This window comes from Cupressus sempervirens, chromosome 3, assembly GCF_028749045.1.
Source record: "Cupressus sempervirens isolate cs-2001-9-10 chromosome 3, ASM2874904v1, whole genome shotgun sequence".
NCBI classification, from domain to species: Eukaryota; Viridiplantae; Streptophyta; class Pinopsida; order Cupressales; family Cupressaceae; genus Cupressus; species Cupressus sempervirens.
In genome coordinates, this window is record NC_143120.1 from 582820501 (window position 1) to 582964679 (window position 144179).

Consider the following 144179-nt stretch of genomic DNA (forward strand, 5'->3'; position numbering starts at 1 on the left):
GAAGGATCTACTCCTAAGGACATGAATAGAGGATGAATCAGACATAATATTGCTCATCTCAAAGCTAGAGATTAGAGTATATATTCTCATGAGTATGAGTGGGAAAGTCTCTCGAACACATCTTGTGAGCTAGGAGTGGATGTAATTCATGCCTATACAACCCAACTAAATGTAGTCGAATGGTCTAGTATAGGGTCAGATGAGTTTGACTCACAACATGTCTCAATAGATCATGCTAGTTCCTCTAGGTCTATTCCTGAGCTGGACTCCTTTGCGACATTCTCTATAGGCTCAACTTCACAAGTCACCAGAGATGAATCCTTCCATATCAATCACATTGAAACTTCTACCTCACTCTCGCTAATTCACCCTAATCTCATAGATTGGTCTCTCCAAAATCAAAGACCTAAAATACAATCTTTCCAAAATTACTATGAGATCGCTTGTTACCTAAATGCCATTGAACTCATCACTTCTTCCACAAAAAAACCTATGGTTAACATGAAAAAATTAGATATCAAGTACCTCAGTCAAAAAATTAAAATTAAAAATAAGTGGTCAGATGGCGAAAATCACATTGTGGCGATGTCTGATCCTAAAAAAAGTAAAAATAAAGCCATATCTAATGGTGAAAACCTCCCTAAGGCACCTATGGATGAGGTACTTGGTAGTCTGCCAAGCTATTTCTAGGATAGATCTTTAGTTCTCATTGAACCTATGTAGCCTATCAACTTGGGTACAAAAGAATGTCATAAGATTATTCATGTAGCTCAGTCCTTGTCAAACAAAGAAAAGGCATAGTTTGCTCAATTCTTTCAAGACAAGAAGGTCAAATTTGCATGGACATACTCTGATATGCCAGGGCTTGATACAGATCTCATCATGCATCATTTATAAATCTTACCAGATGTCAAGCCTGTCAAACAAAAAGTGAAAAAAATGCACCCACACGTGGCCCTACTGGTCAAGGAAAAGTTAGAAAAACTCTTAAGTGCAAACTTCATTAGGGCCATTGATTATATGGAGTGGATTTCCGACATTGTACCTATCTCTAAGCATGACAAATCGATATGAGTTTGTACTAATTTTAGAGATCTCAACAAAGCATGCCCCAAGGATGACTTTCCACTACCAAACATCGATATGATAGTGGACATGACTGCGGGTTATGAGATATACTCGCTCATGGATAGATTTTTTGGGTATAACCAAATCAAGATAGCTCTAGTAGACCAAGAAAAGATAGCTCTTACATGTGCATGGGGTACCTTTTGTTGGAATTTCATGCCTTTTGGGCTTAAAAATGCTGGCACTACATATCAAAGAGCAAAGACAACCATCTTTCATGATATGATGCATAAAAACATGGAAGACTATGTTGATGACACACTGGCTAAATCTAAAAAATGAGACACACATTTCAGAGACCTTAGTCTGATATTGGACTGTATCGAACAATTTCAACTTAGGCTAAATCCAAAAAAATGTGCTTTTGGTGTCACTTTTGGGAAATTGCTAGGGTATATCATTTCAGCAAAAGGCATTGAGGTTGATCCTGAGAAATTCCAAGCTATCATGGATATGCCTCCACCAAACAATATCAGTCAGCATAGAAGTCTACAAGGACATCTACAATCCATAAGAAGATTTTCTCTCAATTGGCTGATAAGGCTCAAGCTTTCAATAAAAATATGCATAAAGGGTCTACCCATATTTGGAACAATGATTGTCAACAGATTTAGATCAAATCAAAGGCTACTTGGCAAAACCTCCAGTTTTGATGCCACCCATTTTGGGAAAACCTTTGATTCTGTATATTTCAGCTACGAATTCTTCTCAAGGAGCACTCTTAGCCCAAAGTGATGAGATGGGTAAAGAAAGATCCATATACTATATCAGTCAAACTTTGGTAGCTTATGCAATAAACTATACAAGTATAGAGAAGGCATGCCTTGCTATAGTATTTGCCTCTCAAAAGCTTCGACATTATATGTTGGCGCATATAGTCCACTTGATTGCTAAGATAGATCCTTTGAAATATTTGTTAAGTAGAGCCACACTTACTAGTCATCTTGCTAAATGGATGATGATTCTTTTTGAATTTGACATTCAGTATGTCAAACATAAGGCAATCAAATGATAGGCCATAGTTGACCAGTTGGCTGACTTTCCACTCAAAGATACAATGCCTATGCAAATTGAGTTTCCAGATGCCTTAATCATGTATATTACGGAGAGGACATGGAAGATGTTTTTGATGGGTCTCATACTTAGAATGGAGCGAGAGCAGGTGTTTTGTTTGTTTCCCCTCATGGTTATACAATCCCAAAGTCCTACAAACTCTTGTTCCCATGTACAAACAACATTGCAGAATATGAGGCACTCACAAATGGAATCAAAATGGCTCTTGAATGGAGAATAATTGAATTGCATATCTATGGAGACTCTCAACTTGTTATAAACCAAGTGAACAATAACTATCAAATAAAAGATGACAAGTTGATCCCTTATAAGAAGTTGATAGATGCTCTAATTAACTATTTCACTTTTATGACATTCCAACAAATTCTTAGAGCAGAAAACAAGGTTGCCAATGCTATGGCTACCTTAGCATCTATCCTCCAACTACAAGAACATGAATCATGATTTGAGTTCCTGGTGGAAGAACTACATCATCCAGCCTATGATTCTTTAGACAACCAAGTGATCTACACTGTTGTGGGTCATGATTCCTCCTACTATAAGGCTATCTTCTCCTACCTGTGTGATCAGGTTATTCTTGAAACACACACACAACCAAAAATGCCAACTCCTTCGTAACGGCTCACACTACACTTTGGTCTCTGGTGACTTGTATAGGAAGGGTCTAGATGGAATGTTGCTTAGGTTTTTAGAGCTAGAAGAGTCTGAAAAGGCACTTGCCAAAGTCCATGATGGCATTTGTGGGGCACATTCTAATGGCCTTGCACTTTCTCAAAAACTGCTTAGGACGGGTTATTACTAGCCCACCATGCATGCTGATGTTGTGCACTATGTGAGGTCTTGTCAAAAATGTCAACTCCATGGCAACTTGATACATGCTTTCAGATGAGAGCTAATCCCTTTTGTGACATATTGGCCATTTCAGCAATGGGCCTTTGACTTGGTAGGAAGGATTCATCCAAGCCCATCCAACGGTCATAAATTCATCATCACAGCAATGGAGTATTTCACTAAATGGGTTGAAGATGTACCATTATCTGCTACTATAGGCAAACGTGTTGCCCTATTTATACTAAATCACATCATTTGTCGGTATGGTATCCCATCCTCTATTCTTACGGATAATGGAGGGCAGTTCAAGAAAAAGGACTTAAAGTAGCTGTGCAAAAATTTTTGAATTAAGAAACACTCGTCCTCTATTTACTATCCCCAAGGGAATGGCCAAGCCGAGGCCTCTAATAAAACATTGCTGAAAATCCTACACTGCATAGTTCACAAGTCTAGGAAAGATTGGCACTTGCAAATAAATCTGGCACTTTGGGCCTATAGAACCTCTATTCATACTCCTACAGGGGCTATGCCCTTTTCTCTAGTCTATGGCTCTAAGGTTGTTCTCCCATTTGAAGTCGAGATCCCCTCCTTGCGAGTCTCCTTACATGGGTTGATGACTGATGAGGACCATAGAGCTATGCAAGTATAGGAATTAGAGACTCTTGATGAATGCCATAAGGCCGCTTTTTATCACATGAGGGCTTATCAGAAGCACATGTCAACTCAGTATAACAAGAAATTTCACCCTCATGAGTTTCAAGTAGGTGAACTCGTGCTTAGAGAGAATCCAAAAAATCAGCAAAATTGAGAGCAGAAAGGGAAATTTGAACCCAACTGGTTGGGTCCTTACATTATCACAGCAACATTCGGGTCTGGTGCTTATTAGTTGTCTACTCCTGAAGGGGAAGAGCTTGGAGAACTTATCAACACCCTACACTTGAAGAATTTATATGCTTAGAGGCTTGCTGCTCAGCTATCTTGTATATATCTATGATCCTAAAATAAATTCTAAAAATTAGAAAAAGTCCTGAAAAAAAAGACCATCTTAGTGAAAACCTAGCAATAGGTGCTTTGATGTATCACCAAAAAAAATACAAAAATACAAAAATACCAAAGAAAAAAAAAAAAAAAGTCCTGAAAAAATTTGTCAAGTGGTGAAAACTTGGAAATGGATGCTACTTGAGACCCCTGCACCTATGTCTATCAGTCTCAATCATCCATTTCACTACACATTTCCTAGCTTGGAATTGTTTCTTGTCCTAGTCTCGAGGGCATAACTACTTAGCCTATTGAGGTATTCTTGTGCATTAGGGTTTCTTTGACAACTCACAAAATAGTATTTCTCAACACTTCCCCCACCTTGACATCAAGTTTTTTTCAACACTTTTCAGATAAGTTTACCTACAGTCCCCGATGTCGCGATATTTCTCACTATCAGAATCAAGTCTTGAAGAAATGGCCAAGTGACTTACACACACGCTCTTTAACACTTAAATGACTGAGCCATGCTGATCTTTATCTACTTTTTGTGCTATCTATGATGATTTCTTTATGTTCTATCCATAATAGTCTTTCAAGGATGTCATTGAGTAGAAGACTAGGGGCATGGGGCATATTTTCTTGATTTTTGCTTGTGGGTATACTTTGTTTGTCTATAGTGTTGTAAGAATTTATGCTTGTCCTATCCAAAATTTTGACTTATAAATGTATCATCCTTGACTATTTCACAAGACCACACTAGGGGCTTAGCCTGGCACTTATACCTTGATACAGGTGTAATCTTGCTAAATCAAACTTAGGGAATTTAATCGCATAGCTATCTTGACTTACATGTCTCTAATGCTTAGATTGGATTTTCACATCCCTATCTAATATCGATCATATTCATATCCTCATAATTATACTAGTGATGGTTGTATGATCTCATGATGTCCCTAATAAATGCTCAATGATGAAATTAAGAGTCTAAATGTTATGTGTTTCTTGCTAGTAAACCACTTTTCATATTAGCTTGCATTTTAGGTTCATGTCATTTTTAATCTAGTTGTGCATTCCTACACATGGGAAGAGCTCTCTCTTCATCTTTTTTTCTTTGTGGACATATCAGCTAGCTACTTTCATCTTTCGCTTCTTCATGTCTTTTCACCTCCTTAATCTTTCGCTACATTTCTTTGCTATCTTGTCATCACAAGGGGTTAATCCAAAAACATCACATATGATCTATCCAAGTGTCACATATTTTCACAAAAACATTTAAGTCTTTACCATCCATATGAGAGACCAAAATCAATACACATGAGTATATACACATACATGAGCTGAAAACAATAGCTAAAACACCACATGAAAGTTGAAACATACATTTTGAGACAAGTAGACAAGAATATCGATAAATCTAGTATCTCATATATATCAAATGTGTCATGGTACATATACAAATATGGGATCCAAAATTTGGATATATATCTCAAAAATACATGAGGTACAATCAAAACATAGCTATCACTCAACATCATGTCTAACTGCCACCCTCCGTGGCTGGTGTTGGCCCTTGTGGGGGAGCCTATCTCCTATCTATTGGTTGCACTATGCCCTCTAATCTACCTACTTTCTTTGAATAGTCAGGAAGACCCTGTCCTAGTGGTACCACACCCCTATAGGTGGTGTAATAGTATGAAGCTTGTGCACCATGATGCGCTGCCTCTTGCCTCGTAGTATCCTGCTCTTGGCACAACTCATCTACTCGTGCCTGCTCATCCATCAGCTACTGATCTCATACTATGATAGTCACCCGAGCTACCTGCAGCTCTGCCTCCAAGGCACAAATCCTCGCACCCTGATCCTCTCCTCCTACTGGATGCTCTATAGGTGCCTCTAACCTCACTGCTCACTGTCATCTCAGGGGCACCTCCTCCTCCTCACCACCATCATCATCAGACTCTGATGACTCCTCCTCCTCCTCCTACATCATTTGTCTTTGCGTCCTCCTCCACCCTGCTCAGGAGCTCTCCCCCTCCATCTACCTACTGTCTCTCCCTCTCCCCCTCCCTCTCCCTCTACCTCCTCCTCCCCCATTGCCTCCACATCCCACTCCTATGAGTACCACATCTAGATCTATGAATCGAGGGAATGGGTGTCTCTACATCTCATAAAGATACCCTAGATTTGTGCCTACATCTTCCACATTTGGGCGATAATCCCAGGGAGTCGCTACTAGCACCGATGTATCCCTAACTGCTATATGATAGTCCAACATCAATAGCCATCCTAATCCCTCATCTGTGTGCATTTGGGCATAGGTGGTGGTCTCCACCGATATCACCTGCCACTCTACAAACTGCCATCAGACATGACTGATCACAAACCACTCCACAATGTCTATGCTTTGACCCACCAGTGGTTTGCTATATCTAATATAGTCAAGCTCCCATGAGTCTGACCATCTGCCACACTCCCAGTATGGTCACCATGTGAATGCAATTAGCTCATCAAACACACATTGGTAGTAGGTCACATCTCCACTATGTATCTATGGGATGAACCCTCTATACCCAAAAATGAAAGGCTGGCTGCGCTCTTGTGGCTGCACCCGCGATCGGATCACAGCGATGTGCTCCCAAACCCAGATCTATGCTAACATTGCTCTACATGCCCATGACCCACCCTCATGGTATACTATCTCATGGAGCTCATGGTACATCTCTACCAATATGGCAGGCCCCCATGCCATCCTACATGATTAGGAGATAAGATCATACACCAGTCAACCCCATCCTAATAGGAAGCCCTTCTGGCCTCAGTCTATCACCAGGGCCTGGGCTACCAAAGAGCATAAAAAGATGGGCAAAGGATAATCATATCCATACTCAATCATCAATCTCTCCCAACTCAGGTGACGGTCTAGAATTGTCACATCCTGGAATAGCTCCTGCACTCATGCTTGCCCCTTTGTTGGGGTCATATCATTGTACACCTGTGCCATCATCAAACTTGACATCAATACACTTGGCATCCAACATCGAAATTGCTAAATAAACAAACTAATAATCAAGCAACTTACTAGCTTGCCATGGCATGGCACTCACAGAATGTTATATACATCCTCCAAGGTAATAGAGGCCTCGCCAGTCGATAATTGAAAGGTGTTATGCTCACTATGCCACCTCTCTACCAGCGCAATCAACAAACTGTGGTTTGCTCGGATGTGGGGCATTCGTACAACTCACCGCAAGCCCATAGCTGCTAGAGTAGTCTGCTCATCATCGCTCAAATGATCCACAATGTGCAAACCCACCACCCTAGGAGCTCTAATTTGTAATGCTGGGAATACCTCCTATCCAGGTAAAACGTGCAACCATTAGTAATAGTCACATGAAAAAAAAAAAGCATTAAGAAAAGCATCAAAACCATCAGTGTGACACTTTTTACATGCAGCGTGTGATACAATTTTCTACAATAGTATCGTGTGACACTTTTTTCTAAGTTGTTTGACATAATTTTGTCATGCGATATTTCACCCATTCTGTGCGACATTTGGGTATAGCCGAAGCAACACTTTTCACTAAGTAGTGCGAAACTGTTTTAGAAAAAAAAGTATCACGCGACAGTATTTCAATGCCCATGCGATAGATTAAAAGTATTGGTGAATTTTTTCCAAAAAACCCTTAAAACATGTGAAAAATCTCATAAAAGCTCGAAAAAGCGACAAAAAGGTAATTACTTATCGGTGCTCCATATCGCTCTAGCCAGTTGTGCAACCGGCTGCGCTCGAAATGATGTTAGTGAAGAGGAATGTTCGCCTGAGCCATGATGCTATGTGGACCACTCACAAAATCTCTCAAATCACAAAAAGACAAATGAATAGTGAAAATGACACTTGGACCCCTTTTATAGCCTCTAACCTCATTTTGACCTAATTTTCAAACTCCTTGGAATTGTATGAAAATTACACCCCTAGCTAATTTCAACATCTTGGATCTATTTTCAGGATCAAAATCAAAATTCAAGTTCATCTTGATGGTCAAAATTGCATTTTAAAATTTTGCCTTCTTCCAAGCAGTTAGCTGACCTTTTGAGGTCTAATCTCAGAATCATCACTGGGGCATCTTCTCTTCTTCATATTCTCACCATTTCCACACTTCATATCTACTCAAGTTCACCTCTTTCATATTTAACATCATCTTTCTACTAGATTTGACCTAAAAAAAAATAATGCTATATCCTTCATGGTCAACTCTAGTCAAACTAGGTCATTTTATCACTTTCTTATAGTCATTCTTGGGCTCTAATCATTTATCTGTCATATCAGACATTGCTATATCTTAATTTTCTCATGTCTAGCTAGTTTCTACATCCTCTTACCTCATTTTGATCCTGAGGGGGCAGAAATACTCCATTGCTGATTGTTACAGCTATCTATTTCTTAGGAGCATTTGTTTGACCTTATCACTTGCTCTCAATCTATTTTCTTTGCTAGGTGTTAGAATTCTTTTCGGATCCTAACATCATCTTCCTAGTGTTCAGTACTACCGCTATTAGGCTATGCATTCAGGACTTGCTATCTATTTCTGCATTTCATTCTTCGGAATCAAACATCTATATCTACCACTGCCTACTTGGCTTCAATTTTCTTTGACATAATGTGTTCCCAGATCGATCATGCATTAGTCAAAGAGGGGAAAATTTAATCACCTAAAAATGGTCATCTATACTATTAGCCCCCTTCTCAGCATTTTGGCTAATTTAATTTAATCACTTACCTAGACCAACTGCTAATAATCAATTTATTTGATTATAACCTATAGTTTGACTATGCTATCCTAAGTTCATTATTTGATTAAAAGAACATGTCCCCTTGTAATTAAATAAAAGACCCCATTCTTCTAACCCACTTAAAGTGCACACATAAAGTCCTTTTTCTGTTTTGCAATTAAAAGAAAAGGCTTTGTGACTTTTGTCTTATATGACAAGTCAACTTATATTCTATTGGTTGACTTGTGTGCGCACATGGATCACTCCTCTTTTTGAATTCCACCATTGATCATCCACCATCTTCATCTTGATCTCCACCATCCGTACAATTTTAAAAGGGAGAGAGATTTCCCCCTCAAAGCATCCACCCTCATTTGAATATTGTTATGCTACAAGTTTTGTAACAAGTTTCTTTGGAGCTTTGTGGAGAACTTCTCTGTCTTGTCTACATTCTCTCATCCATGGTATTCTAGCTTAGCTTAGCTTTCATTTTTACATTTATCTTAAATCATATAGTCTAATATTTTGATTGTAAAACTCTCATACATGCTTAGCATAGCTACACTTTGCATTTCATTCTAGCTTAATCTTCATTTGCATTGCATCCTTGAGGAACTCATTGTAGACACTTGCATTCTTGCTCTTGTCTCAAAGAACCTCTCGTTGCATGGCTTACTAGCAAGAAGCATATCTCTAAGGCTAGGATGAGAGCCTTCAAACTTGAAACATACCTTCTTACACTCTATGGATACGGAGCTCTAAGCTGGCATTCAAACATTCTGAACTCATGGAATCGTTTGGATAGAATGGTTTAGAGCGTGACACAATTCGAGTGTACAGGTTGGAAGGCCATAACCATAAAAATTGGTTGAGTGCACATGAGGGAGCCTATAAGAGGTCAAATGGAAGGATTTGTATAGGTTGGACAAGTTAGTTTCATGAATTTTGCATTTGTACAGACTTTGCACATAGTTTTGTTGCTGGTTTTATGCATTTGAAGCATTTTTCAATAGAAGTGGATTGTTTTGCCTAATATCTATGTGGAAAAAGTTCTAATATGTTGTTTTAAATCTTTTTGTATAGTTTTTTTGATCATTTCAATCATTTTTTTGTGGTTTAAAAAAATTATTTTTGTTTTAGACAATTTTCTATCCTGAACAGGGCTGCATTTGAAAAATGGGATCTTAGGGCCACTTCCCACCATTGGAAACCTTTGGTATTTTGGTATTTGGAACTAAGGTCCATATACATTATGTACCAAGAAGGAGGGCCCTTGAAAATAGCAGCAAGAAATTTTAAAGTGATGCCCTAGGCAAGCCAAATGCAAATTGGCTATGGATCATAGTCAGAAAAACAAGCTATGGAGGGGATTGAGAGTGCAAATTCCTCAATCTGGCCACACAGTGATTAAGGAGAAGGTCTAACCTTTCTCTATTCCAAAGGAGAGGTCTTGGAAAGGTTTCTAAGGTGGTTTTCTATCACAACAACAATAAAGCCTTTGAAATCCTCATTTTCAGCCAAATTTTGTACTTTGGTTGTACAGACAGTTTGGGGGTTGGAAAATTATAGAATCTTGAGGTACTCTGAAAAGGGTATCCATAAATATAATTTTTTTGTAGGGTTGCTAAGAAGTTTTCCAAGAAATCTTGTTGCCAGCTATTTAGGAGGGCTAATTCCTAGTAGCCTTTTTGGAGCATTTTGGTGTTTGAAGCCTTGTGGGTTGATTGTGCCCATTAAATCAAAATTGTTTGGGACCTTGGATGTTAGAAGGAGTCCAAAGAAACTATAGATGACTAGTTATCACCCTTGGAGGTCTAGGTGGACTTGAGGGTTGATGGTGGACTGGGGAAGGCTACTGAGCAATGATGTTACTTTGTTGGTGTGCCTCCAATTGAAGGAATAGGATCTCTTGAGAAAGATCCTAGGAAGCATAGGGTGTGTAGAAGCCCTAGTGGGTTAGGTGAATGACCTAAGGAAGCCCTAAGAAAGCTTGGGGTTTGGAAGCAAGGTTGGGGTGTTACATTAGAGTGGTATAAGAGAGAGTTAAAGATTTGGGAAAAAGTAGTGGATGTATGAAGCTACAGAATCAATAGGTGAATCCATGATGGTGACTAATGTTCAATTAGCCAAAGAGGTTAACGAAAAAAAGGAAAGAAACCTACTTCTTGAAGAAGCACTGGAAGAGGTGAAGCAAAAACTAGATGCAGTTGTAGAGGAAGCCAGGAAAAGGGAAGAAGAAGAAGATGGGAAGGGTAAGAAGGTAGTAGAGGAAGACATCATGCCTGAACCTGATCCTATCTTGCAAGAAGAACCTTTCTTGAAGGCAATCAAAGCCTTGGAAGGAGTTCCATTTTTTAGTGCTAAGATGGATATTGATGTTGTTATGGATTGGTTAGAGGGTATAGAGAACCACTTTGAGTGTGAGGGTATCTCAGAGGCACAGAAGGTTAAGGTGGATAAGTCAAGGCTTAGAGGCTTAGCCTTAACATGGTGGAAGTATTTACAAGATGAAAGAGTCGGCATGGGCAAGAATCCAATTGCAAATTGGAGTGCTATGGCAAACAAAATCAAGGAGAACTTACTACCTAAAGACTTTGAGATCCAACTCCATTAAAAAAGTCAAGGACTGAAGAAAAAAGATCTTGATGTGACCTCCTATACTAAATAATTTCAAAGGTTGTGTTTGAGATCCAAGAAGCAAGAAGAGGAGTCACTCAAGGTGGAAAGGTATCTCGATGGCTTGAAGTGGAACATTCAAGAGGAGCTTAGCTTATGGGTCCCTACCACTATCCAAAGATGTCATTAGCTAGCTTTGAAGGTAGAAGAAAAGAACAAGAGGAAAGGAGATTCTAACTTCAAATATAGAGGCAAAGGCAGGAATTAGAAAAATCAAAGAGGAGGCTACCAAAGCAAAGGTAGTGATCCAAAGAACCAAGGAGAAAGAAAACCCATGAAGAAAACTAGTGACCACTCTTCAAGAGGTGGTTATAATAGAGGGAGAGGCAATCAAGGAGGATCAAGCAGGGGTAGAGGAGGTAGGAGCAGCTCTTACTTTGCAACAATGAAGTGTTACAATTGTGGTCAACTAGGCCATCCTGCCTATAGGTGCCCAGACAAATCCTCTTCCTCAAGCCAAGATAAAAGGCTAGCATATGCACAAGAAGATAATAAAAGTTGCAAGGATGCTAATATAGACCATATTGAGTTTGAAAAAGGTGAGAACCTCATGTTTAGGAGGGTGTTGATCAAGCAACCAGCTCCTGATGAGCCTAGGCATAGAAGAGCTCTATTTAGGATCAAGTGCTAGATCCTAGGGAAAGTTTGCAAGGTGCTGGTAGACTCAAGATCCAATAATAATGTGATCTCTAAAGAGGCTATTACTAAACTAAAATTTACAAGGATACCTCATGAGAATCCCTACAAGGTCACTTGGTTAAATAAGGGGCAAAGTATCTTGGTTAATTAGCAAGCTTGGGTGGAATTCTCCATAGCCGGCTACAAGGACAAGTTGTTGTGTGATATATTGCCCATGGATGCATGCCATCTTTTGCTTAGTAGACCATGGAAATTTGATAGAGAGATGAAGTATGATGGTAGAGAAAACTCCATTTAATTCAAGAAAGGAGGTAAGACTTTCAAAATTCAATCTTTACTAGAAGAATAGGGAACACAAGAAAAGGTTCCTAAAGTGTTGTTGCGTGGTGAGAAGGAGTTCTTAAGGGAACTTAAACAAGCGGAAAATAAAGGTTTTGCTGTCATACTAAAGTCTGAAAATCAAGAAAAATCAGTCAAAGAACCTTTGCCTTTTGAAGTGCAAACTTTTCTTGATAAGTGCAAGGAAATTGTGAGTGATGGTACACCATATACTTTTCCTCCAAGGAGAGTATTAGCCATCAAATTGATTTTGTTCCTAGTGCCTCTCTACCTAATAAGGCAGCCTACAAACTCACCCAAAATCAGAATTTGGAAGTTATAAGACAAGTTCAAGAGTTGTTGGATCAAGGCCTAATTCAAAAGAGTATAAGCCCATGTGTGGTTCCTATTGTTTTGGTAGCCAAGAAAGGAGGAAAATGGAGGCTTTGCACTAATTCAAGAGCAATAAATTGGATCACAATTAGGTATAGGTTTCCCATACCCCAGATTGAAGACCTAATGGATTGTCTAGGTGGTGCTATGTACTTGACAAAGTTGCACTTGAAAAGTGGATATCACCAAATTAGGATAAAGGAGGGAGATGAATGGAAAAAAAAATTTAAGACAAATGATGGTCTTTATGAGTGGCTTGTAATGTCATTTGGTATTTCCAATGCTCCTAGCACATTCATGAGAGTCATGAATGAAGTGCTCAAAGATTTCATGGGTAGATTTTTGGTGGTGTACTTAGATGATATTCTCATCTATAGCAAGACAAAGGAGGACCCTTTCAAGCATGTAGAGGCAGCCTTAAAGAGGCTTCATGAAGAGAAGTTGGCTATTAATCTTGAGAAATGTGAATTTTTTAAACAAGAGCTGGTGTATTTGGGTTTAGTTGTATCCAGAGGTTCTTTGAAGATGGATAAAGAGAAAGTTGCTACTATCTTGAGTTGCCCAACACCTACTACAACCACCAAGGTAAGAAGCTTCAATGGATTGTCTCAATTTTATAGGAAGTTCTTTAGGAACTTTAGTGGTATTTGTGCACCATTTCTTGATACCATAAAGGGGGGAGTCAAGTCCAAGTTTAGGTGGACTTTAGAGGTTGATAATTCATTTGATATGTTGAAAAAACAAGTGGCTACTCAACCCATCCTTAAATTTCCTAGCTTTGAAAAGTTGTTCACCTTAGAGTGTGATGCAAGTGGCCTAGTAGTGGATGGGGTGTTGATTCAAGATGGTAGACTAGTTGACTTCTATAGTGAGAAGCTAAATGAAGCCAAGAAGAAATACTTATCCTATGATCTAGAATTGTATGCCTTAGTCCACTATCTTAGGAAGTGGGGACACTATTTTCTACCTAAAGAGTTTGTTTTTTTTATTGATAACCAAGCCCTTAGTTATATTAATACACAAGAGAAGCTAAGTAACAGGCATTTGAAATGGATGGAGTATTTGCAAGCTTTTACCTTCACCATAAAGCATAATAAGGGGAAATTGAATAAGGTGGATGATGCCTTAAGTAGAAGAGTCTTGACTGTTCAAGAGATTCAGCTCCAAAGCATTGAAATAGAGTGTTTTAAGGACCTCTACAAAGAAGATAGTGACTTTTATGATGCATACAAGGTATGTACTGATTTTGAGAATCACTTCCATAGAAAACTTTCAGAATTCACATTCCAAAATGGACTACTCTTCAAGGGTAATCAAGTGTATGTTCCAAGGGTTTCAATGAGGGAGAACCTAATCCAAGAGAAGCACAATGGTAGCATGAGTGGACATTTTGGTGTCAACAAGACAATTGAGCTTGTACAGAGATTCTACTATTGGCCAAATTTGGTAAGAGATGTTACTAGGTATGTGGAGCAGTGTTTGGTATGCATGAAAGCCAAGGGTGGAATGAATAATGTAGGTCTTTACCAGCCCTTACCAATTCCTAGTAGACCATGGGATTGTGTAAGAATGGATTTCATTGTTGGTTTGCCTAAAACTAAGCAAGGGTATGATAACATTTATGTTGTTGTTGATAGATTTAGTAAGATGGCACATTTCATACCATGTATGACAACTAATGATGCAAGTCTTATAGCTCATTTTTTTTCGAGGAGGTTGTGAGGATTCATGGCCTTCCATTAAGTATAGTGTCTGATAGGGATGTGAAGTTTATGGGACACTTTTGGAAAACTTTGTGGAAGAAGCTTGGTACTAACATGGCTTTTGGTTCAGCTTACCATCCATAAACATATGGGAAAACTAAAGTGGTTAATAGGACCATAGGTAACCTATTAAGGTGCCTAACCAAGGAATATGGGTAGACTTGGGATGTTGTTATCTCACAATAAGAGTATGCCTATAATGATAGCAAGAATAGGACTACTGGTAAGAGTCCTTTTGAAGTTGTTTATGGAATGCACCCAAGAGGTTTATGTGAGCTTAGGAATCTTAGTGAGATGGATCAAAGGAGTGGATAGGCTGAAGACTTTGTTCAAACCATGAAGGAGATTCAAGAACAAGTTAGGCACACCATGCAAGCAAACACCATGAAACACAATGCCAAAGTTGATGCAAAAAGAAGAGATGTTCAATTTGATGTTGGAGACTATGTGATGGCTCATTTGAACAAGGCAAGGTTACAAAAAGGTATCCCTACTAAGCTACAGATGAGAAGAGTAGGACCTTGCAAGCTATTGGCCAAATGTGGTGAAAATGCATATAAGATAGAGCTACCAAGTGATCTAGGCATATCCCCTATATTCAATTTGCAAGTCTTGGTTGAGTTCAAAGGTACCTTACCTTAGATTAGTCCATGTATCCAAGAATACATTGAACCTACAATAGCACCTAAGGTAACCAAGCTTAAGGCAGAGAAGTTACTAGATTCAAGGGTAAAGAAGACTACAAGGCACAAGGTGTACATGGAACACCTCATCAAATGGAAGGAAAAACAAGTTTTAGAGGCTACATGGGTTGTTGAAACAGAGTTCAAGAAGGTTGGCATACCTTTAGATTTGTCGCAAACTGATCCACTTTGAGTTCTTTGTTGGAGGGGAGTATGGTGCAGGAGCACCTAGGTAGGCTAAGTTTGAAACCTAGGTATTTCCTTGTTTTTGGCTTGTAGTGATACTAGCCACATTACTAGTGCAATAATAGGACTAGACTAGTTCTTAGGTAAGGTTGGTTAAGCTAGAAGGATCAAAAATGGGTCTACAGGCCTAAAGTTGCTCACTAGGTGATTTAGGTCCAAAATGTGAGAAAGTGACCAAAATAGGATTCTAAAGGGTTGAATAGGATTTTGGAGTTCATATGTGTCATTTAATATGTCTATGTGATCCTTGGAGAAAGTTAGAGGGCCTAATTCTCTCTAGAGCAAAAGTTGCTCAAAAGTTATCAATGTTGTCATGACAACATTGCAACTTTTTCTTGCAATTTTGACAGCTCTATCATATTGGTTGGTTGGAAGGCCATAACCATCAAAATTGGTTGAATTCACATGAGGGAGCCTATAAGAGGTCATATGGAAGGATTTTTATAGGTTGGACAAGTTGGTTTGATGAATTTTGCATTTGTATAGACTTTGCACATGGTTTTGTTGCCGATTTTATGCATTTGAAGCATTTTTCAATATAAGTGGATTGTATCGCCTAATATTTGTGTGGGAAAAGTTTTAAAATTTTATTTTAAATCTTTTTGTATAGTTTTTTTTGATCATTTCAATCATTTTTTTGTGGTTTAAAAAAATCATATTTTTTTCGATAGCTTGTTGTCCTGAACAAGGATGCATTTGAAAAATGGGATCTTAGGGCCACCTCCCACCATTGGAAACCTGTGGTATTTTTGGATTTGGAACTAAGGTCCATTTACATTATGTACCAAGAAGGAGGGCCCTTGAAAACAGCAGCAAGCACTTTTAATGTGATGCCCTAGGCAAGCCAAATGCAACTTGGCTAGGGATCACAGTCGGAAAAACAAGCTATGGAGGGGATTGAGAGTGAAAATGCCTCAATTTGGCCACATGGAGATTAAAGAGAAGGTCTAGCCTTGCTATATTCCAAAGGAGAGGCCTTGGACAGGTCTCTAAGGTGGTTTTCTATCACAACAATGATAAAGCCTTTGAAATCCTCATTTTCAGCCAAATTTTGTACTTTGGTTGTACGAACAGTTTGGGGGTTCAAAAATTACAGAATCTTGAGGTACTCTAAAAAGGGTATCCATAAATATAATTTTTTTGTAGGGTTTCTAAGAAGTTTTTCAAGAAATCTTGTTGCTGGCTATTTAGGAGGGTTAATTCCTAGTAGCCTTTTTGGAGCATTTTAGTGTTTGAAGCCTTATGTGTTGAATGTGCCCATTAAATCAGAATTTTTTGGGATCTTGGATGTTAGAACGAGTCTAAAGAAACCATATATGACTAGTTAGCACCCTTGGAGGTCTAGGTGGACTTGAGGGTTGATGGTGGACTGGTGAAGGCTAGTGAGCAATGATGTTACTTTGTTGGTGTGCCTCTAACTGAAGGAATAGGATCTCTTGAGCAAGATCCTAGGAAGAATAGGTTGTGTAGAAGCCCTAGTGGGTCAGGTGAATGACCTAAGGAAGCCTTGAGAAAGCTCGGGGTTTGGAAGCAAGGTTAGGGTGTTACATCAACTTATTCATCCACTAGTCCTTGTCCTTCAATCTTCCTTTCTTATCAATTAATATTGGCATACCTTCTTCTTCTGTGGTTAAAAATTCATCTACTTTTTTAAATTCAAATACTTTAATAATTTCTCATGCATTTTAGTGACTTTTTGAGTCTGAACCTCTTCAGTTTCAACCTACTCTAAACTCTTATCATGTAACAAAATGTCCAATCTATTTTTAATCATCTCACTTGCAATCACATTCTCAACATTTTTCATGTAAGCCTCTCAGAAATCATCAAAGAAACCATTCATATATTCAAATATTTTTCTTAACATGAAAGAAGTACTATCAACCCTAAAACTCAATATTTTCTTCATCGAATTTAGGTTTTCCCTATGCAATTCATCATACATTCTTTTCCATTGTCTCTTTTTTGTTAATTGGGATGGATTGTCCAAATCTCCCAAAACCCTCTTCACAAAGAGACTTTTATTTCTCCTTTTCTTTCATTGGCCTATATATTCAACTCTTTTTTAACATGGAATGGTTGATCTCCATGTCTATTAAAATTATTGGTTCAATCTATCTTACCTTTATCTTCATCATATGTCCAATGCATCATCAAAATTTATTATCTTGGGCTTCTTTGTGGGAGAATACAATGTCAAGAGTAATAATGCTTCCTCACTTGGATCATATCTTGAACCAATTAAAATTTCATGTATTCCTTGAAAGCATAATTTAAAATTTGTATTTTTTGAGTATAAGAAACTATCAAAGATAAGTCACACACTCAAATCCCAATGAGATAAAAGTAGCACTCCAACTTCTACCAACAACTATTTTCCTCATTGGGGATTCATATTCTCCACTTTTGCATTGATGTCCTCATTTAGTATCCTTGAAAGATTTTTTTCAATTTCAAGAGTAATGTTTCATATTATTTCTCTTAAACTTTCACCTTTGTAACTAAAAAGGAAATATTTAAATTATTTTCACTTAGTAATTCTTACTATTTCCCAAATGAAATTATACCTTGTGATAGAATGGAGATTTTTTTTGTGATTCCTTGTGTATTTCTAATATATGAATTTATTGTAAATATCTTCAAAATTTAGGTGATATGACAATAGGCACACATTAGCAAAGGGCTCCTAACAAAGTTACTCTTTTTTCACTATTGCTATAGAATTATCAATAATTCATTTGGTATGTTCATCGGTATAAGTCAAGTTAGTAAAGATTAATTCAAGTTAATAATCTCATTAGGTGTCGATATGGTTTTTGAATTGTTATCCCTCTTGTGTAATCTTACTTTGATGCTCTTGTATGAGTATATCTTAGTTTTATGTTTAATCTTTCAAATTACCATGTACTTTCCCAAAGATCTTGTACAACTGTGCTCAATATCTCCATCAACATTACATAAATTTCTATTCTTTTTCTCCACTTATTGGAATAACTTATCTAGTTGTATTGGGTGTCAGAGTATGTTTAGTTTTATCTCCCTATAGTGTAAATATATTTCAATCATTTCCAAGAGATATCCCAATACGACTACACTTCTTATATGGTATCATGTAACGATGACCTATTTTGATAAGCCTATTGTGTACCAAAGAAATGTTTATATTGTATGCCTGAATTTGTTAGCTATTCTAATTAATGCTAATAGGCATTCTACAATGGCAGAATGGGGAAGTGAGATGGCGTGAGTGTATTAATGTTGACTTTTATTCTTTTAGGTTAAATTTGACAACCATCTACATGTCAAAAATTTAAATCTTATTATAAATAGAATATACTTTTTAAAAAAATTTAATAAATACCACATAAAATATTTGTTTAAATTATAATATTTGAGATATAAATCATTCATTTTTCAAGAAATTAAAATAAAAAGCTTAAGTTAATAAAAAACTAAATAAATGGCTAGAATTTGTTAGCTATTCTAATAACTATTATCAAGGACACTTTCTTTGATGATCCTATTTTCTTATTTGGGATATCCATTAGTGTGATCTATAATGACTAACTTCATTGGGTATCAGTGTGACTCCAAATTTCATTCTCTGATAGTGTTATTCTATTCTAATGAGTATATTGAGATATATTACTCCTATGTCAACCTATTTCCTATTAATTCTATTTTTTATGTATATCTTTCCAATATTTTTTAGTTCATGTTCATATGCAACTTTATAGAGTATTTCATTCCAATTGTTCTTTGCACCTTGGTTTTTTTTATATTATTGGGGTAGGTTTCTCTAATATTAAAATCTTAATTAGTATAACTATAGAGAGATTTACATGTTCTAATTCAATGACCAAATATACTTATTCTAGCACCTAGGTTCCATGTCAATGCATGGATTCTACCTCGATGGCATAAAAATTTAGGACTTCATCACATAGAGCCAATGCCTAGATAATTGTCCATATCATTCCATTCCTACACATGGATACAAATTAAAATAACTATTCTTATATTAAAGATGACTAACATCAATTCAACTTAGAAAATACAAAAAATATCACAAGTATGCCAAAATAGTCTAAACTTGTAAAAAAAATAAAGCAAAACCAATTGTAAATTGTGTTCTTATAGACCCTTCCTCCTCCTTCCTAAAACATTTGAGGAACCTCACTACTAAATCCCCATGTAATATCCCTAATAAAGAAAATATTATTTTTGATTGAGAATTATATGTGAGAGATTATGTGTGCACTACAAATGCACCACAACAATACTTTTATAGACCACTATGCACAATGCCTCAAAGTAGAGAGTGTTCCCATACTCAAAGGAAAAATCAAGGTTAATATTGTGAACAATAGGAAAATTTCAAACAATTAATCCTTTGAGAAATCTAAATATAGGTCTAAGAGAACAAAATGTTACTAATGATGGCATATTTGATACTAAAGCAATTCATAGATCACAACTAATTATAGATATCCAAGGAACAACAAATCCCAACATTTTCAATTTGAGCAATAATCCTCCTCATAAGGAGAGTTAGTCAAGGAAAGTCACAAACTAACAATAACATCCCTTGAGAAGGAAAAACCCTTAGTGCACTTGCATGCCTCTTATGATACATCTTGAGATTGTCCTTAGGAAATTGATTTAGTCAAGCTCTATAATAGTACCTAAAATATGTCATTACAGATCTTTTTCTATTCAAACTCCCATTGTGGAATAATAATGAATTTTTTTATTATCTAAAAAATATTTCCCAATATCTGATCATGTGTAGTGAATTAGAGGTCCAAAAATAATTCTAGCACATTGAAAAAAGATCATACTATTTTTAAAGGATCCACTACCTAATTATGGAAATTGTAAGTCATGTAGTTCAAGGAAACACAATAAGGCCAATAACTATTGGAGTTTAGGGTGGGGGGAGGCTAAATTAGTACCTTCCAAAACTATTTACCTTTAATAATTTGATTCCCTCCTTATGATTGATTAAAATTTGCATGCATATTTCTTATGTTGAATCCTTATATATCCTGACAATGATATCATCATATTCAAACTGATTCCCCCTATCAACATAGATATATATCCCCCTTTTTTTAGAATGGTACCAAAAACTAATCTCAAAAATTTAAAAAAATTGTACATAATGTACTTACAATTTTCCAAATAGATTCCTGTAGGGATTCTTTATATTATCTAGTGTGGAGGTTCATGCATCCATCAGACCTTGCAATGTAAGTTCATCGACACGCAGATGTGCAGAAAGATCTACCATGTGTCCAGTAACTGATAAAGTGGGTATAAAAATTAGAACTTTGGCCTTTTTCACATGTTTTTTGATAACCTCATCAATTATGGTCTCATCTTGTCTTCTTCTTTTCTCAATTCATGCTTAACACCTAAAAAGTGTTTATCCTTTGAATACTGAACTGAAAAAGAACATGGTTCAACAATTAAACCATCTATACTATTCTTTAGATCTTAATCAATTTTCCTTAATATCCAATGTAAAGTGTGAAACATTACACAATTTCTGAAACAATGTAATTACTACCTTCTTTTCTCATCTAGCTCGATAACCAAAGATGAGAGTTTCACTTTTTGGATAGAAATTAATTTTCTAACCTTCTCCATTACCTTGTACTATAGTTTTTTCTCCACTCTCTCCATTGACTTTTCTTGGGCATCAATATCAGGTTCATTCACCTTCTCCACAAGTAATGCCAATTGATCTAGGACTGGTACTTTTTCATCCAAGGCTTTGTTAGGCACAATTTATAGTAGAATATCCTTAAAATCTATCAATAATTTTTTGTTCTTTACATCTTTTCTTAGTTTATCTTATTAATTTTTCCTAGTGAAAATTCACCATATTATTTTAGAGCTTCAAAATCAAGTTTGTGTGGGTCACATTCATAAATCAAAATTAATTAATCTAATGTACTCTTCTATTTCTTCTTCTTCTTATCATTTGAGGTATTTGATCTTGTGCTTAGGGATACTTTGGGTGGCATTGCATCTTTTTTCTCCTAATTTGTCATTGATTTCTTAGAATTAACAAGTTTTTGTTTCTTCCTTTCTAAATCTCTCTTCTCCTTGGGGGAATCTCTTTTTACATTATTCTTAGGTTGAACAGAAGCCTAATCCTTGGTAAGCTTATCCTTTTCTTTCTCAATGTCTCCTTGTTGATCTTGCACCTTAGTTCCCTTAGGCTAAGGTCCTTGAGAATCTGGTCTAGAACTAGTACCAATAAAATAACTATTTTTTGTGTTTGCATTGGTATCTCCTTCATTTTGCACCATTCCATCATTTTCTCCAATAGGTTTCTCAATTTCCCTATTTTATTCATCCTTTCTTGTATCACCTTGATGCTTAATTTTATTTTTTTGTGTTTGTTTTGTCTACATCCATAGGAGTATTTGTGGCTAAAAATTGAAAAACTCATTTACATTCATATTTACAGTTTGTGTTTCCATTGGTGTTGTAGGTGCTTCATAATCTTGAACTTATTCAGTGATAAACACATTGTCAAGTATATTCAATATTGTTGACTTGGAATATGGTTGATCTTCATGAGATTTATTGGTTGTATGCATGACATCTTGATCTTCATGATTAACTTATTTATCTATGTCTTTTCATGTCAAGTGTTTAATTGCCACCTTCTCTTCTAAGTCCTTTGCCATGTCAGGTATGTCATCAATAACATTTTGAATACATGTTTCTTCAAAATCATCTCATCTATTATCAAGTTCAATTTGTTGTGTTGGCTTGGCATCCTACATGAATCATTTCCTCAATGTCCTTATATTAAATATTTGCTTCCACCCCTTGATACTATCTTCATCAACTTCTCAAATCCTCCTAATTAATACCTTCAATTTTCTATTCTGGTTCATGAATGTGTCCTATTTATTTTCATTGTTTCATTCATTTTTTATACTAACAAGTGTGTCATAGTGACTACAACTATACTTTCTCTCATTGTCCTCCTGGTGTCTAGTATATATTTCCATTTGGTAAGAATGTTATATATCTTCAAGAATCATGTCAATAATGCATTCTTTAAGTTTAAATTTATCGACATCACTCAATTTGGGATAATTAAAGCATCTAAAGGCACCTAATCCTCCAATTTCCTTGATCATATATGCAATCTTGTCAATTATCTTGGGAACTATTGAGCTATCATTTTGCATGATGCTTAAGGATAGGAATCCTTTCAAACTCCTCTCTTGAAAAGTTGATCTAGGATCAACTCCAAGGTTCTAGGTGATCTTGCAATCTACTAGAATCTGCTCAGTAGAAGATAAATGTGAGTGTTCACAAGGAGGTCTTTTCTAGTTCTGAACAATTTGGATAAGATGTGGAATCTCCTTGCTATCTGAAAAGAATTACCACACAAATAGAAATATATTTTTGTATTTTCTATTTTTATGAATGCATTTTTAACTACACAACTATATGAATTCCTAAATTAACTGAGTGTTTGTAAAATCAAATTAATAAAGATAGGGTGTTTAAGAAAATGATTTGAAAAATAAATCCCTAATAGACATAAGCACAAAAATAACACGCCTACAAGTTAAGCCTTTGAAAAGACTAGTAGGTAACCAAAGAAAATAGGAGTAGTGCTTCCTTAATTCTTGTTGGTGTAAATAAGTATTTACTTATTACACTTACTTAAGTTTACTTAGGTTAATGCATTATTTTATTATTTATTTAGGTGAGACACTTAGGAGTTTGTGTACTCTCATAGAAGTGCACAACTCTAATTATGCACATGGTGTCTAAAACACAAGAGTTTTCATCATTCACTGAGTTGTCATGTTGACAATACAATTATTTGCACTCCTTATTTAGCACATGTTGTCTACACCACTAGTTTGCATGCTACACCATTGTAGGCTTATCCTCACATCGTCGTACTTAATTCCATTCTTAATGGAGGATAATCCATATCTAGTGGACATGTGTCTAGTTTTATGACTTATCATGATGCTAACTTCTATGCTTTCTAGAAGCTCTTCTGAGGCCTTTATATATAGGCACTCCTAGTGTACTCTCAAGTGGGCATATTAAATGAATATCATCATTCTGATCATACTCTCTATTTTGGTCTACTGTGTGCTTGTGTTTGAGTTACTTGGTCTTGGGTGAATCCTGGCCTAAGACAAATTCTTACATGGTATCAAAGTTGAGGGAGATTCTCTACACATAGCCATTCAAGACCGTACATGCTTCAACACCTCGACATGAATTCAGAGGATCTGCAAAAAATGGAAGCATCTAGAGCTAGATTTGACTTCACCATTGTATCTGGAGCATTGATTCAGTGAAGATCGACTATAAATTTTACTATGCTAGGTGAAATTTGATCATGAGGCAAAAAAAAATGCAAATTAGAACCTAGAGGCCCCGATTTGTAGTCTAGGTATGATCTAATTCAATTTGATTATTTGCATTTTTCGATCTATCAATTCTCTGTAATTTTTAGATTTTATTTTCAAAATAATTGTATGCCTAGTCGAGCAGGTAGAGAAATATTTTTTGTAGAAATGGGCTATCAGATCCCAGCTCTACAATTTCAAGTTTATTTTTATTAGTCACAGGGTATTATTGGCGAGTTCATTATTATTTTGCAAGTTTGGTTGTACTACATCAATCTACGGGCTATACCTACAAATCTAGCAATGACCATTTAAATTTGACCCTGACCAGCACATATCCATGGAAGAATCTTGATGCAAGAGCATCTAGAGGTATAAGGGCAATCCTATGTCACCCAAAAAAAAAATGTAGTTAGACTTAGTTTCTGTTTCATGTGTTTTCATTTTTGGACACCCATTTGGGTCAAATAAAGGTTCCAACTCTCACAGTTCAACTATAAGTGTGCTTAAAAATCCTAAAAAAATAGGAGCATGCAACTGGGCCATCATTTTGGTAACCTAGAAGGTGTGAATTAGCCAGATGAATGTAATTGTGATTTAGAGCATTCTAGAAAAAGAATCAGGTCAAAAGGCCCCATGGTTTGAAAGTTATTACAGTTTTTTGAGTTTTGGAGACCTCCTAAGAATGCTTCAAAGTCAGGTTAGGGGCAATAAATGACCTCAAAAAGGGTTGAAAAATGGGGGACAAGTGAAGCTGGTCCATAGGGCTATAGAGCACTTCGAGAGCTTTCCAAAAATGTAAATAGTTCATCAATCGAAGCTATGGTTCAAAAGTTATGCCTCCCAGAAGTTCGGTTACCATTTCTGGATTCTTCTAGATTTGCACTGACTTCTAACGTAGCTTCTGGAACCTTCTATTTGGTCAGTGGATGCCTACTAGCAGTTTCTAGAATGTACTCCTAGTCCTTAACCCTCTGGAGTCTATTTAGGGAGATTTCTAGCATTGTAAAAGGCAGTTCGGAGTGGAGTTTGAGAGGAGGTACTGAAAGGAGAAATTATCTCCAGATTTATGCTATTGTAAGCCCTTAGGGCATGTTTTGAAGTTTATTTTCTCTGTACTATTTGTACTAGCTTATTTTCTCAGTTAATACAATTTCTCTTTTCTGTTGTGTCCATTCTGTTCTTGGGTTGTGTCCCCATCAAATCTAAATAGTACTTTGACATGGCCAGCGAGTTATCCACTCCTATGGCCATTTCTTTTATGGTTTATGGGGACTACTATTTAAACAATCTGTACACCTGTTCACCCACGAATGTGGGATATTTATATACATAATCTAGTGATGTTTAATTGAAACTCTGACATCATCTTTTCAATATTTGGCAGTCATGAGTTGAACTTTTGGTGCCTGCATGAAGACCCCTGATGGCAATAGAAAACAAAATATCTGGCCACCTGCAGTGAGGAAGAACGACTGACTATCGCAAAAAAATTTGGCTACCCTCACGCAACTTTCTGACATCTGAAAAATAATAATTTGGTGAGGGTTACATTTTCCAGGTGCAAGTTTGAAAATAGCGACCCCACCATATTCATTTTGATGATCGCTGCTAACATTCTAGTAGGACATGAGGCAAAGTTTTATTGCACCATGCCATATAATTTCGATGACCAATCTCAGCCCTCCACATGGCAATCTATCATGACAGATGCCAAGTCACAAATCTAGTCAGCAATAGTCTAGTCATAGCTCTATACACCTATGTGGAGGACAAGTTAGCCATTTGTATGCCAACACATAGGGCCCACACCATCATTTTCAATAAAGCTGATGTAATAATCCATACAACTGACATCATCAGCAGGGTAGGAGGATGCTGACATCATCATTTCATGACCCTAAATTTGATGGCCATCTAACCATCATTCTAGGGCCAAATATAATTGATGTGATGGCTATATGATCTTTAAATTTAACCCATTCTTTTGTTAATGCAACCCCTCTCTAGATTGATTTTGGTTTTTGCAATCCGACTTTGGGAGGCCATAACTTGGACATCCAAACTCCAAATCAAGTGCAATTGTTTTTGAAATTGGGTAGAATTTTCTAATTTTTTTAGTGTTGTAGCTCTTTTCTAGTTTTGGTGCATAGATTGTTCAATAAGTTGCATTTTTTGGCAACTGTACTTGCATAATCCTACATTTTACAACTTCAAATGCTCTGTACAGGTACATCTGGAGTCGAAAATAGTTTCCATTTTTTTTGAAAGTGTGTTATTTTTTGTCTACTTTCTAGATTTGCTATCAAATTGTAGGGTTGTGTGGAGAAAAGTGTCACTTTCAGCAATAGGGTCTTTCTTTACTTTATATTGCTTCAGAATTGTAGCACATTGTAAAGTTCCAGATTTGTAATATATTTAGAGGTTGTAACTGTAGACACCTAAATTTGATTATACCGCTTTGGTAATCTAATTTAGCCATCTCTAAAGGCATCATTAATTAAATTCTTATTTAATTAATCCTTTGCCATCCCTAGTTGATTAATTTAATTAATCATCTATAGTCCTAATTGATAAATCTATTATTTATCAATTAAATCCTATTCTTCTATCTAATTCCAAAAATCCCCATTTATTAAATAAATATATTTGATAAATAAAATCCTCAAATCCAAAAACCCCTAACCTATCTCTAATCCTTCATTTAGCCTAATCCATCCCATCCACCCATACTAACCAAGCTTAGCCACTAACTCACCCACCCTCATTAATGTCATCCACTTGCACATCTCTAACATTCCTAATCTAATCCTAAACCCAAGCCTAATCCACTCCCTAATGTTGTCACATTCTCTAAACAAGTTTAAGACTTTCTTAAACCAAATCAAAGTCTCCCCTCAAAAATCCAAACCACCAAGTCATGAGTGCTCTTACAAACCATAAAAGACTCTTACAAGCCCACTCATGACTCTTACATCCATCTTCCACACTCTTCCCTCTTCCACACTCATTCCTCTTACACCTCTCTTACATACTCAACCCCACTCATCATGCCTTTAACCAACCCTTTACCCTACCCTCTCACACTCATCCTCCTTGTGACAAGTGTCACCTTCTCATTGGTGCTAAACAAGCACAATCCATGTGCTCCCCTTTGATTGCATCTTATCCCTCCTTAACCATCTCCCCATCCTTTCATCTAAGCCCTCCATCCCTCAAGCCCTTAGCCTATAAATTGAATCCCATCCTAAGCCATTTCAATCAACAATCTTTGAGCTAAAGTTACCATGCCCTTTTGAGAGCCAAAAGCCATACCCATACCCTTATAATGCCAAATTGAGAGCTCACAAAGCTACCAATTTTCTATTATCCATCTCCACCATTGAAGAAACTTTGAGCATTTGAGCATACATCCACATCAAAGGAAACATCTACAAAATCAAGGAAGCATGGAGTGTTTTCTCGTTTGAGGTTTGCATTTCTTGTTTGCTTTCTTTGTCTAAACTTATATGTGAATTAAGTTTTAGTTTGTGAATGCTTTCTTTAATGTTAATGTAGGAAATAGACCATTCTAAGAATTTTTACGCATATTAAAAACAGCAAAAAAGTTTTTTAAAAATTTCCCATAGTTAAGCTTTCATTTTTGAAGATTTTGGGTAACTAACTAAATTGCTTTTTTGTCTTATTGCAGGTTGGAGCAACGAACTTAATCATGTTTCTTAGGTTTTCCTTGGAATGAACTTGAATGGTTAAACACATTTTCCATTGAATGAATGTTGCTCAAAACACACTCTTGAATGCCATGGATTAAAATTAATTTTCCTTGGAATGCATGCTTAAAACAACAAATCCAATCTTGAATGCCAAAAATCAACTAATCATTGCAATATTTCACACTTCTAATTTGGGATTAAAACACTCTAACACAATCTTGAATGCCTAACAATCAATGAACATTGCATGGTTTTGATGCATCTCAATGACGCTTGCTTTTCTTATGTTGACGAATTCTCGATTTCCATTATGTTGACGACGCTATCAAGTTGGAATGAACATTGTATGCCATAATCACGAGTGTCTTCAATCATAGCTTACAAAATCTAAATCATCAATTGGAAAAGAACTCTACTTTTTAGCCCAAGGTCATCCAAGTCTTCTCTCCCCTTGTCGTCTTTCAAGGCCATCTTGGGTGCATAAGATTAGGATCCAAAACCTTGTTTTCCTTTTTTTTTTTAGGAGGTCTGCTTGGGCATTTCATCACCCCTTGGACGACCTCAACTCCAGTGTTTTGGCAGAGTATAAAGATCGGGAGGTGAATCAAAAGACACCTCTCTTGGGATCAAGATTTTGTCACTTGGGCTAAGCCTCAAGGAACTTTATACCCTTGAGAAGTGAAAGAGGAGAAGTGGGTTACCGCTCCTCTCACGTGTGTGATATCTTTTTGGTTTCATCTACGGATATGGATCTCACGTACCTTGCGTATGTCGAGGACTCCCTAGCTAAACCAAATTTCATCCTTGTAGAAAGCTTCCTAGGATGTTGGTGTGTTTGACGTGCTTGTTCCAAAATTTTGTCTGCTTGTTTGTTCATAGCCTTTGAATGAATGTTTGCCAAATTTGGTCAAAATCCCAGAAAAGTAGAAATCTCCCAGCTCAAGGCATACTTAGTGTAGTCACTGCCTCATGAGAAAATCATCCAAGCTCCCCTGCCGCAAACAAATCTACTTAGTTCTTTTCTTTAGAACAATCCCAAATCCAAAGTCCATCTAAATCATCCCCCCTCAGCCAACTAGAAACCCAATCCAAAATCACACCCAAGCCTTTAGAGAGTTGTTGTCACTCTGCTAGAATTTTGCTATCCAATCAATCCTACCAATCAACCAATCTCACCAAGGTTATCCCTCAGATAGAGCATTGTCTAGGGTAATCTAGCTTTGTCACTTGTATCCCTCATCACCTTGAGCTAAAGGTTGGGATCCACAAGTGGTCAATCTCGTGTCATGCCCATAGGATCATTAGTCTATCCTTAAAGTTGACACAATCTCCACCAATCTTGCACATAAGAAAACAAAACTCTTAGTTTTTAACAGCATACCCTTGAAATTCTTCCATCCACAAGAAAGCCAAAAATCCCCAGCCAATCCTCCTTAGGTCTGTCATACAACTTTGACTCTCCCTAGGAAATATTTCATCAGCCAATCCAAAATTTGAGCTTAATCTAAATCCAACCATGAGCTTCAGTGTTCATCCATATGCAAGACCCCATCCCCATCAAACTCATCGTCAAAGCATGAAGTACCAATCCTATCATTATATATTCAGTCGTATTGTCCTGGCTCTTGCCACCTCCTATTCCAATGATGAGGAAGATCTTGTTGACTATGAAGGGTATCTTGAGAGCCTTAGAAACATTCCACCAACCATCCCCCAAAATCCAAGAGTTATTCCAAACTATCTGGTCATGCCATATGATATCCCAGCTTCTCCTCCATCACCCCATCAACCAAGCTTCCAATCTTCCACCCCCATCACACTAGCTATTCCTGTCAATCCACCTCCACTTCTGGCACACGAGTCTCCAAGGAATCTCCTAGAAGAAATACAAGAAAAGAACCCTCTAGCAGTCGATAAGCCATGTTAGCTAATCCAACCATGTGAAGTAGTCAATGATGAAGCTTCCCCATCTATAATATCACCTCCATCTCCCATAGCTATCATCCCCATACTATCCATCAAATTGCCTAAAATCCTTCCACTTCTCGCAAGCACCAAAATCCCACCACCTATCGAATCCCTTCAAATCCTATCCACATCCCCTCCAAGCATTTCCCAAATCTCCCATGATGACCCTTATGCATCCATCTTCTACTCACCCATTTCCACTACTAAATCTCCCATCTATCCATCCACTGCCTTTGAAGAATCCATTCCTTCACCTCCTATCACAACATCTGCTCCAATCCAATCCTATTAAGATCCTACCCAAAAGCATGTTGACATCCCCCAAAGCATAAACAAAGATATCCTTGCACCATGTTTTCCATCCATAGCGCAATCACCATCCCCTCCATCTCCAAAACCTCAAGCCATGCCTCCTCTACTACAGGATATCTTTTCATCCCATCAGCTAAATCAAGAGCCTATCCTACCATCTCCACCACTCCATGCTTCCATCTGACCACTTATCCAAGCTATTCCACCATCTATAATCTACCCTCTTGGTTCATATACATTCATCCATGGTGGCCTCCTCTTAGCAGAAGAATTAAGAACAATATCTCCCCATTGCAGTACATCTGATAAAGCACTTCCACCACTTTCTGCAAACAAAAAGTATCCTCAACTAGTTCAAATGCTCAATCGATGGCATTATCAAGGTCAAGGTTTAGGACCACAAGAGCAAGGAATCATAAAGCCTATTATTGCACAAAAGAATCTAGGATTTCATGGTCTTGGATATGTATCCAAAGGCTCACCATCTAGAGGTGTTGGTACACCACACCCCCAAACCAAGCCTATCTCTAAGCCTACCATGCCAGCCTCCCATCACTCCTTCAATAAATCTTATGTCATCCCCCCTCCACCATCTTTGCAACCTAAAACAACCTACCATATCCCCCCTTCATCCGCTAAATCCATTTTGGGTCCCTATGTCCCACAATCTACCATCCTCCATCCTCCTATCAGCCATCATTCAAATCCTATTCCCTCCATTCCTATGCAAGATCAGCAAAGGCACATATCAAGGCACATCATCCATCACCATCCCCCTACACGCTCTCCCATATCCTCTCCATCTCACAAAGCTTCTCCTAACCATCTTCCCAAAGCTTACCATAGCAATGTAAATGCCAACTTCAAAATGCATAAAGCTAAAAATCCACATCATAGGCAATCATATGTCCATTCTAAAAGACATACTCCAAAAAGGCAAAATCCAATCAAAGAATGCAAAACAATACAAAAGCCTATGAAAAGAAAATCCAAAACCATATGGATCCCAAAGAAAAAAGTTGAAACTCAATGCATAATGGCATCCACCATTGCTAATCCTCCATCTAGTGACTCATGTCCCCCATCTCCTAACTCCATCTTGGGTGCCTATATCCCCAAGCACGCTTCCACAAATCCTCCATCAAGTCCCCGTCTACCATCTATTCCCCATCTACTCTTTTCACACCCGTCCCAACATGTGACAATGTTGATCCTGCAAGCATCCCCATCTCATGCTCCTTTCCAACCTTTTCATCCCTCCATCTCCTACCATCAATCCAATCTAATCTAATCTATTGCATAAATCACACATCCAGTGTACCAACAGCTAGCAACAAAATTGAACATTCCAATAGCTAGTGAAAAATCCCAAGGAAAAAGCCAAAAAGTAGCTAAAGAAAGCCAAAATCATTCCAGCTAAGTCCAAAGTCAAAAAGTCAAAAAAATAAAGAAGAATAAAGCGTCCACTAGTGAAAACTTGGCAATTCAAGCGCCTTGGACAAGTACCATGATGAAAACTTGGCAAACAAGCATCATACGTAATCCAGCCATCCCTAGCTTACCCTATCACCCTCATGCTTTTGGTCATCTCTTGACATCCAACTCCATCTTCCAATCTATCCACCTATCCTCCATCCTCCATCTTCCATCTCACACCATCCACTTATCTCCTGCAACTTCAGCCAACCATCATAGCTATCATCCATCTCCCTAGCATCTTCAGCTTTTCCATTCTAGCTTCAATCCTATCACATCCATCATAAGACATCCTTCCGCATGTTATCTTCTAATTGGAGGCACTATATTCCTTGGAGATCTTGTATTTTCCATCCTCCCTTGTCATTGGTATCTAGCTCTAGGCTACCCTCATGCAAACCCAATGTCATCTCTTTGTATCCATCATAATCCTAGCTATCTACCATCCTATCCAGCCATCTCATCCTACTCCTCTAGCTATCCTTGGTCACAAAATCTCTCATCATCATTGGATGCATCCTGCCAAATCCATATCTTTCGTTATCACCTCATCCTTAGCTTCTGCCTCTTGCACAGCATCGAACCATCCTGCTATCTTATCATCTTGAGCTTTTGCCTACTTGTAAATATCTTGGTCAGCTTCAGCTTGTAAATATCTTGGTCAGCTTCAGCTTGTAAATATCTTGGTCAGCTTTAGTTTGTAAATATCTTGGTCCGTCAGCTTGTACATCCTCTTTAGCTTAGTACCATTGTACCTATCTGGCTTTCGTGTTAGTTCCCCCTTGATCAACATCTTGCACACATCACACATCTTGGTGAGCTATTCCAATGCATCCTTTAGCTAGATTTCCTGTCACCAAAGTGTTATCCTTCTTAGTTCAGCTTGCTAGACGCATCACTCATCCAAATCCACTAGATTAGGTGCTCTCCAATAGATCCTTGCAAGATATAGCTTTCCTCATGTCTGATCTTGGTCCATTAGTACCTCGTCCTACCCATCTCATTGGCAAATGGTTCTCTTTTGGATTTTTTCTTTCTTTTGATTTGGGATCTTCCCTTTTGGGTCTTGAAGTATCTTTTCCAAGCAATCTCCTTGTTCCCTCCTCAAGGTTGCTATGATCTTCCATATCATGGTATGCTGCAAATGGGGCAATCAGAGTGTAAGGTCTTGATCAGGTCTTTTGCTTGTTTTCTTTTTCTGCTTGTGGGTTACCTAGTGTTGTTTCCACGCTGGCTCCTCTGGGATTCATGTGTGATACTGGGGCAATCCTTGCGTGTTTGTTTCGAGTTAGTTCGTCAGTCCTCTAGATGGTTGGTGAAAATTCCTTGATGTTCGTGGTAACCTTAGCAATTAACAAATAGTCCTATAGAAAATCTAGTGCTCAACTACATGGTGGTACTTCTCTTTGAAGTATCCCTCGGCTCAAAAAGCTTCAATGGATTCCCTTCATCTCCATTATCCCCCATCCATATCCAGCACCTATCCCAACTTATGCATCAGTATCTCTTTGGATCACTCCTCACGCTTAGCTTTAGGGATCCAAATCCTAGTCTTAGGGATCCACCAACCAAATCAATCCACCAAGCCTCATCTTTCGAGATCCACAATCCTAGTCCTAGGGATCTCTGAAACCCATCTTCCGCCAATCTGACTCTTTGAAATCCTATTGCATCAGCTTTATCATTCCATCATCCATCTCCCTACCATGGATTCCTTTTATAGCGCTCTGTTCCTCCATCCTCCCCCCCTAATCCTGGAAAATCTTAAGCTTGCTTTACCATTGTGCCTCTGATTTCCCTTTATCATTCTCCCGTAGTGAGAGTTTGAGCTAATTCAGCCCCTTCTCTTTACCAACCTGTGTCTCAGCTGATCTCAATTTCTTGTATTTTTCAAGAAGTTGTCGAGCCTCATTTCTCTCCCCGCCACCTTCTTGAGAGGGCATCATCTAAGTCTAGTCTCTCCTCTTCTTATTCGAGACTGGGGCAACCTTGTTGCTAAAACATCTTCCTCGTGTCGTCTTCATTCAAACTTCTTTGAAATAGTGTTGTCTCAACACTATGTCAAAGAGGGGCAAAATGTAGACACCTAAATTTGATTATACTGCTTTGGTAATCTAATTTAGCCATCTCTAAAAGCATCATTAATTAAATTCTTATTTAATTAATCCTTTTCCATCCCTAGTTGATTAATTTAATTAATCATCTATAGTCCTAATTGATAAATCTATTATTTATCAATTAAATCATATTCTTCTATCTAATTCCAAAAATCCCCATTTATTAAATAAATCTATTTGATAAATAAAATCCTCAAATCCAAAAACCCCTAACCTATCTCTAATCCTCCATTTAGCCTAATCCACCCCATCCACCCATACTAACCAAGCTTAACCACTAACTCACCCACCCTCATTAATGCCATCCACTTGTACATCTCTAACATTCCTAATCTAATCCTAAACCCAAGCCTAATCCACTCCCTAATGTTGTTACATTCCCTAAACAAGTTTAAGACTTTCTTAAACCAAATCAAAGTCTCCCCTCAAAAATCCAAACCACCAAGTCATGAGTGCTCTTACAAACCATAAAAGACTCTTACAAGCCCACTCATGACTCTTACATCCATCTTCCCTCTTCCACACACATTCCTCTTACACCTCTCTTACATACTCAACCCCACTCATCATGCCTTTAACCAACCCTTTACCCTACCCTCTCACACTCATCCTCCTTGTGACAAGTGTCACCTTCCCATTGGTGCTAAACAAGCACAATCCATGTGCTCCCCTTTGAGTGCATCTTAGCCCTCCTTAACCATCTCCCCATCCTTGCATCTAAGCCCTCCATCCCTCAAGCCCTTAGCCGATAAATTGAATCCCATCCCAAGCCATTTCAATCAACAATCTTTGAGCTAAAGTTACCATGCCCTTTTGAGAGCCAAAAGCCATACCCATACCCTTATAATGCCAAATTGAGAGCTCACAAAGCTACCAATTTGCTATTATCCATCTCCACCATTGAAGCAACTTTGAGCATTTGAGCATACATCCACATCATAGGACACATCTACAAAATCAAGGAAGCATGGAGTGTTTTCTCGTTTGAGGTTTGCATTTCTTGTTTTCTTTCTTTGTCTAAGCTTATATGTGAATTAAGTTTTAGTTTGTGAATGCTTTCTTTAATGTTAATGTTCCTTGCACACTAAAATCTTGTTCTATAGTAACAAGTAAAATTAGAAGTCTATGAAGGCCAAAATTGGCAAGTGGTCCATTGTAATTGTACTACTAATAAAGTTCCCAAAGCATTTATTTTGGGGGGGTTTCTTGATTTAGTGAAAAGGGGGGGTGTTCTTGGTGTTGTGTTCTCTCTTTTCTGCACTTTTCTTTCATTATAGGCAACTTTAAGTTTCCTAAATTAACTCCTCATAACCATGCTACATGGTCCATTAAAATGTGGTATCACTTAATGCATAATGGAGTTTCAAAATATGTAGATGGTACTCTTCTTAAACCAGCTGGTGATAAACTTTCAGCAAGTGATATTTTAGGTTGGGTAGTAATGGATAGGAAAGCCCTAGGTGATATGTGTTTGGGGCTAGATGATAAGATCATGTATCAAATCAAGAAGTATTCTACATCCAAGGAAGCTTGGGATACCCTTGAAAACCTTTATGGTAAAGTGTCTAAAGAGGATGTTTTCAAAATTGAAGATGAGCTTGTCTCCTTAGATCCTAAGTCATATGCCTCAATACAAGATTTCATCATCAAGGTGAATGAACTAAGGACAAAGCTTACTGATTGTGGGAGTTCTATAAAAGATGACAGACTAATCTATCTCATATATAACAAGCTACTATCAAAGCATTCCACATTTTTATCTTCTTTTAACACCTCAAAGACTACCTTAGGGTTTGCCTACAAGAAATTCACTTTTGATGAATATGCTAAACTATTGGATGATGAAGAAAAGAAGTTGAAATCAATGGGGATTCTCAAATCACCTTAGTCTAAAGTATTGGTGGCCAAAAATGAGGGTCCTTCAAATTCAATAGGACAATCTTCAAATAAAGGAAAGGGTAAGAAGAAGTGGAAGAACAAATTTGAGGATGTCGAAAAGACAATACCACAATCTAATCAACAAGGTAAGTCCTTCAATTCAAACAAGAAGGGGGACAACAATAAGGAGAAGAAGAAGTGTGCTTATTGCAAGAAATTAGGTCATAAAGAATGTGAGTGTTATCTCAAGAATATTCATGAGTTGACCAACATCATGAGGAAGCATAATGTTCCATTGCCTAATGCTTATAAGGAGAAGGGATCTTCTTTAGATTCTAAGGGCAAAGGGCAAGCACTCATGGAAAATTCAAACTCTTCAAAGGAATGGATATTTGACTCAGGTGCCTCTTATCACATGGGTTCTTCAAAGGAGGATTTTTCTTCAATGAAGCAGTCCAAGGTACCACACATCTTCATGGGAGATGATAGTAAAATGGAAGTTGAAGGGAAAGGAAACATGGAAATGGAAAATGGAGAATTTCAAGATGTTCTCTATGTTCCAAACCTAAGTTCTCATCTCCTATCAATCTACCAAATCACTCACCTTGGAGATGGACATAGAGTTGAGTTCCTTCTAGACTTAGTAAAAGTGCACAATCTTAAAGATGATTCATTACTTGCAGTGGGGAAAGTGAATCATAACAAAAGGTTGTACTCTTTCTCCCATTTTGTGCCCAAGTCTCCTTCAAAGGCCTTGCTATCACAACCAAATTCAAACATGCAATTATGGCATGAGCAGTATGGTCATCTTGACTTTCACTATCATCAGCAACTCTGCACATACCAAATGGTGAAAGGTCTACCTCAAATCAACTTTTCCAATGGTGAATGTTCAACAGATTCAGTGGATATGTATCTAGAGGGGAAGTTACAAAAAGGGAAGTCTTCAAGAGCACCAAGTGTTCTACAGACGGTTCACATGGTATTAGTAGGTCCTTTTGCAATCAGTTAGGGTTGCTATATACTTACCTTTGTTGATGACTTTTCAAGGTTCACTTGGGTCTATTTTCTTCATAACAAGAGTGAAGTGTTGGACAAGTTTCTAGACTTCAAGACTCATGTAGAATAAAAATCTATGAAAGCCATCAAAGTTCTCCAAATGAAAAATGGAAGAATGTATGTGAATAGAAGACTTATGGACTTTTGTAGACTTGAGGGAATTGATCTTCAGACTCTGCTAGCATACAATCTGCATAAGATAGATGTTGTAGCATTGAGGATTTAAACTCTTAAGTCTATGGCAAGTTGCATGATTCATGCCAAGTCTCTAGATCCATCATTAGAAGTCAAAGAAATCTCTAGTGCCACTCACATTCTTAATCATTCTCCTCATCCAACCTTAGATGGAAAAACTCCTTTTGAGGCATGGCATGGTAGAAAACCTATTGTGACACACTTCAAAGTCTTTGGTTTTCCTACATGGGCAAAGATATCTTCTAGGGGACAAGGCACAATCATCTCAACCTTGTACTTTCATTGGTTATGAAGACAATGTGAAGGCATACAGACTTCTAGATGTTGAGACACATTAGATCTTTGTGGAGAAGGACATATACTTTGAGGAAAGTTAACCAAGCTTTTCCTCTACTCCTCTTTGCACATCATACAATGTGGAAACTGATAGTGACACTAGTGATAGTCTTTCAATATATTTAGACACGTGGAGTTCTATCGAGAATTATAGTGAGAGGTCACTCCATCATTTAGTCCACATGCATACATCACCACAGTGATAGGTCCAAAACAATAGGATACATCTAGTCTTCTAGGTACAGGTTCAATGATAGATTTGAGGGACGGTATTGATAATTTGCCTCTTCTTCTTGATGCAAAATTACCTTCTTCATTTGTCACAAGCGATCCATCTGACTCTCTTATTCATTCTCTACATGATCAATCCTCATAGTTTGAAGTGATTATGGATACTTATGATCAACAGTTGCAGCAAGGTTCTTCATCAGTTGCAAAGATAGACAATTATTTGAGATAGATTCTTTAGCCAATTGAGTAGGTTTCAGAGACATCACTTATCCATGGGATTCTTTCCACAAATAGCATAAATGTCTCATTTGTACCTTTGGCATTGTTTCTTCCTAAAGGGAAGAACACCATTTTGTAGTCTTGGATCTAATTCATCAGAGCAATCACCGTTCAACATTCTTCTTTAGGGGGGGGGGGGGGGGGGAGCCTATCCTATCTCTCTTCCTCTTCTCATCATTCTCTTATGTATATACTAGATGTATGTCGTAATGGGGGGGTCTTGATTACTCCATCCATCCATGCATCCCTATTTATCTCTCTTTTTGGGGCAGGGTTTTTCCCATGAGGTTTTCCCTCTTTCTCCACTTTATGAGAGATTGCATATCATTATGTACATGGGTACCTAACGTGGCCTAGTATCTCGGACCCATCATGCACTTCATCCTAGATTTTTTAAGCTTAAGGGCATTCCCCTAAGTTGCACTTAAGGGGGGGTGTTGGTGTAAATAAGTGTTTACTTATTACACTTACTTAAGTTTACTTAGGTTAATGCATTATTTAATTATTTTACATTATTTTATTATTTATTTAGGTGAGACACTTAGAAGTTTGTGTACTCTCACAGAAGTGTGCAACTCTAATTATGCATGCGGTGTCTACAACATAGGAGTTTGCATCATTCACTGAGTTTTCATATTGACAACATAGTTATTTTCACTTCTTATTTAGTACATGTTGTCTACACCACTGGTTTGCATGCTACACCAGTGTAGGCTTATCCTCACATCATCGCACTTAATTTTGTGCTTAATGGAGGATAACCCATATTTGATGGACATGTGCCTAGTTGTATGATTTATCATGATGCTGACTTCTGTTCATTCTAGAAGCTCTTTTGAGGCATTTATATACAGGCACTCCTAGTGTACTCTCAAGTGGGCATATTGAATGAATATCATCATTTTGATCATACTCTCTATTTTAGTCTACTGTGTGCTTGTGTTTGAGTTCCTTGGTCTTGGGTGAATTCTAGCCTAAGAAAAATTCTTACAATTCTATTGATGCAATCATCGATGGGTATTCAGTAACCATAAGATGTTTCACTTTTCATCAAATCACAAGGCCACAAAAAGTGTGCTCATGTGAGACAAAAAACTATGCAGGAACAATAGGGTGATCTCTTCTCGAACTAAGTATGTTAGTGGAATTTCTAAACATGTGGCAAACACTAGAATTAAAATATTGATCAATCAAAATAACACAACAAAACTATTGGCTCCATTACGCTCCATGAACATACATTCACAAAATATAACAAACTCAAGCAAGAATAACTACACTTTGAATGAGAGCATTAATAGCATATATTATTGCATCAAAATAATAGCCTAGAATACATGTTACATTTGTGAATTTATAAGAAATCATCTCCTCAATTTGCATTGAGAGTGAGATATCTCTTCATGAAAATATGTGCTTCTAAATTAATAAAATAAATCTAATTATATACAAACTAACTCTCTAAATGGCGCTAAGTAGGAATCCACCCTTGTTTATACCAATTAATGTTGTATGAGCCTTTACACGACTTAAAAATAATGAAATAAGAAGTAGAGAAGAAGAAGGAAGCTATAAGAAGATATGGGAGTCCAAGAAGCTCTAAAAATGGAATCTTGGCCTTCTCTAGGTGTTTTTAGGAGTTAAACTACTGTCAGAATGTGTTTTCGGTGCATGGAAAGCTTTAATTTAGAATTGGTAATTAACTATCAGTGCAATGCTTCTTCTTCAAAAATAGTTGGTGCACCTCTAAGAAAAGTGCACCTTGTGCACCTAAGCACTTTGTTGACAAGACCCAAAAATCAAAAAATTCTTCTAAGTGTAAGTTTTCTAGAGTTAGAATTTTTTTCAACTTCAAAATTTTTCAGAGTTATATTTTTTTTTCAACTTTAGAATTTTCTAGAATTAGATTTTTATTTTTCAACTTTTGAATTTTCCAAAGTTAGATTTTTTGTTCAACTTCAAAATTTTCCATAGTTAGATTTTTTGTTCAACTTTAGAATTTTCTAGAGTTAGATTTTATTTCAACTTCAAAATTTTCTAGAGTTAGATTTTTTTTTCAACTTCAGAATTTTCTAGAGCTAGATTTTTTTTCAACTTCAGAATTTTCCAAAGTTAGATTTTTTTCCAACTTCAGAATTTTCAAGAGTTAGAATTTTTTTCAACTTCATAATTTTCCATAGTTAGAATTTTTTTCTTTCAACTTTTGGATAGCAGAGGTGATTTCTTGAGGAGCTAATAAGTATAAAGCTTCATACCTTACCCTCACTTCCCTATGAAAATCATGAAGTGTGACTTCTTGGGAATTCCCTAGAACTTGAAATTCATGGGTTTGAGTGTGATCTTAGCTGCTACAGAAGAAAAAGAGGCGATGGTAATGTTTAGGACCTTGGGGGGGCTCTAGATGTTTTAGATATGTGCACCTATGCACCTTAAGAGACAATTTATTCACCAAATCTTCATATTGTGCACCTTCATGGAATTGTGCAAGGTGCTCAATTCACCAAAAAATCAAAGTTCATTGTTTCAAAAATGATTTCTAGGTTTTTCTCGAATAAGGTCTGGGAGAACTCTTGTGTACTTTTTTTCCCCCTTTTTATGATTTATACACTCTTTATAGCCAAACATTTTCATAGATTCAAACTCCTTCTACTTATTCTATCTAAAATCCTAAGGTATATGTTTTGAATCTTATCATTAATAGTTTCATAAGATGAGGAACTTGTTATGGTTCATGTGTTCAACCTCTGTATCTTTGATCTTAGTATAAATTCATGAATCAAAAACTCTCATGTGAATCCTTTGAAGGTGAAGGTTACCAACTTGTGTGAGATCTCTATTTTTGTTGATAATGAAGATACTATGATTATCTATGCACTTGCACATTATGCACCACACCTTTGTGTTATGCACGTCTTCATGCATTATGAAGTCTATTGCTTGATTTTTTCTTCTCTCTGATTGCCCAATCCTTCTCGGTCAGAGACTAGGTGATCCATACTATCCAAAATAATCAAATGTTTGAAACTTTTAATGTCTTTTTTAACAAGATTTTCTAGGTCTTTTTAACTAGCTTTTTCGGAGGTCTTCTGCTCAAAATTTCAAGTTGGAACATTCATCAATCTCTAAAATTGGGAAGCTAAAGGCTCAATGTTTTAGAGACTAAAATTAGATTTTTAGTTCTTCTTTCCAATGGTGAAAACAGTTTTCAGTTCCAAGCTCTAGGTCAAAAGTTGTGACCCCAACAAGTTAAGGATGCCTTTTTATCTACACAAAGAAGCAAACATTAATTATCTTGTGTTGAAAACCCCAAAAGAGGACTCCTTAGGGATTAGATTGACAAATTTGGGTCAAAACAATTAATTTCCCCCCAAAAAAAAAAATCTATATTCCAACATCTAGGGTTCTCAATTAAAGGACTAGGGCTTGACCTAAACTCCAAGTGGAGTTCCAAAAAAAGACCTAGGCCCCAAATTAGGGGTCTGGGAAACAAAAATTTTACTAGGTTTCTTACAATGTTGATTATTTACCAATTTGACCTTTGTGACCTTTCTTTTTTTGAATAGAGCTTATGGAGTTGCAAGTGTAGCATTGGTTTCCATTATCATTGTACGATTAGGGATTATGGGGTTTTCACTCAAACTAGATCAATTACATGTTAATCCTCCACCAAATTATTTAGACTACACAAAATACTCACAATTTCACTTATTCTAGCTCAAATTCTAGTTGCTTGTCTTGATCACTCAAATTCTCTTAGGTTAGCTTCTCATATGAAAGGTGAAAAAATGAACCATTTGAACTTATATTTATAGGTAAAGTCACCTAATGGGGTGGGTAGACCATACACTTAACTCTATAACATTACAACACTTAGTTACTTCAACTTCCATCACCGAATGACTACTTAAATCGGTTCACACTTCATTACCTCCAACTAACTACATTACGTAGTCCTATCTACCAACCATCTATCCTTCAACATTTCATAATGTTTCCTAATGCATCTTGCAATATGTCAATTTGGACATCATTCTATCATTATAAGGAATTGATGTAAGATATACAAATTCTAATATAGTTCCCATGCATACTTGTGTGGATTAGTTGGAGTTAGTAAAGTCACCTAATCCATTGGACAGAGTATCTTGACTAATACATTTGATGTTCCACTCTCTTTAAGATTCATTTTCTACATTTTATGCATATTATTTTGAATCTCATCAACATCAACCTTCCTCTTTTCTTTGGTATCTTCATTATTGGGTGTTGATTATTAGTATCTATAGTCACTTCTTAAGTGCCTAGCTTTATGAAAATGAAAACATGCCATGCCAGTATTTCTCCAATTTCCAAATCTTCCTCAAAAGTGTAACCTTATAAATTTGGCTACAATGTGATCATATCTTCCATATGTTGTGCAAGTAATCCTTCTATTATAATCCCAATTGATAGTGTTACCTTGTTTTCTTGGTATCCAATTAGACTTTTTTCATGATTTGCAATCTTGTGTAAAACAATAACCTTTGAACTCATGTTGCCTAGGAGATTCATTAAAATTTGATTTACACTCATATACTTGATGACCATACTTATTTTAGTTATAACAATAACCATCAAATTTAAGAGTGACAGTAGTCTTATAGACCTTGCTCCTGCAAACTTTAGCCATGTGTCGAGGTTCTCTACAGTGATAGCATGTTGGATTCTTTGGATTTGGGTTTGTATAAAAATTCCTTTATTCATCTTTCTTTGAAAACTCTCCTTTCTCGGTTGTAGAGTACTTAGTAAAGCCTAGTCTAGTAGTGTCCCTCGATCTTCTCTGGCCTCTTAACTTCTCATTCAATTTTCTCATACTTTCTTCTAATATTTTTAGCCTTTCATTTGTATCCTTCTTACAAGTTAGTTCATTCATCAAATTTTCATTCTTAGATCTCAACTCAATAATTTCTTTCATCTTCACCAATCTCATGGTTAGCACTGAGTAGTCAATTTACCATAATATTGTGATTTTGAGTTAACCTTATAATTTCAATATCCTGTCCATCCATTCTTGCACTTATTTTCCTTTTTTCATCTTAAAACATTATTTTTTCATCCTATGCTTTCCTCTTTTGTTCCTTGATTTCACACATCCTAGTTGAATTTGCTTCTTTCTCTTTCTTCAATGATTTTACCTGCTTAGTTAGGATTTGGCTCTTTTTCATCAAATCTAATATAGAAGCTTTAGATTCATCAAACATATTACTGGATCAGATATTTCCTCAAACACTTCCTCCTAATATTGTGTGTCATTCATTTGATGTCTTGATTCACCTTCAACTTTTTTCTCATTTCACCAATCTAATCTAGGGAAACCTTTTGTTCTGATTTATGACTCTCAATCATCTTATCAAGTGTATACCTTTCCATCTTTTGGATCTTTACTCTTGATTGGTAAAAGTCCTTAAAAAGAGAACTAGCTCTAATATCAATTTTTGGAATTTAGGGGAAAGGTAAGGTGTTGAGGGGGGTAAATCAATTGTACCTTCCAAAACTTTTGACATTTAACAATTTGATGCCCTCCTTACAACTAATTAACTTTTGTAGGCATGTCCATAATCTTGTAAAATGAAATGAAAGTAAATATATCTAATCTACTTAATTATTAACACATAAACACATCATCAAATCAATACATTTGACACAATGATTTGGTAATGCCAAGACCCTTGGTTAGAGGGAAAACTATGGTGGTGATGGGACCCAAAAACCATTCACTACTGCAAAATAAAGTTTTCCTATTAGGGAATACAATGATATCACTTATGGTGACTTACTATGTTAGGAGTAATACAAAAGACCTACTAAATTATATCTTTTACAAGGATTTTGCAACACTTTTCAAGTGTGCACTCTGTTTGGAGATTTCTAGTGTGCCCCCTATTCTAATTTACTCTTATTTTTCTTTTAATTCCCAACTTGTAATTGGTAATTGATATTTCTATTAATAACAATATATATATATATATATATATATATATATATATATATATATATATATATATATATATATATATATATATATATATATATATATATATATATATATATATATATATATATATATATATATATATATATATATATATATATATATATATATTTCTTTCTCAGTATCTCATTTGAAAATCTATAGTATTTCAATTAATAATTTGTTACTTTTACTTAACCTTCAATTGTATTATTTCCTAAAGCTTGATCTCACATCAACACCAATCTTTGTTTACCTTAATAAGAACTCTTATACCCTTCTCTTTTATATTCGACAATATCCTTATACCTGTAACAATTATGGTATCAACTTGCTATATATGTTTGCTCTTCCTAATCTCACAAGCTTTGATGCCTTGTTAGTTCCTGCCAAAGACAAGATATTGTTGCTTTCATTCAATTTAATTTTTCAATTCAATTGATCAATGAACTCATAGAATTTAAAACATTAAAAGAAACTTCAAATGTTTATATCTTTTCCTAATTTTTCATTATTTTATAATTCACATTATTCATTCATTCTATTGGACCATACTATTTTTGGTAGGGAGAAAATTCAATTTTCTTCAACAAAAATACAACTATTTTCTAACAAATCTATCATGCATTAATGAATGCATTAATTACAACTTTATCTTTTTCACATTTGTGATAAGTTTATTAGATTTTCAAAAAAAAAATCATTTTTATCTTCTATCTCAAAAATGAATGTCTAATCAATATTAATTTTCACCATCTATGTTTATTACTAAGTTAAAATATAGAATTAAATGTTTTATATTTCTTATTTTAAATATATTTATTAGTTTTATATGGATGTTTAATTTTGTCAATTGTAAAATTTTATTTCTTTAAGTTTACACTATGTTTTACTAACTACTATTTTACAATCTTGCTATTATTTTTTTGTACCATTTTACAAATTGTAAAACTAATACTACCTCTCAAACTTACTAGATATTTTGGTAGTTTGAATTAAGTAATCAAAAATTTATTTTTTTAATTAAATATTTCAACTTATAATTGAATTGGTAGAAATGAGTAATTCATTCATATAATATAATTTCTATTGTTATTTTTTTTTTTTTAAAGAATATAATTATTAGTATCTTTCAAATTCCCTTCTATCATTCTACATTTATGTGTCCTTATAATAACATATCATTCTCTCTTTTATCTCTCTCTTTTATCTCTCTCTTTGTATCTTTCCTTTCTATCTATAAATCTCTATTTTCCTTCTTTTTCAATTATTGATAGGAACTTTGACACATTGCATCTCTTGTTTAATCCTCCTTCACATTTACACTAGACTGATGTTGCTCGAAATGACATGTCCATTATTTCAATTTTCCCTTCTAATATCCTCTTCATTGATCTTTCAATATTTGGTGGCCTTTTTCCCCTCCTATCACTTACAAATATGATTAATATGTTTGGTTGATGATCTAATCTAATTGCTTTGGTGATTTCCCCATTAACATTCAAACTTACACACCCTCTCCCCTTTCGGTATATGTATGATATCAACCCCTTGATGTATATTCCTTTTTACCTTGGAATACATAGTTATGGCGTTCGATGATTAACAGATCTGCAATAATACCCAACTTAACAACAATGCCTAAATTGTAAACTTTTTTGTAATGCCTTTATGCATATAGATGTCTAGCATACTAATCTAATTTCGATCTAAGATCTAGGCAATGATATACTAAGTGAAAAATTGTAGAATAAGTGTACAAATGCTTAATGTCTAATGTTTGACTAAAAATACATTAACCATTAAGAATGACAGGAACTAGAAGAAAGGTAATTATAGAGAACTCCCTTTTTTTCAACAAATTCAAACTATAATAACTTTCACATAAAAACTCTAATTTTGATGAAATGAATGCCACTAGAAAGCTCTCGACGAGATCTTCATTTTGAAATCCATTGTTGACCACTTTGGAGTTGATTATTTATCACCTTTTTGATGACCTCTGTACCAAATTTGACCAACCTTTGACTAGCCATAAATTTTGCGTACAGACTTTGTTTTCATCCATTTGAATTGCGTTGGGTCCATAATTTTGAGGACTTCAATCTGATGTTGATTGTTGGAGTTTTGAAGATACTTCACTTTTTGGTAAAAATATCCCCCGGATCAAGCCTCCCCACTGAGAAGCTTTTGGACCACCAAAATTTTGGATTACACAAAAAGTAGGTGAGGGTATTTTTCCCCCACTTTACCAATCTTCATCCATCTTTCCTTACTTGGATGCATCCCCTTCAATCCCACTCGAAGGTATTGAACTAGTCCTCTTTGTGAGGTTCTAACATTCCTATCAAGGATGAAATCTTCTGGCAATTCTAACATGTACTCCAATGAAAGGTCATCAACGGAAGGAACCTGAATGTCAGTTTCTACATCTAAGATTATTGGAGGTTCGTACAACTTCAGATTCTCAACATTGACAACTAAGAATATCTGCATGTATGGAGGAAGATTAAGACAAAAGTCATTGGTACCAATCTTCTCTAAGATTTCAAAAGGACCATACTGAATAGGCTTGAGCTTCCTTCCTTCACCTTGCATTATTTCCTTGCTGATGTGTAACCAAAGTCGATCACCAACTTGAAATTGATGATCGATGTGATGCTTATCATGGAAAGCCTTGTATTTGGCTTGGCTCTACTCTAACTATGCTTCTACTACCTAATGGATTGCTTGGACCTTTTGGATGAACTTTAAAGCCCTTTCTGCATCATGGCATCCATCTACAACATCGTCCTTCCCAAAAGAAAAATCCATTGGTGTTTTGGCAAGTAACCAAAACAAGTCTAAAAAGGAGACCTCTTTGTAGAATAGTGTGCCACATGGTTGTAAGCATGTTGTACATAGTGAAGAATTTCATCCCACAACTTAGGATGCTTGTTGTAGTAGCCTCTAAGCAGATGCACAACTATCATGTTCACTACCTCTGTCTGTTTGTCAGTTTGCGGATGGAAGGTTGTACTCTTCTTCAGCTTGATGTCCATGAGTCCCCAGAAAGATGTCCAAAATTCCCCTAAGAATTGAGAATCTTGATCCGATACAATAGAAGTAGGTAACCCAAAATGAACCCATACAAAATTGAAAGTACAAATGAGCTATTAGTTCAGTAGTGATTTGATTTTTACAAGGCATTAAAATACACATTTTGCTTAACCAATCAACTACTACATACAAATAATCATGACCCTTCCTAGACATAGGTAAACCCCCCACAAATTCCATAGACACACTTTTCCATGGACGAGATGGTATAGGTGATAGTGTGTACAAACCCAATTTCCTATTACTTGGTTTGCTGGTTGCACATATTACACATTCTTTTATATACTTGGTGACAATTTCCAGCATACGAGGCTAGTAACAATACTTTTTTAATTGAGCTAGTGTCTTACTTACCCTGAAATGTCATGTAATCAAAGAAGTGTGTGCTTCATGGATTACATGTGCTTGTTCATCTTTAGGAATACATAGTTTTCCCAAGTGGTACAATAAGTTGTCTTGCACATAATAATCTTTCTCTTCTACATGTTTACCCTAGATTAAAGCTACATAGATATCCTTAAAGTTCTCATCATTAGCATATTGTTCCTGAAAACTTTCATGAACCATAGAACTATTTTGAAGGATTATCAAAGCATTTTGAATAGGAGGTCTAGACATCATATCTGCTACTTTGTTATGGGAAATCTTCGTATACTTAATTACCAAATGAAACTGTTGTAGAAAACCCATCCACCTAAAGTGCCTACTTTATTGCAACTTAGATTGTAAGTGAAAATATTGCAGTGGCTGGTGATCAATGTGGATTATAGTTTCCCTTCCCATTAAGTATTGCTTCCATTTTTTAACACTCTAAACTAAAGCATAAAGTTCCTTATCATAAGTAGGATAGTTACTTACTACTCTTGAAAAAGTTTTAGAGTGGTAGTAGACTAGTTTACCTCCTTGCATGAGTACAGCTCCCATGGCAAACCCGCTCGCATCTGTCTCAATCTCAAATGGTTGATGTAAATTAGGTAGAGCTAGAACTGGTGCAATGCTCAAATTTCCCTTCAAAGTATTGAAAGCCTTTTTTTGTGGACCTCCCCACTAAAAATTTGCCTTGGTACTAGTTAATGCATGTAATGGTGATGCAATGAAAGAGAAGTTTGCAATGAACTTCCTCCAGTATTGAATTGCACCTAAGAAACTCCTAACTTTAGTAACTGTACATGGCTTGGGCCATTTTACAATACATTAAACCTTCGTAGGGTCTACTTTCAATTGACCATTCCCTACGATGTAGCCTAAGTACACTAATGATGTCTTTGCAAATTCACATTTTTACATTTTTACATAGAGTTTTTCTTTTCTCAGTACATCAAGTACTTTCTTTACATGAATTACATGATCATCCCAAGACTTACTGAATACAAGAATATCATCTAAATAGACTATGACAAAATCATCAATAAAAGGACGAAAGACATCATTCATGACTCTCATGAATGTATCTGGTGCATTACAAAGCCCAAATGGCATAACCAACCACTCATAAAGTCTCTGTTTTGTCTTAAAAGTAGTTTTCCAAACATCACTTTCTGCAATTCTTATTTGATGATATCTGCTATGTAAGTCTAGCTTAGTGAAATAAATTGCATGTTTCAACTAATCAAGTAAATCATCAACCCTAGGAAGAGGGTACCTGTTCTTTACTGTTATCTTGTTCAAAGTCCTGTAGTCAATGCATATTCTCCAAGTCCCATCTTTCTTTTGAACCAACACAATAGGAGAACCACAAGGAGAAGTACTAGGATGGATAACTCCTTTCTTGATGAGCTCCTAAACTTGCTTCTTGATATCTTCATTCTACAAGATTCAAAAATGGTACATGTCGATATTAGGAAGTGGAACTTCTGGTTGCAACTGAATCTCATATTGTATATGTCTCTTAGGAGGCAATCCTTTTGGTTCCTGAAACAAGTCATCATAAGCGAAAAAAACTTTGACCAATTCAGCCTTATGTTTTGGATCACATCCCTTAAATGCTTTAGATGTTTCATCTAATTTGACTTTTACAATCATCAGCACAAAATTCTTACTAGAGTTGACTAACCTTTTCATCTGACCAACATTAACTAATGCTAGATTAGTCTTAACCTTATGTGTTCGTACAATGTATTCAATTTTATCTTTAAATAGATGATACTTATTTCCCCCCTATAGAATATAGCTTGTCAGTCATACAAATAAGGACTCCTAAGTACAAGACCACAAATATCTAAAGGGACTACATCAGCTTCTACCTCATCCACAAAGTTTGCAATGATAGAAAATCTTAACTTACATTGCTTGGTCACTTGTAACTGTGCATCATTGCAAACCCATCCAAGAGAATATAGTTTTGGATGAGGTGTTGTAGTCAAGTTAAGCTTTTTAACAAATTCTTTAGATATCAAATTAACTTGAGAACCCATCTCAAATAGTGTATCAACCTTAGTATGCTTAATAACAACTTGGATGTGAAATAATTCATTTCTTTGCTTATCATTCTTAAGAGAAGATTCTTTACTTGTACTTGCACTTATGCTAGAAGAACTTGTAGCTAATGAAAGAGATATACCTTTTCCTTTACCTTGAATCTTGGTAGCAACAATATTTGTCTCATCTCTGGAGTCAGATCCAAGATCTTGTTGAGTTATAGTAGTAGTCTTTTGTTTGCCTTTGTTTCCACCAAATCACTTTGGCCTCTTTTTAGGATGCAGCTTCCAGCACTTAGAATCATCATGCCCTTCTTTCTTGCAATGTGAGCATGTGGGTTTCTCGCCCTCTTTCTTTACTGTTGTTGTCTTTTTACCCTTTCCTTTGCTTTTGGACTTTTCCTCAAACTTAGATGGCTTTTTATTAGACTTATCAATAAAAGTACTCTTACCCCTTGATTCTAAATGTGTTGCCTAGACACATACTTCATCCAAATTACAAGGATTTAGAACGAGGATGGAATGCCTTAGGTAAGAATGAAGACCACCTATATACTTGAGTATAGTGTCTTGGGTATACAATGGGACATTTAATGAAACAACCTTTTTACAAAATTGATGGGTGTAATCCTGGATAGATTAACCTTTCCCTTGCCTAAAGTGTTTCCAGTTCATCATTAACTGTTGCATATGGCCTAGGGGGTAGAATTGCTTCTTCAAGGCACTTAAAAATTTTGACCAAGACAAATTGAACTTAACATGCTGTGAAGTTTCATGCTGAGTCCTAATCTCCCACCAGGTTAGAGCTACACTACCTAATCGAAGACTGGCTAACTGAATTCTATCAACATCATCTACAAGGTTTTGAACTCTATAGTAGACTTCTACTTGTTGAATCCAGTCATCTAGTTTTTCGACATTTAACACCCCATAAAATTTTGGCAAGTCAAACTTTACATCCAAATTGATTTGAGGCTTATGTCCACCCTTAAAAATATTAGAAGACTCAGAATGGGTAGAAGAAGGAGAAGAGGGGGGAGAAGGAGAAGAGGGAGAACAAGGAAAAGATGGAGGTGTCTTTGGCAGATCATGATCATCGCCTTTCTTTTTCCCTTTGTCCTTTTGAGCTGAATGTCTTCACATCTTCTCTTCTCTTTCTTGTATGAAAACTTCTACCATTGTCTACAAATTTTGAAGAGTCTTTTGGATACTCATATCTTGAAAAGCTTTTCCACCACCTTCATCTGCCATTTGTGATGATGGTTTAGTCCTTTGTTTTCCAATCTTAGGATTGTATTCCTCGAGATTTCCTTTGCCTTTCTCAATCCTGGATCTTGTTAGCATTCAAATCTGCAATACTAGTCCAACAAAAGCTCTGATACCAAATTTGATCTAATTAGAGGATCTAGGACTATGACAGAGAATGCTAAGCAATTACATAAAAGTTAATTTAATACTTTAAAAAAATTAAATTAACATAATTGAAATAAAGAACATCAGAACATTAAAATACAGAATGAACAAAGAGAGAAAGGGACACAACACATTTGATTTTGGAGTTTGTTCAGTATGGACTACGTCTCTAGGTCTTGCTCCAATAGGGGGACTAATTTGATTAACTCCAATAATTTGTTACAGTGTTATAGCATCAATCCCTTCAAAAGTACAACAACATCATTTCAGTGTGCGGGACTGAAAAATGATGTCCTCCAAAAAAATTCCCTCCAAGCTCAAGACTTCAACAATTCTCCATCTATTCAATGATCTCCCAAAAGGCCCCTAAACTCTCCTTGTTATACAATAAATTAGCCAAAATAAGGCTATAACAAAAAAGTATAAAAATAGGGACTTTAACTGATTATATTTCAAAAACACCCTTTAGCCATTTTTAAACATTTGGCTTCATGGCAAAATTAAGGCTAAAAAAAACTATAAACCTTATTTAACATAAGGTTGGCGGGTTGTTAAAAGAAGATATAGCATATCTCCTATTAATATGCTCAGCCACACAAGTGGCATAATGACCATTAACTATTCTTGGGAGTTAGAGGTCATAGGTTCAAATCCAAACAAAGGTTTTGGTAAAATAAATTGCTTTCGCCACATAGGTGCCACATGGCACAAAACTATTTGCTCCTTGCCACGTGTACATCTTCTCTGCAATCTAAGGTACCACGTGGGCTTCCTTGCCATACATGTGGCACCAAATTGTTTCCATGTAATGCCATGTGTCAACTTTTGACTGGCTAAGCATGCTAAGTACACTTTCCATGTCACTGGTCAACCCTTTTCCTAGGCGAACTTTGACCGCTCATAACTTTTCCATACAAACTTGGTTTTCATCCATTCGAATTGCGTTGGGTCCAAAATTTTGAGGACTTCAATCTGATATTGATTGTTGGAGTTTTGAAGATACTTCACTTTTTGGTAAAAATATCCCCCAGATCACATACCATGCCAACACCATATGACATCTGATGTGACATTTCCAATATTGCGTATGTGATGACATAACTGACAAAGCAAGCAATCCAACGAGCATTAATTTTTTGCCATTCCTAAAGTATTTAAAAATATTATATTTTTTTTGTGATTTGGGATTGCATTTCATTAGAAATTATGAGTAATTTTAAAGATATGCTTAAAATAATGTCAACATATATTAGTAAACTGAAAGTAAAATGAGAGTTTTTAATTTTTTTTATAAGATCGAACAAAATTTTAGAATTGTTTGTTGGATTATAAGATTGAAAGTTGAATAGTTCAAAAGAAAGGAAAATATTTACATTTTTCAATTTACAAACTTCAAATAAAAAATATTCAATTTACATATTGAAAAACTAATATTATTGATAATTTTTTAATATTATTTACTTATTTTAATAAAAAAATGCCCCATTTGTGTATCTATTTAAATAAATATAAAGTTTTGGAGAAAAAAAATAATACTATTATTTATTTACTTATTTTGATTTAAAAAAAATATATTAAAAAAATTAAGACTATTATATATTAGTCATCACCAATATTATATTTTTTTTGTAAAATATTTTTTAGAAATCAATAAAAACTTATTGTTTTAATAGCTTAATAATTTATTTCAATTATTATTAACAAATATACAAAATTTATTTATTCAGTTTGATCTTCCATATGATTTAATTTTTATAATTAATAAAATAATATTATTAATATTAATTAATATATTGCCTATTAATCATATTAATCTTAATAATAATAAAAATTAATAATACATACAATTGTTGGGAAACTTAATCTACTAAAAGATTATCTACCAAATATATTAATCTTAATAATATTTTATTTTTATTTTTATTAAAATAAGTAAACAAGTTTAATGTGCCAAAACAATATCTTTAAGTTCAAAAAATTATCAAAATGTAATTTAACAATTATTATTTTTTTAATATGTAAATTGAATATTTTTTATTTGAAGTTTGTAAATTGAAAAATGTAAATATTTTCCTTTCTTTTGAACTATTCAACTTTCAATCTTATAATCCAACAAACAATTCTAAAATCTTGTTCGATCTTATAAAAAAAAAAATTTAACCCTCATTTTACTTTCAGTTTACTAATATATGTTGACATTATTTTTAAGCATATCTTTAAAATTACTCATAATTTTTAATGAAATGCAATCCCAAATCACAAAACAAATATAAGATTTTAAATACTTGAGGAATGGCAAAAAACTAATGCCTACCGAATTGCTTGCTTTGTTAGTTATGCCATCATGTACGTAGTACTAGAAATGTCACGTCAGATGTCATGTGGTGTTGGCATGGTATGCTAGACATCTATATGCATAAAGGCATTACAAAAGAGTTTTCAATTTAGCCATTGCCCAATTTAATCTTCAGATTCCTAAGTGAATGTCTGTCAATGTACTCTTTAACTTTTTAAGCATTTGGGGTACATGGTCTGAGATGTTACATGTAGTACTTCCACTGCAAACTAGTTTATTTTGTATGGTTAATAATATTTGTTTTGATGTTGTTCATGTAAGACCTACAAGGCTATAAGTATGGTATCGTATGGTGTGTAAGGTCACACCCCTTCATGTGGGTCCCTCTTGTTAATAAACGACTCTATAAGTGAGGTGATGTTATCTTAGCTTATGTGGCCACATAGATCATGGGGATAGGGATATAATAAGTATTCTTGAGAGCATAACACATATCATTAATGAGGTATATTTAGATAGAGTTCAATATGTGTAATATTATTATTATTAGTGTTGTTATTTTTGTTGTTGTTCTTTAGTCCTGATTATATTCCTAGCATTAGTTTGCTTTTGGAAAATTGTGCAACATCTTTTAAACCTATGATATGAGCTAAGCTTTATATTAAAGTGATATTAAAAATTGATATTTCTTTTTGCTCACTGGCTAGTAACATTTTTCCTAGCAGTCTTTTTCCTTATATTGAACAAAATATTAAAGAAAATATATAAGTTGACGATTATGAGCTTGAGAAGACTTGCCTCATTTTTATTTTCAAACATATAAATTTTAGTAGTCTATAGAAAAAGTATATGTTTTGTATCCAACAACAAAAATATAATATTTTAATAAAAATCCAAACATGACTACAAAGTTACTCTCTTAATTACATACAGACAGGTGTTTTGCATGGTTTGTACAGGACAAGTGTTTTGCATGGTTGGCATAGGACAAGTGTTTTGCATGATGATACAGATGGAAATCTTTTGTGAATTATGTGTACGGAGTGTGTTTTCCATATAGATGTATTTCTTCTAATTTTACACATTTATACTTGTATGAGTTGCTTGAATGTGTCTCTATATCTAAAAGAAGCTATATGTATATTCATAATAGGTACATAAAGAGCCTAAAGGTAGTAAGGACAAGGAAATAGGTGACATCCCTGTGAAGACTCCTCCACATAAAAAAGCTAGCATCACTGAGTCTTTTATAGTTGTGGTATTCACCCCAGGATAGTGCAACCTAAAACTTTTCTATGAATAGATGACCCAATCTTCAAGATTTTATGTATTTGAAAAGTGAGGTCATCATTAACAAGGGCTTATGCGTTTTCCTTCGTGAGTGGCATGTATAGGGCTTTGCTTGTCAATTTTTAGTAAATTTATTTTTAGTCAAGTGTAATAAAAAATAGTTACCTATTTTTAAGATATCACTCTACCTATCAATTGTCAATGAGAAAGGAAGATTTATTTCTTTTTAAGAATTAGGGCTTGTCCCTTCTACTTACTAGAGGAAATTAGCTTTTGAAAGGATAGTAATTCAAAGCAATAATATGGGACTGAGATTTAAGATAGAGGATACAACTCATGGCACTCTTAGAGGCAATGATGGCAGTCAAAGTTTTGTGTTTCAATTTCAATTACGCCCTTATGATGCTACCCCTGGTGGGAGTATCTCCAACCAAAGAAATTTGATGTTGCATAATGACAATAATAATTATAGTAGTGGTAGGGACCAGTCAATGTCAGAGGCAAGGCATGAAGATCTAGATTGATCATGTGTCGATAGCTCGTAATGGGTACATAGCTCAATTTTATCTCAAGAAATTTTTAATTCAATCCCAAAAATTCTACTATTTTTACTTGTGAGAAATTTTGATAAAGTTATGAGTTGATTTGTATTAATGTTATTGAAGTGTGGGCTTAGGTATTCTTTGTACTAGGCATCTAATGTAGAATTTGTGAGTTACTTCAATCATTATGATTTATTATTGGAACTATTGAACAACTTGAAAATTATTACTTGTTTTCTTATGCAAAAAGAGACTTCTTATGGACATGACAATATTTCAATCTATATTCTTTAAAACTAGGTTTATAATTCTTTATATTGTACATTGTACTAAAAATTTGTGAAATTTTGCAATAGATATAATTTTTGTTAAATTTACTCAATTTGGGTATTAGAAGAAAATTAAAATAATTACTTATTTAAGAGATAGGCATCAATTTCATTGTTTTTTTTAAGAGCCTTACATGTTGAATCCAATCTATGAGTTGACACAATCAATAACTCCAATTTTTTTCCCAATTCTTCAATCAAAAATATTGATTACATAAGTTTAAAAAGTATCGAATACTGAAAAAGAGACCTATATTGACAACTTTCTATTTCTGAAAGTAAAATTGTGAAAAAATTGGCATTATCTTTTGTAGTTTGGCATTGATGATTCATGTCCAATTATATGAAAATTCTTACATCAACTTTTCAGACTTTACACTAATGAATCATAACAATATTAATGTGAGAAAATTGTGTAAACTTCTAAGAAATCCTAGGCTGATCATTCATCGCCATACTATTATTTTGAACTAAAAACTAAATAGTTAAATACTCATTGAAAACCATCTTGTGTTCTAATGTGTGGATCACTGGATATATAGTTAATACCAATTTGTATAGTTAGCTAGCTTGTCGCAAATGCACTTTTATTTTTTACATGACAAAGTCACTTGATTTTTTTGCTTATGACTCATTTAGAAGTGAAGTGGGTTAGCAATAATGTTTGAAACAAGCAAAAAAGCACAATTATATGTGTTGTCATAGAAAAAGAATAATAATTTCAATGCATTTATTGATGAAGACATTTAATATCTTTTGATTGTCTTTCAAATGATAATACAAATGAAAATTTCTAGACTTTGGTAAGTACTGAAATAATCTCAATGTTCACGTGTTTTATATTCTTGTTTGTAAGGAGTATTTCTAGTGACTTTGCTATGGGCATTTTGGAATACAAAGAAGATCATAATTATTGGACAAATTTAAGAAAAGATGAGAGATGATTTGGAATTTTGAAATGGGGTTAACTAGTGGGTGTTTTTGTGCTTTTTGGCAATGTCATTGTGGATTTCGTCTATAAAATATGAGACAATACAAAATATTTACATGGAATGTGACATTTTGTAGCATTTACCCCTTGGGTGTCCCTCAACAGACAAAATTTTTCACAAATATCCTCCATGAAACATGTCGTAATTTACAAGTAATGGCATTAGAGATTTTATAAGTCATTGAATTTTCTTGAAATGCTTGCTATCTTTGGTTTTGTATTGGGCAGGGAATTGTTATATTTGGGATTCATTCAATTACCCAATTCATACTACATAAATTCCTCAATTGCTCAAACATAAATTGAGCATTAAGAAAACATCATGGTTTTCAAGGAAAAATAAACACATTTTAAAGGAGATTTACAATTTCTATTTGAACATTTGAGAAATTTATGTTTTCTTAACTATGCTTGTATTTACATAGTTACAAAAATGTGATGATAGTTGGACCTGAGTTATACTTCCTATCATTTTTGAAATATTTAGGTATTTTTTATTGGAACATTTTGGTTTTTTCATATATCTTTGCTTCAATATTAATGATATTAAAAATTGTTGTTGGTCAATGTAATTTGAGATTGCTATGCATTTTCTTTTTGTTGTTTGTAATTGTCTTGTCCTCATTTATCTACAAGAAAAATAGTTGACTTGCAGTTGGATAAACAAAATATTACCAAAGTTTTGAAGCAAGAAGAAACTTGGTTAGACAATACATTTCATTTTCTAATCTTAATCATTGACACAATTTGTAGCTTTTTCAAATTTTCAATGGTTTTGCAGCTGTTTTATATTTCTAGAATGAGAAGATTTTACATAGTCATGAGTTTTTATTTTATTTTAATTTAGGGATATAATTCTATGTTCATCTATGTTTCATAGGAATTTTTCTTTCTAAATGCTACCATATGGCCGCCCCATATCCAACAAGAAGAAAGGGTTCCTATTGGATTTTGGGATGCCCTTAGGAAGTGGGGACATCAAGAAAATGCTCCCGTCTAACATTGAGGGGTTGTAGTACATTTAAATCTTACATCTTCCCTTGTGTATGCTCCTGCATCCCTAGACTTTCTCTTTGTTGTACCTATATCTATATCTCTATGTGTACCTTTGCTATTGATGCTTAATCTTCTTCAATAGTAAAAACTGAATAATCATTTGGTTCAACTACTTCTTCTATAGGTATTGTTTTATTTAGACAATGTAAACTAAATAAGGTGGTGTTCTTGTTGCGTTCTTGTTTGATGGAATCATTAGGGTGGGTTTGAAATCTAGCTTGATGGAGTCTTCTATTAAATTCACTTTTTTCTACCCTTGAACAAGTTACTATAATCCTAGAGATTCTTAAATAATATGTCAATGAAGGCTACTATTATTTTGGAAACTATTTTTGGCATATTTGAGATGAAGTTTAGTCTATTTTTATCTAATAAGATCATGCAATCTGATTAATAAAAAGTATTCAATCTTATATGAAATCCAAACTTTTGATAATAAATATAGTAGTACTATCTCCCAATCCATTGCAGCTACTTGAAAATTGACATTTTTATATACATAGCAATTGATAATGGTTTACAAGACTCTTGGAGACTATTTTACACTAGCATATATCCATGTCTATTTTAATTGACATTGTCAATACTTTGATGTATCCTATTAAAAGTCTTTTTTTTTATAGCTTTTTCTTAATACATGCATTTTTTTACCTGATCTCCACTATCTCAATTATATGATTCTACTTCTATTATTTCCAATGTGAATTTTTTTCTTTTGAATAGTCCTTTTCTATTAATAAATAATATACTAAGATTACAATTCACGAAAAAGGGTTGGGGGATACAAGATCACTATGTAAGAGTTCACATAGCCGAAGCCAGAATCAACAACTATTCATCAACCTAATTTTGTCTGATCTTAACAAATCTAGCTAAAAGAAAACCCCAAATTGAAAATCTAAAAAAAAATACAGTAGGTCTTCTTATGTGCAGGGTATGTGTGACCAATATTTCAAAGATTACCTTGAAAGAACATTACCAAGTCTTCTTGGCCAAATATATAAGAAGACTTAGTATACTTGATGTTAGAGAATGTTGTGTGGAGATGAAATTGATACCACTTTACCATCTATGAAAATCAAAATCATGCACCCCAATGCTGCTCAACAATTGGACATTTTTATCTCCTCTCCCGCTTTAATATATCCTCCTCATTCCATATGTGTGCTCCTCCTATATCTATAGTATTCTTAAATATGTTTCACTACTACTGTAACTACATCATAACATTTGTATTATATCAAACCAATTTTATTTTTTAAAAAGCACAATCATCTACTAGATCAAACTCAAACAATATTATTATTACTATTAATGGAAACATATAAGACACCTCGTTCTACCCATCCCGATTATATTCTATTTTGTGTTCCCCTTGCCTTATGTTTTCTCCATCAAAAAAAGTTCAATGATGTGAGAAAATAATATATTATAAGAAAAATTCATACATCTTCTCTTAAACTTGTTGTATCTTCCTATCTTCCCTTCATTTGATTTTAGGATTTATCTATATAATTTTGTAGTACCCATTCATAGAACTTACAAGGTCCTCTCATTCCATCCAGCTATTAATATAGTTATCTATTTATCATGTAATTTATTATTTATTATTTGATTAATTAAATAATATATTCATTATTCATTTTATTATTATCTATTAGAGAGATAGACAATCAATTGAAAAACTTTAATTATCTACAACACTATCATAAAATAGTCTTGATCAAGTTCAAAATTATTCATTTCATTATTAAAATGGTTTTTTTTAATAGTAAAAAATGGATGGAGCCATTGAGATTTAATATTATTAATAACTAGTTCAAAAACTCCACAAGGAAAGAACTAGAAAGAAAACTCTGCTTCCTTATTCTGTTACAAGGAGAAAATAAAAATAAAAGCTACAAGCATAGCCAACTATTTAAATGGTACAACTATGCTTACTTGGAAATTATAAACTGTAATTGTAAAATCTAAATACTCAATCGCTTTTCAGATCTAGAGACAACCAAAATTTGACATTGCTTAACTAATTCCTAAGCTCCTAAGTTGTAGAAGCAATATCTTTTTTCAATAGCATACCTAGCTTCTCTTGTGAATCAATATAATCTTTGGGGCATAATGAGTCTGTGTGTAGCCCGTCACATCCCCAATTTTCTAATAAGTTGCAACTTGATTTCCTTCATGCATTATGTGGGATATGTGAACCTCTTGAAAAGAGTCTATCAATTTCCATAATTGATTTAAAATATAAACCAATTTCCAATTATGCATATCTCTTTTGATGCATGCATTAACTATTAACATGGAGTCACCTTCAATGTGCACCCTATTAAAACCCCCTTGTTTAGATAATAGTAATCCATGTAATAGTGCTTGTGCTTTTGCATTATTTTTAGTTCCTTGAGGAATGGGAGAAGATTTAATTGCACATGTGTTGCCTTGATGATCATGAATGCAAATATCAATACTCGAGGGACCCAGATTACCTCTTGAGACACCATCAAAATTTATTTTAACAAAATCTTGAGCTAGAGGAAACCATTTTCCTTTTTTTCTATCTATAGAAGCAGCAACATTCCATTGTGGTATTGATCCGAAAGGTATAATGATCCCCTTCCATTGTTTCACAATTTTTTTGTCCTAAGAAGAGAAGAAAAAATTGCATGACTGATGATAGATTTGCATTAACCACTTGTGAAACTGACTTCTCAATGCCTATTACCACTTTGTTGATGTTGTTTCTCTCTTTACGAAAGATTTGTTTATTTTTCTCCCACCAAATTGCCCATACAAAAATGGTCGGAATACATTTCCAAATGCAGCTAAATAAAGATGTCACATGAAGAACCGTTCATGATTGGAAGAGGTCCCACAATGACTATGGTAAGGGCATGCTATAATTCAACTTTTTGAGAACAAAATACCAGCATTCATTTGCAAAGGAGCAATTCAATGACAAGTGATCAATGTTTTCAACCACTTCATTACATAGCACACAACTGAAAGGTAAAGCTATAGATAACTTATGGAGTCTATCACTTGTGAGGATTCTCTTCTTCAAGGCTAACCATGCAAAAAACCTAGCCTTAGGAAGGACATACTTATTCTAGTAGAGGGAGAAAGCTCATTGTAGAGGTTTCACATTATGAATTTGCTACGAAAATTTATAGCCCTCTTTGATTGAGTACTTTCCATTTTTAGCAGGAACCCAAATTAATGAATCTTTCCTTTCAGATAAATATATTTCCCTATCCTTAAATATTATCTAAAGAATTCTTATTTGATTCTCATATAGTGGTAACTCAATAGGATCTTTCCATTCAGATTTCTCTAAAAGTCTATCAACTGAATCTACAAAATTAGTAATTTTGTTTCCCACCAAACAGAGCAAATATTAATTAATTCAACATCCTCTTGAGAGCTAGCAAGATCAGGAAGGCCATGCCATGAGTCATTCCAAAATTCTATACCCTCTCCTTTGTGAACTTCCCATGAAATGTATTGTTGTACTATATCTCTAGATTGCATCATGAAGTTCCAAACAACCAAGTCTTTGGGAGGATCTAAAATAGTAAACTCTTTTTGGATCCTCATTGTCAAGATATTTTTTTTGCATAATCCTACAACATTTTTTCTTTGGATTTGTATAAATTTTCCAAATCGATTTCCCTCCAAGGGCCTTATTCCTAAGGTGCAATTCATGGATACATGCCCTTGCAATAGCTTTAGTTTGTGCCATATCTTGTACTGAGACTAACAAAAAAAAATTCTTCCGTCAAATTTCCTTTCCACAAGAAGTCCTTAATCAAATTATCAATTTGTTTGACAATTATAGTTGGAGCCTTGAGAATTGCAATGTAATTATTTGGAATTGAGGATAAAACAACTTTAACTAATAGTATCCTACTTGCAAGAGACAACCATCCAGCTTTCCATGCTAGAATTTTGCTCTTAATTCTTTCAATAATAGAAGACCAATAACATACTTTATTAGATCCCATAAAGAGAGGGATGCCTAGATATGACGAAGGTAGCTAGTCAACTAGAAAGTTTAGAATGTTGATAATCTTGCTAGCCACCCTATCTTCAACATTAAATAAGAAAATCTTAGATTTTTGTGGATTGACTTTTTGCCCTAAAACAACTATATATGAATCCAAAGTGTCTTTAATTTTCCATGCTTCCTGAATAGATGATTCCCCAAAAAGTAATGTGTCATCTATAAAGAGAGAATATGTGGTCGAGATGGATGCACCTATGATTTGAACATCCTACCAAAGACCAGAATTATGTTTGGACTGAATATTTCTACTTAAAGCCTCAACCATTATAATAAATTGAAATGGGGAAAGAGGGTCGTCTTGCCTTACTCCCCATGAGGATTAAAAAAGCCCACTGATACCCCATTAATAATTACTAAGAACTAGGCTCCAGATATGCAAGCTCTTATCCATTTACACCATGCTTTTGAAAAATCCAAATTTACGTGGGACTTTAAAAAGGAACTGCCAACAAACTTGATCATAGGCTTTCATCATATCTAACTTGATAAGAAAACTAGATAAGCAATTCTCATTTATAGAATGTAAGGTTTCATGGGCAACTAATGCACCTTCTATTGTTTCTCTACCTAGAACAAATCCACCTTGATCTGAAGATACAATGTGTGGGATTAATTTGTTTTAATCTCATATAGATGGCTTTAGTAAAGATTTTGTAAACTATGTTGCAAAGGGAAATAGGAAAAAAATCATCAAATTTGACTAGAGATTGGGCTTTCAAGATGATAGCAATATTTGTTGTATTAAAATATCTTAACAAAGCCTTTCTTTTCCTTGAATCTTCAAAAGCTACAAGGAGATAATCACATAAAACATCCCAACATTTTTGATAAAAAAATTTTGTAAAACCATCTAGACCTAAGGCTTTATCAGTAGGCAAGGAAAAGAAAACTACATGCAATTCAAAGATAGAAAAAGGGGCCATTAATACTTTGTTATTCTGATCTAAAATAAGACATGGGATAGATTCCAAAAATTCTTCCACCCTCCCCTAATTTAATTCCATAGATGAAGAAGGAGTAGTCAATAGGTCTTTAAAGAATCTGACCCCTTCCTCTTGAATGCCCTTTTCATTTAGAATGGTAATACCATCTTTGCAATCTGCAATTGAGAAAATAGTATATGCAACCTGTTTCTACTTTGTAGATGCATGAAAGTAGGCAATATTTTTATCTCCTTCTATAAGCCATAACTCCATAGACTTTTGCCTCCAAAACTCTTCCTCTCTACTGCACAACTCAACCTATTCCTCTTGGTACTATTTTTGTTCCCAATAAAAATATGTGGACATCCCATGAAGAATGATGTGTTTGTTTACATTTGATAATTTTTTCTTAACTCTCTCCTTCCCATGAATTTTTTTTTTAAAGACTTTTGAATTCCAAATTGAAACATTTTCATATCTTTCACTTTAGGAGAACCCTCCCACCATTGCCTAAGGATTGAGTAGAATTGTGGATGCTTGAACCACATTCACTCAAATTTAAAGGAAGGCCTATGGGTACAATCAAACACAACTAAAGATTTGCTAATATTTAACATAATGGGAAAATAATCTAATTCTAAAATAGTAAGAATATCTAATTCAAATGAAAAACTCTCAAAATTCCACATTTGAGAGACAAGAAATTGATCTAGTCTTTCTATGATTTGTGTGAACCCCACTCTCTTGTTAGTCCAAGTGTAAGATCCATGTTTAGGTAAAACATCATGCAAGCTTTCATCTGATACAAAGGCAACAAAGTATTACATTGTGGTGGAGCTATAACCCCACATTTCTCTGATGAGTTGAGAATGACATTGAAATCCCTTGCCAAAATGAAATACTAGTCAACCTGCTATTGAATAATTCTAGTAAGTGCATCCCAAAAACTTTTCTTATCTTGTGTCAAAGTAGGGCCACATGCATTGATAAGAAAAAAAGTTGTATCAAACCATAAGCACTTAATCACTTGAAAATTAAAATCTTGTTGCAAACATTGGCCCTGTATAACCTTAGGATTCCATAATACTACTAAACCACTATATGTGCCCACACTTGGGACTATGTATAGCTTTCCAGTATGGCCATTTATCCATATTTTTGGAAAAGGAAACCTGAGACAACTTTGTCTCCTATAATAACACCACGTCTACTTGTGAAGAGTCGAGCACTTTCTTGACTCTGTGACTCTTGTCAGAGGCATTAATACCTCTAACATTCCATGATAGAATCTTCATTTCAAGCAAGAAGAACACTTAGTTCTTCTTGCTGAATTGAAATGCTATTATTAATTTATTAAATATTATTTATAATTCTATTTAATATTATCATATACTTATTTATTTCTATTAATATTATTAGCATTATAATTATAATCATATTTTTTTATTCATTTATTTATTTAATCTTATGTTGTAACTCTATTATCATTAATTTCCTTCTTGAAAATAGGGCATTGTATAACTCATACAACTCATGTTACCACATGAACTATTACTAAAATATATAACATTATCATTAACATATCTATTTTCAATGAAAAATAGAAAAAATATCTTGCAAAACTATGAAGAATGTCATAGACATATCTTTTCAATGAAAAATATAAAGAAAACTTAAAAAGAAGAAAATGGGACCTGCAAAGCTATTAAGAAGTGTAGGAAAATATCATTCACAAGAAAGTCCTTATTTCTATCCAAGTAAATCACATAGACTCACATAGTGTAAAAGAAAATCACATAGAATCATAGACTGTAAATCACATAAGCTCACATAGATTGAGCATGTGGATTTGAGTTACATTCAATTACATCTAATTCTTGATTTGGAACATGACTATTTAAGTCTGGCTTGTTGGTCTTGGTTACAACATATTAGAATAGTTTTCATCATATCAAATATATCAAATATTTCATCTTTATGCATTCTATTAACATTTTTTAAGTCAATGTAATTGTCATTCAGTAGTCTCAAAGTAATAATGAATCTGCAAATGTTTCTTTCATCTACTAGGAGATCTACATAGGCCAATTTTAGATGTAAGATGTTGACTAAATCTAGTTGATTTATCTCAAGATGAATAATAGTTTAAGAATTTAAATTAGTTATTTCAATGTCAACAATTACATGATTTTGATCATTTATGTCTATTATTTGGATGCCAATAACCATTAATTCCAATTCATAAAATTATTGAAATATTTTCATTTGACTATGAATTTTATTTTTATAGGTGATGAACAATTTTGATGTAGATCTTGAATGGTTGGAAATTGGCAAGGATGATGAAATTCAGAACATACATATCAAAATATTTGATAGAAGTATACCTCTCACTGACTTATGTAGAAACATAGCCATGGAGCTAGTGATAATGATTAGTACAACCTACTTCCTCATGAGGTAAAGAATCTTAAGTGGAATAGCTTCATAAGATCCTCTAGTTTTTGTTTGAATATCAATTTATATTTTAAAATAATCTCTCGTTAAATTAGTTGATTTTCGTGTTTGGAATTAGTTGATTTCCTTGTTTGGAATTAATGTAGGCTTTCAAGTCATTTTTCTTATTCTACATTATTTCTAAGTTTCTATGCTCACCCTCACAAGAGAGCTGGTCATTTAATCTTATCAGGGGAGTATCATTGTAGCCATATTGGAGGAGTGTCAAATAGATATTGCTATGCTAAAGTAGTCCCCAAATAATTTTGATGGGTTTTATATAGCTAAAATTGTAGGCCGATGAGTAGTAGGTGTGAGTTGGTCATGGAAGAACACTAATATTGAGTTTTTTCATTTAATCCTATCCAATCATCTCTAATAATGTGTATCCATAATAGAATGACTCTATTTTTCCTTTTACTTTCATAATAGTAATACAAGTACTTTCATTTCATATCTTCCTTTCCTATAGCTATATTATTTTTTCATTTTTCATATCTTCCTTTCATATAGATATGTTACTTTCCTATAGCTATGTTACATATTCTAGTACATTCTCTTTTAAAATATCTTATTTTGTCTTTGTATTTTGCATTTACATTGATTTTAATTTTAATTTTAATTTTGTTTCCATGGACAAGACTCAACCAAATCAACACTTTATCCTACACCGTTAAGGCAAGGACTAGAGCTGCATGCAGCCCTTATTTTAGTTGTTGTTGTTGTTGTCATTGTCTTAGAGAAGATATATTATTAAATATAACTAAATATTCATATTGATTATATTTTATGATTCTTTCATTTTCTTGAATAATTATCATTCATATATTTAAGTTAGATATTATATTTTTACTAGATATTTATTTAGTATTCTAATTATTCTTTATAATCAATTTCCATTTTAGGGGTGGTCATGGCATTTGCAATAAAGAACTATCAAGTCCACATGGTTAGGAAAATTTTATGCTATAATGGTAAGAAAGTAATAGTAGTGACCTAATAGTTGATAAACTGGAATAAGAGTTCTTTGTTTTTTATTAATACTCCCGCTCTAAGACAAAAGAAAATTGCTAAAATTATAGGGTGTTCAATAGGATCTTTTCTTTTTATTTATTTGGGTCTCCATTTGGGACCTAAAGCTCCAAATTCTTTTTGGGTTGATCTCATAAAGAAGTTCAATAAGAAATTGGTGGGTTGGAAGGGTAACCTTTTGAGTCAAGCTGGTAAAATTACCCTCCTTAAAGCTTGTCTCCAAAGCATCCCCACTTATGTTTTGAGTCTTTTTAGAATACCAAAAAAAATTTGCAGATACTATTGATAAAATCCAAAGAAATTTTCTCTATGTGAGGCCTCACCCTGACCCATCCTAGCATCAATGATACATTATTATTTTGATGTTCATGACTCGATATGTTAGAACATTATTTGATGCACTGAACATTATTATGCTATTTATGATGTGTGATGCTTTACTTTCAGATATTTGATTTCATCATTTAATGCTTTATAAACATGTATGATGATGAAGTAGATGAATGTAGAACTCACACTTTGAATTTTCTAGTTTTTAATGAATAGAATAAGATAAACAATTGAATTGTAGAAAATGGATGTTTTAAATTGCATGAATTTCTTGATGTATATTTATACACACACACACACACACACACACACATATATACATATGTTTCTTGAACTATTGATGTGTGCAATGAGTGTACAGGAAATTTAGTCAGGAAATCCAGTGGAAAGACAAAGCTGAACCCCCTTGTTTAATTGTGTTATCTTTGCATTGTCTTTCTCTTAGGGTTGTTATTTGGTCATATTATTCTCCTAGCTTTTATTTGTTCCTATTAGGCCTTTAAGGCTTAAAAACATTAAATTTAGGTACCCTAGTGGTAAGGATATGGGTTGGGAGTACTTTCCACCCCTTTAGCCTTCTTGGTTGACTTTTAGGGTCACTCAAAAATCCTACTTTTGGTTGATTGCAAAAATTGATTGTCTTCTACTTGAGTTGGACTCAAAACTCCAGCTTGAGATTACTTGCAGCCTAGTTGAGTTAAGGGATGATACTTAGAGGCATTTTGGAGTAGTTTTGTTTTTTGTCACCCAATCTCTAGTTTTAGAGAAAGTTGAAGATTGAAGGAAGAAAGGGAAAAGCTCTTCTCAACTTACCATTTTACCATAACATTTTGTGGAGGTAGGATTTCTTCACTCTTTTGGATTTGTTCTTCATGTTGTTCATGCTTGAATCTTGCATAAGGTATTGTGTTGTTCTTTGTTGTTTCTTGCTTGTGTGTTGGGTTTGATTTGGAGGGGTTTTATTCTTGATTTGATGCATCCTTATGCTTGTCTTGAGGCTTTGTTTTGAGGGGATTTCATGGAGATTGTTTTTGCATTACTCACCCTTGGATAGGGAAGAAGAGGCCATTTACAGGGGTAGGGCCTTAATTGAACCTCAATGGTGAAGAGTCTCCTTTCATGGTGAGAGGAGGGAAAGAGGGTATGGTGTATGGGCCCCTACTTGTCATCACATACATTGTTGATATTGTGAAATCTTGAATATGGAAAGAAATGAAAATCCTTGTGGAGTAGCTTCAAAAGGGCTTTGTAGAAGAACGGAAGTTCTTGAAGTTTTAGCCCCAAAAGGGCTATGTTATGGTATGGTGATTGACGTCTCCCATTGGGAAAATCCACCTCCCCCCTAGTTAGATCCTATGCTTGGATCTATTGTGAAAAATTGGGTTGGAGTGTATGCTTGATTTGTTCTTGATGTTGTGATGTTTCACCCTGGGTCAGCTCTTGTCTTCTCCTTGTTTTCCTTGAAGAATTTAAGTTATTGGAAGAAAGCACTTGTGAAGGATGTTGAAGAGATTTCATTTGAATTGTAATATTATGTCAATGTGTATTCAAATTTTGATGTATTGGCAATGACATTGTGTTTTCTTACTGGTTCTTTCCAGATGGAGCCTTGAACTAGGATGAATAATAGAGAAAGAAAAAAAGATTATGAAACCCTCCTTGTATTGATCTCATGTGATTTCAATTTGAATATGTAGGTGAGAAAATAGATTGATAGATAATGTCTTGAATTATGAATTTCCAATTTCTCAATTATGTTAATGAAAGGCAATTTGATATGTTGAAATTTCTAATTTGATGTATAAGTATTAAGATGAAATAAAAATTCTACATTGTGAACTCAAAATTATCTCTCTCCTTATTAAGTTTCATAATGAACAAAATCAATTTGATTAAGAGATTATGTATTTCCTTGAATTCAAGAAAAATGGAACATACACCTTGATGTATGATGATTAGATAAAACATAAATTATAGGAGGATAGACAAATAAACTATAACCTTACACATTCCCTTGTATTAATATGCTTGTTAAGTAGAAATCAATGTTATCAAGGATAGGGAGCACTAATTACATGACAACAAAACATTATAGCTAAATGAGAAAATTCTTACTTAGAAAAAAAAAATGAACACCTCCAGGACCAAATTTGCTCTCTGGAGTTTGTATGAGAAGTGCAAACATTAGACCCAAAGGCAATAGAGCATATTCTTGCTTGATGCCCTTTTGAAAATTAAAATTTAAAAAAAAAAAAGAGTAAAAGAAAATCTTTTAAAAATTTTGATGACACAAATATACATTATAATACTAAATTGTGGGTGGCTATAGTTATTATTGTTGACACTTCCTATCAAATCCACCTAATAAACTTATTTTTTCTATCCTATCTGAAGGCTAGGCGTGGGAAAGAGGGCACTGGTGTCATTGCATGATATAAATTACATGTCATGTTATTTGGAGGGGGGTGGGGGGGGAATAAGGCAAGTCTTTAAAAAAAAAAAAAATTATATCAAACATACCTTATAACATTGCCCCCTTGCCTTTATTTCTAGCACTGACCTCTCTATGAGCTTTTCCCCACACAAGGACAGGCCTGCATGTGCAGACCCTTGGTCAATGCATAGGGGTGTTTGGGGTAGCATGGAGGGTAGGTGGGCAGGCCAAGTGGTGAGGCCACTTGGCTAGGCAGGTCTTAGGATAGGGTAGGGGGTAGGTACTAGGTAGGTATAGATTTAGAGGGTAATGTATATTGTTTTTTTATATACTTGATTTTGTTTGTGTAGTGTGTGAGTTTGTAGACTAGGTTAGTAGCATAGGGAGTTATCTTTATTTTTTAGTAGTATATTCCTTTGTTAGTAAATTGTTAAGTATTAATAATATGTAGATTTAGGATAGCTTATTAAATGTTAGTTAGGATTTAAATTTGTGTTTAAATTTTAAATTAAGTGTAGTATTTTATTTCTCATGATAGATTAGAGGTTGGTATATAATAGTGTGTTAGTTGTTTGCATATTAAAGTAATTCTAATTTAATAGTTTTAATTTGAAATTAGGATATTTTAACTAAAAATAATTTTAGTGTTTTTCTAATTAGCTTTATTATTGAGAGATTATTTGGATAAACCTTAATATTGACATTGTAATGTTGATTTTAACTTGATAATAGTTTAAATAAAGTTGAGTTTAACTTATAAATTTATTTGAATTAATTCTAATCTTCAATTTTAATTGGAAATAATAGATTAATATAAATTAGATTGTTATGAGAACGTAGGAGGTAATTTGAAATTAAAGCTAGATAGTATGATATGTAGATAGATATTAATTAGTTAGTTTAAATTTATTAGTGAATTAATAAAGCTGTGTATAGAATTAGTAATAAACTTTGTGGTAGTCTAGTATAAGTTTTGAAATTATAAAGTTAGTAATTCTTAGTTAGAATTTTATATTCATTGTTAGAAAATGTTGTTTAAATTTATATGTCTTAAACATTAGAAAATTATTGTTGTAAATTATTTTATAAGATAGCTATTAATTAGTTAGTCTTATTTTAGTTATCTTTCTATAAATGAAAATAAATTTAATGTCTTATTAATTAGTTTTAAATTATTATGAGTTGGTTAGATTAATCATAGTACTGGCATTTTAATGTCGAACTTAAATTTTATAATAGTTTAGAACAAAGTTTTAGATTTACTTAACAATTGAATTCAAATAAGTCTAGTCTTTTTTTTTTAATTATAAATGATAGGTTAATAAATTAAATCGATATAGGTATGTTAGAGAAGATTTTAAAGTTAGTTTAAACTTGGGAATTAAAGTTTAAGAATGTAGTTAGCATGCATGGAATAGTTAAAGTTAAATTAATCTTCTAGAATTTCAAATTCTCTTAATGTTAGATGATATAAATCATAATGACGTTCAAGATATCAACTAATTAAAGGGTCTAGTTAATTAAATCATTTTTAGGGTTAGTGGTATGTTACTCATAATTAAATTGCGTCTGAAACAAGTTGATGGATTACTTCTTTATTAAATGGATTAGTCATTTAATTTTTATTAATGGATTTGCTAAGAGACTTTTAGATTCACCCTAATAATCTCTTTTACAAAAATGATCAAACTGAGTCGTAACCCTGTTAATTATCAATGGTGATCTTGCATCTAGCTTCATTGTAACTTTGGCTATCTGATCTTAAACCCTTAGACAATTAACCCCATTATAGTTAAACATCTAAACCTTTGTCGACCATATTATCTTATTGTATCATAGTTCTTTAAAAAAAATTGTGTGTATTTTTGCCCTTATATTTTGGGCATGACACTCTAGTTTGGAACTGAGGAAAGGAAGAGAATGACTCTGATAGCTTGGGATCAAATTTGTAAGCCTATCAGGGAAGGTGGATTGGGAATCAAGTCAATGTGAAGTATGAATAGAGCTCTTTTAGCCAAACAAGGATGGAGAGCTTATCATGATGATAAGGATTGGAGTACTATATGAAAACATAAGTATCTTTTTAATGCTCCTTCATTATCTAGTTTTATGTCATCTCTTGATGTTCTTCCCCCTTCTGCTATTTGGAGGGTTGTGCAAGGAACTAAGAATACCTTAAGTAAAGGATGTTCATGGAAAGTTGGAAATGGGCAGAAGGTCAGATTCTGAGAAGATATTTGGATAATGGATCATCCCCTGATTGAGGATTTTGAGGATAGGACCCAAATTGACAGATGCAAACAATTGTATGGGACTCTTGTGGGACATTACTGACATAATAACAATTGGGTTAACCTTGTTGATGTTAACCAAGTTTTCAATAACATCCAGATTATGTTGAATTCCTTTTCTTTGTATCCCTTTAAGGATGATAAGATGATATGGAGTGCTGATCATAGTGGTCAGTTCAAAGTTTCCTTTGTTTTCAAATCTAAGGAGAAAGGTAACCAACCTTTATGGAAAAAGGGTCTTATACCAAAAATAAATATCTTTTATTGGATCTTGCTTCAAAATCAAATTCTTACTTGGGACAATTTGCAAAAAGAGAGGCATTAATGTGGTCAATAGGTGCAGTCTATGTAAAGAAGGTTTTGAAGATAGAGATCATTTGTTTTTAAACTATACTTACAATCAACAAGTATGGAGCTCTATTCTCAACAACTAGAATATTACTTGGGTTCATCAAAATAATATAAAACTTTGTTTTAAAAGTTGGATCTACCCATCTAAGGATACTGATGTTGATTTCCTATGTAAAATTACTCTTCCCCATCTCCAGTAAGGTATCTGGAAAGAAAGAAATAACAAAATCTTTAGAAATAAAGAAATGCCAGAGTGGGTGCTTGGCCAAAACATTGTTAGGGCAATAAAGGAAAATTTTAAGTCCCAAAGAAAATGTAATAAAGATTTTCAAATTGACAATCCAATGTTTTCTAGATGTTCTAATATGAAGAAAGAAGACCATTGAAGACTAGATGGAAGGCTCCTCCTATGGGATGGCTTAAAGGGAATTTTGATGGTGCAACTAAGGGAAACCCAGGCAAAGAGGGTTTTGGAGGAGTTCTGAGCAATCATATAGGTAATATAATAGATTCTATTGCTATACCTATTGGTATTTCTAATAGCCATAAAGCTGAGGCTATTGCAGCTCTATATACGATGAGGTTAGTAGTGGAAACTAGTTTCTGGTACCTTTGGATGGAAGGAGATTCCTTGAACATTGTGAATATGCTTAATGGTAAAAGTTTGATTACTTGGTCAGTTGAAGGTAGTGTAATGTAAATTAAATCTTTAATGGATAAATTTGAGAAAGTATTTATATCTCATTCTTTCCGTGAAGGTAATGTTGTGGCTAACTAGATCGCTAACCAAGTTGTCCAATGGGAGTGTACGATGACATGGCATGATGACTTAAGTAGGAGTGTGGATTTGAAAGATCTTATTAATTATGATAGAATTCATGCAATAGAGGGAAATATTTGCTAAGATTAGCAATTCAATGATATATGGAAGTGGGGTTATGGAAGTCAGTGTTATTTTCTCAAGAAAGTACATTAATGTGATTTTTATCCTAGCTTTTCACGTATGTGTTTTTATGAGTGCCTTAGTTGTTTTAATGAATACCTTGGCTTCTATTAATACTTTATTTCTACTTTTCCACTTGACTTTGGCATTTTGTAGTGAAACAAAGTCTTTGGAAATGGGTGGGGAACCAATAAAATAGGAACCTAAAAATTGTAAAGCATGGAAGGCCAAAGCCTCTGTTTGGAAAATTCTATATAAGGGTAATGTCATCACTTATCTGGAGTGCATTCATGGCTATAAACCACATTTCATAGAGGCATTCTTCAAAAATTGGATTGAGGATAGGGTTTCTATGCATAGGGTGACAGTGCATTTATCCAAAGATTTCATAGCTGAGGTGATGGGTTTGCCTAAGGAAGGCATAAAATTTAGTAAGAAAACAAGTATTTCAAATGTTGTGTTTAAGAAATTTTCAAAAATGGATGAGGAGGAAAAGAACCTAGAGAAGATGGTGACTTTTATGAGCTAGGTCAATTTAAGGTTATCTGGTAGGACATGCTTTCTTGCATCCGTGAGTATTTTATTTTAGATGGTAGAGCTAAGTGTGTTCATAAATTTTATTTTGTGTTCTTGAATCACTTTAGGCACAAGGATAGGATCTCATTTCCTTTTTATCTGAGATTTTCTTTACTCCAAAGTCTTCAAGCCCATAGGAAAAAAGAGTCTCGTTTGATTTTACATGAAGCGTTAATTTTACTAATTGAGAATTACTATAAGAACAATGCTATTGTTTCTTCCCCTCCCTCTGAGAAAAAGAAGGACTCTATTAGTGAAACCTACTCTAAGAAGAGTAAGGGTGAGGAAGGGGTTAGTGGGAGAAGGAAGAGTCTGAAGCAAGAAACCCCTTAGAAAAATGTGGAGGAGATTACTAAGTCTAAGAACTCAAGTAGTAATGATGAGAAAAATATGGAGGAGAATACAAATGTGGGAGATTTCAGTTCTAACTTGGAAGGTTACCCTAGAAGTAAGGGTGAGACTGGTAGGGACGAGGCAGATGAAAGTAATGATAAAAACACAGGTTCGAATAATTTTGGAGAAGAGGAAATTAATTAGAGCGAGCATACCCAGGGAGTGAGGGATGAAAAAGAAGTAATGGTGAAGGAAAATGAGGACCTCACTAGCAAGGATTTTGTGAATGTAGAGGAAGATACAAGGAAAGAGAAGGATGAGTCTACTGGTAAGGAAGAAATGGGGAAGGAGAAGAATGAATCTACTAGTAAGGACACTATGCTTTCTTTCCTGCATACTACAAATCTTAAGGTTTATACCTCTCTTCAAGTTGACTCCTAGATGTATAATGAGTTAATGAATTTGAAAAGAAAAGTGGAAAAGATGCAATAGGACCAAGAAGTTGACCATGCAAAGATCATTTAGATGGAAGTTTAGGTTGGTAATATATCGGATAAATTAAAGGAATATGAACACAAATTTTGTTTGTTGATCAAAGAGAGTGGCAATAAGATGGAGTAGGTTACTTCTAGCATTTGTGTAGTAGCTACAAGCTTAGGGAAGAGAACTAAAGAAGAAATCATGTCTCTAGGTGGTCCAAGTAAAAGAACTAGAAAGAGCTCAAGAAAAAAGGCAGCCAAGGTAACTGGGGGATCTATTGTTGATACCATCCAAAGCACTATGGAGGTAGGCAAAGAGGTGGTGAAAATGATCAAAAACTTGCAATAGCAACTAGTAATGTCCTTGGTATTTGGTCTCTATTTTGGTAGTAGTCATGGTAAGTGTTTGCTAGTCTAGGTTTTTAAACTATTTTTTGTTCTTTTGTTTTAAAAACTAGGTTACAGGTCCTTGTAAAACCTGGTTTCATTTTATGGTCTTATTTGGTGGTTTTAGGTCACTGTAAAACCTAATTTTGTAACTTTTAAACTGTAGGTTTTAGGTCCTTGTAAAACCTAGTTGTGCTTTCTGGTTTATCTTTTGCTTTTCTGTTAAGGGTTTCGGGTACCCTTCAAAATCCATTTTTACCTTAATCTAAAACAGTAGTGACCTGATTTAAATGTGCCTTAATTTACTTACTCATATCTCCTTTATGCTTAGTACCACTATATCATCCTTTGTGATTGATATCACCAATTTTTCCTTTGTTGTTGTTTGGTAACTTTTCTCTACAATATATTCTTCACTCTGCCATTCCATCAACATAATCCTCTCAACATCTCAACAATAACTATCAATCTATTCTAGATATGGCCTTATATGAAAATTTTTTTCCTCCATAATGTATAACCTAATTAGGGTTTAGAAACTTATGGATTTTGCATTTGATCAAGATCCACAATTGAAATTCATACTTATCACCATATTTATCATCCTTTTATTTCAATGGTTTACATTTTTTAGTGGGGTCATAAATAATCAAATCTCTCTTCCCAATAAATCTTTTCAAATCTCCTCCTCAATCTTGGTAACATGTTTTCCACCTAGTAGAATCAAAATACATTGATTTTAGCAAGTTCACAAATATATCTCCTCCTTAATCTTGGTAACATTTTTTCCACCTAGTAAAATCAAAATACATTGATTTTTAGTGAGTTCACAAATATTTATGTCCATGCTTTGTAACTTGGAATACTTCACATTCTTGCTCAGTTATGATGTTGTCCTTTGGTAATGACATATCTTGGTTACCATACTTGGCTCACCCAGTTAAACCTTCACTCAATCAATATGTATCTTCTCAATAGCTATATCACCCAATAAAAACAATACTTGGTTATCATTTTTTATTATTGTTCATACTTTTTTATCACCTTCCTATAATTGGTAACTATGACCTTGTTTGTAACTATATTCACCCACCTATCTCTCTAACATTCATCGACCACAAATAAAAATATTTTAATTCTTATAAGAGTAAAAAATAATATTTCACTCATGAACATGTTATCAATCATATATATTATAGCTCTAATTATACAATTTTCACCATCATAGTCATAGGCAAAGATTCCAAATGTGTTGTCACTACCCAAAGACCAAAAATCACAATTGAAGAAATCTCTTCTAAACTATTAACTACACCCCAAATTTTTTTAATCTTTTTAACTTTTCAATACAACATATTAGATCATCTCAAGATCACTTACCCCAAATATCCAAATTTTAACTATTATGCATTTCTCCTAAACACAAAGAAATCTTTGCTAAAGCCCTACAAAACTTGTAAATTCCTAATGAATTTCAAGCCATTATGGGACATCATTCTACTACCTATCACATTACATTTACTTAAATGACTTTCCTACAAACATACTTTACCATATGATCCCAATCATCTTGAGTTATACCTCCATTCACATAAATTTAGAAAAGCATTGGTAGACAATTGAGCAAGACTAAATATTTATACCTTGAAATTGGTTGAGACACTAAGATATTTTGACAATAATGTTGATCCTACAAAGAGAATAAAATTTTAGCATATGATGATGTAGAATGTCCATCAAAGGGCATCATTACTTTACCTTTCAAAGGTGAACCAACTATACATGACACACCCTTCTAAGTTGTAGATGTTGATCCTTTTTACAAAATGCTCTTAGGAAGATCTCGAGTCCATGTTATCCAAGTTGTACCTTCCACTTACCATCAATGAGAAATAAATTACTATTTAGAGTGGCAAATGTTAATTCTTCTATTGCACTAACCTTAAAGGCTCTAGTACCAACCAAGTCATGATCAACCGAGTACCCTCCATCTTGTCATCATCCAAATAAATTGACTCATCCACTTTATCCACATCCAAGAAAGATATTGTGGGGACTACATAGATGCTAATAATTTATATATGAGAAGGCTTTGTTTATCACCAAGAACTTGTGATAGACTGTGACAACCACTCAAAAGAAAATATGAATTTTATATCCAATAGACTTCTTCATTATTTTTACAAAGTTAGGAGAATAAGAGGAAGAATAAATGAAATAATATGTTTCAATTGGCTTTAAAAAGATGAAGAATATCCTCTTTTCATACTCCATGTACACCAATATGAAGTGGGTACACTGAGTAAAAGCACAAACATGTTTCACCCTTTCATAAAGGAAACGGCTAACAAAAGTATAACTATTCAACTTCAATGCCATTAAACAAGTATTATTATTTAGAATTTGAAAATGAAGTAAACTAATAAAATATCTAGAAATGGATGTAGTTTAGGATTATTATTTTTAGTGATTATCTGGAATAAGAATTGATATGTGTTCCTAATTTTTAATGATGATTTTTTAGTTGCTAAGAAACGTTGAAAATGAGGGGTCTAGTTCCCACCACAACACTATATGAAACTAAAAAAAAGTCCCTTTGATCTTAGATTATATTATAGATGACATATATAGCTAGATCAATCAAAAATAAAAATTGAATTTTGATGTATATTTTCTCTTTTATAACAATTCAAATTTCAACTCACCTGAAATTGATAGTTTTCATCTCCTACCACATTTTTCAAAATAAATCTATTCTAACCAAAAGAAAAATTATAAATTTTGACAGAGGGATCTCTCCTCTCGAATTTCATTTTTAAAAAAAAATATTATTATAAGATCTACTATTTTTTTCTTTCTCAAAATCAATATCTTATCAAGTGTAAAAATACGTACTTGTGGTATTTTTTAATTACAATATACTATATCTAAGTAAAACACTATAAACTCTATATGAGAATACTCTTAACATTGAGATCTATAAAATGGTATTTATATGTTATTAAAATAATATCATTAGAAAGAGTAAGAGTTATTGAAACATCAATTTTCTAAAATTATTTTATTTCTATAGTAATTGGACACAAACTAGTATAAAGCATGCATTTAATAGACATTTCTAATAGGAAAAGTGTGAGAACATATATAACTTAACCATAATGAATTTATCTAGATCATATGTTTGAAAAAAATTACTTTTTAGATAGAGATACTCAAATTTAGTCATTATGATAAGTTAGTCTGAAAGGTGATACAACTTTGTACTTTTGCCCCACTATTATGCATAAAGGACATAGTGGACAAAATGGCCTCAAAGCTCACAATAGAGGAGTGGTACAATATTGCCTAAGTCAAGTCCCAAAAATCAAGGTCTAAAGTATCAACCACAAGAGGAAGGTACCTCAAATACTTAGTTGCCTCAAGAAAAAGATAATTATGTTTTTTATGATATCAAACCAAATGAGTACTATCATGAAGCTTACTCTTATAAATATGAATGACATACTCCCAAGATTTGTATGCATATTTCCTACAAACTACCCTGACCCCAATGACCTACATGTCTAAGGAAAACATATAGATGGTCATGTTTGGATCATCATCTTTTGAAATTCTTTTGAGTAACATGATCCCTATACAAGTATTTATGAATCTTACATCAATATTATCACTTATGAAAATCAGTGGCTTCTAGTCATTCTTACATTCTAGCTTATTCAGGTTGTCTCGACACCATCCTCACTACTTAATCCAACCCCTCCATATATCAAATGATCTTCCATTGTGCTCAATGCATCCTCCTGTAATGCCTATTATTTATTTGCAACTTCCATTCCTACACACAATAACATCTCTATAGATGTTACTATTCCTTCATAATCCCTATCGGCAAAGCTAGTATCCCTCTCTTGAATTTTTGGAGATATCTCCCTTTTAGTGCTCTTGTGAAAGCTCCCAAAAACTTGACAAATTGTTGATACCTATGGATAATAATGGTGTTACTAACCAAAATCATCTAGGGGGCATCTCACAACACTAAAGATGATGATATTTTGAGGAGTTGGTGTGTGTCAAAAGAATTCCCCCAATGTTTAGACCTTCTACTAATGTGCTAAGTATTCTCTTTCATTATTTCCCTCCATGAGCATATGTTTCAATACTAAAGGTAGAAACTTGGCTGGGCCTATCGATGCCAGTCACCAAACCAGTAAACTATATGCATTCTTTCAAACAACCAATCTCTTTTTCTTCCCCTGTGCAATAAAAACTCCACCAATATATTATTTTCCCAACTGTGTAATGACAAAGCACTTTTGGCTTCCCCGAACCACATAGACCATTAATTATGCTCTCTCATTCCCCTTTTTATTTCATCTTTTATTTCCTCAACTTTCTTGATTTATTTATATATATTTATAATTTCAAATATTAACTTGGTCCCCCTATACATATATATTAACATTAAATTTATTAAATGCAAAGAAAGGAGGAAAGAAAGCATTTAAATTTTTTTCCAAATGTTCTTTTGAATTTAGGAAGGGATATTATAGTCCTCCCCCCTTACAAATTGCTTATCCTCAAGAAATTTTAGAGTTGGATAAAACCAAAGTTTCCCATTCTCCTAAGTTGCATTTTCCACTGGTAAATTGTTTAAGTTGATGAAAGATCAACCCCATAGCTCCCAAGAATCACCTACATGCAAACACCTATCATAGAAAGAGAGAAGCAAAAGATATGGAGGTTGGAATTCCTAGTTCCATAGATGAGACATTCTTGATGAGCAAAAAAGAGATTCTATTATCAAAACTAAATGAATAAATTACAAAGAGAGACTATCCTTATAAAGGAGATTGAAACCCTAAAAAAGTCTAATATAGGTTGCATTATAATAATAAATAAAAGGACTAATTACTATATGTCTAAAGTTTAGCTTAAGTAGACTAGAGTTAATTAGAAAATATCTAATTACTCTAACACCTCCACTTAAGATAAACTTAGGGAGTAGCTAAAAACCTAGAAACAACTTGCTGACATCAGCTCTAATACCATGTTGAAGTTGATGAAAGATCAACTCCAAAGCTTCCAAGAATCACCTACATGAAAACACCTATCACAGAAAGAGAGAAGCAAAAGATATGGAGGCTAGAATTCCCAAATCCATAGATGAGACATTCTTGATGAGAAAAAAAGAGATTTCTATTATCAAAACTAAATGAATAAAGTAAAAAGAGAGATCATCCTTATAAAGGAGATCAAAACCTTAAAAAGGTCTAACCTAGGTTGCATAATAATAATTAATAAAATAATTAATTACTATATGCCTAAAGTTTAGCTAATTAGAGTTGATTAGAAAATATCTAATTACTCTAACATAAATCCCTCCATTCTACCAAGTACTCCTTGATCATACATTTGTGGAGGGTTCTTTCTCTTGTCTCAATAATTGCTTCAAGCACTAAGACTAACCTTCCTTCATCATCCAATGGTGGAAATACCTTTGAAGGAATCACCTTGAAGGAATCACCTTGTGTCCCAACATATTTTTGGGCCTAGATGCATGAAATACATTATGCAACTTATTGTTCATGGGTAGTCCCAGCTCATACACTTCTCCAATCTATTGGGTCACCCTGTATGGTCTGTAGAATCTCAGTTTAAATCTCTCGGCTCCAATTTTTTTGAGATAGGATTGTCAATAAAGCTACATCCTTAAGAACACCAAATCATTGACTCTGAACTGATTCTCAACGATATTCTACATATTACTTTTGTTGATTTTGAGTCTATTGGATGTTCTCTTGTAATGCTTTCATCATGTCCTTGCTTTTTATAATAAATTTAAAGCTTTGGATACTATGATATTTGTTAAAACCAGGTCTAACACTCGTTGGTTCATAATGGTAGAGTGTCATGTAGGGTAAAATCTTGATGGACATATGATAGGTTGAATTATAGCAATCCTCACTCATGTGCAACCATTTTATATATGCTTCCTATTGTCTAGAACTACAGTTTCTCAATTAACCTTCTTGCCATTTGTCAACAATTTTAGTTTGACCATTTATTTGTAGATGATAACTAGTGCTAGGAGTGAGGTCAATTCTACATAACCTAAATACTTATTGCCAAAAAACACTCATAAATTTTCTATCCTTGTTACTTACTATGTTCCTAATCAACCTGTAAAGTCTAAAAATTTATTTGAAGAAGAGATTTGCTACTTGTATTGTTGTGTATGTAGTTGATATGGAAAATAAATGTGCAAACTTAGTCAAACTATCAACTACAACATAGATGCAATTTTTAGCTTCAATAGTTGGTAGACTGATTATAAAATCCATTGAAATGCTCTCCTACTTTTGATTTGGAATGAGAAAGGGTTGTAATAAACCAGATGGGTGTGTGTTTTCATGTTTTTTTTGTTAGAATGTGGGGCATTCTTGTACAAATCTTTGCACTTGAAGTTTCAATCCTTTCTAGTCAAATCTTTCTCTAATTTTGTTGTATGTTTTAAAGAAACCTGTGTTATCAACCATAGGATTAGTATTATGAAAAGACTTTAAAATATCAGTTTTGAACTTGGAATTTGACAATAAGAAAACCCTATGATTGTGGAGTATCAACTCAGTTCATACCTTATACCACTCATCATGAATTTTAACTTTAAGTATGTTTGAGGTTCAATCATCTTTAGCATACTCAACTATAATATTCTTCTTCCAATCATTCCTACTATGGATCATAAATGTGGGCTTCTAGACAAGGCATCAACCGCAACTTCTCTTTTCCCATTTACATAGACAATGTTGGAATCATAAGCTTGCAATTTAATCAAACATTTTTGTTTCCGTTCACTCAAGGCTTGTTGGTTTAGGAATTGTTTGAGGCTATTTTAATCTATTTTAATAGTGAAATCACTTCCCACTAATTATTGTCTAGATTTTGCAAGCACATGTATTAGTGCTAGCATATCTTTGTCATAAATTGAGTAGCTCTTTTCACTGCCTCTCAAATTTGTAGTTTCAAAGGCAATTGGATATTTATTTTGTGTTAGGACAACACCTATCCCTTCACCCGATGCATCACATTCTAGCTCAAATGGTATACTAAAATATGGCATCACTAATACTCAACATGAACTTACAAGTTTCTTTAATTGATCAAAACATTTTTGTGCCTCTTTTGACCATGCAAAGGCTCCCCTTTTTGTCAAATCAATCAAGGGAGTAGATAGTTATGAAAAAAAAATTGACAAATCTTCTATAGAACCCACAAAAACCAACTTTTAGTTGTGATAAATTTGTAGTAGGAGGTCAATCCATGTTTGCTTTGATTTTTCTAGGTCAACACTAACTCCATTGGAGTTGATAATGTGACCAAGGTACAACAATTATGTCAAGCCAAATTCATATTTAGACTCCTTAGCATTTCCTTCTCCAAGATACTAAGAACCTCTTCTAATTTTTTCAAGTGTGCATCCCATATTTTTCTATAAATTAAAATGTCATCAAAAAATATGAAAACAAACTTATGGAGTTGCTTGATAAATATCTTATTCATACAATATTGGAAAGTAGTTGGTGCATTAGTTAGCTCAAAGGGCATGACTACTGATCTAGGTGGATCTAGAGAGCCTAAAAATTTAATATTTTCAAAATCTCCCAATTTCAGTATCACTACAAAGATGTTATAAAACTAGACCTAGTGCAACTTGAATGGGATCAAAAGGAACTCTAATGCAAATGTTATGCTTGGTCAAATGTATGGTCAAACATGCAAAGTAGAGGTTGGCCAAAAAGGAAAAAACTTGGATGTCTCCAAATTGATAAAAAAATGGCCTCAAATCAAAGAGCTCATTAATATTTTTCCAACACCTTTTGAATAGACAAAATTTGAGCCAGTATACAAAAGTTATAGCCAAACAAAATTATCTAGTCAAAAGGATGAGCAAGTGGTGACTGCTGACATCATCATGATGTGGTAAGCATGATCACGTGAGAAAAGGTTATGATAAACAAATTTGGCAAGTTGACCAATGCATATGGTCAAAAATTTGGTGCTTGTGGGATTTTAACACTATACCTCCCACTTTTCATCTTATTACTTTACCATAACACCATTGAAGTCACCTTTGTTATCGTTGGTGGTATTTTGGATTTATCGTGATATGAAAAATAACACAAATGCATGTGAAGTGTGGGGCTCAATTTAATCCCCTATACGTAGACTATGGTTATCATGTTTGTTTTAAAATAACTAGCAATTGCATCCTAACAAGGTGCAATGGTAATGTTGATAGGAAGATACACTTAAAAGGTGTATGCCATTTTTTATTGTAATAGTTGAATGGAACTTGCAATAGTGGTAAAGCTTTGAACAATACACTATTATGCATATACAAAGAAGTGGTGGATGGGAGGTTCTTTGTATCAGGTTCAATGACATGTTTTGTTTCAGTATAGGCAATAGTCCACGTCAAACTTGATGCATGAAAAAAAAATCAAAAGGTTTATGTTAGTCATATATTTAGTAGCAAGAATAGAAATCCAATAAATTTTAAAATTCTAAAGAAGAAGACATTTGTTGAAGTATTGTACATTGGATGAGCATTGGCAATCATCAAGCAATAAATTAGAGGGATAATTACCTTTAGATTCTGAGAGAGAGAGAGAGAGAGAGAGAGAGAGAGTTCCTTTATTTTCCTCATAACTATACATGGATGCCTTTCCACATTGCCAATATGAATGGTTTCTTAATACAATGTGAGCCCTTGGGATTTGTGTATTATTATGGCCCATGTCTTTGTGAGAGGTACTTGCCTTTGGCTTCCCAAAGTTACATGAACTATTAGTATACATTTTGGGTCTTCTTCATTCCATGCATGTCCATTGTAATTTTTGAACCTTGATACAACATACATTGGTATTTCACGTGGTTTTGTACCAGGGTTGTACCCTATTTAAACTAGTTCTCCAATTTTTCAATTAACAAGGCCTGCTTGTCTCTAGATGTTAGTTATGAGCATGATATGTTGACCTCTACAAAGAAGCACATGTTTTCAAGTTGTTCATCAAGACTTGCATAGGGGATAGGAACTAATAGTCATGAGGGCTAACTTTGTCAACATGTAGCCACTACATGAGATATCATAAGACTTTCATTTTTTTTAGAAAAGTAAAATGGGCATTTAACTACCTACAACTAAGGTTAGAAGTTGTGACTCATCACGCAATTTGTTAAAATAGTGCACCTAGTGAGATGTGTCCAAAAAATGACTTTTTAAACATTTGACCAAAGCTTAATCTAAAAATATTTAATAATTGAATTTAGAATTATCATTTGTTGTTAATAGAATATTGTATAACTCTATGAAACATAACATATATATAACTTAAATGGACCAAATAGTTATTATTGATCATAAATATTTGTTATATATAACTTTTATATATAACACAAAAGGACAAATAATTCAACAGAAAAAAAAAAATGTTGTTATAAAAATAACACATTATTATATAAAATACAACCTATAACCAACACAAAGGTACCATTAGTTGAACACTAAAAGTTTTTGACAATCTCACACATTTCATAAGAAAATACAAAGCATTTATTAGTATTCACCTTTTATATTTGTGATGAGACATATTATTGATAAGATTTAGTCTATGCATATACATTGCTACCCCAATAGTTGTACACATAAGAGTAGTATTTGTACACTAAGATATCAATGTTTATTTAATTGAGCATATTACATTTTGAGCGATACACATATATGAAATAGCTATGATATCTTATTTTAGATAAAAAGTTATTTATTTCACTCATTAATGAATTTATATATTTATTTTTTTCTATAGCATTTATAAGTTTTCATGTGTTCAAGTATTGGTATATTTTTTATCAATGTTTGAATTTTTTTATATGTACAAATAGATCAATTAATTACAATATATAGTAAAAATGTGTTGGAAGATTGGACTCTATGTTCATGAGAGGGTGATCGACTATTGGACCCCTCTCAACTATTGGGTCCTCTCCCCTAGTCAATTGTAGTTCTAGTGCATGTTCTTCATACTATTTCTAGCTATTTTTCAATAGAAGATATCGTATTAAAATTTATTTTGCATAAAAATTAAAACTATAGTGCCTCCACAAACTAAATACACCATTACACATCGATGTGACAAACATTTCAAAGTATTACATTTATCAAAAAAGATAATATTATATACAATCTTTGATCATGCAAGATTGGTGATCTTTGATCAGTAATAGCCAAATTAAGTTGCTAGACTATTCTATAGAATCATAACTTTTACATTTTATTTCATTCGATCTTTTTGCTTGGGTATTCAATGGCTAAAAGACACAAGGAAGGAATTAAAAAGCTAATGATAGCTTCTCAACTACCACACTATGACAACACCGACATGTTAGAAAAACTTTAAAATGGGGAAATTTTTTTGTACATATGACAATGACAATTTTTGTCAATTTTCAATCTCTAATTTCCCATTAGCTAATAAACATGATAGATATGTTCCCACAAAGTTAGGAAAGGTAAAAAAAAACTTTGTTAAGAGTGTTAAAACAATACACCTCAAATTAATTTGTGTCTCTATTCTTCATTCAAACCAACTAAAATGGGTACGTTAAAGGCTTGAACATTATAAGCATTTGTTTTAAAAAACAAAATTTGTTAAAGGGATATTTATAAATTGGTTTAGTTTATTTTGTAAGGCTTATAATTATAAAAGACAAAAAATGGGGTTACTTTGTTACTTTAAAATAGGAAAATGGTTATTTGATTTTAAGCCAATTTGAACATATTTTATGTATAAAAGGGGTTCAGTTTTCCTTAGAAAGACAATAAGTCTTGGAGAATTTTTATAATTCTTGAGAGGGGATTTTTTAGAGGACAGAGAATTTACAATGTGTTATGATACACCAAAAATTGTGAAGAAAGAGATTGTAAAGCCTTGGAGCTTGGATTCTGTAACCAAGCATTTTGCTTGGAAAATTTAATGAAGTAGTGCCCAAATTGAGAAGCGAACCCAGAGACATAGTCCTAACCAAATGAACTTTGTTATCAAATTGTTTGTGTATCATTGTTCTCTTTTATTCTCTCAATTCTTCCAATTTTATTATTTTACTTTTGTGTAGTTAAACACATAGTTACATTAAGTGTTTAAAGCATGAATCTTCTTGTAATTTCAACAGTTCAAATACATAACCACACAATCACTACCTAGATGAGGGATTAAATCTGTGTTGCAAATTAAGTTAGAATCCTAGTTTATAGATAAACTAGAACCTTGTATTTCTCATAATGACACATAAATGTTGTCTTATCCACATCATATTCCGTTGCTCTAATTTGGTGGTACCCAAATCTCAAGTCTATCTTGGAAAAGAAGCAAGCTCCATACAACTCATCAATGCATGGAATGGAATAATGATTCTTGGTTGTTTGTCTGTTAATAGCCTTGTAATCAATATACATGTGTGTGGTTCCATTTTTCTTCTTTACTAAGACCATAGAAGAAGAAAATGGGCTCTTTCTTGGCCTTACGTGACCCATTTCTAATAGCTCTTTAATTTCTTTCTCTATCTCATCTTTATGTATCTTTGAGTGCCTATAAGTGTGGTTATGATTGAATTAACACCTTCCTCCAACTCTATTATGTGTTCGATCCTTCTACTTGGTGGAGTACTATGTGGGGTATCACTAAATACCTTGTTGTAATTATCCTACAACACCTTAATCTTAGGCTAAAAGCTCTTGTTTGGCTATCCTAAGTTATTTGGTGAGAGAACACACTTTGATGCCCAGTCCACTTGATCATATCTCATTAACTTTTTAATTATTTTAAAGGAAATAATATTAGGACTACCACTTGTCATCCCTCTAAGATCAAACTTCTTCCCTCCAACTTTAAATTTCATTTCATGGTTTGCAAATTTATTCTGAATTCACCAAGTGACCATAGAAATTGGATGCCAAGCACTACATCCATGTCTCCAATGCTAACCATGTAAAATTCATGCTTCAATTCATACTCTCTCACATGAATGCATAAGTTTGATATCTTATATGTGCAAGTGATTATAAAAGCATCAATAACCATTACTCTAAATCCTTCACATTCTTCAGTCCTCAAAACTTTTCATACCACTACTCCTTCATCTATGAAATTATGGGTTGCACCAGTATCTATTAATGTGATTATTTGTTTCCCACACAACACCCCTCTAACTCTAAATGACCCAATTTTTTGCAAGCTTGTTAATTGATCTATACAACTCTTTGCCTTGTGTTCACCTAATATATTATCTATTTAGAATCTTATTCATTTAAGCTTGATTTGGAATGCTATTCAAAAAAATTAGAACTAGATTCAAGGTTTAAAATACTCTAATTATTTCACCTTTTCCTTCAATAGACACTTATGAGTTGAATCCCAAGATTCCCTCTACTAGAAACATAATTTCTTCTTTTTCAGCTCATTGAATTGTTCATCATCCAATCTGATTTACGCATTCTTAGACTTATCAACATCCTTGTAAGATTTTTTTTTCTGTATCCCTCTTGTGATGGAGATTCCTTGGGAAGTGTTTTCTTCTTGAAGTAGATTTTTCCATTTCCCTTGCCTTTTTAATGGCATCCTACAAATTGGTTGGGTTTAAATCCTTAACCTAACCACTTAATTACTCCATTAATCCATGTATGAAAAGCACCACCATCCTTCTCTTTGAAATATCTATCATTGAAATTGAAATCTTTTACAAATCTAAAATATAGTTAGTCCTAGAGCTCCATTATTTTAATTTTACCAACTCTTTTAAATCCATCTCAAGATCTTTCATATCAAAATGATCAATCAACCTCTCAATGAATTTAGAATATGTTACAATTTGATCATGGCCCAAGGTAATCAAACCATGATAAAACCAATCATGAGCACTCCCTTATGAGTGCAAGGTTGTGTATTTGATTGCTTCATCTTTTTCCATTGATTCGAGCTAGAAGAAGGTATCCAACTTCTAAACCCATGATCTCACTGTCATTTTTCATGATCCATCAAAGTGTAGTATAAAAAATTTACCCACTCTTCACTGTAAATATTAATTTTGGTACCTATCACCATTTCCACTTCATGGCATATTCCTCTCCCTAAAGACATTATAATCTAGAAATAGCATTTCATCCTAAAAATATGCTGCTAGTGCATGTCAATCAACCCATACTTGTCTATGAGATTTTTCATTTTTTGCTCATTCAATATTATTGTGTTGTTAGCTTTATTAGCTACAGATTAGTGGCATGGAGTGAATTTTTGAACCATTATTACCTTGAACATTCTAAGTAGAAATTTATCCCCTATTTTCAATATATCTTTGGTTTGTGGTGTTGTCATAAGTTCTCATTGTTTGCATGTTTTTGTATGGTCTATGTGAAAAATTGAATTATTTTCTATTGTGACTAAACCATTAGATTCATCATAAATCATTGTGTCCTTGCCAATTCTCCTAAGTTATTCTTAATCCCACTAGTGTTTGTGTCCCTGTCCATTATTTTAATCTAAAAGGTGGATTTCCCCACTAGTAGAATTGGCCCCTTTTTTGACAAAAATTGGTCTAATTTTCTACTCATGTTGGTCAAATGATCTACAACTTGTCTTATCGCTATTTTTCTCATTGAAACTTTGGCCAATCCTTGTTAACATCATAATTTTGACACCAAATTTGGTCAAAAATGACCTCCCTTGTTTGCTAGAAGGTTCGTTGATATTTTGACCAAACTTAGCTGAAATGGCTCCCTCGATCGACTGAGATGCTAAACCCATGATGACAAGTTGGTCGATGCTTTGGTCAAAATCTTGACTAAAGTTTGGTCAAAAGTTTGACCAATGCTGATTAGCATTGGTAAAAATTTTGACTAATATGATTTGTTTAAAAAAAAATACCTGAAGATAAATATCCAAAGTAATCACCAATGATACCCTAGTCGATGATTAGTTTGGGTATTTATCTTCAGGTGTTACTATTTGTTTGATGAGTTGTTTGGAGAGTTTCAGAATAAAATTCCAAAAGCTCCAACAACAAACCTAATTGGATAATTATACAATGAAGAAGAATACTCATCTAGTAGCAATATCACATGAGATACAACAATTTTTTCATGACTAACTAGGAACAATCAACTATGTAGGCAACATCCATAGATGGGATTAAGGAAATCTTATTGATTTTAAAATCATTTGAACACACCTTAAAATCTTGCATTACAAATTTTTCAAGTATCATATGTAGTTATGCAACCACCTTTCTGTCACTATCCTGCCACCCACAAACTTGTGCCCTTGGTCCCCATCCCAAAAACCTATTCCCTTGTTCCCCAATTAGGTAACTGCAAGGATCTATGATATAAATTAAAAACACTTTAGTGAGAACTAATTTAAGTCTGATACCACTTGTTCCATTCCTAAATGAATGTGCAAGAAAGTAAATAAACTCATAAATGTATCAAATAATAGAAAGAAAATTTGAAAGAATAAGAGGACCACCTCACCCATGAAGGAATGCACCTACAAACTTAGCTCTAATACTAGAGTACTCACACAATAGCATTTCCTTGCATTGCATCAACAAATTAGATTTTTTAGGATATATCAATAAGTATTTTCCTTCAATATATACTCAATGGGGAATGAAAACTCTAATTAAACCTATGAAAAATTCTTAAAACATAACCTAAATCTAAAGAACATAATGAGAGGAGAGAGGAGTAAATCAGTAATTCAAAACTTTTAAACTCATAAAAGTTGTCTAAATTAGTAATTTAGAATAATATGTTAAAAAATTGCTCTAAAACACTCATTCTTTCCTACCTTGTGCCTATAGGTTAAGTATACACATTCATTATTTTCTACATTGCGTCTATATGTTAAGTATACTACAAGAATGATATAAGAAAAATCATATGAATTAAAATAAAGAGTAGTAAAAGGGATGCAATTTACAAAAGATAAATTTGAACTCCAATTAGATTTACTCAAACTTTCAAAATACTTTTATTGTATGCAAATCAACCAAAGAGTAAAACAAAGCATGCTCGTGTCACTATTCTTTACATAGATTTTATTATTTCTTCTCTAGCCTTTCCTAATTTAGATCCATTATAATATAAAATAATCACCTCTTCAAAATTGTTAGCATTGGCTATCACACTTCAGTTGATAGGTTCAAAATATACCATCATAACAACAATAGCAGTAGTAGCTGTAATGATTGTCTAGGATGACCATCAAGTAGTTCATGAACCAACTGTAGTGGAAGAGAAAATAATATATTAATATTTAATCAACTATCATCAATGAAAAAAAAAATGTCATTAATATGTGAAGTTAGCAAGGATTGGATAATATACTTCTACAGCTTCAAACTAAGTTGTATTCAACTAGCCTTCCACCTTATCAATGTCTCTATCTCTGCATCAATGCAAACAATTTTTTTAAAGGAAAAAAAAAAGATTTAAAAAGATTTGTACCAAAAATTATAATTTTACTTATAGAGTTTGAAAGATTCTTGTATGGATCTTTTGCCACTTAGAGTTGATGACATCTCCTCTAATATCTTCCATGACTTCTTAATCACATTGAAGTAGTTTTCGCTTTCACTCTATCAAAACTCAAAAATAAATCTTGAATTCATTGTATAGTGTATATAGAATTTTTGAGTTATAAAAATAATGATGAGCAGGGGATATTTTTCACAGCAAATCAAATTTTAATGTTGTTATCAAAATTCAACTATAAAGTAAAAAGTTTTAAGTTCAACGATTTTTATTCATGTAACTAAATCACTTATAGTAGAAAGAAAATCTGAAAATGGAAAGGAAAAAAAAATGATGATTTTTTGCTTTCAAAATGTAATCTGAAATGTTGATCAAATGAACAAACACATTATAAGCCAAAATTTGCATTCTAATGTTATGAACTATGGAAGAAAGAATTGATAATACCATAAAATCATTTGAGACAATGTTGTCAAAACTAGCTAGATCTACAATGAGATCAAAAGCCAAAATCAGAGCAAATGATGCAAATGCCCTAATTGTAATATATGGATACTTGAGCCTAAACCAAGTGGCTAAAAATGCAAACCCATTACATATTTTAGACACAAAAATATGGTTTCATCACTAGAATTTGAAGTTATATGACAAAATTTGTAAAAAAAACTTACTTCCACCATAAGATCCTCCAAACACAACTATTGGTGAATCCTCTAATGTTAAATTCTTTTTTAGATCTGTAATCAATACAAAAAGATCAGCCAAAGCTTGAGAGGCACTAAGATAACCCATTGTGGTGGCATTGTTGTAAGCTATTTCTTGACTCACATATGGAATTGATTCTCCATAGTATCAGTGATGAAATCAAATCAATATAAACCCATAGTCAAATCTTCTTTTTCTAATCAAAGAAGAATAGTAACAGATAGGTTTCCATAGTTTATTCTAAAATCAAAATTATAGTTTTTTTTTTTTTTTTTGTAATTGAAATGCCTATGAAAAACATTGTCTAGATTTTTTATGATCACAACACACTATTATTTTGTTGGACCTAAAATTTTGATTTGATTGAGTGGTTCATCAAAACCATTCTTATTAATCAGTACTGGTAAAGAAGAGGACCTTATATTTGGTTTTGTTCGAGTGATTCATTAAAGGCATTCTAATTAATGACTACTACTAAAGGAAATAGTGTGATTCCAGATGAATCATCTTAACAATTTCTTAGATTTTCATGACCTTGAGATATATTTGTTCTTCATATTTGAACTACAAACTTTAAACTTTGATTTGTTCCAATGACTCATCAAAACCATTCTAATTAATAGGTTATATAAAAGAAGATAGTGTGATCTTAGATGAGTCATGATCTTAATAAGAAAAAACATTTCTTAGATTTTTATGACCTCAAGATATAATTGTTTTATTAGATATAAACAATTTTGAAGCTTTGTTTTGTTTAATTGATTCATGAAAAACTATACTGATAGATGAATCTTATTGAGGAAGATAGCTTGATCTTAGATGAATCATCCCAATCAATCAAAACTGTAAACAAGAAATATACAGAATCATTTTTTCCTCATAATGGATAATAAGATTTAGATCTAAGATGTTTTGAAGAAGCATTAATAAGATTTAGATCTAAGATATTTTAAAGAAGCATTTATAATGTACACTTTTGAGATATTTATATATTAGTTACCTTTGTTTTGTATTTCTATAAATTTAATGACTATTCTCTTCTCTCTAGCTAGATTTTATAATTAATGGAGTAGAAATGTAGATCACATCAAAGCAGAACATACCTCAATGAAGACAAGAGGGGCCTTGAATAGAGGAGCAATGTCAAACTTAAACTAGTTTTTTGAGTAAACCATTCAATAAATCCCTCATTCCCCATATACACAAAGATGGGAGATTTGGAAGAAGCACCACCATAATGTTTTTATTTGATGAGATATTTTTTTTGAAATGTGTGATAGTTGTGTGGAGTGAAGCTGAAATGATCCAAAGTTTGTATGAAGTATTTGACATCATATTCTATAGAGGGAGAAGAAGAAGGATGAGGACGAGAAAAAAAATTCTTTCTCAGGATTCCATGACCACGAGGAAGGGAAGAAGCAGGTGCAACATGAATAAAGAGGCCAAACAACTTGGGTAATATTGGCAACTCATTGTTTTTTGTTATAGCACAATTGTTAGAGCACCTCATCTTATGTTCGTTGTATATTTTTTAACCCCTTTCCTCTTTTCATAGTGCTAGTTTGTTACAACGTGATTAGGGAGTACTAAACTCTCTGATAGACTTTCCCATGATGTTTATAAATAATCATCATGCAAATGAAAACTATAGAAATTAAGGAAAGTAGGTTTCAAGTTGCTTTCAAATCAAATAGATGAAATATATGCATTAAATGATTAATTTTTCCCATCGGTAGAGAGTAAAATCCACAATCATTCACAAACCACTGGTAGAGAGCAAAATTCACAATCAAAAAAAGTATAGAGATTTATACAATATTAACAAATGATTTCTTGACATGAAAGTAATTTTTTGAATTAAGGTTTAAGAAAAGTGCCCACGTATTTAATTTATTTAATTTTTTGTATTTATTGCATGTTATCCTTAATCTGAGTCACCATATTTTAAATTTCCTCTAGCTTCCCTTGAAATCCAAAGTCTTACATTAGATAATCTTTTATCGGTCTCATATCTTACGAATATCATCAACCCTTGCATATAAAAACCAACCTTGTGTCATCTGTCACAACTCTCGTATCTTAAACCTCTTTGGATCTCTTCGAACCTCGGTTCAAAGTAGTTCAAAGTAGTTCAACCAAAGGTTTTTGATACTAACTATTTTCTACAGGTGGGGCCCACTGAGCATAATTAATATTTTTATTTGAACCTCTTCGAACCTCAGTTCAAAGTGGTTCAAAGTAGTTCAATGATTGAAAACTTTTAGGCAAGCATTAATGATCCTTCAAGGATGACTAGTTCTTGAGAAATTATTTTGAAGTGATAGAAGTGATGATTAGTGGTCATGTCGAATTTAATTTTTGGTTGAGGCATGATATTAGTTGTCATCATGATTCAAAAAGGAAAATCTTTTTCCTTGGAGTTGGATTATCTGTTAGAAACTTGTAATTATTGCAAGGACACCCACAAAAAATGCTCATTTAATGAAGGTGTCTTATCACTACTACAAGAGTGTAAATCAAGCCGTAATGAAATTTCCATAAATGCCTCATAATGAGGAAGTACTTTCACTAGTATGTCTTCTTTCCTTTTAAAGTATGAGTTTCCTATTTCATTGCTTTATTATGCAAAAGTATGAACTAAAGGAGGAGCAGCCATAATCAAAGGAAAAAGATCTGGTTTTCCCTCAAAAAATCATAGGTGAGAACACAAGAAACCCTTTCTTCTTTCCTCTATGTATGTATTTCAAAGAACAAAGTAGTGTTGGATCTTTAATTTCCTTTGTTTAAAATGAAGTCTTCTCTATATTTCTTTGGAAATATTTCCATTTTGGAGTGTAGGAAGCCTATTATTATTGATACTAACTTAGAGGGCATCAAGGTTGAGAAATTACAAACAAATTTTCTTGAACGAGCAGATGAAGTTAATAGTTGTATGCAAATTTTGACAAGTGATTTGGTTGAAGTTGCAGCTTTTCCCCTTGCCCTTCTAAGTCCTGAGTTACTCCAGTTGTGTATTGAAATAGAGATGGAGAATCAGTATTATCCATCTCTAGAGAGACCATTTCATCAGTCTTGCATTTGTCTAAATACACTTTTTCCACTTTCAGTCCTACCCAGTCTTTGGTTGAGTATCAAGAAACCACAGATAAATATTGTAACATGTTAGCTAGGAAGTGGACAGAAACTGATTACAAAGGTAGTTCAAGACTCCCATAAATAATCACCAAAGACCATATGAAACCTCATATCCATGACCTCATGGTTTTACTACATAGAGTCAAGGGTTCTTCATATGTCTTCCTCTTTAAAGAGTGGATGTACCATTATGTAGAGATCATTCTAAAGGGAGAACAATTGTTGGATTGGGTAGGGTTGATAGCTAGTTCAATGAGAAATCAGCTAAAACATGCTAAAGTGTCTAAAGAATATTTCTACACATCTTCCTACCTGACCTACTACATTGCCTGTGTTAGAAATATTACTTCCCTCCCTCATGAAACCTGAAGTGAAGATGCAACTATCTACCAATATTGTCTCTTGCTCCAAAAAGATCGAGTATTGGAGGATTTCAGGAAAACCCATGACCTGCTGATAGAAAGTGTGCACTTAGACCTCAAAAAGGCACCCATGCCCAGATTATCCCTAGAGGCCCAAAAGCTATTTTATCCAATTTCCTATGTTCACATACTTAAGAATAGGGGGATTTGAGGAAGAACTAGAAAAATTGCCTCGTTATGCTCTAGACCGTTTCATCATAGCTGAAATTTCAACATAATTGTTTTCAATGCTTAAAGATAATCTGCCCCAAGAAAATTGTGAGTCTATTTTTCTTATTAAAATTGGTCATTTGACTTGCAACAACATGGTTAATGCCTTAGTCATTGGGAGAAACTTTCTCAGTTTTAATCTTGGATCCTATCATGGAAGGAGAAATTTTGATAGCAAAGGTTTTGCTACTAAAGTACTTGGTCTAAAAGGTCAATCACCTATAGTTCCACACCTAGAAGACTTATGGCAAGATTTCCATGACAAAGAAGACATAATAAATTAATACCATTCAAGACTAACACTCCCACAAATAAGCTCTCTCAAATTGAAGTTTTTGTTGGAAGGAGTACTTGAAGATGGTTCAGATATTATCGAATTAGGATGGGAAGAAGCAAGTGAGCTAAAACAATTAGAGGTAGATTGGAACCAAGAAAAATATGATGACATAAATTTGAGCACTAGATCTATCCTTGCTCACATAGGTAATTGGTTAAGAAGAAGAAACATGAAGGCTGCAAATGAAAAACAAGTTGGAAAATCTCCAAAGAAGGTTTCTTTCTCTAAGACATTGACCTCTGACATATCAGTTTCCTCTCATGTTGCAGGTGGTTCTTTGGATCTTAATAAAAAAAAAGAACACCATCCCCTAAGAAAAGCACAACTCCTAGAACTGGATGAAAGATTATGTCTAAGGCATTCATGTAGCAAGAGATCCAAAAAGAGAAAATGATGTCTCAGGGACAAGGTCTGGGAGAACTTAGTTTCTCAGACACTCAGGATGGTGATGTGCAGTTGGTGGAAGCTCTTAGGGTGGACCAACATAAGTTTATGAATCCTCCAAGAGGAAATCAGGGGATGGCTACTACTCCTCCTATAACATCATGGCTATCTAGTTCTATCACTAAGAAGAAAACCCTATAGCCCATGTCCACACCTATTAAGGATATTATCACCAAGTATGCAGCTCGTGGCTCTAAAAGTAAAAATATATAAAGTGACGCTCGACTGATCAAGGATCCAACAACTAGATGGGCAACGACAGAAGTAGCCACATACAAACAAAAAGAGGAATTTGGAGAAATTGATGTTGAGGGCTTTAAGGTCACCACTATGGAGTTAGGGGCTATTACCAAACATAGTGGTAATGATTTTTTTAAATTCTTCGCTAACCATATGCTAACTCAGTCAAAAAGGGACAACAAGGAGAAAAAGGAATCAAAAGTACTGGTAATCACCACGACAATCTATATAGATTCACTAATGAATTTAGGAACCTTTCCCTTGATCCAGACCCCACAGTATTTCGATCCCAATTCCTCTGATAGCTAGCAGTTAGTTAAATAGATGCAAAGAGGCAAACTTCTCTCAAATGCAGTATAAGAATGGGTGGCATCCATTGTGAAGGAAGGAAATAAATTCATTTTAGAATTTACCACCACATTCACTAAGGGAGAGGTGTTGTTGGGTGAATTTAAACCCTCGTGCCAGTTTGGGAAGCCAACCAAAATTGTTGCCAAGCCATTGTATTCCAGGTTCATGAAGTCAAGAAATACAGGGTATTGGAGTTTTTAAATGAAAATCCCATGATGACTGTGGATTCATGCATGCTTTTTATTCTTAAGAACAATATGGGATGAAAGGAGTCAATTTATAAGGGGGCCATTGAAGAAATTCGATTGGTAGAAACTAAAATCGCAAGAATGCACAAAGAAATCCTAAAGGACATGCAAGTTGTCAATCCTACCAAAATCCTGCAATTTGAAGATGGTAATATATACTCCGAGGTATTGATTAAGAACTTCAATGATACTGTGACAAAAATTTAAAAAAATGATGCCCCTACCCTTGGAGACTTCACTACCCTAGCAAACATTGAATCAATGTTATATCTAAACAAGAATCTTATTCCAAGGCATAGCCGAAGAATCAAGGAGCTAAAATGGCGAAAGGATGCTTGTGAGTTGAAGTTTCTTAGTCTGAAAAATCCTCACTCCCACACAATGAAAGAGTTCACAAATGCCTTCAAGAGATGGAAGCTAGTGAAGTAGTCTATGGTGGATGGAGGGAATACTAGTGAAAGTGTTTAGTTAGGAGTAGTTATTTTCTATTTCATTTTCCAAGACTGTTTTAAAAACCATTCTCATTTTCACAACTATTTCTAATTGGAAGTTTGGGCTTTAATGGAGGCCTTTTCAGATTTGTAATGAACTATAAATGCTGGAGCATTTAGATAGTTAGGGGTTAGAATTTTAGTAGTCAAAATATACTCTAATAAAACTAGTTCTATTTTAAAGTTAATCATTTGGAAGTAGCAATAGAAAAATAGCCATATGGTTCAGAATAATTTCTTAAATGAATTAGTGCCAAAGAAGTCTTTTTGAATATATATCTATCACATTTTATCATGCTATAAAACTTAGTGTTTAAAGTGGTTCAATCATAGTTACTTTGTGGATTGTGGTGATTGGTTTTGTATGACATCTATTGTTGTTTCATGTTGTATTCTCGTATTTATCTTGTCTTAGTTCTAGTTTAAATTCATGGTAGAGTTTGATCTCTTAATTAATCTTGCTTATTTGTGGAAATACTATGAGCTTTCCATTCATTAAATCTTTGAATATGAAAGTTACTACCTTAGTACCCAAGAGTACATGAGTATTCCTCACGCACTTTCTGGCAAAAATGTGTCTTTAGTTAGCTTCAATCTTTTGATTTATTGATAAATCTTTTGTAAAGGGAGCTATACCTATGAAAAAATTTAGAGAGAAATGAATAGCTCACTGTTTACCCAAATGTTATGAACTTTATTGGATTTTTTGAGCCTTGGGAATAGAATAAATTGTTGTTATAGTAGGAAAAGACAATTTGTTCACTAACATTGCAATACTTAATTTTCTCTAATTTTTGATGATTTGTTTCAAATTCTTGTCTATGTAGAATCTAGGTTTTGCTGATTGGATGATGAAAAAAGAGTCAATGTAAACCCTTGACTGTGCATTATTGTTATATATTTTAATCATATATTATCATAGTTTTTTTTCATTATCATCATGCAATCATGTCTTATTGATTTTCAAGTCTTCCTATATATTATTCCATTTGAACAATTCCTATTTGATATTTCAATGCCTTCTTGTCCCAAGGAGGGAAATACATCTTCTCCAATGTGTCACTTCATCATATTTATAATCTCTCATCTTCTCTAAGCTATGTCACAAACCCATTAGAGGAGTAGATAACAAGAGTAAAACTAGTATAGTCCAAATATATTTGCTCCTTGCATCCTTATGTAGAAGTAATAGTTTAAATTCATAAGTTCAAGTTGCATTTTGTAAGTTGGAAGTTCATGCACATTATGAAGCCATGTGAATCAAAGTTAAGTAAAAATATACCTATAAATCTTACCTATTAAATTTTCAATGTTCCTAATATGTCCCATCAATCGTGGAAGGTGGTCTCAATTTAATCTAATCATAACTGCAACAATGACCATAACACCAATAAAAAAAACCATAGTAGAGTTAAAGAAAACATATTTGGTATTTCTCAATGTCATAATTTTCATATACAAAGGATTTAATCTCAATGTCAAACCACAAACTTGATCTCTACAAGAGGAACCATGTAGATTTGAGGCATTCAAGAAGAGAACACTTCCACAAAATGAAGCCCAATCATGCCAAACAAGTTGAATATTGGGCCTTCTAGTTTGGTATTTGATAGTTTCCTAATAGTAACACATTCAAAATGCATTCATAAGCAAAGACCTATAACAAATGAAATTGATTAATTAATAAAGGTATGTTAGTTTGAGCTTCACTTGGTTTCAAGAATACTTTAATATTCTCTACTTAACAAGGCCAACCATGTGATGTGAAAGCTCATCTAGCATCATCCCCCTCCCCCCAACATCAATATAAATTCCCCATTAACATCTAATTACATACCTCATTCATTCATACATCCATTGATGAACTATAACATTCAATCAACACAATCACATAACATTCATTAATATAATATAAAATTCATTAGTACACAATACTAATCAAGAATTTATTAACACATAAAAATATTCATTAGCATGACATAAAAATCAATATTAATACACAACATTTATAGATAATTAATTAAAACAATGTTCTTTCATTATCCAAAAAAGTTTATCAAACAAGGTTTATCAAAGATCATTTTCAAAAAATCATTTCTATTTTTTTGTTTTTCTTAGCTTTCTTAAGGATAGGGATGATAGGAGCATCAATATCTTCCTCATTCTCCTCCGCTTGTGGTACATGTAATGTCAAATTATGAATCCTCCTCCTATTTTAAGGAGCACGAGGCTATTGCACTAAAGGGGGCTCTGTTGCAATAACAAGTAAATGGGTTAAATTGACATCTTCTTTTTACTATTACAAGTATTTCATTAACCAGTAGAACATAACATACATTTTTCTTACCTAAAAATGCCACATCCTGTACAATAACATTTTAATCAGTCGCCACCTCAACATGCTGAACACTTCAAACATGCTCCACTCATTCAACATGATGTTCAACATGCTCTAAAATATTCAAAATAAGGTTACATGGAAAATTACAATTGAAGATGTTGAATTTTATTAATAATCATGTAATTAATTTCCAATAGAAAATTAATACCTCCACTACTATGATGCATATCATGGCCTTCATCATGCATAGGTTCTGTGATAGGATTTGAAGGATGCAGTGAAATGTTATGCACATCATTATCATAATTTGATATATAAAACAAAAATAGTCAATTTATGTTCAAAATTAACACTAACATGAAATTTCTCAGCTATTTTGATGTAATTTTTATTTGACCAATTTATCTATGTCTAATCTCGTGCACTAGATTCTTCAGTATGGCTTTCAGGTTCTTGGCGTAGGTGTGCAGCCATGACTTTATGGCCTTGCTCTAAGGCAATTTCTTTTGTCTTCATCTATGGGCTCTACATTGAATTATGTGCCCTATATTTTTTGCTTAATAATGTTAGTTTTTCATGTATGATTTGGTTAAACAAAATTGTTTGCAACATTATATAAAAAAATAATATGAAATTCCATTGCTGCTACTTACAAGTCTAGAGAGAATTTTTTTATAGACATTAGAGCCAAGTTTGTATTGGCCAACCTTTTGTACTCTCACTTCTGTAGCTTTTGTTGTGTCATTCAATCTATGAAAAGTTTGAAACATGTTAGATTATATAAATAAAATAATCACTAATTAGTGCATGATTACATTCTACTTAATACTATCATGGCATGCCTTCTTTTGTCATTTGATAGTTGAATTTGTCTACCCTTTAGCCTTTTCTCTTTTGCATCTTCCATTATTTCATTCCACTCCATCGGTGGAATCATAGGAGGATGCTCATACTTTGGATTTTATTTTAGAGCCCTTCTATATTGGTCCCTCACAGTCTTTATATGTTTGGATGCTTTTTTAAGAATTAGGGCACTGTCAAAAATGTTTTTTCCTAAAATGTCCTCTAAAGAGTTAATGAACTAATTTTTTGAGTTAGGATCCTATTCATTCCACCTTTTTTGAATAAAAAAAATTGTTAGATACATAACTTTAATATAGTACAATAAATGGAAGAAAAGAAAAATATTGAACCAATGATATGAAACTATGTACGTACCTTTTACGTATGGTGGGTCCAAATAACTTCAATGTCATTTCAAAAAGAGTGTCATAGAAAATATCATTTCCTACAAAAACATCATGGGATTATCAGTCTAAAACAAGTTATGTATAAGTAAACTACAATTACACTATAAATAATAATAAAATTTAAGCATCTAGAAGCTTTGGAACTTTTAATGAAAACATATTTTTCTTGTTCAACAACAATAACCTTGCAAATGAACCAATACTAGTAACATGGGCTGATCAAGGAAATGGTTAAGATTCACTAGTAGTGGTCTCTATTCTTGTATCAATTGTAGGTGTATCTATTAGTGCACAAAATAGGTCAACGAGTATAAAATCCACCCAACAATAAAAACAATGCATGATTAGCACATAACAAAATATAGAAAAGCAAGGTTTTACCAATTTTACTTGGTATATAAGATGTATACAAGCTCCTTATTGTCAAAAATACAGTTGGTAATATCAAAGTAGTGACCAAAGGAGGCGTATGCACTTCATAATGAGCTCAAGAATACATTGTTAGCAAAGACATTTGAAATTGATAAATATAAAATGGGATACTAGCTAGAAGCATCCCAAAGGTTAAATGAATGGTTAAAGGTTTGAGGATTATTTACATGAAGGTTGTGTGCTACAAGCCTCACCATATTGACCACACTATCTCACTGGTATCACAAAATCTTGTAAGAACACATAATAATTTAGATCATGATCCATAAGATAGTATAAAATATAAACATCTATTGAACTTTTATTATTGTTTAAGATTACTTACTACTTACCTTCATACAATTTCAACTCTATGTATCAATTCATCTTTGAGTGCCTCGATCTCCTCAGTTTTGTTTTATTCTAAGAGTTTCATTACTATATATTTTTATTATCTCGATAGCCATGAAGACTGGATCAACACTACATGTGATGTCATTTAAAAATGATCCCTATTACTAAAATTTTGCACACGTGTAAAATTTAAGTATGCATACGAGAAAGTACATAAATGCCATTCATTTCATTTTCAAAAAATAGAAATGTCCTTGTATTATTCATTTTCAAATATACATTGATGTTTTCAAAACAATGAAATAAATTGATATGTTGAAAAGAAAAGATCTCACACAAGCCGTGAGTATAGCTCATTTTACTAAGTTTCTTTCATAAGGAAATACACAAACAAAAAAGATACATATGCATGAAAGAAATAGGAATAGAGATAACCAATCATTGCCTGTTGCTTTGACTGGTTATGAACTCTTTCCCTAGCATACTCGACCAGCTCTAAGTTCCACATTCTCCAGCAGCTACAAAAAATATGAAGGAAACTAATGTTAGATCCTGAGGGATCTAAGAAATGACTGCCTATCTCTACAACTACTCATGCTCTTTGTTGATGCATTTCATTATGAAAGAAATTAAACTAAAAGAAAGAAATCAAAGTCATTTGTGAGTGTCACGAGCTCGTGCTTGAACCTCACAGAATATTATGCTACAAGATTACAGCAAATAAATAATGATTGCCATCGCAAATTGCAAACATGTGTACTACTGCAAGAAAGCATGAGAGATAATCAAGGAAAAATACTTCAATCTATACTTCAAGCTATACTAAGAACTTTCATTGCAAATGTAAAACATGCTACTAGAAAATATGTTGACAAAATCTCAAAATGTAGATGTAGGATGAATAGCTATAGCATAAATTGGGACAGGAAAGAGTGGGTTTCAAATGTTCATCTCATACTTTGAAGGCAACAGGATACTCTTAAGATTTTCAATCAAAAATAAAATTTCTATTCAGGTCTATCAAGATTTACATCAGTTTGTATTGAAACTTCAAAAGGAAACAAGAAGACAACCCACTTTGATATTGGCGCCATAAAAATGAAATACACAAAGAGATACTGAAATATCAACGGGAAATAACTCATCTTTTAAAGAACATTCAGTATTTTGTAAGAGAATGTTTAATATGTTCTTCTAGATGAAGCTCAAGCTCAAACTCAAAACACGAAAAATATAAGAAGAATGTGAAATTGCTTCTAGTGGATGGCTCATGAATCATTGCAAGACTTTGCAAAGAATGACTCATGCTTCACTATTTCATTATATTATCTTAAAGGTATTATTTGTTATGGTTGGCACAAAAATGACAATGATTATATGGTTCTTGCATCAAAACATGTTGAACATTTAGTTTCTATTATTTTTTATGCTCTTTGTGTTGAGTTGCTTGCACATGCTAAAGCATATACTACATCAGTTTTCAAAAGAAATTGTGAATCTACGACCCATTTAGCTCATTTGATAGTATCATCTTTGATAAAAGGCAACCTGTCTTCGTTTTGAACATTGGAGAACTAGATAAAACCAACTCTCTTTCAGGAATATTCAACTATTCCATACACAACACAAGTTCTCTACATGGGAGAAAATGGATTGTTTGTCTCTTACTACACAACTTTTAATGAGACAAGAGTATGTGTGCATCTTTTTGAATGATTTGATGGGTTAACTTGAGAATGTTTCACTATTCCTTTTCTTTCTATCTCATTCCAGCAACTATTTGTAGGAAAGTAATTTTATTTGCAGGTTATGATATCTGTTTAAAAATTAAATTAAATTAAAGTGAGTTGTTAGTTTGACCTCCTTTTGTTGTTTCAGTACTGGAACCTTATCATAAATTATTTGTACAAATCTTTACAAGAAGTTGTGCTTTATTTTCATTTCATAAAGCTATATAATCCTCTCTGTCAAGTGTTTTTTTAAGTTTTCATAATCACTTTTGTTGTATCACCTTCTTTTCTTAGTTTAAGCTTTAGGTTTAGGTTTACTTTCAATAGTTTCTTACCATTTCCCCTACAAGTTTTCATTAAGTATTTTAGAGGTTTTCACTGAAATATCCAATAGGAGTCGGCCTAGAACCAGGAGGTTTCATTTCATTAGCAAGTCTCACATAGTGAAATGACTCCCATGTTAAGTAAGGATTACTGAACTTTTATCAGTTTAGTATTGGGTGTAAATCTTGAAACTTAATAGTTTTTGGCACGCCCGATGGGACATGAGCACATTTTACAACTATGTTGGTACAACTAAAAGTCATTTTTCAACCAGCCAATAGGGTATAATGAATTTATGAGAAAGATTCAAACATGAAGTTCTGATTCTTTTGAATATCTACAATTAGAAACTCCAAAAAGATGTGGAAGGAGTCTTGCTAGAATGAAGCCAACATCAAGAAGGAAAATTTCAGCCCCTGGTCTTCATGTGTATAGTAGAGCACATCAAAGGAAAGTCAGACATTCAGCAAGTCCATCAATAAGGGCTGAATCATTTGACATATCAGTTGACTCAATTGAAAATTTAGCAAGTACTAGTTTTATACTGGCCAGTACAGCAAATATAAGCTTTTAGTATAGTGTACCTGTTCAATAGCAACCTATACAATAGCAAGTACAACAACCTCCACCAATGGCAAGGGCATATGCTTTTGTGCCTTTTAATCAAGGGAGTCCCTTTAATTTTTCTCAACATCATGACATACCACTTGCTGCATTGAAAAGTCTTCCAGATTTTACTAGAGAAAATCAGACTATAGCTTATGAGCATATAAGGGATGTTGCTACTTTGTGCAACGTACATCATGTTACAAAAGAAGATGTTGCTACTAAACTACTTGCAGCATCTTTAAAGGGGAAGGCACTTCAGTGGTTCAAAAGCCTAACTGTTGGTTCCATAGACTCATGGGATGCTTTAGGTGACACTTTAACAAGACACTTTGAGGATAAATCAGGTTTCTTATCACTTGTAGAGTAGCTCACAACCATAAAGCGTGCACCAAAAGAACAAATGATGGATTTTAACAATCGATTTCAAAGGACCTGGACTAGAATACCCATTACGGTAAGACCTTCAGTAGACCATGTTTTTCTTTATTATTTGAAAAGCTTAAATAGCAATATTTCATTAATGATCAGTCTATGGGAGGTGTTTCACTACCTCAAGCTTATGATATCACCATTAGAACTGAAAATAGTCTTATCTAGGTTGGTAAAATAGCCCCTAGGCCTCCAATGCCCATTTTTCCAGACATTTAGCTAAATATGCCATTAACAATTCCACCATTTAACCCATTACCTGTTGTTCCTAGCCAAGAAATTACCATGGCAAGCCCTTCAAGTACTACAAGTCCTTCACTAGAGCTATAGGAAATTAAGAATAGTCAGCTCAAAATTGAAAATATGATGCAAACCTTTAGCACTGAGCTAGTTAATCTTAAAAAATAGTAATTTTAGCCTAGGTCATCTTAACAACAGTAGAATCCAGTTATAAATATGCCTTACTTGCAGCAAAATCAAGGCCAACCTCAAGGAAATAGGCAACCATTTTAGGGAAATGCAATGGGTTATAGGAAGAATATTAATCAAAGACCTTTTTGGCCATATAATCTAGTTCCTCTTAACTTTGCTAATCCAGTTAGAGACATTGTGCCCATGCAAAATAATCTTGCAGTGGACTTTGAGTGGTGTTATCCCTATAATGAACCACATAATCAGGCCACGTGTACAAATGGAGTTATAAATTAGGCATTAATGGTGCAAAATATAGTAGTGGGACAACAAAATGTCACAAATGATACACCTGAACAGCAGCATGATGCACCTACTCCTAAAACCACTTTCCTCAACTGGTAGAGAGATGAGTTTTGTGTAGTCAATAATGACTCATCAATATCAACAAATACCCGAGCTAAGAAGAGAGCCCTTGAAATAGAGAAAACAACAAATAAGGGTAAAGCACCTAATACTATTGAACTATCATCAAGTACTACAAACACAGTGGGAGACACTCACGTCCCTGTCACCAAGGAAACTGTTCACAAGCCAACGAAACATGGTGTTGTTAAAGCACATCAGAAATCACACCTTTCTATGCCATTTAATATCATGGAGAATATGAAGAAGATGAACATTTTTATGTCAATGTGGGAGACTTTGGCTATTCTTGGTCAAACGAATATCTTGCAAAAAGCTCTCTTGGATGAAGCAAATCCCACAAAAGTGATGGATGAACCAACAAAGGCTGTGTTAACAAATGTAGAAGAGAAGAAGGAGGATAATGATAAAACTACCAAAGAACCAAATAAGGTAATAAAACCACCTCCTTTCAACCTTTCCTTAATCATTGGTGATAAATTGGTCCATAACTATATGGTTGATAGTGGAGCTACAAGCTCGGTCATGCCTAAAAAGATAGCTGACCAGTTAGGACTAAAATGCCAGCCCATTGAAAGAGGCATTGTCCAACTTGATGGGATTTCTATGGGTACTATAGGAATGATTAAAGATGCAAGTGTCACCCTTCATGCCTATCCTAATTTTTCCATTCAGTAGGATATCTATGTTATAGATTTACCTCTGTACTTTGCCATCTATTTCTCTAGGGATTTCACCACAAAGATCAGTGGTTATTTGTCATCTGATTGGTCCCACATGCTCTTTAAGACTATATATTGCACTAAAGTAACAATAAAGTCTGAGTTACTAGCAAAAAATCACATAGAACCCTATGTACCCAATGTTGTCAATGCAAATCTACTTGCATTTGACAAGGAAGAGTATCATATAGCTGCTAAAAATTGAACCCAACTAGACAATATCCCAAATATTCTTCTTGATGAACAGGCATCAAGGAAAACCTATGAAAATGAATTTTATCATATGACAAATGCTGACCTAGGAACCTATATTATACATGAGAAAAATGAAAGCATTCCCAATCTAGTCAAACCAAAGAATCAGTTGGAAAAATCCCAAAATCAGCTATGGAGCATTTTTTTGATGGTTCAAGGGGTAAACAAGGTGCTAGTGGGGGTGTCATGTTAATCTCACTGAAAAATGAGAAATATTATGCCACTTTCAAATTCATTTTTTCTTGTACCAATAATACAACAGAGTATGAAGGTTTAATTCAAGGATTAGAATGGGCAAGAAAACATGGTATCAAGTGTTTAAAAGTATTTGTTGATATTGAATTGGTAGTAAATCAAATCAGATGTCTGAATGCTTTGAAAAATGACATTCTAAAGTCTTATAGACATCATGTTTGGTATTTACTCAAAAATTTGATGCATTTAATATACTGGTTGTTCCTAGAAACAAAAACTAGCATGCTAATAGGCTAGTAGCTATAGCAGCTCAATATGATATTGTTAACAACGTGTTCACACCTACTGATCAATAGCATATCAGAATCATTACTAGGCCTTCAGTCCCTGATAATGATATTAATTGGCAAGTTTTTGATAGCAGTGAACAAATTTTGCAATTTTTGCTAGAAGAAGACATTTTTGCCAATTCTAACTAGTAGAGGTATAAAGATCAGTATGATGATCAGGTGATACAGTTAAAAAATAACAAGTTTCCTAAAGGTTTACTAATGCTAGAAAGCATTTTCAATTCAAATGATCAGCTAAAACTTGGAAAGGCTAACTTGTTGGTCAAAGAAAACTAGTATGCAGATCTAGAAATTGCACCAGGTAAATGCCTTAAATTTGGCAAAATAAATTCAACTGAAGAAAAAGAAGCTTTTCTTCATTTGTTCCAAGAATTCAATGATGTTTTCACTTTGCAATACAGCAATTTGAAAGGATTTAACCCAAGACTCACACAATATACAACAGAGTTGGAACTAGTAGCTAAACCAGTGCGGTAAAGGCAAAGGCCAATCAATCCAAAGCTAGAACCCTTGATGCAAAAAGAAATTCTCAGGCTGATCGAGAGTAAAATTATTTTCCCTATTAAACACACAAGTTGGGTTGCTAACTTGGTCCCAGTAAGGAAGAAAAATGGAGAGTTGTGGCTATGTGTGGATTTCATAGACTTGAATCGAGTCACGTTAAAGGATAGGCACCGTCTTCCATCAATGGAACAGATTTTGCAAAGTGTATCAGGGGCTAAAAGGTTCTCTTTATTGGATGGTTATTTGGGTTAAAATCAAATACTGGTAAAGGAAGAGGACCAATTTAAAATAGCATTTACAACAAAATGGGGACAATGGCATATAAAAGAATGGCATTTGGATTGTCCAGCACTGGAGCTACCTTTCAAAAACCCATGGAAATGGCTTTCAGCAATTTGATGTATAGGTTTGTCTTGGTTTATTTGGATGATGTCACTATTTATTCACAGAAAATAGAAAATCATATTGATCACTTAAGGTAGATTTTTGAGCACTGTAGAGAATTTGGCATCTCATTAAACCCAAAAAAGAGTATATTTTCTGTGCATGAGGGGAAATTACTTGGATAAATTATATCTAAGTTAGACATCATGGTGGACCCTAAATGAGTTGTAGCAATTCTAGAGCTATCTTTACCATAGCACAAAAAAGGCCTTCAAAATTCCATTGGCCACATAATTTTTTTGCAAATATTTCTACCTAATATTGCAGCTCTTCTCAAGCCATTAACAACCATGCTAAAGAAGAATGCAATTTTTGCATGGACAAAAGAAGCCAAAGAGAATTTTTAGGCTATTAAAGAGGCATTAGAAATAGCACCCATCCTAATCAATCATAATTTTAGTAAGGATTTTATTCTTTATGCATATGGTGGTTATGACGTGATTTTAGCTATGTTGGTACAAAAAAATGCAGAGGGATTGGAATAGCCAATCGCATTCTTCAGCAAAGGACTTGAAGAGTATGAACTATGATATAGTATTGTTGAAAAACATGTCCTTGGAGTTGTAAAAATCCTTAAGAAATTCAGACACTTGTTGACACATAACAAGGTCATTTTATGTGTCACATACCCAAGTGTCAAGGAGTTCCTCCTAATTAAAGATTTGAATGAGAAGAGAGCTGGCTGGATCACATGGGTCATGGAGTATGATGTGGATATTTAGATAACCAAGTTGGTTAGAGGAAAGTGATTGTGTGAACAAATTGCAAATAAAGACATTTCAGAACTTGAAGAGCAAGAAAATACAGTTTTGATGATTGGTGCTACTAGAAACAATGACAAAACAAAAAGTTGGTTAAAAGATATGGTTCATTTTTTGAAAACTAGTCAATGTCCAGCCACCTTGGATTGAGCAAAGTGAAGATATTATCACTTGCAATTAGTCCCTTTTGTGCTAATTAATGGCATTTTATACTGGAAAGACTTCAATGGAGTCCTTCTCAAATGCATAGATTCAGATCAAATTGCTCAAATATTGCATGAATTTCATGATGGGCATTCAGGAGGACATTTTTCTCCTAGGACGACAACATATAAGATTCTCCTAGCTAACTATTACTAGCCTGATTTGTTTAAGGACTGTCATGCATATGTCAGAAAATGCACTAAATGTGCCATGTTTGCAGGAAAAGAGAGGTTGCCAGCTTTTCCTTTACAGCCAATTAAGATAGAATAGCCCTTTCAAAAATGGGGCATTGACTTTATAGGGCCCATTAGCCCTCCATCAAGTGCAAGTCACAAGTGGATCATTACAGCCATTGATTATTTCACACAGAGGACTAAGGTAGTAGCATTAAAGGATGCAAATGAAATAACAGTCGTAAGTTTTTATGATGACATTGTAAATAGGTTTGGAGTGCCTGATTACATTATTTCTGATAATTTGCTTTCTTTCATTGGAATGAAAGTCACTGATTAGGCATTTAAACATGGGATATATCTTAGCACAAGCTCTAATTATTACCCACAGGGTAATGAATTAGCAGAGTCTTCCAACAAGAACCTCATAAGGATCATCAAATGCAATTTGCAAGAGAATCAGAGAGATTGGCATTCAAAATTGAAGGTTGCCTTATGGGTTGATAGGATCACCCCAACGCAAGTCATTGGGAATTCACCTTATAGGCTTATCTATGGGAAAGAAGCCTAATTTTTAATTGAGATAGAATTACCAACTCTTGATCTTGCTACATAGCCGGTTCTATTTGAGGAAGGTGACCCTATGCTAGTGCGGTGTGCCCAACTGATGGAGTTGGAAGAAACTAGGAAAAAATCCATGGAAACTATGGAGTATCAAAAAATACAAATAAAGAAGAGCTTTGATAGAAGAGCTCAAGACCAAGAATTCCATGTTGGTGACATGGTATTAAAGTGGGATGTTCTCAAGAGTAGGCCTGGCCAACACAGTAAGTTTAATCATATGTGGGCTGGGTCATTTCAGATTGCTAAGTGTAAACAGCATAATGCTTACCAGCTATCCATCATGGAAGGAGATGTATTACCCATCCCTGTGAATAGGATCCACCTCAAACCATACTTTGAGGTATGAGTTTCAGTCCTACCTTGTACATACTAGGTTAGTTTCCCTTATTTTCAATAAATGTGTCTGCATTTTGTTTTGTTTTGTTTCTGTTCTAGGTTAGCTTCCTTTTTTTTTTCTATAGTTTAGTTCAGTCAAGTTGTTGGTTTACATTGTTACATAGTCATATCTGCCCATTTCATTCATGCATGCATAAATATGTGTGCTTAAATGCATACACATATCCAACATACGCACACATACACACATACATATCGCTACAAATAAAATGCATGGTTGCCAGCCATACATATCTGCTGTTAATTTAATAAGAGTTTTCAGTCTTATTAAACTCACAAGCATACATTCAAAACTGAACCAGCAACTTTAGAAGTCACTTTGTGTTAGGTCTAGGTGCTAGGAATGCATAATCAGACTCTATGCCCAAATAATAAGGACAACTAGAACAACTAGTCAAATGTTAAGCAGGTAGACAAACAATAGAGGTTGCCAAAAAATGTTACTAAAATTTTTCACATGTGTAAAATTTAAGTATGCATATGAGAAAGTACATAAATTCCATTCATTTCATTTTCAAAAAATAAAAATGTCCTTGTATTATTCATTTTCAAATATACATTGATGTTTTCAAAACAATGAAATGAATTGATATGCAGAAAAGAAAAGATCTCACACAAGCCATGAGTATAGCTCATTTTACTAAGTTTCTTTCATGAGGGAATACAAAAATAGAAAAGATACATATGCATGAAATAAATAGGAATAGAGATAACTAGTCATTGCCTATTTCTTTGACTAGTTATGAACTCTTTCCCTAACATACTTGTCCAGCTCCGAGTTCCACATTCTCTAGCAACTACAAAAAATGTGAAGGAAACTGATGTTAGATCCTGAGGGATCTAAGAAATAGTTGCTTATCTCTACAACTACACATGTTCTATGTTGATGCATTTCATTACAAAAGAAAGTAAACTGAAAGAAAGAAATCAAAGTCATTTGTGAGTGTCATGAGCTCGTGCTTGAACCTCATAGAATATTATGCTATAGGATTATAGAAAATAAATAATGATTGCCATCGCAGATTGAAAACATGTGTACTACTACAAGAAAGCATGAGAGATAATCAAAGAAAAATACTTCAAGCTATACTTCAAGCTATACTAAGAACTTTCATTGCAAATGTAAAACATGCTACTGGAAAATATGTTGACAAAATCTCAAAATACAGATGTAGGATGAATAGCTACAACATAAATTGGGACAAGAAAGGGTGGTTTTCAAAACTTCATCTCATACTTTGAAGGCAACAGAATACTCTTAAGATTTGCAATCAAAAATAAAATTTCTATTTAGGTCTATCAAGATTTACATCAGTTTGTACTAAAACTTGAAAAGTAAACAAGAAGAAAACCCACTTTGATATTGGCACCATAACAAAGAAATAAACAAAGAGATACTAAAATATCAACAGGAAATAACTCATCTTTTAAAGAACATTTAGAATTTTCTAGGAGAATGTTTAATATGTTGTTCCAGATGAAGCTCAAACTCAAACTCAGAACATGAAAAATATAAGAAGACTGTGAAATTGCTTCCAGTGGATGGCTCATGAAACATTGCAAGACTTTGCAAAGAATGACTCATGCTTCACTATTTCATTATATTATCTTAAAGGTATTATTTGTTATGGTTGGCACAGTAATGACAATTATTATATGGTTCTTGCATCAAAACATGTTAAACATTTAGTTTCTATTATTTATGATGCTCTTTGTCCTGAGTTGCTTGTACATGCTAAAGCATATACTACATCAATTTTCAAAGGAAATTGTGAATCTACAACCCATTTAGCTCATTTTATAGTATTATCTTTAATAAAAGGCAACCTATCTTTATTTTCAACATTGGAGAACCAGATAAAACCAGCTCTCTTCCAGGAATATTCAACTATTCCATACACAATACAAGTTTTCTACATGGGAGAAAATGGATTGTTTGTCTCTTACTAAATAGCTTTTAATGAGACAAGAGTATGACACATGCAAGAAATATGGCTTCTTATCAGCAACAGTATCAATGGTATTGTCAGAAAGCTTATGCTACAAACAACACCAACACACTTTTAGAAAATTTGTATGGTGGTGACATCAAGTACACAAGGAGGTTACATGGAGATAAAATGGCATGTGCAATCTAACAAAAACTTCTAACATATATTTCATAACAGCAAAAAGTAATAAATAATCTAAATATTGCAAAATGTGGGTGATCTCTTACAAACCCATGGAAGCTGATATAACTGTTGCAAGCACATCTGAGCAATTAAAATGTGTTGATCCTAATTGTATGACTTGGTATATACAAAAGATTAGTTATGAAAGGGATGGAGATCAACTTTCTTGTGAAACTCAAGACTCGATGGTTTTTGTGAGATTTTCTTGTGCAAGTGACTCACAAGTTTCATTTATATCAAAGGTATACAGCAATAGGTATCATGCTTCAATTGCACAAGGATCCTACCAATGATGTGATGGCCTATACCAAATTAGTTTAAGGAAACTCGTGAAGATTTCAAATTTAGTTCTTCTACATTTTGTCAAATAGCTATGATGGAACAACAATTGGAACAAAATTTTTGAGTTGTGTAACAAGCATCAATTGCAACCTTCAATGCCATAGAACCATCAACAAAAGAGTTAATAAAACCCTCAACATCAAAAATGCCAATGAATGATAAAGCTTTAGCAGATGAAGTATTATTTGGACAAATAATCTTAATAGTGAAAGCCCAAAACACAAGTTCTATCTTCAACAAAACAAGTATCAACAAAAGTTGACACTTACATATACTTATTGTTCAGATATGCAAGTTGTTGTCTCAAAATTCAAAGACATCAAATGTATCAAGTCAAATTGAATAGTTATATGGACATGAACCAATGAAACCCTACACGAGTTTTGAACATAACTCTCATAGTAAACCTGTGAGAAGCTTCTCAATGCAATGGTTCCAGAAAATAAGATCTAGCAAAAAACCCATGGTGAATTCAAGAAAAGCACCCAAAAAATCTCATGGCAGCAAATGAACTTACTAGTTCTATAACTGGAGTGTATTCATACAATAGTATAAAGGTTCAGCAAAGAGGAAGAAGTGAAATGCTATTATCTACAAGAAAACCATGTTCGAGTTTTAAGATATAAACACATGTAAGCTAGAAATGTTGAAGTTAAAACCCTTACCAGCAAGTTATAGTGGCCAGAGCAAGAAAACCCATATGCTACTACTGAGAAAAGCTAACAAAGTCTTCAAGGAAACTAGTACATTCATGGCGGCACATAGAAGGGAGAGAAGGGTTGAAACCCTCGACTCATTTTCTAGATGCTTCATCAACCTCCAATATGAAATGTGAAGCTGTTTAGGGTTCTTTAGCATTTTATGCCCTTTACCAATTTGGAGAAATGTTTGAAATCTGCGGGCTTATAAATGGGGATTGAAATCCCTTTTATTTATTTTTTTTCTAAAAGGGGGGTTCATATAATTGTTTATGCCTTAGAGTTTTTTTTTTTTTTGAATTCGAATAATGTTACTTTGTGTATTTGTGTATTTTTGCATAACTATAGTAAAGAAATGATATTAAAATGATAAGTATTAATCATCTAATATTATTTTCTTTTTCAAAAATTCAAAGATAACAAGAACATTATTCTAATTATTTCTTTTGCATATGTGTTAATGTAAAGAATAAATATTTAAATGACATGATTATAAGTCATTAGATATTTTTCTATTATTAATGCAAAAGGAATCAAGTAAGTCATCTTATTCCCTTGTCATGGTATTTAAGTTTAAAAGTAGTTGGGAACATTTAGAAAGAAAATAGGCTTTTTGGGGTCGGATTTGTTTTTACCCATTCAGTTTGAAGATATTTGTCATCAGTTGAAGAGTTTGGGGATAAATTTTGATGAGTCATAGGCCTTATTATGGGTTAGTAAAGTCTTAGGCATCATGGGACTTCATTTTGGAAGTTTCAAAGCCCTATTTTTGAGGCTTTATTTCTACATTCGACCCAAAGTTGTTTTGAGGGTACTTATTGAGTTTTGTAACTCATTATGGGGAGTTTCTAATTTTATGATAGAGTTTTGGAGACTTCTTCTCTGAGTCTTAAGCTTTGTTACAGAGTCTGTAATTCATCATTTTGGAGATTTAATATAAGTGACAGCAACATGATAATGCTTTGTGGAGTTCATTGTTGAGCCTTTTTCCTTTCTACAAATTTTGTGTGCATCTTTTTGAATGATTTGATGGGTTAACTTGAGAATGTTTCACTATTCCTTGTCTTTCTATCTCATTCTAGCACCTGTTTGTAGGAAAGTAGGTTTATTTGCAGGTTATGATATGTGTTTAAAGATGAAATTAATTAAAGTGAGGTGTTAGTTTGACCTCCTTTTGTTGTTTCAGTACTGGAACCTTATCATAAATTATTTGTGCAAGTCTTTATAGGAAGTTGTGCTTTATTTGCATTTCATATAGCTATATAATCCTCTATGTCAAGTGTTTTTTTTAAGTTTTCATAATCACTTTTGGTGTATCACCTCCTTTTCTTAGTTTAAGCTTTAGGTTTAGGTTTACTTTCAACAGTTTCTTACCTTTTCCCCTACAAGTTTTCATTAAGTATTTTAAAGATTTTCACTGAAAGATCCAATAGGAGTCAGCCTAGAACCAGGAGGTTTCATTTCATTAGCAAGTCTCAGATAGTTAAATGACTCCCATGTTAAGTAAGGATTACTGAAATTTTATTAGTTCAGTACTGGGTGCAAATCCTCAAAACTTAACAACAACTCAATTTCAAATTGCATTTGATATGTTATCATTTTAGCTTTTCTCTATCAATTAGTATCAAGTTGTGACATCAATATCAGTAAAATTTTATCAAAATAACTCCAAAGCCATAAAGAAAATAACATAACAATATGACATTTGTTTCTATATAATTTTTACAATTACAATAATTAAAGTTTACCTTTGTAGAAGAAGATGCTTGAGGAAAATCCTCACCTGTGTCTTGTAGTGGATCCATCTCGCCCTGTGACAAAGATTAATAATTCTTAGCAATCAGTAGTGAAATGAAAATAATAGACTTAGCAAAAATATTTATTAATAAAATATTAGATTATCCATTGGAGTCAATATTAATTAGAGGCAATTAGTTTAAATTTTGTACTAACTAGTCCCATGATAGTGAATTTTGTTGTGTCTACATGATTCAAACTATAATCTATCAGAAGCTCTTCCCCTGCACTTATTTGTTTTATCACACATACAAAAACACAATTTCCCTCGTGTGCCTTGAATATACAATTTGACCACTTATTAGTTGACATAGGTTAAGAACTATTTATAAATCCTACAATATTCCCTATTTATTTTGGTCTTTCATCAATATACATAGTGAGCCTTTTACTTTGATCATTTTCTTTGCATTGTATATAATTTTTTGACAATGCATACCTACGCATACTTTTTTTTATATTGCACAATTTGTATCTAATTGTTGTAATTGTAAGAATGTCCTACATAGTCCATCAATCTAATAACTTTATCATAACTAACCTTTATGTCATCCATGGAAAGTAGGCCCAAACAATGTAATGAAGATGGAGACATGTGATATGTCCTTTCATTAATAGAAAAATTAGTGTTAACTAGAGGTAGTTCCTTAGGTAAACATTCTTTCTAAAAATGTGTGTACCTTAAGGGAACCTTTCTATTGCATTCACTCTCATTATCATAAGAACGTGACCCCCCCTCAGCAAGAAAAAATTGCATTCATTTATTGAATTTTCTTCTAATCTTTTGACATCTAGTTGATTATCATAGTTTAGACCTACTAGATGTTTCACTTTTGTTTTACATTCCTACAATTTCCTTTCTCAAGGAAGACAAATCAGACAAATACCTAGTTGGTGATACCTGCAATCCATAAAATGAGAGGCATAGTAGGACTAAAGTTGATGTTGGTGGTAAATAGAAGATATGCAAATAAAAAATTGTATATATATATATATATATAGGGTCTATTGACTTATACTTATCAATCCAAGTGATTGTGCATGATCCTAGTTGAAGGTGTTAAATTTCCTGCTTTTGTGAATCATTTATCTTAAGTTAACCAAAAATCACTTGATATATATGCTACAAATTATGTAGAAGAAAAAAATTACATGGTGCATTCATAAAAATTATTATATATTTTTTAATTCCTTACATCTACTTTATGTGTGGTAGCTATGCAAAATCATTTTATATACTCCATGATAGTAGAGTTCAACACATAATAAATTAATTATACAAACATACAAGTCAAAAATATTTCTATGAATAAATCACTCCATCATATTTGACATTGATCATAGATTGACATACACTTCATTGATCATGTCATTGGTCATCATCTTCATCAATGTCATCATCATGATCACCATCATCATACTTGTCACTTTGATCATTGTCATCACCACCACCATCATCATCTTTATCACCATTATCATGACCATTATCACCTTTATTATCACCATCTTCATCACCATGATCATGATTGTCATCATTATCACCATCATCATCAGCATGACTAGAATCATCATCATCTTCTTCTTCATCATTGTATAATAGTCCTTCATGATCATCATTTACTACATCTTCTAATTCTTCAGTATCTTCTTCTTCCATCACATTATACTTTATCGGCCTTCCTCTTGCATCATGTCTAACAACAAATGACCAACCTATTTATGTTGAATGCTAAAGTAAACTACTTTCTCGCAATGACTTGGAAGAATGTAGAACTCATCTCCAACCGACTCAAATGACTTTATATTAATCATTATAAATCCACTATTATGTTCAATAATAATCCTATTAGGATCATTTTGATTTATTAATAGCCTATATCATTTGATGATGAATATAACTAATTTGAATGAATTAAATTCTCACTCAAGTTTATCATCCAAAATGCCATAATATCAATTTTTAGATTGTTGAGGATGTATGTCATTTCTAGATAAAATATTGGTGACCTCAAAGATTGCACTTATCCCATAATCATAAGTTTATTTATTTTTTCTAACTTTTTTATGTGAAATTTACAACCATAGTAGTATATAGCTTTGTGGTGTTTGATCTACAATTATTCAAGCATGTCAAGATTATTTGCATCGATATGTGAGTTGATATTAAAATTATGAGTCATGATTAGTAATATTATATGTACCTTTCAATCTCTTAAGCCATATGCTAGATCAAGTACCATTGGCATAACATTGGGATCTTCAATACGATGAGCTTCTTTAACCAATGATACAACACCATCCCATGTTAATGAGTGACCATTTTCCTAAGACTATTGAATCCATACCTATTGAAAACAATTGGTTAATTGTGTATTGTCTTTAATGTTAAACAAAATTTCATATCATTGCCAATTAGCATATGCCAAGATCACTTGGGAATTGAAGACAATTTCTTGTTCCCGTCGAGTATTCTAGAGTTTGCCAAGTTTAGAACAAAGTGTCTACTGAGTTCACTTGGGCATTGAAGGAAAGTTAGCAAAATTTGAGTGTTAACCAAGCTCACTTAATTAATGAAGAAAATTTTGGATAAAACTAGTGTTAATTGAGCTCACTCGATTACTAAAGAAACTTTTCAAATATGCATAGTTAACCAAGTTCACTTAGTTAACATAGGAAAATTATTTTTGTATTAGTATCTACTAAGCAGGGTTCGCTAACACAGGATTTTCTTGTTTTGGCATATTGAGTTCAATTGAGTTGTTTCTTGGTTCTAGCTGACTAAGGAGATGAATATTAAGTATTCTAAGTTATATTCAATCCAACTTGACAATGTGTAAGATATAAATATAATATCAAATTTTGGATTTATTTTGTGGAAGATATAGAAGATTTAAAGATGCTTAGAGGAAGTGAATTAGAAGGATATGCAAAATATCCTTGTTGAGCAACAAAGATACATTCAATTGGGAATGATCAAGTGCAAGTTAAAACAAAGTTCTGTAATCAACAATTCAATTGTATCAAAAATTAAGTTATCTCATTATTACTTTCTAACCATTATAGTAGTGATCTAAAATCTCTTAACAGAGTTGTCTTAATAGCTATTTGTAAATTTTCTAACAAAGTGACATTTCTATCAAAGTGTCTAAAGACCTCTAACAAGGTCAATCCTAAAATTGTGATCAAATCTTCTAATAGGGTGACACCTAATAGTTTGTTTTGTAACCTTCAACAAGGTTGGCTCCTAATAGGGCTCACTTTAGAAAAAAAAAAATTAGTAACTAGTTGCAATTGGTAGTTTTTCCTAAATTGGATTTTCACATTAAATCTTGGTGTCACTTGTCTTCATGATATTTTTTTTATGTGTATGCAACTAATTTAAGATTAAGGTTAACCACTTTAAGATCAATATATTCATTTTTCCAAGTTAAAGTTGATTCTCACTCCTTATCAAGTTACAACATTTACTGAGTGTGTATGTATTTTTCGAGTAACAATATAATACAATTTTTATGTTTGATTGGTATTGATATCTAAGGGATATAGTATTTATTTTTGTAGTAATTGATTCACCCCTCCCCACTCAGTTACTCCTCTTATATTTTCAACAATTGGTATTAGAGTTTTTGGTGCTTGCAGAAAAGGTTTCAAAGACCTAAGCTAAAGATAAGGATGTCTTATAGAAAAGAGATTCCAAAGTTGAACAAAGAAAACTTTGTAGCATGGCAAGACCTTATGAAGTTGCATCTAGCAACCATCAATGTTTCAGGTTTGAAATAATTGGAAAATGTTTACAAAACTCCTACTGGAACACTAACAATTGAAGAGATTGTTGAAAAGAAAAATCATAACATCTTGATGATTGATATTTCTTTTTCTCTTAACTATGTTGAATTTGATGAGGTCAAAAGCTACACTATTGCTCATGAAATGTGGACCAAACTAAAGGATATCTATGAAGGTGATGACAATGTAAGAAGAGTCAAAGCAAAAAGTCTTAGAGGCTAGTTTCATCAAATGAAGATGAGAGAAGATGAAAACATTGCAAAATATGTTGAGTGAATTAAAGCAAGTGTAAGTACAATCAAAGCCTCTGGAGGAGACATTGATGATAAAATAGTTATAAGAAAGGTACTCAGAACCCTTCTTCCTATCTATACAATTAGAGTGTCTATTATTCAAGAAATGAGATGTGGTCCAAATAATAAGATAAATCTAGATGCTCTAGTGGGAAGATTGAAAACTTTTGAATTAGATAACTATGATAACCGTGTTCCTAGTTTCAAAAGTATTGAGTTTGCATTTGAAGCCAAGCTCACACTCAAGAAAAAAGGTGGAAAATAAAAAGCCAAGCAATCAAAAAGTGAAGAAAGTTCTGATAGTGATCTTGAAGTTATTGAAACTCTACTTGCTAAGAAATATTCTAGAGGTAGAGAAAAGTACAAAAGTAAAATTTCTCTAATCTATTTTTCATGTGAAGAAGTTGGTCACATTGTTGCTAGGTGTCCAAACAAAGAAGGAAAAGATGAAAAGAAAAATAGTAAGTTCAAAGGAAAGAAGGAATTCAAGAGATACAAGGACTACAAGGACAAAGATAAGAAATCTTTTTTTTATGGCTAAAGATTCTAATAGTTGTGATAATGATGAAATGGTCTATATAGTTATAAAAGATGAATCATATAAGATAACACTTATTTCTCATGTTAGTAAAAATGATACATAGATTATTGATAGTGGTTTTTCACATCATATGAGTGGTGATAAAACAAAGTTTGAACACATGGAACATTATGATGGTGGTAGTGTGAGATTTGGAAATAATGAACCTTGTTGCATAAAGGAAAAAGGTTGTATCTCACTAACCAATGACTTAGATTTGATAATGCTTATTGGGTTGAAGGTCTAAACCATAATCTTTTGAATCTAGCATAGTTGAATAACATTGGATTCAAGGTAGAATTCATGAATGGGAAGACCAAGCTACCACATGGAAAATGAAATCTAGTTGAGTCTGGCAAACAAACAAAAGGTAACCTATTATACCTAGATCTTAGTGAAAGTTCATATTTTATTGCTCAAGTAGAAGATAGATGGTTATGGCATAAAAGGTTGTTTTATGTGAAATTTGATAGTTTGGTCAAGATAAGGAAAATAATAGAGTAAGAGGTATTCCTAGTTTGAGGAAACCAAATATGGGTCTATGCAAAAATTGTCAAATTAGAAAGATGGGAAAGACTAGTTTCAAAAGAAAGAATTATCAATCAGAAGAAGTCTTGGAATTGGTTTATATTGACCTTTGTGGACCTATTAGAATAGAAAGCTACATGGGAGACAAGTTTTTTATTTTATTTTTTGATGATTATTCCAGAATGATGAATGCAATGTATCAATAAGAAAAATTTAAAGCTTTTTTAAAAAATTAAGTGGTATTCGGTAAGAGTAGAGAAAGAAACTGGAAAGAAGCTGAAGTGTTTGAGATTAGAGAGAGGTGGAAAATTCATTTCCAATGAATTTAGTGAATTTTGCATTGAAAAAGGAATTAAGAGAGATGTATCAACCCCCGGTACACCACAGCAGAATGGTATAGTAGAAAGAAGGAACATATCCATCATGGATTGTGTAAGAACCTTGATGATAGAAAAGAATGTTGCAATCAAATACTGGAAGGAAGCAATCAATACTACAATGCATACCTTGGATAAAGTAGAGTTGAAAAAAGATTCAACTTAGACTCCTTATGAACTATGGTATGGCTACAAACCTAATTTAATTTACTTGAAAGTATTTGGTAGAAAATGTTATATCTTAAAGGAATCTAGGAAAGGTAAATTTGATGTCAAAGGTAATGGCGGCATATTCTTAGGATACTCTTGCATAAGTAAAGCATATAAATGTCTGAATTTATCCACTCGTAAGAAGAAAGTGCACATGTGAGAATCGATAAGTTTGCAAAAAAAAGTGAAGCAGAGAGTAGCAAAGAACCTAAGGATTATAGAAGGTTTGTTTACTATGATCTTGATACATTGCCAAATCTATTTAGAAGTTAGGAGATCTCACCTCCTGAGTCCCTAAAATCCCCTAAAGCTACCGAGTTGTAACCAATGCAATCCAAGTCTCAGTCTAAAGGACCCGAGTCATAGTCAAAAGCTATTAAGTTGAAGCTAGTGCAAGTTGAGTCATTAGATAGACTTGAGTTACAGCTAGTGGGACCTAAGCTTGAAGATCATGTCAAGTAATGTGAAAAAGCTTCTAAATCCAAAGGACCTGTATTAGCAAGATATGACATAAGGCAACATGCACCTGAACAAATCATTAGAGACAAATTTGATGGTACAATGACAAGAAACAAATTGAAAGGTACATGTTTGCTTGCAGAAATTAAACCTAAAAATGTTATAGATGCTTTGGATAATGAAAGTTGGATTGAAGATAAAAATGAAGAAATAGAATAGATAGAGAGGAATAAGACTTGGACTCTTGTTCCTAGACCCAAGGATAAAAATGCGATTGGCACAAAATGAGTTATTGGAAACAAGTTGAATGAAGATAGAGAAGTTTTAAGAAACAAAGAAAGGTTAGTTTGTAAAGATTATTCTCAAGAAAAAGGTATTAATTGTGGTGAAATATTTTCTCTTGTTACAAGATTCGAAGGTTTTGTAACATTACTAGCATATGCAACACATAAAGGATTTAAAGTGTATCAAATGGATGTAAAATTATTATTCTTGAAGATGATGTCTATATAGAACAACTTGAAGGTTTTGTGGATCTTAGAGAAAAGGATATGGTTTTCAAATTATACAAAACATTTTATGGTCTCAGGCAAGCTTCTAGAGCTTGGTATGAAAGACTTTATAACTACTTGATAAAGATTAGTTTTCAAAGAATAGATGATAACAACTGCATGTGTATCAAAGGAGGACCAAGCAAGAAAATTATATTGGTAGAAGTCTTTGTGGATGACACTTTATTTGCAAGAAATAATGACTTATGCAAGGAATTTTTAGAAGAGACAAGTGAAGAGTTTGAGATTTCCATATTTGGAGAGATAAAATTCTTTGTTGGATTACAAATATAGTAGAAGAAAGATGACATCTATATTACTAAATCAAAATATATCAAAGAGATACTAAAGAAGTTTGGAATAGAAGATTCAAGACCAGTCAGAACATCTATGTCTACTAGACATAAGCTTTCCAAAAATGATGAATCCAAAGAGATTGATCAAACTACATATAGATCAATAATTGGAAAATTACAATATATATTGCACACAAGACCTAACATTGCATTAGCAATTGGTATGGTGGCAAGATTCTCAAAAAATCCCAAAGAAAATCACATGATGGAAATCAAGAGAATCATGAGGTATCTAAAGGGTACTGAAGACTATGGATTATGTTATAAAAAAGGAGAAAACTTGATTTTTAAAGAACTTACAAATGTTGATTGGGCAAAAAGTGTTGATGACAAAAAGAGCACAAGTGGTGAAGCATTCTTTCATGGTAAAAGACTAGTATCTTGGACAATCAAAAAGAGGAATTTCATTTCTTAGTCCACAATAGAGGCAAAATATGTGGCAGCATCAATTAATTGTTCCAATGTTGTTTGGTTCAAGCAACTATTAGCAGGTATGAAGGTAGAGATCAAGGATCTAGTAGTTATCTTCTGTGATAACACTAGTGTGATTAATACATCAAAAACTCATGTGATGCATACCAAAACCAACCACATTGCTATAAAATATTATTTTTTGATAGAATTAGTACAAGATAAAGAGCTAAGATTGGAAAATGTGAATACTAACGAGAAAATTGTAGATATGTTCAACAAGCCATTACCCAAGAATTCATTTTTGTATCTAAAAGGAAAGTTAGGGGTTATTACCCTATCTAAAGTTCACTAAATAAAGTTTAGTGATGCACCAATCAGTGCATGTTGAAGATCAATCAATTTGATGCAATATTGAAAGGGTAGATTGCATATGAATCAATACAAGAAGTACATTGAAACTCACTAAATATTATCTTTGGCACAAGATGTCAAAGAGGGAGAGTTTGTTGTCATATCACAAAAAATTTCTAAAGAGGGAAAGTTGTGTGTGTGACATAAATTTTGCTTAAAGATGTCAAAAAGGGAGAATGAACTTGGTCTAATATCAAATAAAGATAGATTTTTCTATCAAAAAAAGATGTTGAAGGTAGAGTTTGCTGACAAAGGAAGAAACTGAAGGCAGAGGGAGTTCAAATTGATAGAGGGAGTTCTCATGGATGAGAATCAAAATCAAACTAAGGATATGTTCCTTACTTTATTTTTTCTCTAAAATTTTCATTGTATTATGACATGTTATGTTGCCATCAATGCCAAAGAGAGAGATTGTTGAAAATAATTGGTTAATTGTGTATTGTATTTAATGTTACACAAAATGTCATATCATTTCCAGTCAATGTATGCCGAGCTCACTTGAGCATTGAAGATAGTTTCTTGTGTCTATCAAGCATTCCAGACTTTGCCAAGTTTAGAAGATAGTGTCTACCAAGTTCACTTGGGTATCAAAGGAAACTTAGCAAAAGTTGAGTGCTAACCAAGCTCACTCAGTTAATGAAGGAAATTTTGGATGAAACCAGTGTTAACTGAGATCAATCAGTTACCAAAGAAACTCTTCAAATATGCAATGTTAACCAAGTTTACTTAGTGTCACAGGAAAATCATTTCTATGCTATCTACTAAGCAGAGTTGGCTAATAAAGGATTTTCTTGTTTTGGCATTTTGAGTTCAATTGAGTTGTTTGTTGGTTTTATCCAAATGAGGAGATGAATATTAAGTATTCTAAGTTGAATTCAAGCTAACTTGACAATGTGTAAGATATAAATATAAGGTCAAGTTGTGGATTGAATGTGTGAAAGATATAGAAGATTTGAAGATGTTTAGAGGAAGAAAATTAGAAGGATAAGCAGAATATCCTTGTTGAGTTGCAAAGATACATTCGATCAGGAAAGATCAAGTACAAGCTAGAATAGAGATCTATAATTGACAATTCAATTGCATCAAAAATTAGGTTATCTCATTGTTACTTTCTAACCATTGTAGTAGTGATCTAAAATCTCTTAACAGAGTTGGCTTAACAATTATTTGTAAATCCTCTAACAAGGTGACATTTCTATTGAAGTGTCTAAAGACCTCTAACAAGGTCACTCCTAACAAGGTAATCAAATCCTCTAATAGAGTCACACCTAACAATGTGTTCTGTAACCTTTAACAGGGTTGGCTCCTAATAGAGCTCACTTCAAAAAAAAAAAAATCAATAACTAGTTGCAATTGATGGTTTTTCACAAAAAAATTTCCCGTGTTAAATCTTGGTGTCACTTGTGTTCATGCTATTTCTTTTATGTGTATGCAACTAAGTTAAGAATAAGGCTAATCACACTAAGATCAGTATATTTAGTGTTGCCAAGTTAAAGTTGATTCTCAGTGCTTGCCAAGTTACAACATTTACTAAGTGCCTATGTGTTTGTTGAGTAACAACAAAATATAGTTTTTATGTTTAATTTGTATTGACATCTAAGAGATTTGAGATTTATTTTTGTAGTAATTGATTCACTCCTCCCCTCTCAGTTACTCCTTTTATATTTCCAAAAATACCGTCATCCAATCGAGATAGTTTGCAATACACAAATGTAGTGCATCCCACTCACAACCATCTATAAAGAAAAAAACTAGACCACTTAGAAATAACTTATATTGAATATTTATAAGAATTAATAAATTACAATAACATCTTATAATTACCTCTCACTCTTCTCAATCTACCTTTCTGCATTAAGTACCACCCTTCAAATTTGTTAATAGAGTTGGTATCTCAAATGTGATCTATATGGATATTTGCTACAAATTTGTGAAGATATTTATTAGTCCATACAATGGTATAGTATAACATATATCCCTCTACCATAGAAATCTCTGGATATGCTCTTTATCAAAACAAACTCTTAATAAATTTATAGTGCCTCTCAATCATCCATATTGACTTAGTTTGTACAGGTCCACACAATTCAATCTCCTCAACTTGATGTATGAGGTAGTATTCTTGAGCATTGAAAAAGTTATTCTTGAGCATTTAAAAAAGTTGAAGATAGACACTTTTGCATTTCACACATAAGATGTGAAATTTTTCTCTTCCAATAGTTTTTTTTTTTATTCAATTTTTTTAGATGATAACCACCTAAAACAAATTCAACATGCAAGAACATATAAATGAGATTTTAGATAAAGATATACAATAAATTACATAAAAAGTAAAGCAAGTCATAAATATAATATATGTACAACAAATCTAAAAAATAACACTTCTAACCTCATGCATTTTTCAAGATCATATATAGCTTATTTAATATTGTTGTCAAACTAGTGTGGGAGGGATAGAGGTAGGACATACTACAATAATTAAACAAAGATTTTTTTAATATATTATAAAATAATACAATAAAAAGTACATGCAATTTCGCAAATATATTATAAATAGAGAACATGACTTACTTTGATGAAGGTATGTCAATCATGAATTTTTAACCCTGACCCAAAATCACAATTCTTTCATACAAGACTACTTATATTTACAGCAAATCTTGTGGAAAATTTTATTTTTTATGACTTCTTTTAATGCATCACTTTGTTGCTTCGTTAATAACCATGGAAGGGCACTCGTATTTATGTGGTCTTTGTTGCTATTTGATTCAATGGAATTTTTTAGTGCATAGTTGGATTCATGAATGTCATTACAAATTTTGATAATTTTTTCTCTATCAAGCCTTCCATTTAATATTTTCCATAGTGTCTCTATTACATTCTTTCTAATATGCATAGGATCAAACAAATGCATAATTCAAAGATCCTTGTAGTACAGTAACCTACTAAATTAAGTAGGATAACTTTTTATTCCTCTAAGAAGTTGTTCATTGATGCCTTGACAAACTTTATGAGCATTAATTACATTATTACTAAATAAAAGATAATATCAAAATATAAATTTTAAACAAAAATCATCATATAAACATTACCTCAGCAATTTAGTTGATTGTATTCCAACTTCCATAAATGAGTTGTCATTCTTCGTGGCCTTGATATTATCTCTTCTTTCTCATTTAAAAATATTTTTTAGTAATTCTATACTTGTGATTATTGTGGAGAAAGTTCCTAAACTCATCGAACACCTGCTTTTCTAAACTTCTTGAATGACGAGATTTTGTCTTTGGACCACAAACTGGACATACAAATTTTTCCTTTGTATGAAGACCTAAAAGATCATGTATAATTAGATCATGTGAAATTATCATGTGCTACTTAAATATACAACAATAATGTGTAAGAACTATAACATACCAAAAATATGTGACTTTAACAATATAACATACTGCAAAAAATGAGTTAGCCCAGGGGCATCATGTATTATCCATAAAGTATTGCATGTAATTGAAATTGTCTTTGTCCTATTGGTCTAGAAGTGTCATATATAGTGACCCCATTCCATAACTTTAACAACTCATCAATAAAGGGCTCAATATACACGTTCATATCTTTAACTTGGTACTTACCTAGTAATTGAATGAACAAAAACATTATATAATTATTATGACCATTTTGATGCACTATTTATAAATTAATTTAGATAAATATTAAATGAAAAAATACCTAGTACAATCATTAACAACATTATGTACTCCCTCTTTATAGACATCCAAGGAGAAATGTTATTGTTAATAAAAAAATAGGCCAACACTGAGTAAACATATCTCATATCTCCAAATGGATTGACACCATCCACTACCAATGAAAGCTTGAGATTACGAGGTTCTTTAAAGTGTGGCTATGTTTTTTCTATCTTTAAACGTAGAACCATTTGTAAAAATTCACATAATGTCATCTTTACTTCTATTGCATGCATGGTAATCCATAAATTGTACCAAACTAGTGCACCTGAATAATCATTCAAGATGTGGAATAATGGGAATGTACCAAAGAAACATTTTGAGACACTTTTTTTGTTATTTGATCTAACTAATATCTACTAATATGACAAGCAAAGCATTCTATTGTAAATTCATGTTGTTTATGATATAGAATGTGATCATTGGGATATGTATGTATTATCTGACACTTCATTCCAATTTGATTCATAATGATAGATAATTCTCAATACAAAAAAGGTATAATGTTTAATGGTGGTAACAAACACTCACCTATCAACCTACAACAACAAATACGAATTGTTAATATAATTAATGGTAATGGTATGATAACATTGAAGATGACAAAAATGGCATACCTTAGCATACATAACATTGGTATATTGAATAAACCATTCATAATCTTCAAGTTCACCAACAACACTATAGTAGAGAGAAGAGTTGTTTGGGAGCCTTGGTATATGGGCTAGTATGCCTTTTCAAGTAAAGGTATATCAAGATCATCTTCATCATCATTATCAGATGCACTAGTACCATCATCATAATCATCTTGATCAGCTATGCCAATACCATCTTCTTCAATTATGTCCTCTAGCACATTATTAGATATGCCAATATCATTGTCTTCAATTATTCTCTCTATCACATGATCATCTTCTTCCATAGGAGTGTTATCCTCATCTTGGATATTCACACCTCCATGTTCCTCCAATTGGAAATCCACATTCACCAATAATAAAAAAATCGTGCCCCCCCTCAATGTGACCATGTTTCCCATAATGACTCTGAGTTGTTGTGATTAGAATTCTTTGATTCTTTAATCCCTTACACTTTTTGCAAGGACAATTACATTTATATACTTTTCTTCAAAAATGAGACCACAATTTAGCAATTGTCTTGTTATTTTATTCTAGGATCATATTGCTAAGAGTGGTCTTTCTTCACAAGAAAATATTCAAGCTATAAATATACAAAATGTAAACATATAAGCATTAGTAGTATCTTGTATATAATAAAAAATAATAAAATATTATAACATTATACGAGATTTACAAATACACACATAAATCATGCTCACAAGATTAGGCTAACCAATTTTCACATACCTTCCCAAATCATCTTTCCTAATATATTTCCTCCACCATAATTTGGACTTAGTATTTTCATGTGATTAAGGATTTTGTCATTTTATAATACTACACAAATGTGCACACGATCACACACACACACTCTCTCTCTCATGATCACACACACACACAAATGCTCACGTGATCACACACACACATATAATGTACAATCATGTGAAAATTTATGGAACCAAATGTGATGGAACATAGATTAAATGGTATATTAAGGGTTGTTTCCTTCCTAACCAGGTTTTGAAACATATGATGAGGTAGACTATGACAGTTTTACATCAGAATTTTGAATATTAGTGGGTGCTAGTAAAAGGTGTTACATTGTAGGGGGTGGTGGGAAAAGGTGTTACATTATTAGTATCCTTAGCATTTTCATTTCATATTTCATGGTTATGTAATGAAAAACTTATATTCAATAGTTCATGGTTCATTTATCAATAGTTTATAGTTCATGAAAAATTTCTTTCATGGTTATGTAATGAAAAAAATTCAATTTGGAGGGTCATTTGATTATTTTATTTTCATAATACTTTTAAGTTTCTCTAAAATAAAACTGTCCCCAAGCTCCTATTCAATTTCTAAGGACTATTGTGGACTAATGTCTAGATATACAATTCATATATAGATATGATCATGACCACCTTTTTTTATTGAAATTAGATACTCTATGGTTCTTAATAAAAATTGAAGAAGGAATTTTGAAAGTTGTTTAGAGGTTTCTTTGAGACTTTTCTCAATCAAGTCCTCGATTTGATGTTCACATTGTATATGTGAAATGTGGACCTCTGATCCTCACATACACTTCAACATGGTCATTACCTGAGAGATCATCCCAAAATGGGTATTGAATTGTTCATCTAACTAATCCAAGAGTGCAACCTATTGCCTTCTAACTAGAAGGATTTTGCTTTGCTCTCAGACCAAGAAGCTAGCAACCACACCTTTTAGTACAAAGGATTTATGCAGTTATATGAGAGTGCAATTAATCTAAATGAAGTGTAATTAATCTAATAACAATGAAAATAAAATTACACTATATGAGTGCATTTTAATCTATATGATAAGAAGACTAAGCAATTATGAAAGCTATGAAAGTATTGAACACGTGAGTATCTATTTCGACAGTAATTCGATGCAATTCAATTCCACCCCCATAATGAGGAATTAGAAGCCTCTAAAATAAAATTCAAAATTAGTCACCAGTTGAGATCAACCAGAATGAATGGTTGAGATTGAAAATGAGATTCAGTCAAGATGGAAGATTCCTTATGTAGGTAAGGTTAACTAATTCAAATCTAGTGTGTGACGGAGAGTTAACTAAAATTCACCCAAGTGTGAGAATAAGTTGATTAGGTCAATTCCAATTTGAGAGATAGATCACCCAGAATTCTAATTCTTGAACTAAAGAGAAGATTTGAAAAGAATATTTAATTTAATAAAATAAGATATGACCTCATAAATGCATACTTTTAATTAATTGAATAATTACATTCAATAATTAAATTGAATACGTTATTGAATTAAATATATTTAATTCCCTTGTACATTAGCTAAAGAGGTAATTTAATTTAATCAAAGTATGAACACTTTCAATTAAATCAAATTTGATCAATAGGTCCAATGAAGCTAATTTGAGTCGATACTTAGGAATTAGATAAAGAGTGTGATTGATGCAAATTAGGGTTTTCTGTATTTGACACTTAGGTCAAGTGGCAAGTATTAGACTCAGAATTTCCTAGTACAATAGGACTTAAGAATGATCAAATAGAATAGAATTGTTTAACATGGCAATGTGCCAATTTTGGGGTATTACATTTTCCCCTCTTTGAATGAATGTGTGAGCAACATGTTCAGTTCAAAGAAATCTAAAGTATGATACAAATATCAACAAATGAGATTGGTTCTAAAATTGTTGATACAAAGACCAATTGATAAGCTTTTAAATATTATCTCTAAAATGAAGTTTAACCTTAGAGAATCCAGATAGAACACCTAGATACCAAAGTTGATAAGCTTTTTAAGATTAGCTCCAAAATGGAGCTTAACCTTAAGGGATCTAGATAGAACACCTAGATACCAAGATGATAAGATTTTAAAGATCGTCTCTAGAATGGAGCTTGACCTTAGGGGATCTAGATAGAACACTTAGATACTAAAGTTAATAGCGCAAATATTGTCAAATTTCATAGAATTATTCCTAGAACGAGACTCAATCCTCAAGAGTCGAGGTTTAGACTATCTTGATACCTGTTCATTGAATAATGATTGAAAGAAAGATCCTAGAATTATCCCTAGAACAAGGCTTAACTCTTCAAAAAAAGTTAGGATTATCTCTAGAACGAAGCTTAATCCTCAGCAAGAATTTGGAATTATCTCCAAAATGGAGCTTAATCCCCCAAAGTCCAGATAGAACACCTAAATACTAGTCCAAAAAGATAACAAGATCCAATCATAAGTCATAGAATCATCCTCAGAATGAGGCTTGATCCTCAGGAATTGAGGCTTAGACTATCTTGATACCTGTCCATGGAACTCTGACAAGAATTGTTAGAAGATGTGATTAGCTGATCAAAAGATGGGATATATGGGATAGATTCTAGATAGAAAGGGAACAAGATGCCCTAAGTGATGATATGCCCCAAGTGATGAGGACATAAGATTCAGATTGAGTTGAAGTTCAGATTTAATAATGTAATCATCTTGCCCCTTTAGAAGTGAAATTGAAAGATGACATGCCAAAAATATGATGTAGAGCAGTATATCAAGAGATATTGAAGAAAATATGAGATTCTAAAGAATATAGAAGAGATTAGAATAATCAAAAGAAAATTTGGAGTCAATTCGAAGTGATTTCAAGGTCTAGAAGACCAAGTTTGACCAAAGATTGACTAGAGTTGACTTTTTCCAAAAAATAAGAAAAAAATTGAAGAAAATGTGATTTGAAAAGATTCCAAGATTCACAAAGTACTAAAAAAATGGACTGCACAAGTGTTCAATCACGTTAGTCCCAAAAATTTAAAATGTGTTTTTGAGCTATTTAAGTGTGTTAGACTTTGAATTCGATCCCAAAAATGGATTCAGTGTAGTCAAATTAGCCAGAAGGGTGATTTTCATGCAAATCAGAGCACTTTGAAAAATTAGATCAAAACCTATATAAGGGCCTATAGGGTCATTTTCAAATTATTTGTTCTTTTGTCTTTTGTGTAGAAGAGAGCTCTAAGGAGAAAATAGTAGTCCCTGTGCAAAGACATTGTTTCAAGCATTCCCAATGACAGAGCTAGCCACAAAGTATGGACCTTCGATGAGTAGTCGATAATCTTGCTTTGTACTTTGATTTTTACATATTTCAAAATGATTTTAGCATATTTTAGGGTATTTTTAATTTTGTCGTATCAAATTTTGTGCAACAATGTCTCTCCTCACACGAGCCCAATTGCCTTTCATGCAAAGAAGTACCAACCTGGTACATCATCGCTTGGCTTTATGGGTTTCATTGTGTGAAGGATACCCATCTTTCGTGCAAAAAACCCTAATTTTATGTCATTTTTTCACTTATAAATTGATCACTCTTCATGCGAGAAAGTGTCTCCTCATGTGAAGATACAAAATCTCACATGAAAACCTGCATGTTCACACAAAATTCTAGTGTAGAATGCAAATTTTAGTGTTTCAAATTTGACATGTTGTTGTAATTTGGCACTTTCTTTCATCTTGTTTGTTCAATTGGGACTAATTATATACTTGTTGTGATCATGTGTGTAGAATTTCAATCCCATTTACCCACCATATAGAGCTCTATTGCATCAGCTTGATGATGCTGACATGGCACATATTGACAGATTGGGACTAGCTTATTTTTACCACATTCCACCCATGTTGGTGAATCATGGTCTTTTGACTACACTAGTAGATCATTTCCATTCAAAGATGAACACATTCTATTTTCCACAAGGGGAGATGATGATCACCCCAGAGGATATCTATAGGATACTTCGTATATCATTCCACAGATCATGAGTAGTTTATGATACAGTTCCATGAGTAGGTACAGAGGTACTAAGGGCCACCTTCCAAGAGGACTTGATTATGGGTAGAGCCATCATGTGGGATGAGCTAGTGCATACCTATGGTCCCACTCATAGGTTGCCATTGGTATTGGCAATATTTATCAGCTATTTCTTGATGTTGGGTAGAGGCCAACATGGCCTAGAGTGTGGATGGGGCAAGATGTTGCAAATGATGTTATTGACCCCAAAGAGATATGGATGTCAGGGTTAGTGCATGTTCTCTTGCATGTAGCATGAGATGCATGAGGTAGTGTACCATGAGAGGAAGAGCATGGCCACTGGGGTTGATCTTCTTCAAATATAGGCATGGGAGCACTTGCCAGTTACTAAGCCCATTTTTGAAAATGAGTGACAGCCTATGGAGCCATAGGTTTATAGATACACAGGCTAGCTAACTTAGATAGGCATGGGGAGGATTGAGCAGTGGAGAGGCCATCTAGATGACTTGGTGTCAATAGTATTGTGGTCTTGGAGAGTGACAAAGGATTTGGATGATGCACAGGTAGAGTTGAGTCATATGTTCACCTCTCGAGCACTAATAGGTCGATCTCTATGGATGGTGGAGTGATTTCCTCTAAGATAGGAGTGGTGGTAGTATGACTGGTCATAGGACATATCACAAGAGTATTATTCCTACGCACAGCTAGTGACAGATCTGGAGCGAGGATGGTTGCTGAGATTAGATGTGGACAGATTGTTGATAGATGTGCTCAACTTGGTTATGACACAATGGGAATATCTACCGATAGGGGTGGATGGAGGGATGACTCTCGCATGTCAAGCACATTTTTCAAGTCATCCCTTTCCATAGTTTACCAATCCAATGTGGATGGTTGTACCTATTCAGCCAGTGCATGCACTATAGGCACCACCACAATAGCCCCAATGGGAGGGAGTGAGACATAGGATATGCCAGGTGCAGATTCTACCTCAACAAATGAGAGTAGACCTAGGTGTTGGTAGTAGTGGTGCAGAGCAGAGATGACCTTGAGGAGAGATGGGTTCCTTGGGATCCATCAGAGGAGATGTACAGAGGCGAATGTCATGCCCAAACTTACATTCAATAACACAACTACAATTTTTTTTTAAAAAATTTAAATTATCTTTTTAGGTATACTATAGATTCTATGTAAAGATCTAGGTTAATTAAGAATGTTCTAATTAGGCAGTGACTAGTCAATGTGCATTTCCACTAAATTTGGATATGGTAGAGTTAGTCAATGAGACAAAATCAGTTTTAATCAAAATCTAGATTATTAGTGTTTTATGAGGAAACACCTAGATGACTTCCAAGGATCAGAATACTAAATTATAATGATATATTGGATATAACCCCCTTCACCTTCCTTACTCTAATTAAGGCACTTCACAAAGGTAAGTGAAGTTCAATTATCATACTGATGTAGTAGCATTGGTTCTAGGTTTTACAAATGCAGAGATGTTTACTAAATTGTCTAAATGTGGTTCAAGAGGAGTTTCCCTTCCACATATGTTCCTTCCTCATTTATCTTCCATTTGCATATAATTGGGTATATATGTATGTATCCCCTAAAGAACTCCTGATATATCATTCGTGTCTTTATTTTATTTATTTAATTTTTTAATTGTTTTCTAATTATTTTATTATGATTATTATGATCTTTTTAAATTTCCTAAATTAAACCCTACTATATGGTATTATTAAGTTTAGTCTGAAATATAATTCTCTAATCTAGAGTTTATACCAGGTGCTTATGACCAATCTCTATTAAACAATATTAACATAACCCACTTAACTTATTTTGTGACTGTTAAACATCAAATTAAACCTACCCTAAATATCCTACTTTTTTTTACAAAAAAATAAACATCTACACATTTCAAATCATTGCTTCCAAATAATCCCTCTACAATACTATAACATGCTACTTTACCTTTAGCATCTAAATGCTTAAATAAGCCCATTATTACTAATACCACCTTGATACAAACCTAAACTAAATTACATAAATAAATAATCATACAAAACATTATCATTATCCTAAGCCCAAAATATTTACTAGCCCAGTCTGCCCCCTTTCATCCTATCACTATACTTTTACAAAAAACTTTTGTACCCATCCCAAACTTGACATATATATCCAATCACCCAACACCTATCACAACTACCAACCAACCCAAAACTTAACACTAAACATTATGACACCTTACCTAGACAAGACACCTAGCCTCCATGGCAAGACATCCTCATGCTTGCTTGTCCCCTCCTAACGCCTACCCCAAGATGACCTTCCCACACCAAACACTAAAATTGAGGTGTCCTCCTTACTTCCTTACATAGGAAAATTGACCAAGAAGTGTGTCAAGTCATAAAGCATGGTTGAAGAATTTATACATGCCTAGAAGGATGGGGGAGCATTTTCAAAACAATGTACCCTTTTTTTTTGTTTTTAAGAAAAAACCCACTAACCAAAAGTGTCCTTTATAATTGCAAGATGATTTTATATATATATATATATATATATATATATTTTTTTTTTTTTTTTTTTTTTTTTTTTTTTTTTTATGTGCCTCCCTCCATTTGAACTCACATACTCCTTTTCTCTTCCCAAGGTGGGTGAAGAATGTGACTTAAAGCTTTTCAAAATTTCCAAGTACTAGGCACCTAGGGGAGAGTTGCTGACATGAGTCAAAAAAGGTGTCATAATCATCATTTTTGCTATGTCCAACGTGTGGACTAGAACAAGGTCGCCTAGTGGAAATGGGGCCACATTATGTAGTATCAATATTTTTTAATATCCTTTTAAAAAGCTGGTCACCTAGGGCCATGTAATTTTTATTTTCATTATTATCAAATAAAACACTCTGTCTCTCCTAGAAGTGGGTTTAGACTATGTCATGTCTCCTTTAGTCTTATTGCATTTAATAATGGCCTTGCATGGGATTTGGTGGATATTCTTTGATTATTTTATTGGTCTATAATAGACCTAGGATTAATTTTTGCATTCCCATACAAAATTTAGAGAGGTGAATGGGCACCTATAGCATGTTATTGCTTATGCTTCCATACATTCTATATCATCTATTTGATTTTTATTTATTATTATTTTGTTTTGTTTTCTTCCATAGCCTTAGGTACTTATGATAGGTTATTGCAATAATAATTTGGAGTTACTCATTAGACTAAGTATAGTCAAGATTTATGATTCATTTAGCATTCAACCATTAAACTTAATGCAATAGATATACATTTCATGACAAGGTTATATATGAACATCCTAAATTGTTCCTATCTATGACTTATGAAGTTTAGAAAATCCTTTTCACAAGGATTGACATTGTATTCTCATGCAAGCTTCAAATCGAATACACATGTACAACTATTACACAATACAACTGAGATGATAAACATGATCAACAAGATAATGTTCCCATCAATGAAAACTCTCTATGATATCAAATTTAGTTGGCATCCCTTTGCATACCACTCAAGAATCATCAAGTATTTTTTTTAATCTCTGATTGATATTCCTATCCAAGACATTGAAACAACAATATTATTACAATAATTTCTCTTGCATGACACTCTCATGATACACAAAAGGTGGTGGAATCAACATATCAAAATATACATAAAGGAAATACTTATTACTACACATGAACACTGACAACCTTGCCACCTAACAGTTAAACTAGATGGTAGCTTCCTCTTACCATATGGTTAGACTCTCATAACATAATGGAGTTTACTCACTAACTCATCACAATGCAATAATGTCTTCTCCTACTATGCACATGGAAAGACCACAAGAGCTCCAAGTTTCCAAGATCATCAACTAAGACCTGCAATTGAGAAATAACAATGGATAACCATGGAGGCTCACCTCCTAACCTAGGCCTCAAGGAGGCCACCCACCACGCTAGGGGAAACAAGGCTCAAACAGGATACATCCAAACAACATCTCAAACAAGAACCAACATGAACACAACATTTTTTTTGCAACACATTTACAATCCCAACCAAGGTTTGCACAATGATTCACAAATGGAATCATAAACATTGGGTGAAGGTGAGCTCACCAAGGAGGAGAATTCCATATCCTTATGCATTAACAATTCTTGAAATTGCATTATGTCCCAACAAGGCTTCCAAGAAACTCATGCCATACAAGGCTATCAATAATCACATGCCTCAACAAGGCTATCCATACTTGCTCCTTTCACATATCCTCATTTATACCTCTCATAGAACAATAGAATGGCATAAGGCTTTCATGGGAGCCCATACTCCATAAAAAAAACTATCTCCTCTCCAAGAGAAGGATTTCTCAACTCCAATGCAAGCCCAACTAACCCCTTCACCCCAAGGCTTCTCTTCGCTCCCAAGGGTGAGTGAAGCCTTCACACCCAGCACAACATTCAATCCACCACAACAAAATCAAGAAACAAAATCAAATGCAAGTAAATCCAACATGCTCATTTACATACACAAAAACTACTACATTCACCAAATGCAAACACATAAATCTTACAAGAACACTCTTCCAATTATCCTTCTTCAACTTTCATAAGATGAGAGAAAACAAGGCATGAAGCACTAACCTTCTTCTAAGCTATGGTTATGGAAATGGTGATGAAGATCTTCCTTCTTTTATTCCAAGTCGCTTCCTCCAAACCCTAAGTGTCTCTACAATTAGAGAGTGGATGAACAACCCCTAAGTTTGGCACAAGCTCCCTAAAAGACCTCCACTTCCATCCTCACCTACCCCTCTTACACCCTGTACCTTCTACCAATAGGAACTTACCCAAGTGAAGGGATGAGGGAAAAAGTCATGTGACACTATGATTCTCGAATTGGCTTGAAAGTGACTAGTTTAGAGGGTCTCCAAAGTCCCCTAGACCAACTTATGGTGATATTTAGACCCCCAACCTATACTACTACCATGTGGGTGACTTATTTTCACCAATATAACACTTGGGAACCACTTTTAGGCTCTCTAAAGTTCCTATAAAATTTAATTTGAATAGCATCATGAAGGTGACTAATCCTAACACTCTCCAAGGTGGGTTAACTTAATTTCATAATGGGATTAAGTTTAGGTTAAGTGACTTCATGCCCAGAACCCTATATGACATGTCATTTACTCATAGACAACACAAGTGTCAAATGACACACACACATTAAAACACTTTACACATCATGATGACATGTCTCTAATTAATCATGATCTTTAAACTTATAACACCCATGCACAATCACATTATGAAATAAACACAATAAAATGAGTTTTTGAATCTTCCAAAGATTCACCTTGGCTTTACCATGTTCACATAGGTTTGAACCTTGTTTCCCTAAATAATTTCCATGGTTCAAAATTTCTTGCACACTCAACTTAAACATCAATAGCCCAATGAAATAATATAAAAATACCTACAAATAAGTGCAGAATAATCCAATATTTCATAATTCACATAACATATACAATTAACTTTCATCTAATCATTCTCATAAAATATTCAAAACATTGAAATATCAAATATGTGTATCAACAGTTATCTTTCTTAACATAACTCATTATCATTCTGAATATTATCTCAACTCTTTCTAACATAACAATGAAACTCTAAAGTCATCTTTGGCACATCATGAAAACATATAAAATGGATCTTAATATATATGTCCTAAGTGAAAATCACTAATGTGCAAACTAGTTAACTAGTATCCTTTCAATCAAGTTAAACATAGTGACATACCTAGCAATATCCCTTTATCACATTACGAGGGGTTTGTGTGTGAGTTTCTAGGGTTTATTCCTCAGACTAATAGAATGTTTCCATAATTATGTCATCATAATTTAAAACCAATTTTTGAATGTAACCATATGTCTTGTTGTCCTACATTCACTGTTGTTCTTACAAGAGTGAATGTTAATTTATCTTTCCTAATTTCCTTGTAGATCATACCTTAAATCTTGTGACCAGGTTCTTGGCTTGAACATATTGAGTCTCATTATCATGTGGCCTTATCTTATTGACTAATGTTATTGGATAGGGTATCAACCTTATAATAATCAGGATCTACATCAGCCTCTAATAATATCTCATAAATCATTGTTAATAATGAAAAGTTCAATCATGACCTAATTATCTCCTAATCATATTCATTCCTTACAATTTATAATAGAGTACAAGTGTGGGCCTTACAGAGAAGTAGCTGTTAGAGTAGGCCGAGAAGGGAGACAAGGAGATGTAGGATTATCCTATTGGAGGAGCCCAAGGTGGATATATCCTGGTATAGACTAAGGAGGCCTTATGGAGAGCTACAAAGTGGATACAAACTGTACAATAATAGCTTGGAGAGTTGCAGATATAGGTAGCTATTAGAGATTCTTAGATAGCAGACCAAGAGCATGAGATCCATGGGCTGCAAGAGTAGTTAGAGCAAGAGGCTTAGCAATCAGAGCAGTAGCAGGACAAGATCTGACTATAGTTAGCTAGGGTAGCGTACTATTTTGCAGCATATATAGCAGTTGTGCTAGATGAGCTTGAGTAGGTGCCTTAATTTTCATAGTATGTCCAAGAATATGGAGGAGCACAATCTGTAGTGAGACTAGACATGCCTCCTCCTCCTCCTCTTCCAGTGGGAGGTGAGGGAGTAGGAGAGAGTTAGCTTTGTTTGCTTCGATTTTGATCTAGCCATGTATTGATTGGTGTTCCAGCACCATTTGATATCATTTTTTAGATTGGCAGCACTCAAGTAGCATCTATTTTTGCTCCAATGTGCACTTTTGATTCAAGTACCATTCACATGTGTCACTTTATCTCTTTATAGCTTGTTATACATGAGATGTTTATGCTATGGTTTATGAATGTAAATATGATGTGATGTATGGGTGCACATTTGATATGATGTATAAATGTAGTGTACATGAGTTGAATCATGATAGTATGTATGAAATGCAAAAATGTAAATGGACTAACATCTCATGCAATGTTCTATTGTTGATAGTGATAGGTACTCCATGAAGATTGAAAGGACAAACCAAAGAACTAAATGCTTGTGCAGCCACAGAGAAGTATGATACTTTAAAGAAGCCAACAATCCCTCATCACAAAGGATGGAAGTAGATTTGCAATCAAATCATGTGTTTATGCAATGCAACCCTAGATGTAGTTACTAAGCTTCAACAATTATCATCACTAAGCATATAGAGAAACCCCATATGTTGTACAATTCTCACTGACATTGCAATCATGGAAATATGAATAGGATATATGTTCTAGTTTTGTTGGGATTAAATGTAAGCATTCAAGGCTCAAGAAGCCAAAATGACTAGAACATTTGTCCCTTTTAATGTAGAAAGTTAACATAAGCATCAGAGCATAAACACTAGGATGACCATAATATTTCTTGCATGAAAACACACTTGACACATGAGATATCCTTCTTATGCGAAATAATTAGTAAGTATTTTGTCTATAATGACCCTTGCATTCATAACCTAAGACAAAAGTGTGCTAGGTGTACTCATAGTGACCTATGTGTTTACTTTGTAGGACAAGTATAATTATTTCTAGTAGCATAATGAGTTCACTCCAACAAGAAAGGAGAAGAACCAACATAAAAGGAGTCAAGGTACACAAGACCATCAAATACAAGATGGAGGCTCTTATAGTGGACACCTCTTTTATATGAATGTTTCAAATCATTGGAACTAAACCACAAATAGAAATCAAAGAAAATATCATGGCCCTAGTCCTCACTTCTCTAGTCAAAAGTGACAACATCGAGTTGTTCAAAGAGACATGGTAAAGAGAAAGCAAAATAGACAAAGAAAATCTCAACATATCCCAAACAAATTCATCATTTTGAGTTAAATTAGGATTCATGTCAAGTGTCAATGTTTAGAACATACATGAAATAAATGTCTTCAGTAGGGTGACAATAGTAGACAAATATAGTTAGAACAACTGGCGACTAAAGTTAAAGAGAAATCCTTAGTAAGAAGAACCTTGGTAGGAAACAGAGCGAAAATAGACAGACATAGTTAGAACAACTAGTGATTGACATGAGAGAGATCTTCCATGAGAGAAATATCAAAAAGTGACATGAGAAACAGTAGGAAGACGCAGTTAGAACAACTGGTGATTGATGTGAGAGAGAACTTCCATGAGAGAAATCTCAAAAAGTGACATGAGCATAGTAGATAGACATAGCTAGAACAACTAGTGACTAACGCAAGAGATTCATATGATATTGTAAGGCATTGCCCTTGAGTTATATATAGACTCAATCCATGGATACATGAGCAAAACCAGAAAACTAAAGTAGAAAAGCAATTGTACATGAGCCAGAAGATGCACTATGAGATATAGCATTTGAAACAAGAGGTGCCTATTTACTAGGTTTTCACCTTCTTGGCAGAGATTTTTTTTTGCTACCATGATGCCTGTTTGTTAGGTTTTCATCAATGACACTTTTTTTTCTTTTCAAATTTTTTTTTATTTTTCTCCTTTTCTCTTTTTTTTTATTTTTTGAATTTTAAATTTTTTTTTGTATTTTTTGATATTTTAGATTTTTTGGCATTATCAAGATGCCTATTGCTAGGTTTTCACCAAGGTAATAATTGTTTTTAGGACTTTTTGCAATTTTTAGACTTTTTTGAAGATAGTTAGATATATACGAAGAGCTTTTGGAACTAGATTAGCTATAGAACTGCTTCAAGTGGAGAGTGCTAATAGGCTCCTTAAGAACCTCTCCTTTGGCTATAGAAAGTTGGTAAGCACTAGATCCAAACACTGTAGTGACTATGTGTGGACCAAGCTAGTTGGGTTCAAACTTCCCTTTTTGTACCCATTTTTGTTGATTCTTAAAGTTTTCTCTCAGAATGAGATCACCAAGTTGGAAGTCATGTGGCTTAACTTCCTTTTGTAACTCCTAGACGTACTCTACTGATAAGTTTGAAGATGATCACATGCCACTTATCGATGCTCATCTAACAATTCTAGCTCTTTAAGCTAAGATATTTTGTAGTCATCATCGATAATGAGACCCTTCATGGAGATTCTCAAAGTAGGATTCTCAACCTCAATGGGAAGCACAACATCTATTTTGTATACTAAAGCAAAGGGTGTTGCACCTGTTGGAGTTTTGATACTTGTTCTGTAAGTCCATAAAGCTATATTAATCTAAATGTGTTAGTCCTTTCAAGATTTGCTAATTGTTTTAATGAAGGTACACCATGTAATCACCTAAAAATGGTCATCTAGACTATTAGCCCCCTTTTCAACATTTTGGCTAAATTAATTTAATCATTTACCTAGACCAAATTGCTAATAATCAATTTATTTGATTATAAGCTATAGTTGGACTATGCTATCCTAAGTTCATTATTTGATTAAAAGAACATTTCCTCTTTTAATTAAATAAAAGACCCCATTCTTCTAACCCACTTAAAGTGCACACATAAAGTCCATTTTCTATTTGGCAATTAAAAGAAAAGGCTTTGTGACTTTTGTCTTATATGACAAGTCAACTTATATTCTATTGGTTAATTTGTGTATGCACATGGATCACTCCTCTTTTCAAATTCCACCATTGATCATCTACCATCTTCATCTTAATCTCTACCATCCGTATGACTTTAAAAGGGAGAGAGCTTTCCCCCTCAAAGGATCCATCTTTTGAGTATTCTTATGTTACAGGTTTTCTAACAAGTTTCTTTGGAGCTTTGTGAAGAACTTCTATTTTTTTTCTACATTCTCTCATACCATAGCATTTTAGCTTAGATTCATGTTACATGATAGTTTAGCTTATATTTTTGAATAATCTATCTCACATAGCTTAATATTTGGATTGTAACACTCTCATACATGTTTTAACATAGCTGCATTTTTCATTCTCATCTTAGCTTAGTTTCCATATTTGCATTGCGTCCTTTAGGAACTCCTTGGGACATTTTCATTCTTGCATCTTGTCTTTAGAACCTCCCATTGCATGGTTTACTAGCAAGAAGAGTATCTCTAAAGCTCATCTAAGAGCCTTCTTATTCTTGAAATATAATCTCTTGCACTCCATGGATAGGTAGCTCTAAGCCGGCATCCAAGCATTCCAAACTCATCGAATCGTTTGGATAAAAGGGTTTAGAGTGGGACACTTTCAAGTGTACATATTTGGCACCCACTGTGGGGCTTGAATCAAGTTTCTAGCTCCATTTTTTTTTTTTTGTCATCTCTAGCTTTTTACAACAGCATATTTGATCTAATCAAGTGCTTTTGTAGAATTATCACTTTGGTTTTAAGACCAACCCATATGTAGATTGGTTTGAAGGCCACAAATCTAGTGGATTTAAATATTTGATCATATCTTTTAAACCACTTGGATTTTGGTTCTAAAATTTGTTTTGTAGGTTTTTTATGTGTCGAAAATGGCTCAGTCTAATTTTTAGAGTATTTTGATGTGGTTTGCGAAAGTTATGATTTTTTCTTTATTTTTCATAAAAAGCTATTTCTGATCACAAATCAGCATATTTTTCAGAAAAACTTACATTTTCAAAAAAAATTCTGAATTATAAGGGAGTTAATTTCTTTATTTTTTGACTTTTGAGGTCATATTAGGGATCAAAAACTCGATTTGATAAATCTGGCCTGTTTTGACAAAATGGGTGCCTAGGGCACAGATGAAGAGATTTTTTTGAATTTTTTGCATTTTTGGAAAGCTATCTAGTTTTTAGTATGGTTCTCTTCTTTCCATTTCTATTTTTGGGTCTGAAATCATAGCAAACAAGTCCAATCTTGTTGACTAGGTCAAAATCAAAGAGTAAAAATGAGAGCATTTGTGATTAACTTGCACTTTCTTTGCATGCACTTGGTTGGAAGATAAATTGAATTTTTGAGGAAACTAACCAATTTTTATTGAATATTTTTATGTTATTTCACACTAATATTTGGTGCTAACAAGTTTTAATTTTAGGTTGCCATCTTTGTGAAAAAATTGAAACATTGCATAAAAAGAATGCATGTCAAAGCTTCAAATGCACAAGGGCTACTAATGATTGTTTGTAGGGCTTTCCAACACATAAAAACCCAATTTTTCTTGTTTTTTACTTTTTAAATATGTGGCATATACTATTTATTTATTTTTAGGCACATTAAAACTTACAATTGGGATCTTTTGGTGATAAGAGAGTATGCTTTTCACCCTTGTGGTGAATCAGAAATCTTGACTTACCATTTGGTTTCAAGAATAAGAGGCAACTAAATCTTCTTGGTGTGTTTGGGGGAAGCAATCAAGGTAAGAGAGTATGCTCTTCACCCTTGAGGTGAATCAAAAATCTTGACCTTTGAGAGTGGATCCATTTCGTGGTAGTTAGGATCCTTTAGAGGGCATACTCTTGGACAACCTGAGAGGAACGACCCAAGTGGGGACAAGCTGATTACCTGGCTCTTCCAACCCACTATAAACTCAAGGCTACCAAGGGCACAAAACTTTGGTAGATGTGGTGTTTGTCTTTTATTAGTCTGATCACTTATGGGATTTTGACCATAGGGAGATCATTAAGCAAGAATGCTTAAGGTACTCTTGTGGTCACGAGATCGATCACTCATCGCAAGGTGAGGTGTCCCATAATTGAGAGCAAGAGGAACACTATGAATGGAAGCCCTATCTAAATACCCTAAGTTGGTAACTACCCTTTTTAGCTGCTCAACTTCTTGGTGCAAGGATCGATCCTAGTGGACTACCCGGATTACCCAGATTGCCAATATCTCTTGTGGGCAACCACTTGGTGTGAGGCGAAGGAGCATCAAACATGGGCCAAGTTGTTGAGTAATGAACCATGACTTCAAACTAGATATTGCTTGATGTGTTCTTGAATGTGGTATACCTATGAAAATTTTTTGAACATACACATGACAATAATTCTAGGGATTTATTTTGAGACCTCAAATATGCTTGTATCATGCAAGGTTGCTTTGTCCCTTGCTTGATTGTTTGAAGACTACTCCATGTGTCACTATCTTGCTTATAAAGAAATTGCTTTTGAACATCAAACTTGCTATGCTATCAATTATTGTCAAACTTTGTCAACCAAGTCAAAACATAAAGTGCAAAAATTTTCTTGTGTTTCTTGCTAAGAGGAGTCTCATGTCATGTCCCCTTTTCAAATAATTAAAAATAATAATCTGTTTTAAGGCAGGCAGGCCCAAAAAGGTGAAGTTTCAAAAAAAGGGGATAATCTTTGGAAGCTAATGGACTAATAAATGAAAATTATTATTAAAATATGTTTTATTAACTCCTCTTGGACATGAGTTAGGGTTATGCCTTCTTTTAAGGAGTTTGGAGGCATTTTGGGTTGATTCCATAACTTGATTTTTGTGCATTGCTTTGTTGTTCTTCAGAGGCTGCCAAACCTGTGAAGAAGGAGACCCAAGAATGGGAGTTTGCAGGTTTCCAAGAAGGCTAAGGATAGGAGTTTGAAGCTATTCCATGTGCATGCTCATGCAGAGTTTGCCTTTGTGCTGAACAGTGCAAATTTGTGGGTTTTCGGGTGTAATTTTTGTAAGAGTTTGGTGTTTCCGGTTGAGTATTTCATATCAGTTTGGGTTGCTTCTGTATATAAGACTTTTAAATATTAAAATAGAGCTGAACATATGTATTTGGATATGATTATACTTTTGTGACATATTATTAAGTTTTTGTGGTGATTTCGAGCTATTTTGTGCTATTTTCGAGAGCCCGATGAGCATTGTTTTTGTCCTCTGTTTAAGAGCTATTGTGTGCATGTTATACAGATCTAAAAATTTCATTTTATAGGCTATTATACTACTCAAATTTCTATAAAAATTTTCACTTTCAGATTTATTGATAATAGGTGAAGCTGTGAAGCTTTTGGCACTATTTCTAGCATACCCGATTTGGGGTTTATTGAGAAATTGGTGGATCTTTGAAATATTGGTTGTTTGATTTTAAAGATCTGATTTGAGACTTGAAATATCATACAAAATCAGTAAAAGGACATTTCAGTGGTATCAGAGCCATGATCTTGCCAGCCTGAGGGTTTGTAGAAGTTTGCATGTCAATTTTGACAACTACCCAAATCGTGCATGTCAAAATTTATGGTTGCATGCTACTTCTAATCATTTGCATGTTATTTATTGGTGAATTTGATGGTTACATGTTGCTTCTAATTAGTTGCATGTCAAAATATATGGTTGCATGCTACTTCTAGTCATTTGCATGTTAGTTCTTGGTGAATTTGGTGGTTGCATGTTGCTTCTAATCAGCTGCATGTCAAAATCTATGGTTGCATGCTACTTCTAATCAATTGCATGTTAGTTCTTGGTGTTTGAAGAAGTTATAACCTATTGGGGTTATACTCTACT

General features: G+C 33.6%; 1 pseudogene; it reads right to left on the bottom strand.

The window, feature by feature from the left end:
- Window positions 1-6172: 6172 nt before the first annotated feature.
- Window positions 6173-91356, bottom strand: LOC149567767 (uncharacterized; annotated as a pseudogene).
- Between the last annotated feature and the right edge of the window lie 52823 nt (window positions 91357-144179).